General features: G+C 37.8%; 5 protein-coding genes and 1 long non-coding RNA gene across 6 annotated transcripts; 3 read left to right on the top strand and 3 right to left on the bottom strand.

Annotated features, from left to right (window-relative positions):
* Window positions 1-1912: 1912 nt before the first annotated feature.
* Window positions 1913-6271, top strand: LOC139729822 (uncharacterized). Its single transcript, XR_011710888.1, has 3 exons — window positions 1913-1998; window positions 5326-5430; window positions 5595-6271. It is a non-coding gene; the product is annotated as an uncharacterized lncRNA (long non-coding RNA).
* A 1215-nt stretch (window positions 6272-7486) lies between these two features.
* On the top strand, window positions 7487-29193 carry LOC139729821 (receptor-type tyrosine-protein phosphatase alpha-like). The gene is made up of 16 exons (XM_071640748.1): window positions 7487-9659; window positions 11771-11858; window positions 12740-12816; window positions 15859-15895; window positions 18468-18565; window positions 19321-19434; window positions 20376-20527; window positions 21833-21968; window positions 22348-22497; window positions 23848-23947; window positions 25312-25385; window positions 26029-26160; window positions 26597-26725; window positions 27445-27599; window positions 28223-28358; window positions 28844-29193. Exons 1-16 carry the CDS (start codon window positions 9609-9611, stop codon window positions 28919-28921), a joined length of 1707 nt encoding a protein of 568 aa, XP_071496849.1. The 5' UTR covers window positions 7487-9608; the 3' UTR covers window positions 28922-29193.
* Window positions 29194-33688: 4495 nt separating this feature from the next.
* Window positions 33689-55204, bottom strand: LOC139729801 (receptor-type tyrosine-protein phosphatase epsilon-like). The gene is made up of 23 exons (XM_071640732.1): window positions 55199-55204; window positions 53798-54146; window positions 52734-52927; window positions 52004-52076; window positions 50961-51117; window positions 48058-48153; window positions 47469-47518; window positions 46777-46994; window positions 46143-46230; window positions 45874-45950; window positions 45273-45309; window positions 44821-44918; window positions 43998-44111; window positions 43468-43700; window positions 42423-42558; window positions 41874-42023; window positions 40868-40967; window positions 39855-39928; window positions 38873-39004; window positions 38159-38287; window positions 37371-37534; window positions 36528-36660; window positions 33689-36047 (listed from the first exon to the last, which is right to left on the bottom strand). The coding sequence occupies exons 1-23, from the start codon at window positions 55202-55204 to the stop codon at window positions 35976-35978; spliced, it is 2880 nt and encodes a 959-aa protein (XP_071496833.1). The 3' UTR covers window positions 33689-35975.
* A 1186-nt stretch (window positions 55205-56390) lies between these two features.
* On the bottom strand, window positions 56391-73723 carry LOC139729813 (receptor-type tyrosine-protein phosphatase eta-like). Its single transcript, XM_071640739.1, has 6 exons — window positions 73612-73723; window positions 66357-66440; window positions 62010-62318; window positions 61127-61405; window positions 57432-57728; window positions 56391-56896 (listed from the first exon to the last, which is right to left on the bottom strand). The coding sequence occupies exons 1-6, from the start codon at window positions 73697-73699 to the stop codon at window positions 56583-56585; spliced, it is 1371 nt and encodes a 456-aa protein (XP_071496840.1). The 5' UTR covers window positions 73700-73723; the 3' UTR covers window positions 56391-56582.
* Window positions 73724-79619: 5896 nt separating this feature from the next.
* LOC139729802 (telomerase protein component 1-like) lies at window positions 79620-101527 on the bottom strand. Its single transcript, XM_071640733.1, has 23 exons — window positions 101300-101527; window positions 100757-100825; window positions 99845-99951; window positions 98734-98867; window positions 97964-98094; window positions 96995-97090; window positions 96484-96576; window positions 95527-95720; window positions 94801-94912; window positions 93990-94097; window positions 93394-93567; window positions 91589-91776; window positions 90366-90544; window positions 89219-89384; window positions 88632-88731; window positions 87418-87546; window positions 86700-86824; window positions 85834-85963; window positions 84842-84961; window positions 82493-82639; window positions 81577-81657; window positions 80290-80448; window positions 79620-79760 (listed from the first exon to the last, which is right to left on the bottom strand). Exons 1-23 carry the CDS (start codon window positions 101525-101527, stop codon window positions 79620-79622), a joined length of 3111 nt encoding a protein of 1036 aa, XP_071496834.1.
* Window positions 101528-110728: 9201 nt separating this feature from the next.
* On the top strand, window positions 110729-140015 carry LOC139729814 (thimet oligopeptidase-like). The gene is made up of 17 exons (XM_071640741.1): window positions 110729-110884; window positions 115357-115496; window positions 116494-116612; window positions 117068-117199; window positions 119220-119257; window positions 123193-123305; window positions 124041-124095; window positions 127183-127347; window positions 127873-128034; window positions 129900-129971; window positions 130512-130616; window positions 131403-131510; window positions 132739-132812; window positions 136571-136802; window positions 138186-138317; window positions 138883-138999; window positions 139819-140015. Exons 1-17 carry the CDS (start codon window positions 110729-110731, stop codon window positions 139900-139902), a joined length of 2004 nt encoding a protein of 667 aa, XP_071496842.1. The 3' UTR covers window positions 139903-140015.
* Window positions 140016-144179: the final 4164 nt, after the last annotated feature.

Below are 144179 nucleotides of genomic sequence, written 5' to 3' on the forward strand. Positions count from 1 at the left end.
AAAAAAAAATCTCATTTTTCAACTGTATAAACATAACGCTTGCCTCATAAATGCTCAAATAAAAAGGAACAAATGTTTACTCTGATATGTTCTTGTATGGGAATATGCTTGAACCTGTGTTAGCTAAAAATAACAATTTTCCGAACTTCACTGAACATCACTGAGAAATTGTGAGGGAATGACATCATCCACTTCCTCGCTTGAGAATATTCCTAACGTTTGGTTAGAAAAAAATGTTTTCCGACAAAATGCAAAATTTCAAATGTAATGTCTTTATGTAGGGATTTTTTTTTTACCCTTTCATGTACAAAATATTTATTTCCGGTATGGATTTCCCCTTTAACAATATTGCGTGCATGAGGAGCTGAATAGTCTTGAATGAGGAAGTTAACAATGGGCTCCTTTCCAATATTTCAGAATGTCGGTCCCTTTTCAATGATTCAGAACATAAACAGCGCTATGCACAACAAAGATAAGAATAGAAGAGAAGAAATTTGAGTTTTACCTTGTTGCCATACTTTGTGATACACACATACATGCATAAACACTTTTATCAAATGCTAAACCTGACTCCCGTTGTGTATGTGTGTGTGTGCGTGTATGTAATTTCGGTTATTACACACTTAATTCATACGTTTAAAACGATTGAACAATCAGTCATCTTTTTCTGTAGATGTCATGAATGTATTATTTTGTTTAGTACGTTTTACTTGTCACTTTTAAGACCTTTTTGGTACGTATTTCAGTGTTTTATCATGCGTTAGATATATAGGAAACATCTGGAATAAGTGGAAAAACAACCTTGTTTAAATGATACTGAATAAATTGATAAATGAATGAATAAGTAATTAAATATTATGTGAATGTATCAATATAAAGTAATGAATGAATATGTTGGAATAACAGTCCATCTTACTATTTGGTACCCATGGTTCTGTTTTGTAACTGCATTCTCATCGCAAAGCACCGACTAGCGCACCTGTCAATGTACAAGTCACTGGAATCACTGAAAATACTATCACTTTTGAGTGGGAAAAACCCCCGTGCAACCGGCGCAATGGTCCCATTTCGCATTACGAGTATAACCTGACAACTCCAAATAGAGGGGATGCCATAAACCGCAGTGGGGTACCTATGGCAGTGACAGACGAAAAAGTGATGATCAAAGATCTTCATCCTGACACTCAGTACATGTTCACAGTGCGAGCATGTAATGAAGAGCATGTTGGACAGATGTCAGAACCAGTCTATACCAGAACAAATGTGACAAGTATGTATGCCTCATCTATCTGTCTATGTACATACACAACCTTTACTCATAACATGTACAAGGTAGAAGTGGTAAAATCGGTTTAAAGCTCGGTTTAAAGAGGTATTGCATGAGCAGAAACCTTAATTTTCTTTTGCTGAAATGAAGATACAAAATCCCTTCACAACGGAAAATAAAAAAACCTTCAAGCATCATTGAGAGAGCAGAGAGGTCATTTTTTTTCCATCTTCATAGATTTTTGTTTGTTATTTGTTGTATTAAGCCTTCAGCAGTAGGCTCCGGCGAAAAGATTCTCATTTAAACACAGAAATGAAATGAGCCCTTGAGAGGTTGCATCATCGACTCCTCTCTATGACACAATATTGCTACTTTTAAGAACTTTAACAACTGACAGTTATCATGTTAAGTCTTTCCATAATGAGTGAGTTTGACTTGCCGTTGCAACGTTCTGTTTGGATACCCAATTTTGTCACGTAACATCGCATAAGCATAAAATTACAGTCATACTGGGTAGCCCTTTGGATTTCCTTGCGTTTACAATCCTTTCTAACCCCTCTGTTTACAGGTATATAGGTGGCTGCAAAGCTGTACTATAACCTGCTTATCTGCAACTCTTATGTCATCCTATTCTTAATAGGTTTCAACCGTGTGCAAGGTTCAAGCTATGCAACAGCCGTGTCCCTCGTTGCAGCGCTGCTGATTCTTTGTCTTTGGGTATTTTTTTTCATGTAAGTAGGCCTATAAGTAAAACAAAACAAAACACGAGGTTCTAGAATATGCAGTGTATTTGCTTTTCCGTCGCTATACACAGCGTATCAAAAAAAAAGATAATTCATCTTTTGAGGGCTATCATTTCAAAATTGTCAGCTATTAATTATGGAGAGCGCAATTCTAATTGTGAGGGAAGAGGAATTCTTCCTCTTTCCATGATGCGTAATTATGTTGACATTATGTCATGCATGACTGGGAGCATGAATTTTAATGACAAATCCACTTTTTTCCAAGTAAGAGGGTCATCGTGACGGAGCAATGTACGTCTCACTAAATGGATGAGGTCTGTCGATGAAAGTGGTCAAATTAACAGCCCAGCCTGTATGACTGCAGGTTTGTGTCCAAGGTTTTTTCTGAACTGTCATGGCCCATATCAATCTTCAACATGGCAACGTTGTCGATAACTTGTTTGCTGCCACAAAGGCTAACTCATTATCTATTTTTCTCCCTTTATAATCAAGACATGGTTTGTTGCTGCGAGCTTTGTGTCGAATATGAATAGAGAAAAATGGTCTTTGTGGGTTGGCTTGTGTAGGAAGTATCAAGTTGTCGACAACATGACTATGTTAAAAGTTATGGACCATAAACTGGTGGCAGAAACCCTAAAAGTATGTTTTCATTCGTACAGGCTGGTCTATTTATTTAACCTTTAACCACTTTCATTGACAGATTCTCATTCATTCAGTGAGACATTCATTGTTCCTTCATGTGTCACTCAAAATTGGAAAAAGTGCACTTTGGCATTGCTGTCTTTAAAGATCACGTGCTCAGTCAGGCATGACATTTGTCAACACAGGTATCAATGGAAAGAGGAAAGTTCTCCTTTCCTCACAACCAACATTGTGCTCTCCATGGCTGACAATTTTCAAAAAGTAGCCCCTCCAAAGTTTGGTTCCCTTTTTGTTGATACACACTTTATTTACTTATTTGTTACCCTTTCAAAGTATTAATTGTTTCTCCAATTGTTATTCATGATATATATTCAAGATATATACGTAAAAATGTGCTCAGGCAAATTATGCGAGACTTGTAGGAGCAGCGGCTCACCACCTTATCTAAAGATACACATGTGAAAGTAGGTGGTTCATTCTTCCAGGAAAACGCAAAGAACTTTAGAATGCATCGGTAATTCTAATTTATATCTAATTTTCATTTACTTCGTCTTTGTCTTTTATCTGATTTTACTCTCTTCATTGAAGCCTAGAAGAGGTGTTCCATGTTTGCAAGCACTAATAATATAGGGGTTTTCCGTCCAATTTTGCACTTTTGTCAGTCCCTTTGATAAAAGGTTCATTCAATATAGCGAAAATCCTCGTCACTGCACATTTTGTCATTCGAAATTGCAACATGTTCGTCCAATTTAGCATTTCGATCAATGAAATTCCCACATGTGCCTTTCAAATTCTTAAAACGGGCGTTCAAATTGGCACGTGCTTTTCAGTCATTCAAATTCGCCAGCACTGGCGGAAAATGATATTTCAGTCCTTCAATTTCGCGCATGGACAGTCAAATTCCGAACATGTTCATTCAAATTGGCGTAATGTTATTTCTATTTTGAAAAGGTGAGAACTGTGATTTATTCGTATTTAAATGTTAATTTTTGTTTCATCAGCACACTGCTAGGTATAGTAAAGATATCTTTGACCCCAAATAACTCAAGTTTGTTGTTCTGTAACGCCCCTCTTTCACACATGTTATCAGAACTATACATGCACCAGTACCATAGATTCACTTCACTTTCTTATGTCCAGTTATGACAGCACGAGTTAGATACAGTCGTATCTCTCAAGAAGACAGAGAAAGAATCAAAGAAGCATTTGAGGGTAATAACCTTGACAATTGATGGCTAGAGCTGACAAAAGAACTTTATTCCTGCACAGTAAAAACATCGATGTTAGATTTAACACCATGGGTGTTAAATCTAACACCGATCAAGTGTTAATAGAGGACCACACCCACAGGTGTAGAAAATGTATCGTGATGGTGTTGAAAAGTGTTGACCTGGCACTTCATGGTGTGAATTTGACACTGTATCTGGTGATATTTTTGACACTGTGCTGGTGTTAATTCACTCATGACACCGCATGGTGTTGATTTGGTATTGATGGTGTTAATGTCAATGGTATAACATCCGTCCAGCTTCAATAGAAGACCACACCAACTGGTGTTGATATGGTGTAAATGTGTCTACACATTTTTTTTTTTTTTTTTTACAAATCAAGTACTTTATCGGAAAATTCCTTGTCTTGTTGAGGTTCAAAATCAACAAGAAGTGCAGTTCCTCAGAAACTCTTCAAAAAACAATTTTAAATTTTGAAATGACACTCGGAGGTGTTAATCTAACACCATAAATGAGCACCGAAAATTTAACACCAGCTCGGTGCTTCATAATCAACACCGGACCTTTTGAAATGTGATGATGATTAACGCAATATCCTAGCACCCACCAAATGAAGATAATGAAACATGCAGATGAAAGAAATAATCACGATGTAAATTGAAACCTCCTTCTCCCAGTTAATGTCAAAACAAACTTAAAACTAATGTATCTGTGAACGAAATATTGCTTTCGAGCATTATAAACACATACACATATTTTGAAAGTATTGTTTCAAAGATGATATACGAATAAAGAATGAATACGAAATTATGAAACGATATGATGCTTGAAAGCAATACCTATTATGAATAAAAATTGAAAAAAAGAATAAAAGCATAAACGTGCCTGCTAAATTGACTGCAGTAAATGCGAAATTGGATGTCCAAGAATGAATTTGAATGAACGAGCGCAGTGTATACGTGATCACGTGACTATATCATGCTAAACTGAATGAACGATTTGCGAAATGGTGCTTCTCTTGCGAATTTGAACAGAAAAAGTGCCGATTCGAATAATGTTAAAGGTAATTCGAATGCTCAAAAATGAAATTGAATGAAAAGATTATAAAATTGAAATACCGAACATGCCATTTAGGCTAAATTGTGCTAAATTGAATGAGGAAATTATGAATTAGTCTGAAAAAAGTGCGAAATTGGCCGGGAAAACCTACAATAAAACGTTTTTTGGTCAAAGAACAATTTTGTCAGATAAGTCATTCGCAGTTATTTACGTGTTTTTCAATTTGAAGAAATAACTCATCATACAATCAAAATAGTATGCATCATTGCAAGAGAAATGAGAAGAATTGTACTCTCACTTATTTCTACTGAAGGATTTCCCTCCCCCCCCCCCAAAAAAAAAAGAAATCCTTGTCAATACTTCTCTAACCTTTCTAATTCAACAGTATCTACTGTAGGAAACGGAAGCCAAAGTCATCCACAAGTGCCACCACTACTGGTGCCGCCACACATACAGGTTGTGGATCTGGAGACTCTGACATGAATCTTAGGTAAGCATATTTCCCTCCTTTTTCTACTGTTCAGTGTCACTAAGTCGTTACTGTAAGTGCTTGTCGTGCTATCTTAATCTTAATTTTTTTAAACTAATTTTCCCTACATGGCATTGCCTAGGTTTGACCTTTTTTTTCCGCAATCATGTCCTTCTCCCTCACAGGGGTAGGGCTCATTGTGAAGAAGTAGAAATGCCTCACGTCATGTCTTGGAAGCGTAAGTAAAATTTTCGTATGTGTTGAAAAAAATGAAGTTACTTCTCTTGCCTGACAAAGTTCTTCGATTAATCGGTCGCAATTTCTGTTCTTATTGTCGCCACACAAATTTAATTATTTTGCCCAACCATTCGCTCAGAGTTTCAGGTTGTTTATACCCTTGCCGTTCTTACCTTTTTTTTTCGCCTATCAAAATTTTGGATTTATATCATAATTTCATTGCCTTATTGCTGCTCAAGTGCTGTTTAATAATCATTTATCAGAAGTTACTGATAGCTCACAAGTCAATTAGACATCATGGACCTGACGTTTGGAACAATCTCCCTGAGCAAATTAAGACAACCAACAAGTTACATATTTTTAAGGCACTTATGAAAAAAAATATCTTTTATCGAAATATAATGATATATGAGTGATAAGAAGTTTTGGGGTTTCTACGTTCACTCATAAAAAGTCAATATTGATATAGTATTAGTTTTAGTACTTTGCTGTGCATCAAAATTGGTGATATTGTATACAGAAGTATGTAGAAGACATACATGTGACACAAAGAATAAGCCAGAATCAATTTAATCAGGTATATAAACCCAGACATTAAATTAATAAAATTGTATTGTATCACATGCACAGCTCCGCACAGCACAGCACAGCACAGCACAGCACTCACCTCAGCACAGTATTATGGTAAAAAATGCCTATTGATAAGAAACAAACGAAAACTATTTTGAATTTCTCCTGTACTTTTAATTTCATAAATTATTACAATATTTTCGATTTGACTATTGATTCTGTTTTTGTAGACACGTCCATTATACAGATATGTAAATCGATATTAAGCTTTGAATTTTACCCCGAGGCCTCGATCCATGTCAAGCTGCTGCAGACGCATGATCGCGGTCTCCTGCTTTTCTGTTATTATAATAACCAAAATATTTAATTTCTAATATCAATTTATTTAAATCCCCTCTGTTATATTCTTTTCTTTGAAATTCGTTTAATGAAACGACGTGATCATATGCTCTGAATGAATATTTCATTATTATTCATATAATCTACAAGTGTTGATTTGATGATTATCCTCCGAACTTTCTCTTTTGTGAGTGATATGCTACATGTTTTATACATCGAATACTGTCATGTTCATAGTGTGTATGTGTATATGTGACCCTGCACCTCAAAACAAACAAAAAGTCGCCAGACATGAATTTTTAGTTTAAGACCATATTCTGAAAGAGCAGACTTTAAGCTTGAAAATGATGTATAAATCAAATCAAATGGACTCTCCTAACCTATCTAAATATTGGAAAGAAAGCACAAACTCAGAAAAAGTGTGAACTGAAAAAAGAGGCTCTGAAGTACAGAGTCTATTCAAGCACTTAATCTTTACCAAACCGTGCTGGCTGTGCAATGAATAGGACAAAATACAGGAAGTAAACCACCAGAGTAACAACAATGAAAGGATTATCAGATTAAACTGAAATTAAGCATACCTCATTAACACATTCTGTTCATAATTAGTGCCAACTTTCAATGCAGTAGCACTATCCTTTCAAAAGGGTTTTTCAGAAATGAAAAAGGGATTCTAAAGACACACCTAATCACACTATTCGACCAAAAATGTTCGAGATAAACTGCTAAAAAAACACACTTTCCTGCCCGTTTTATGATACCAAATTTTAGCATAATGTAAAAGAAGACCCGCTCTTTCAGAAAATATGAAAAAGTCAAGTTCGGCTAGGTTGACCCATTTCACTTTTAATATTTTCAGTCCTCACGCAAAATCAATGTGTGCGACTTTATGTTCGTTTTTAGGTGCACGGTCACATATGTACCTTGAATTAATTTGTAAGACAGTATATGCTTGCTTAAATGTCGTGTAACGTGATTTCCAAATATGTGTATCTTTTGTTATGTGTGATTTGGAAAAAGGCAGAAATAAAATCAATCAATCAATCAATCAATCAATCAATGTCAGGTTGTTCACAGCATTGCTATTCTGTAAAATTGAATTGTAGACACCGAAATATATTATATAAGCACTATTCTGCTTGCAAGCTTATAGCCTTTACATTTGAAGACACTTCATTTGCCAGAAATATACAGCAAAGTGATGTCAGTCATTCTTGGTTTCTGTAGACAACATATACAACTGACATTCATTAAAAAAAAATCATACCCTGAACAATTCTCGCTTGACAAACTTTTCGTTTCATAAATGTTCTCTGTACATGTGTTTCTTTTCATTTCACCATTAAAAGAGCAGAGCTTGACTTTACAATTTCTAACAGAGTGTCTTATTGTACATTTGCAGCTTAAGTGTGTATGTATCACTGCTTATTGTAGAATATGCACAGAATATAATTGTTTTTCAATTACTTTATTTCCTTTATATTCTTTTATCTGCTCTTTGATATTACTATAAACAAGATGAGAAACAATGCCTCATATATTTCCAATCATTGAGATACCGACACTGTAATGTCAGAGCTTAAGCCGGCGCATATTACTTGATTTATTCATTTATTGAAACATATTTATACAGGATTAAAAACGAACAGCTAAAAGCTGTTTTACAGTCCTGTGTAAAACAATGCAATTTCCTGCAAAGGGGAAACTGTAAAAATGACAACATAAAAGAATAATAAAAACATTTTCCAACAGATTTAGAACAAAAGAATTGCCGGACTGGGATACAAATGTGCAATTCTTCCAAAAATTCTGAGTTTTTTTAGTATATGCTGCCCACTATTCACACCAATCAAAATCAATACACACAAGACGCAGTTTTCAGCAACCCCATTTATACAGCATCAGGCACTCAGTTAAAACCACAGTTCACACACAGCACACTCAGTTACACACATACACACACGCAAACACACACACACACATGCCTTCACACAATGCACACTCACTCGTACCACATGCAGTGATACAACACAAGATCACATACGCAAATACTATACTCACACAGACAATGCACATTATACATAATACACCTTCTAGAAACACACGCAATACTGTATACAGTAATACGACACCGGCGTTGGTCATTATACATGTACATAAACGTGTCAAAAAATGTGACGCAACCACCTACATTTCGATATGTAGGCCTACTGAAATACAGAGATGAAATATGGTAAGTGACTGGAAAAAAAATGACAGTCCGGCAGTTGCAAATAACCATCATTACAATTAATCAATCAATCAATCAATGAAAAGAATAAAACCATACGTAATGAAATATCTAAGGAATCCCCCGTGCAGGAAAAGCTCACAAAATTAAAATGCAAGAAAAAGAAAACAATCAAAATTCAATATACACATAAACATCATAGGCAAAATAGATATGTAGTGGCGGCTCTACATATATTTAAAAACATAGAATAACTAAGAACTGCTACAGTATTTCACAATGTATGTCTTTATAAAGGTACGTTTATAAAACCTTTAAAAAAATCAAAAGAGTTGGTGCTTTTTGCAATTCAGTGGGAAGAGAATTCCAGGCAGTGGAGCTCGAGTATCAAATGGTGTAATGAACTAAGAACAAAACTAAATACAAAAATAAAACAAATACAAAACCTTTTATCTCATTTTCTTGGTGGCTCTGATCTCATTAACATAATCGCCTCCAGACAGTCATAAAGTGATAGCTCTGGGAAGAGTGTTTGTGTGATCACGAATATTTTTTCTATAGATATGCATAATCGAGCAACGCAGTGCATGTCGTGATAACTCCGGGAAATATCTATTTTTTCTCTCTTTTTTTTTGGAAAAATCTCTTTGAAGACGAAAGACTTCAGCCTGCTTGTTTCGCTGCGTCAAGTTCCAATGGAAGCAATGATAACGATGATGTCGACAGTTATGACGAGATCAACCAAGGGGCATTGATCTATGAGAACGTCCACCAAGATAAATTACAACGACCAGCGATTCCAACAGACCGGCTGGCGGAGTACATGACCAATATTAACTCAAGAGGGGTCACTGGCTTTCAGGACGAATTTGAGGTAGAGATATTTACATTCACTCTTCGGAACACCTTACTTAACTACTTTCCAATTTACATTGAGCGAAAGCTATTCTGAGTATGACACTTTGAGTTTGATATTGCCGAAAATTAAAAGGGGCGATTGGCAAATAATAGTAAGTGATTTTGAGGAGAAACGTATGTTATCTTTTGTATATTTCTCCTTATTAGGATATCAGCGATTTTAAGAGTAAAAAAAAGTTATACGGATATGTTTATCCTTACTATAGGTATTTCTTAAGACAACTGCATCAAAGTCAAGAATATGTTTTGTCTGTTATCAAGTTCATGTTGTGAGACAATCATTAGCTATCAGTTATATACATTTATGTAATGGTGATTCAGCCCCTCCCCAACACATAATTTTGGATCTTAAAAAAAAGGGGGGGGGGACGAAGTGCATAGTAGCTCTCCAAGGGTTGCACCTATCTGTGGTATGTGATTCTATACAATGGACATTCCTGACCTATCTAAATGATTCTAAAAAGTGCAAATTCTGGAAAAGTATTTTCCAATAAAGAAAAAAGGTTTAGGATTTAGGGTATATTCACGTAATTAATCTCACCGAGGTGCCCTCTGTCCAGTGGTTGGGACAAACGACAGGATTTAATCGCTGTAGCAACCACAATGAAGATATCGTCAGATGAGGCTGTAATAAGAGTTACACACTCATTAAATACAGTCTATTTATAGCTGACAATAATTCTAAACGCATTATCACCATCTTTCAAAACGTTATCAGCCTTGAAAGTGAGGAATGTGTTAAGTGTTTTTAAGCATTGGCAAGAGGCCTATTAAACTTACCTCATTATTTCATTACAAAAAAAAAAATCAGAGTGTATATGAACAATAATGGCTCTTTCAGAAAAAAAAAATTATTCGACCTATTTCGCTATGACGTCTTCATCCGTGCAATTTTGGATCCACACAATTTGCTCCATTGCACGCACGCCGAGAGTCGCGTCCTTATTGGCTAAAACCCTGCTGACGTTCCTACACTCATGTATTAATGCATGTCTGTCGAGTTTTTTCGCATCCTGATTGGTTAAAACCCTACAGCCGTTCTTACACTGATGTATTTAGAATGTCTGTTGAGTTTTTCGCGTTCCGATTGGTTAAAACCTGACAGGGGTTCTGTAATGCATGCAGAGATATACAGTTGGTCGATTGAAGGCACTTCGGCTCGTACGAGTGACAACCATACAAGCATTCTAGGGCTGCACAGTTGCACAGTTGCATAGTTGCACAGTTGCACAGTTGCACAGTTTCATAGTTGTACGGTTTCTTGCATTCTGATTGGTTGACATCCATTCCAGGGCTGTATAGTTGAATGGTGTGTTGAATTTCGTCACAGGCCCGCCATAAGAGCATGGCACACTCAGTGAGCTTGCATGCGTTGCAGTACGTGTATGCGACAGCGCGCTAGCGTAAAGCGCTGTCTCGATCTCAGATTTTCTCTTGCTTCTTACTTAATGAAACTTCAGTGTTCTATTCTCTTGAACCGTCTTATTTGATTTCTCCTTGCAGTTTCCTATATTGTTCAAATGCGGCATCAAGAACTGCAGTAGTCCTCTCACCAAGCGATTGCTGCACTGAAATTTTGCAGATTCATAACTTTTCGACGTACTGTTGGCCTACAGTGTCCCTACGCTCTTCCTATCTTCGATGATGTCTTCTACTATTATTGTCACATGAACTCAATCCATATGTCTAATTTGGCTTCATTTGCTCATAAGCATTTGCTTATTAATAGTCCCTGTCCCATGTCGACTCAGTGATATACAAACCAGTAGTCGTCAACTGGAATCTATGTAAACTGGCATTCTACAGTTGACATGGCAACCGACACATATGCTTACACACATGTGTAATGTATAATGATTATGTATACACATATAATAAATTGTGTGTAAAAATAATTATGCACATACTTTTACTGCATGCATTATTTGAGTGATATAATGGTATCGCATACAAATTGTTAAACAAACAAAAAAATCAACCTTAGAATTAGATAATGTAATCCTGGCGGTAATTTACAATTTCTATGTTCTATTAATGATTACATCTGTTCTAAAATTCGCAAATTAGATTTTTCAATTAGAAGTCACGTATCCGACCGATGTGGCTAACAAGAAAGAAAACCAGAAGAAGAACCGTTTCCTGAACGTCTTACCATGTAAGTTGTTTTCCCCTGACATATAAAACAATTTATGAACAGTAACACACACACACAAAAAAAAGTTTTTGAAAATACTAGTAGTTAATGTTAATGCCAGCCTCCTGGTTTTTCGAATTGTACCATATTCCCAGAAAACAGTTGACTTAAACTGTATACTGCTGCAAACAAAATGCCAGGAACTATTAAAGTTATGGTACATTAGCAAAGTTGCACAGTGCGACGTAATCAGCGCTTTTTTAATACTTAACAATTTCCTCTAGGCAGTTGTTGCATTCTTTGACTTGCCTTTCGTATCACTTTGTTCACAGTAAAGTTGTGCAAAATTGCATTCAACAATCAAACACCTCATTTTGACTGTCAAACTGATTAGAACACACACGTCCACGTCAAGCTCTGCGCATGACAACGATACTCTGTATTGATTTCTCCTTTGTTCATAAATACAGTATGCCTTAATACGTTGTTTTGATTCATATGTCATAACAGACTGATTTTGTTACGAAATTGTCATTTCCTATATTCATTTGTATGTGAAATTCTCCTTGTGTGTGGTTTTTTTTTTTTGCATACTCGATATCACTTTGTTTTCATTTACAATATTGTATTTGGAGAAAGAAAATGCAGAAATAAAGCAAACCAACCAACCAACCACACACACACACACACAGACACACACACACACAGACACACACACACACACACACACACACACACATATATATATATATATATATATATATATATGTATATATATATATATGTATATATATATATATATATATATATATATATATAATTATGTATTTTTATATCTTTCAAAGTCATGCTTATGACTGAGTTAATGTGTGAAATAATCTGTACCTTCATGCCTTGTACAGATGACCATTCTCGAGTAAAGTTGAACTTGCGTGGGAAAGATCCAAATTCTGATTACATTAATGCATCGTGGATACACGTAAGCACAAAGCGCTCTCTTTAAGTTCATATTTCTTTTGTTTATACAATTTAATGCATTACAATGATGACTGGTAGTGATTTAATCCTCTGTTCATTACTATACGTCATAGATTCCATGTATTCAGTGCATAGATGGATTCGTGTCGTGGTTGAGCAAGAACACTTTAAATATGAAGTTTTCTGTTCTCACTCTTGCGTGACCTAACAGATTTCTTTATGCATGTAAATGTGTATGTATGTGTATGGATTATGTGTACTCTATATGATATCATATATACATATTTGTATTTTGTGTCATTTGTTCTCTAATCTGAGCCAAAGTATCACGCCAAATATTCCGATCAACATGCTCTGGCGTCCGTGTCGCGTTGCGTACATCTTTTTATGCATTTTCATCTTCTCCTGGAAAACCAATCGAAGGACCTTGACCTAACACGGCAGATATAACACGGCAGATAGCATGCAAGGGAGGTGTGATCTCAATATGAATAGGCACCACATGCACCCCTCCGACAAATTACGAAATTAATGTTGAAAAAGCCTTCTTCTCTAAAACCAGAACTGATAGAGAGGCATTAATACTAAGTACATGATGACTGCGTACTTTCAAGTTCGTGGCGGAACCAATTTAAGGTGCCCCTCGGGGCCCGGAAGGGAAGGGGAGTGGTAGTGGTCCGAATTGGAGTCTGATTTTACATTTACATCTCTTTCTTTAAAACGCATGGTCAAATTTTTTCCCAACTTTACAGGTATTATCGCAAGGGTGATAAATACATTATATTAACTGTTGTTGTATAAATGGGCATGCAATTTTGTAGGATGCTGTTCGTTATTCCGAAGGTTCGCTATTCTGAAGATTCGTTATTCCGAAGGGTCGTTAATCCGAAACACGCAAATTCCCTATACCTAGAGGTTCGTTAATCCGAAAATGAAAAAGGGTTCGTTAATCTGAAAATTTGTGGTGTTATTCCAAAGGTTCGTTATTCCGAAGATTGGTTAATCCGAAAATGAAATTCGGATCAATGAACCTCCGGAATAACGAATCTTAGGAATAAAGAGCCTTCGGAATAACGAACCTTCGGAATAATGAGCTGTAACCATTTTGTAAATGTGAGAACCCCTGGAGCACAATGTCAAGGAGATGGGGAAAGGGGGAGACCGACAACAACCCAAACTCAAGGAATTTTGAAAGCCTGAAAATATTGGCTCAGTTTGTGCTATGAGTAAATTACATTAGTGGCTGTAGTTTTAAGCTTGTCAATGAGAAAGGCGGTGCCGGCAGGGGGCCGGGGGAAGAATCAAGTCAGGACCCAGTTTTCACATTTTAATCTGTTTGAAACGCCTGCTGTGGCCAGACTTTTAACAAACTTGACAAATGTTATCGCTAGAGTATCGTAGAACATTTGCAAACGTGCATCATTCCCAGAACCAGACGTGAAAAGCAAAGTTAGTGCATTGTGTAAGTAGGCCTACATTGGTGTCTACAGTAGGAAGTCAGGGGGTCGCTGATGAGGGGGGGGGGAGGAGCTGGGGTAAGTTAGGATCGTAAGGGCTTTTTACACTTGTAAATTTTTGCTAAGGCCCCCCCCCCCCTTAGCCCCACCGTTGGTGCGGGACTACCCTCAGCCCAGTTTCTGTTTACACTAGTTTTTGCCAAAGTGGGCTAGCCCCACCGATAGTCCGGTACTATCTGGCCCTGCAAAATAGCAGGGTTAGCACCGCAATTGCGGTGCCAAGCAAGTGAGTGTAAACAGAACGAAAAAATAATCCTGGGCTATAAAGCGACGGAGACGAAGTCCGACCCTCACTGACCAATCAGAAACGAGGTAATCAAGTGCTGCCGGTGCGTGCGTGTACGTGTACAGTACACAGCGTAATCATGAATATTCATGTGGTTTGGAAAGTCCGGGGCTAAGAAATACGAGTGTAAAAAGGTCAGTTTTCTCCTTAGCCTCGGACAAGAGATAGTACGGGACTAATTGGCGAGTGTAAAAAGCTGAAAAAATTGGTACGGGACTAACGATAGTCCTGGGTCAGAGAAAGTCCGGGGTTAAGAAACACAAGTGTAAAAAGGGCTTAACTTGGCAGCCTTTACCACTAGAATAAGTGTCACAAACTCTAGAACCGCCTAATCATAAAAAAACTGCATATGATTAAAAAAAGATCTTGACTAAAACCACAAATGCTCTGAGATAAACATTGATGTACTTTCAAGTGTGTTTATGGTAGGTCCAGGTTTCGGGCGGGGACCGAATTTGAGGCCTGTTATATATATTGATTTCCTGTATGCAGACCCCTCTTCTTTCTTCTCTCCTCTTCCTTTCCTGTCTTTTGTTCTTCGTAGACTTGTATTGTTACCGTCTTCTCTCCTCTCGGTACTGTCTTTCGTCTTATATGTGTGTGGGTAATGTGTGTACGAGTGTGTTGTCCTTGTCATATTTTCCCGGTACACGTGGTTCAGTGAACAGTGTCCGGGCATTAGCATTGATATTCTATTCTTATTTTTTTCCCGACCTGCGTATCTCAATATTACTACGTGTATATCTTTACAAATGACTTAAATAATCTATATCAAATATAATAGCTATAAAAAAAAAATCTCGAGTAATATATTATTTACTCATTATTTATCTAGCAATCCACGTCCCACAAGCTTTGCTTTTAAGTGGATCACTATTTTCCATAATCGAATCTATTTTCCGCACGCCCACGAAGTATATGTATTGTTCCTCCTAATTGTAGTATATATATATATAAATATATGTTGTTATATACTTTATCTCAGATACTACATGAATCTTTTGCAAATGTTTGAACAATATTATTTCATGACATGTATACTTTGTACTATGTTTTGATTTTCGTTGATTGGAAATAAACTATGATTGATTGAATTGATTGAATTGATTGAATTTTGCATAGTTTTCTTAACATCATACTTTGTGTTATCTTTCGTTTTCTTTTGCATATCATTGATGCAATTTTTACACTATTTTTGAACACTCGTATAAATTTTAAGAAATGTATTTTTTTGATTTAGGGTTATGATGCACCAAAGAAGTACATAGCTGCTCAAGGTATGTTGTCCTTCATTTCTGTATATTATGTGTCAAAACTAATTGTGTGTGTGTATGTGTGTGTGCGTGTGTGTCATCAGAACTTGAACTTATTGATCTTGTTATGTTTTACATTGTTTATAAATATGACTGAAAATGGATATATCTGCGGTCTGTCTGTCCGTATCCATACGGCTTAAAAGCCAGTTCAATGAATGAACGATCAATAGATTTACTACAATTACTTTGTATACAGGGTGAAATTTACAATTTCACATTTTTCAATATTCAGTTAATTTATGATATCTAGATATCATGATATTTAGACCATGGGCCAAGACCCGAAAAATGGGATTGGTACCACCTGAGGTGGCAAAACCTTTTTGGTGTCATTTTGTTTGTCGGGCATAGATATGCTTATCAAGTTATGATAGCATTTTTCAAATGAGTAGCTTAGTCGAAATAAATGAATTTTTAACCAATTTGGTCTCGTTTTTAAATCCCTACACTTCTTCTATGCAAAGAAGAGCGCTGTCTTCTGTATGTCCACAGGACGGTGTTCTGTTGTAAACGTGGTGCGCTTAGTCTTTATTCAAGGCAGCGAAGGAAATATCCAAAGGGTTACGATGTCCCCAGCTGTCACGCGGTGCGCTTTATAGTCTTCATCTAGACGGCGAAGGGACATCCAAAGCTTTGTTGTTGTTTTTAGATAAAGGGATATACACTGTATCACGCCAATGTCGCGCTATTTCCATCCAACAATTAAAAGATACTGCAAAAACAATGTACCGGTACACTACAATACGTTGTAATAACGATCATATTGTAAATGAACAGAGTGATTTTTGTTTAACTGATGTATTTGTTGAGAGGATTGTATAAAAACAGTATAGATAATCCCTTTTATTAGGAACTTTAGATATGATAACGGTACATTGTTTTGTTTTGTTTTTTGTTTTGTTTTTAGCAGTGTTTACCAGAAAATTGTTGTTAATTAGTCAAAAACAAAAACAAAAACAAAACAAAAACAAAAAACAGAAACGGAAACAATTTTCACATAATTAGTCCATGAGTCAAGACCCGAAAATGGGTTATTGGTACCACCTGAGGTGGCAAGTTCTAGCTGTGCATTTTGAAATGGCTCATATCTAAGGATTATATTTTGCTATGATAGCATTTCCAGAGTAGTAGCTTAGTCATAGATTTCAGCCATTAACCCGACCAAGACCAAATATTTTTTGACGCTCTTTGACCAAAGACAGGCAGAGTGTGACCTTTGATAATTTCAAGGCTTTTACACCAATTCCTCTGAAATTTGGCACATATATTCAGCATGATAATGATGCTCTAAAAAATGACACCATCAAAATTTCACCGGTTATATTAAAATAGAAGCACAGTGAAATGTAACAACTCACCTTGATCTCCGGGACGACTTCTATTCGTACTTCCAGCTGGTGATGGAGTTGCGTGGCATCAGATCTCTCTTTCTTTCTTCTCCCCCCATTCTTTTTTTCTCTTTGACCTTCATTGTCCTGTCAATGTGTTCTTAATTTCTGCTACAATACTGCGTCTTTACATTATGTGACAATTGTTTCCATGTCTGTGTGTGTGTGTGTGTGTGTGTTTTGTTTTTTTGCCTGATTAACAACAATATTCTGGTAAACACTGCTAAAAAGAAACACAAACAAAACAATGTACCGTTATCATATCTAAAGTTCCTTATAAAAGGGATTATCTATACTGTTTTTATACTACCCTCTAAACGAATACATTAGTTTTGAAAAAAAAAATCACTCTGTTCATTTACAATATTATTTATTATAATGTATTTAGTCCGGATACATTTGTTTTTGCATTATCTTTCATTGTTGGAGGGAAATAAAGCGACATTGGCGTGGCATTAGCGTTTTCACCTTATTGTTTTCACCGGAAAATGATGAGTAATTGAAAAATACGGCAAAATCCACGAGGAATTGCTTTTTTGTTTTTAATAAAGGGATATACACTGTATCATAAGCTTTGGATATTCCCTTCGCCGTCTTGAATAAAGACTAAGAGATGTGGACATCATAACCTCTGGATATTCCCTTCGCTGCCTTGAATAAAGACTAAGCGCATCGCGTTTACAACAGAACACCTGTGGACATACAGAAGACAGCGGTTAGTCTCGATTCAGAAGTATAGGGATATAACAACGAGACCAAATTGGTTAAAAATTCATTTATTATGACTAAGCTACTCATTTGGAAATCGTAGCTTGATAAGCATATCTATGACCGACAAACAAAATGACACCAAAAAGATTTTGCCACCTCATGTGGTACCAATATCTGGCCTTGCCCATGGACTAATTCCGTACATATTCCGCCTTGCGGTCTGAGGTTTGAAACACTACACGCGGAAGTCACAAACTGGAATGGAAACTCTAGACCCAATTATGGTTTTTCCCACGCTTTGTTTTTACAGACTGCTTCTTCATAAGGTTGAAGTGGTTTAATTTTCCCCATCGCATTTTTTTTCCTTTTTTTTTTCCTGTGGATGACTATTATGATAAAATTTCTTGTAACCGCTTGTTAATTATATTTCTCAGGGCCGGCAGTTGCCAGCATAAATGATTTCTGGCGCATGATCTGGAAGTATGGCTGCAAAAGGGTCATCATGCTTACTAATCTCGTGGAGGGCAAGAAGGTTTGGAAAGCGCTGTAGCGATCACATAGAAAGTTGCATAATCATATCTGTCTTGAATAATGTAAACGCTATTTGTTTAATGGTTTGTTTTGTTGGAAAAACAGAATGAAAATGAAATGAGTTGAATTGAACGTACTTAAAAAATATAGGTATACATAAAATGATAAAGAAACACATAGTGTACTTGGATTTTGTGTGTTATGTGTGTTTATGAGAGTGTTATGTGTGTTTACGAGGGTCTGTTGTGAATAATGTAAACGCAATTTGCTCGATGATTTCTTTTGTTGGAAAAAACAGAATGAAAATAAAATGAGTTGAATTGAATGTACTAAAAAAAAATACGTATACATAATATGTTAAAGAAACATATAGTATACATGGATTTTGTGTGTTGTGAGTGTTTATGAGGGTGTCTGACGTACAAGTCGTATAAAGAGGAGGCAAATAATACATTAGAAGGCAATGATAAGGGCTGCCGCTGCGACATCATCATCTCGTGATTCTTAGTGGGTTTTGGTGGGTGCGTCTTAAAAAAATGGATTCTCATTGTGCATCTCATTTCACTGTGAACCATTACCATTTTAATCCATAGTTTCATCTTTAGAGATTATATGAGCTGTAATTTATAAGTTACACAGATCAATGCTTTGGATCTATAAAGAAATCAAAATTTAGAAGAAAAAAAAAAGAGTCTATGGAGCTGAGTAGCGGTGACTGTGGTTTGGTTGACTACTGTTTCATCTTGTTCGCTTTAGAGAAAATGTGAGCAGTACTGGCCAGACGAGAGTTGTTCCTATGGAGAAATTTATGTTGCTGCTAAAAGCAAGGAAGTGACCAAGAATTACACCATCAGGCGATTTGACATTGATGTAAGTATTAAAATAATTTGCTTTGATTAAGTTATTGGAAGAATATAGGTAGGAATACCATCGATACGGTTATTAATATATAATATATATATATATATATATATATATATATATATATATATATATAAGTATGTATGAAACGTTTCTGCAACGTTCACCTAAAGTCTGATTTCTTTGATAATTTATTTTAAGACGAACGTTGCTCATTACTTTCTCTTTAACCTAGCTTCCTATAGTTGTCATGGCCTTTAACTCCTGTGTCATGTTTCCGCGGTACAGTGATCATAAACATTATGTTGCCGATTTGATGCTAAATAGGTCAGCATATGGCATATTCGGATGCCGACAATAAAACGGGGTCATCCCATGAGACAGACAACCATGAATCACACAGCCCACGGGTCATACAGCCCACGAGTTCGACACTAGGCAAATAAAGCCCATGAGTTAGACAGATACAACACGGGGTTTAATGTATTGGTCTCGTGGGCCTTGTTTGCTTAGTGTCGAACTCGCGGGCTGTATGACTCGTGACTCGTGACCCCAATAAAACATAGCAATTAAAATACATGCGGTAACGTCTGAATTACATGTCTAATTTCGGATCAGATACAATAAATCATTATTGTAAAATGAATGATGTTCGTGTCGAATTATCTTGGGCACATAAAGGGTTGGGTTATGGACGCCTTGTATCACGGCAGTATGCATTTCTGTACCATGTACAGACTTATGATCTATCGACAATAATGTGACATTATGTAATGCAGGATTATCATTGCTGTTGTTCTACATTATGTAATCGCGCATACTCATTTGAATATAGAATATTATGAAAATTGAAATTAACAGTAAGGTACTTCCATGCTCTTAGTCAATTTGAAACATGATGACGATCATGTCAACAGATATGATAACTGATTCTTGTCGAAATCACGCAGATGGCTGGTGTACACCGAGAACTGGTGCAATTTCACTACACAGCATGGCCTGACATGGGGGTACCGGAACAGCCTTCCCAACTTATGAACTTCATCGAGGTCACCAGAGAAGGGGAAGGTGCAAGCAAGTCACCAATCATAGTTCATTGCAGGTATTATCGCATTACAATGTTGACGTCATAAAGGAGCTGGTCATTAGAACTGATAATAGAAACTCTCTCTCCTCTCTCTCCCTCTCTCTCTCTTCTTTATTTGTATACCTGTAAGTGTTTATGTTTGGGGTATTGATTGCTAGATTGCTATTGGATATTCTTGATACTGACATCGATACTATACTGTGTTGTATGCACCACTTTCTACCGTACACATGATCGAAGGATCTGAGACGTGATACTAACCAAAGGATGCTAACACACTCATGATAAAGACACTATTCTTTTACTAATCCCAACATGTTAAAACAGCAAAAAACAAACAAACAAACAAACAAACAAACAAACAAAAAAACTGGGAGTCCGAGCATTTGCCTGCTCAGCTCCCAGCCTGTAGAATGACTTTCCATTAGAAATCAGGAAATCCTAAGCTAAAGCAGTCTTTAAATCAATACTCAACCCCCCCTTTTTTTATTCAACTGTGCATTTTTGTCAAGCATAATAGTAGCTATTGTAGTACAGAAAATATGTGTACATATATTTTGCGCTTTATAAGTTCATACTATCATTCATTGTTTAGTTTGATGGAGTTGCTTCTGGGTCTATAATAGACTTAGTTCGTGACAGTATGGTTTTCTTCAGTACAAACATTGTGCTATCTCTTCCAGAGTACATTATCATTAATGTTCTTGCAATTCCACAAGCCCATTTACACACCCTGGTAAAGAGAAACAACAAGTAAAAAAAAAGAGTTATATATATATACATCGGGCTGGATTCAAACTAGGGAGTTCAAAGCCTAAAGGATCTAGAGCCCATCCCTTTCACTACAGCTTTCCACAACCCACGAGGTTAAGTCTGGGCAATTAATGGAATACTATCACAACATCGCCTTTCGCCTTGCTACATGCTGGTGGTGCTTTCATGAGGCTTCATTGGTCCTTTCATGATAACCCGAAAAATCCTAGATGTATTGCCACAATGAACCTCATTTGATAATCTTATCCACTTTTGTGTTTATTTCTTTTTGACAAGCCTCCAAGAATAACGAACTCCCACATAATGCTTAATGCATAGCTGATTAGTGTTTGTATATGTGTGTATTTTTTTATGCGTGAACTATATGCACTATATAATTGTTGCTTACTGTGAATTTTGTAAACGTTGAACAGCTGTACCAAATTGAATTGCTACTTACTTTTATTTGAGAGGAAAAGGATCATCGAAAATGAAAAAAGTGCACCTGTAGATAACATTGTGAAACATCAGACCATAACGTTAAGAAACCGTTATATGATTATCTAGCGCCGGCGTCGGGAGGACTGGTACGTTTATCACACTGGACGCCATGGTAGACCAGATGAACGCCGAGGGAGCTGTTGGTATCTTCAACTTCGTGGCCGGTATGAGGCAGCACAGGGCAAAGATGGTGCAAGTTGTGGTACGAATAACAACAAAACAAATCATTTCTGAGTTCTAAGACTTACCTGAAGCTTACCGTAGCTCAAGCCAGAAGTTTTCATTAGGATACATGTATAACCAGCGTTTCTATATGATGAATGAATGTTACTGATAGAAATCAAAAGATATCACGTGCACCAACCGACAATTAATTCCCCATCTTGATATCTGCTAAGTGTTATTATTATCATTATTATTTTCCTTTTTTTTTACGGGGAGAGCTAATAGATCACGAAGATAGGCCAGTGAAGAAGACTCATAGCAATACATCTTAGCCCAAGTCACTGAAAATTCCAAGCGGTGGTGCTGACGACGTGTTACCATTTCTTTCATGATCTGTTCGTCTCCACTCCACTCAGGAACAATACCAGTTCATCTACGCCACTCTTCTTGAAGCCCTTACCTGTGGAGACACATCAATCCCAAAGGTTGATTTTATGAGGCGCTACAGAGCTTTGAAGACACCAAGCCCTGATACAGGGGTCACATCTCTTCAAGAAGAGTTTGAAGTAAGACAAAAAGAGCCGAGAGACAGATAAAGGATTTTAGAGATTATTTCATATTAGTAGCGGATCCAGAGGGGGTGCACCAGGAGCGCGCCCCTCTTTATTTCTTGTTGAAGCAAAAGAAATGAATAGAAAAATGGGGTATGGGTGTGCCCCCTTTAATTTTGTAAAGGCTCCTCCCCTTTTACAGAATTACTGGATCCGCCCCTTCATATGGATATAATGATGAGGATGAATAGTTTGAAAGATGGACAGAATGACTGACAGATAGAATTATACACTGATAGATATTTTAAAGGTATAATTTACCATTTGCAGACGAAACAAAAACCCAGCAATAGTGCTTTAAAATAGTTCTAAAATGTGAGTTAGGGATACAATGTAGAAACAACCACTGTAAAAATTTCAATCGCTAGAATCGATGTTAAGTATTGTTAAATATACAAAATGTGAACAATAGTTATAATAAAAATGTTTCCAGACTAAACCGTCTACAAATATCTCCTTATATTTTAGGCTTTATCGCAAAAATTGTATATGATGGGATGTTTTGTGGTACAACAGACCTACACATATGCATTAAATGTCATATCTTGAAATCTTTTAAAATCACTGTTCCCAAAGGTAAACAGGACCTTTAAAGGAATAGGTGGATTGATTGATTGATTCGATGGGCAAATGTATAAATATATAGATAGAAAACCAGGGAGAGGAGGAGAAATTATATCACTTTAAGATATGAAATGAGATGTATTCAAATGTTATACTACGCTGCTCTTCCGTTAACTTTTAATTAAACATTAAGTGGTTAACCGTAATATGTTATACACTGTACTTTTCATAGGCAATAATTATACTCACCAGGCAGAGAAGCACTATGAAACGCTATGCCTTAGGTGAAATCTTGTCATTAATGATCAGCGAGGACTGAAAATTAAGTCTTGTTTTCTGTGAAATCTGGTAACAGAGGTAGTGGTAAATTTGTAATGAAGCAGTGAGGTGTAACGAATACCTGGCGAGAGATCCTGAGTTCATTTTGCTTCCCACTGGACAAGATATTTTAGTCAAAAAAAATCCTGTAATAACATTTACAGTGTAAAAACGCAAACTTGGATGATTATGCAATGATAATAGTTATGCCCTCAGAAAGAGCATTGATAAGCAAACTCTACCTTAGTATAACAATTTATCATGATTATCTATAATAATCATGAGAAGAAGATCTATCTCCATCTTTCTGTCCGCAATGATACATGATGATATCAACAGCGATGATATGTGTGTTGTATGTATATCAATTGTGTAATTCGCTTTAAATTCCGTGATGCTGTCATTCTACTGCCACTGAAATAGTTGCTAAGATCGTACACCGTAATACCGGGAGAAGACGAAGTCAGCGCTGCTACACGCGAGGAGAACTTGAGCAAGAACCGTTACAGAAATAAAGTTCCCCGTGAGTTCCTTTTCTTTGCCTTTCTTTTCTTTCATATTCCCTGTTTGTAGGCTTGAGACGCTTTCAGAATCACTCCATTATGCTTAGTGGGCACATGTGCAATGCTTAAATGCGTTTACGGCGCACTTGATTGTACTGTAGGTGAGCACCGTGCTGTGACAGGAAAACCCTTTTGACTGAAAAAAAAAACAAGTCCTCATCACCTCGATATAAAACGACAATTGTCAATGCTGAAATAAGGGTAAAGAAAGGAATCATGTAACGTTAATTGGTAATAATAATGAATTTTGGTAGATCAAATTCTATATTGTTATGTGTTATCATTATGTCCCAGACTTATATTGCGGAACTCCACCAAAGCTGAATACTTCACTATATAACGATGAAATGATGGATTGTAATGGTTTGCACTTCCTTCCGGGAACGTTATAACCTTCACACACAAACTCTTTCCCTCTCTCGCTCCTCCTCCTCCTCCTTTCTCTCTCTCCCTCCCCTCTCTCTATTTCTATCTGTCTTACACACACACACATACACACACACACGCACACACACACACACACACACGTACGCACATGTGTAATTGTGATACATAATTAAGGCCAGGAAAAAAATGGGGACACTATATTAAGCGGACGAGTTTCAATATCGGTTTGCTCATTTGAGCTCATTTCTAAATACAGTTGTATAACCAAACAGGCAGGGGGCCAAACCTATTACACAATGCATGTATTTCAGACATGTACTGATACTTCTATTCTCGATCAAGCTCACTCCGTCGTATAACTGATAAAAATTTAATGTTCTGATAATTCCAAGGGCGTATTTATTATTCCTATCAAGGGCATGAATAAAAAAAGGAGGTAAATTTCGATTGGTGATATTTCTGACGTATACTGAACTGGCGCTGGTTCGTATATTCCATGCATAATGTGACATTGCGTCCAATATAAAAGCATGGTATTCATTTACTTTTTTATATTCTGTCTAAATGAACACGTATCATACAATCTGTTTATTATATAAGTATACATACAATAATATCTATTTACATATGATATATATATATATATATATATATATTCACTAATTTGTTGTGCACATACACAGGTCTTTACGAACAATTGATTATGATGAAGTAGAAAATAACGTTTAAAAGTATTGTCGATATATCGTAATTGTTACAATTTTATCCTCAAATCGTTATTATATTATACCGACCCAGCGGCATCACAGTTTGTGTTTGGTATAAACATGCATATATATGTATACATCAACAGACATATAACCGTTTTATCACAATAACTTTTAATCCCATTTCCAATCTTTTCATTCTGACGCAATTCCATCTCTCTGCTAACCAGCCGACAGAGTACGCCCATACCTCATGACTGAAGTTGAAGGTGGCACTAACTACATCAACGCAACTTACTTCCCGGTTTGTTTTTCAGTGATACAATTAGCATTAGCTAATTTCGATCAACATTCCGAGTAATATGAAAAATCGTCAACTTATTTGTATGATTGCCATGTCCTCAAAATGAAGGGCAATCGTATAATCAGGAATGATCCCAGGTCTTATCTTGCTCCCTCACATATAGCAGGAACTGTACATGAAAACGAAAGATTATTGCAAACAGTAAAAAAAAATCCTTTTAAAACGATATATTGCAATAACACAATGAACTGAAGCCTTTTAATATTTATGTGTTTAAACTAGACTGTGTGTTAATCTCCATAATATGTCTGTAAGATACTAAAGTTGGCCATGATAGACATGTTGAATCAGATTTCACACTGCAGATCTCGATGAAATCATATTACGCGTGTGACGTAATGATGTGACACAAGAATACAGAAGGTTTTTTTTTTTTGCTTTTTTCAAATGTTTTAGTCTTCCAATGGTACATTCTAATATTGAATATAGATTCTGAATAATAATTTCAAAAAATGTGTTATTTTCTTATCACCTCCTCAGTGGGGATGATGGGCAGTTTATTGACTTCCAGTAAAATTAGTAGATAATATAGATCAGCATCATTGTTAATGATATATATTTGATAATACATTGTGACTTACAGGGCCGGAAGACCAGAAATCAGTACATCACCACTCAAAGTCCGCTCCCAAACACAGCGGTGGATTTCTGGCGCCTCGTGGTAGACTACAAGGTCACAAGGATCATGATGCTACACGGGGACACGCCTGATGAGGTGGGTATCAGGGTCATACAAGATGTGTGGCTTTCGTGGCACAGTGGATTGTTGAGGGGTGTGTATAAGTTTTGGTCCATAATGGCCAAAAATTTATGACTCGTCATAATCGTGCACATTATGGTCATTGGTCGTTTTGTGCTGTCCTTTAGATTTTCATGTCATTACATAATATGTACAAAAAAAAAGATAATCCCCATCATGTATTATATGGTGGGATTCGTTGGGAGAGTGCTCACATTGGTATAGCTATCAATTATCGTCAGTGTTAAGCCGAATGCCCACTGTGCGACCTGAGCCTGCGAGCTGGTGCGGGCTGTATGGGGTGCCAAGTGTTGAATTGCCTATTTCGTTACGTTTCGTTATGAGTGGGCATTCGGCTTTAAGCATAGGTAATTCACTCGGATTCCTGTGTTATTGAAATTCCTATAACCAGACCTTCGCAAAGTACTGGTCCGAGGATGATGAGCTTATCTGTGGTCCCTTCGCTGTGACCAGCGCCAAAGAAGTCATCGTGCCGGGTATAGTGGAGAGAACATTGACTGTACGCAAACAGACATCGAAGGTATTATAGTAATCATCCTCACCATGTGGATGTGAAAATAAATGAAAGAATGAATAATTAAATAAATGAAAGAATGAATGAATGAATGAATGAATGAATGAATTGATTAATTAATTAATAAATACATCAACAGATTGATGAACGAATGAATGAACAAATAAATAAAGATATACCATATACCAAAACACCATCAATCCTCAAAAGTTACTTGGACTATTTTTGGTTCCTCTGATTTTTTTTTTTTAGTTCGTGTGCGTTTTTACATTTTGGGAAAAATAAATATTTTGACATTTACTCTTGGTATGCTTGGGGTATAACCATGTAAAAGATTTTTTTTTTCGTTTTTTTTTTTTTTTTTTTTTTTTGTCCTGAACTGGTGAACACCTATGAAACGAATGTGTTACACCAGATATCAATCACGAGTTTCTATTCATATCTATTTAAGAATCTGTTTCAATGAGGGGAAACAAACGGTAAAAGACGTAATTTGATATATGGTGTGTGTGTGTGTGTGTGTGTGTTTGTGAGTATGTTTGTGGTCGTGCTGGATACATTGGTGCAGGAATAAAACGTTGAAATGCGTAAACGCATATAATTAGGACGGGAGATTTAAGAAAATGAAAGTGAAAGAACCCATATACTCGTATCTATCATGACTTACTAACATTATCGATTTCGTGATTTTCCATTTAACTTCACCATTTAATCTCACCATTAAGAGACCGTCGCAGACTGTCTACCAGCTACAGCTGGAGTGTAGCATCGTGGAGGATGATGGACTGCCGTCTGCGTCGGACATGATCTTCATGCGGACTCGTTTAAAGAGCTGGCCGACACATGGCCATGACAGCAGTCCTATCCTTGTTCATTGCAGGTTGGTGAAGATAGTTACCAGCTCAGTGACATCAAAGATATTGATAGAATTATAAATGGTTTGGAGGCGGGAAAGGGAACTTCAGAATATTTCAGGTTTCAACGGCCTTAAATGTTCTAAATGGTGGTTATTGCCCTTGCCGAGGGCGTTACAACCTTTCCAATTTAACAAACCGCGCGATTCGTTGTATTAAATTGGTTATTAATGTATTTTGATGATAGATACCGACAATTGGATTTCCCATGGTATTGCTTGATATCTAAATGAAACATTGACATTGCTCCAGCAGCCATAATATTAGTTCGTACATACATTCTCTTCTTATAATGTATGTGAGAATAAAAGGTGTCAGTGCACCTTTTTTTTAAATCATATATATATATATATATTTTGGGGGGTGCGCTATAGTGAATAGATTTATAGATGGATGACGCAGTACAAATACTTTGTATTATTGTTACTATTATCATCATTATCTCTATCAATACTAGTATAAGCCCTTTTTGTCGCATGTCCAATAGGAAACATTGACACGAATGCTTATCTCTCTCTTCCCCCTTTTTTTTCTGTTTCCGTCTCCCGCCCTCGTTCCTAAAACACACGCACATAAATTCTACTCACAGGGATGGCGTTGGAACGTCTGCAACTTTCTGCGCCTTCTTGACTATAATGGACAAGGCAGATTGTTCAGAAGACGTGGAAATCTTTCAGGTGTGCAAGAAAATGAGAGCTGTCCGACCTGAGGCCATTTCACATATGGTAAGCAATGTTGTTCCTCTGTGTTGTTCCTTTAAATATGCCAATAAGCAGTTAAGCCCCATTTACAAGTTATGATTAAAGAAGGTATATTGTACAGCCAAAATTGGGGAGTACTGATATGCCTTTTTAAAGGGATTGACATTGTATACTTGATCACCATAACAGATATTATTAGTATACGCGATCCTTCATTCTACCGTCCACAATAACTGTAGTAAAGTGAAAAGACAAATGTTTCACAGATCATTCATACTTTATGTGTCATTAGTCGTAAGCATTTTTAGTTAACAAGTTATACACCTGTACGAGCAAGGCGGCGCGCGGCGTGAACTGCAGTAGGAATATCTGAAAATAATTTGTACATGAGAATCTCATGTTTGTTTGTTTGTGTCTACTTTGTATTTGTGTTTGCATCTGTCTATGTGTATTCACACCAACAAAATATGATACATGGCATCGTTTGATCTGTTTTCCTTCCCAAATAGAAAGAGTATCAATTGCTGTACGACGTTCTCCAGGAATACATCAGTTCCTTCGAGATCTACGAGAATTGCAGGGGCTGAAATTACATATCAACCAAAAAGTCAACGGCATTGACCAACCACCGAGCTGCTGTTTGAAGGACCACTGTTAAAAAGCCATTCTCAACTCATGGAAATGTTGTTACAAACAATGAAAAGCTAATTCATAGCAAGAGATTATTGAGCAGACAGGTGAAGATATTAGGCATGAATTTTCTTCAGTTTGTTTGCCCTGTGTACATTTGAAATTTGTAAGATCGCAACTTACTGCTAATCTACATCTTTTACAAACATGTAGGGGGAAAAATGGAACCAGCGGGAATCGAACAGTATTAGATGTCATGTTCAATTCCCGCTGGTTCCTTTTTTTCCCGACATGTTTTCCGACATGACTGTTAAAAATGTAGATCAGCAGTTGCGATCTTACAAACTGAAGAAATTCATAAATCAATGTGAATCGACTTTTATGACTTATTCGTCACTGTTTCACCGAGCACACTGTTTGACGATCCTAATCATCATGCTAGCGATCATGATGTACAGTAATTTGCACCAAAGATTGTAAATGATACTTAACCTTGTCAATTTTGTATTTTATTTGGACATAACTGACATGTATACATCCTTGATTTCAACAGTGCCTCCACTTTTCCTGTCTTTCGGGTTGCATCGGGTTTGATGATGTAGAATGGGACAATATACATGCACAATATGCAATATGCATGTCCAATGCACGTCATACTCAAGTCTTAAGAAGGAGCTAATATCGGTTGAAAGGGGACCATTCCTTCAACAATTTGTACAAAGTAGACCATACTGCAGCTATGGGTATTATATAAATCCTAAACGAGTAGAACAAACTGCTACAACTCACTGAAGTTGCATGTATGCGAAATTATTGAACAGTTGCTTCCTGTTACTGTACAGTAGTCTCGACTAAGCTGCATGTGATGATTGTATTATTGTATTAAAGTACACGAGACACACCTGCTCGAAAATGAACCTAAGATACTTATGTTTGTATAACGAGCAGGTGTAATTTGTCAGTAGAGTAAAATCACTAAGGTTCGTGCAGTGGTCGCTTTTTCTGGAAAGCAGCTAAGCTTGTATAATATACAGCTGTATCGTATATTATAGCTTCCATCCCACATGGTTATGCATGCGTGGGTCCGATTAACTTATATACTTGGCGGTTCTTGCTCTTGAGGTTGTACTACACATAAGCAATTAATGCTAGACTGAAGTCTGTGAAGAAGACACGTGCAATGACAAAAAGGGGAAATAAGGTGTGCATTAAAACATTACAAGTATGCTTGCTTAACGGAGAGAGGTAATATAATACACAAACTCATATGCGAGATAATACACCATGAACTTTGATCATGCGGATGTATAGTGTGCGATCTTTGTGTCTGCTAATTCGAAACTCTGTAGCTCGAGTGGCACAAACACACTCAAGTTGAATTCCTTGTATATCTTGGCAGCGTTACACGCATGCTCCACTTATTGTTCGGCCGTTAAAGGAAAATTTGGCACCATCGACAAACAAGGCAGCACTTATATCATCACACAGAATCGGTGATGACCCCCCTGTGGATATATAGTATTACGGAAATGAGAGCTGCATTCACGAGAAATAAGAACACCTTGGCTAGCATTCAGCACACTATCTCTTCTCGTCTTTTCATCTCCTCTATCAAAAGTGTATTTTTCCACAGTGTTCTGTGGCACGTACTGCACAACGCATATCCATAATCCTATGCATGTCATCAATACAACAATGCGTTTCAATGAGACCTCGAGATGATTTTTCAGACTTTTACAATTGAACACAATTATTTATACAGAATACAGAGTTTCAGAATTGATAGTGATTGGGTTGAGGAATAAGTGAACAATGATGGTGACATAGCAGCCACAAGAATGCACGAGTTGGGGCTCAAAAAAGCAGATTAAAAGAAGAAGGCATGCATAGAATTATTACACAGATGAACTTGCAAGCAAGCAGTATTGACATGGAATTACATGTTACATTTCTGAACTACATACATTATTTATCTTGAGCCTCCTCTGTCATCATCAGTGCTCAGTTTTGTTTGAGGTTCTTTTAAAGTATTGCTGTTTTTGCTCAAGGGCCACAATAAATTCCAAAAATCTCTACATGGAACTCTTGATTTGAGCACTACATGATGTGAAACTATGAAAATTGTCTGGAATAGCACTTTAACACGCTTCAGTACTGAGATGATTTTAACAGTACCTTGTGCACGACGTCACTTTAAAACTAATACCTATATGACATATAAAGGCTGCACAAGGCTGTTCATTGTTGTACAGGGTGAAATACACCAGGGAGGGGACCTAAGTATACTGGAAAGAAAATGTTATCGTAACAGCTCATAACTCATACTCATGATATTGCACACTGTGTGGTTGTCGTTAGTCATTAGCCCATTTTTCTCTATAAAACCGAAACCCGATGGTCGAATGTTTTCTGTAAAGTGGTGTCATTGTAGCATGAACCGTATTTTCATCTTCCGCGTTTTTGTTTACAGAGAATATACTGGCATCAACATTAATTGTTATTTTAATATGAGGAGCCAATCTCGTGTGTGAGAGCATAATAACGACATTGCGAAATGTCCATATTGTGAATGACACACTTTTGGTGTTATGTTTTCATTCTAGAGAGCAGATAATTCACAAAAGCTTCCTCGATCAGAAGAAGGGTATAGTCCTTGAGTCAGTTTTGTATTTTTTGTATCTCTCTCACATTTATGCATTTATTTTCACTTCTGTCTGACAGACACTTTATGATTAAAACGAAAGCTTCATGTTGAGAAACAGTGTATTAATATTCAACGAGGAAGCTACATATTATTATCTGCTGCATGTATCACCACGCTCACAGACGTCGCGTCTGTCCATTTTACAAACTCATGAACATTTTCACATGGAATGTACGAAATATTGTGCCGGTACTAGTTGGGCATCTTAGATTTAGATATACATTAGAAACGAAAAGTATTAAGTAAAAAAGCTAAAAGGCTTTGATCACCTTTTTTTTTTCGCAGCATGGCATCACCATGAGAGAGTCAGCCAGAGCAGGCTGACTTATGCTACTGTACATAAAACTTCAATTGACATGCAACAGATCAGTAGGTAGTGTTATGATCAGAAGGCGAATTTAATACGTACTCAGACCAAGTTACCTGTATATATACAGATAGAAAGATAGAAATAATGTGTGGATGAGATAAATGGCGCTTTCTATCAATGTTCAGCCTGGCATCTTATAATGTTTTTAGCGGTTTTTCTGTGTAAAAGTCCTATATTTGGTCACAGAACACATGAATGAAAGCAAAATTTAAAAACCACATCTATAAGCTGAGTAGGAGCAACAATTATGTCCTATATTTGATCAGAGAACACACGAATGAAAGTAAAATGTAAAAACAACGTCTTTAAGCTGAGTAGGAGCAACAATCAAGTACTATATCTGATCACAGAACACATGAATGAAGTTAAATTGAAGAACCACACCTTAAACTGAGTAGGAGCAACAACTTTCATGACTAATCATAGCTCACTCGTAATCACATGTTAAACTGAAGTCTTATTAAAATAATGACGTAAGAAAATGAGACATTACTTTCGTATGCCTTAGTCATTGTGCATGTTCTTAGATACTTCTGAGAATAACTCAGCTTCAGATATTATGTAAAGTGGACTTTTATACAACTTGATTGATAGCTAGCAATCATTGTGTTTGCATCGCCTTTGCACCTATTTTAGTGCAAGATGACAGTTAATACACTCAGCAAAAAAAGAAAGTAAACGCTTTTTCAAGTTTAGATTTCTCATAGAATAATTGGCTGAAAGCTAATGTATTACATATCATAATTTTTTTTATTGAAGGTAACTTACTTGGCTATTAACCTGGTAGGTCAACAAAATAGGAAACTTTACGCATGAGTGAACACCATTGTTTTTCTCTTCCAAGGCACAAAAGTAAAAATTGCAAAACTGAACAAGTTGTCATTCAAGCGTATGTGCTATTCCATGGAACAATAAGAACAAACAACAAATTTCACACAAAACGAAACATGAATCAAGTTGCAAAAATAAACCTTTGATCTCTGTAATATCTGTAAAGCTCAAAAGATCAATGAAGGCTAAAAATAATGGAGGACAATAAAGCATCTTATGTCAAATCTAAATTCAAATGAAATCAGAGAAGTAAAAATCAACAAAAATGGAAGAAATTTGAGCTTTTTTTTCAAATTAAGAAATTGTAAATAGTGTTTGGTTCTTGAAACTGTCACATGGACTCTTAAATCACTAGAATAAAAGAAATAAAGAAAGAAATTCAGCTTATTTAATCATCATTATGCTTATCATTCCCTATAGTCCTTTGAAGTTTGACTTAACAGAAAATTCTTGTTTTTCCCTCTGGTTTCCCACTTTGTTTTTCTCAGAGGTTATAAAGCAATAAAGAGAACAAAAATGTATTTTTCCTATTTCATTCATGTCTCTCATAGTGTAAAACTGGTCTTTTGTTGTCAAAATTATTGCGAAGGGCATTTGCAAATGAAAGAAAACATGCCAATTTTTGCAATTTTTGATTTTGTGCTTTGGAGGACGAAAACGAATGTGCTCACTCATGCGTACAATTTTCTTTTTAATTAACCTATTAGCTTAATAGCCAATTTAATTACCTTTAACATGGTATATAATACATTGATTTTCATTAAAATCTTCTATGAAAAATATCACTTCGAAAAAGTGTTTACTTTCTTTTTTTGCTGAGTGTATAATGTTCTTTATGAAATGACAATTTGTACGGCATTGATGTAACATCTCCTTAAGTTGTTCATATTGCTCTAAATTCACGTGTAAAACATCATGATATCTCATTTTTGCAGTCATTTACTGTATTTCTCATGTCAGGGACCCCTCTGTAAAACAGTGTTGTCACGATAGCAGAGTAAGGACATCCGTCCATTAAAGTATCCATTTTAATGTACCTTTTTTTTGTATATCTTTTATGACGGAAAATACAGTGTAGAATACAACAGAATACATTCCATGTTTACAAAAATAAATCTAATGTACATAATAAGAAAAAGAAGTATTTCGAACGCCGTACATAGTTTAATCTTTTAGAAAGTCTAAAAGAATATAAAGAAAGGACAAGTATACCCAGGAGAGATTTACAGGAAAGCATTGAGAGTACTCTGCAGGCTGTTACTGGTAGGTCTATTATTGACATGTACGTTGTACTTTAATGAATGTACTTTTAAATACCTTTAGTGCCTCAGCAATTAGAGGGATGGTACAGTTTCGGTTTGAAATAGGGCTTCAGGTTTCCAACTTCTTTTAATGGCATTTTTCTTTTTAGATAATGAGAAACCTCGTATGAAATATGAAAGAGCATACAATTTTAAGAGGAATTCAAAGTTTATTTGATGAAAATTGGTTTTGAAATGGCTGAGATATTCAAAACAAAGCAATCCTAATAAAAGGTGGGATCCACCCTCTATTAGGATCGCTTCATTTACTTTGTTTGGACAAAGTGGTTTCTAAAGTGTCTTGCAAAACGTTACAACCTGAATCCTCACCCCAACCAATACCATACCATACCTTTAATGCTCTCTTGATCATTTTTCACTGTTTCTTGGCAATAAAACACCAATACACAGATGCTAAACATCAATCCAGTATTACAGTCCTCATGTTTTCGTTCTTCCACTCTGACTACAGTAACGTGGTCTATAAAGTAACATTTCTGGGGTTACCCCATCAGATTTTTAGAACTGTACACCCACAGAGCTGTGTCTTTCTAATCCGCATATAAATCACGGGATTTGATAATTGGTGGTTTCTGCATTTCAATTACCCTCCCCTAACAAACGCACACACACACACATACACACACATGCACACACAGTCACACACACACAATAACAAAACAAAACAAAATGTGAAACTAGCATACTGATCCCATTCTAATAATTGACTGATAACAAATGTCAACATCATTATAATTCACACTAATTTGATGACTATCAATGAAATTTGATATCCATAGGCGTAATTATATACAGGAGAATTGATATAACACAATTAACGCTGCATGTCTAGGCACTGAAAATGACATCGAGTCTGGGTATTAAAGCACGAAGGCAGTTCGGAATAAGTTCCAGAAAACATACAATTCATTTAAATCAGCTCTGCACAGCGCTGAGTGATAGCATACTCCTCGTGCTTCTGCCTACAAATAGGGTACAATACAGTCATATTCAAATTTACACGCAGTTTGAAAGGAAACAACACATGAGAACGACACCAAGCCGTAATACATTTGTATTCAGTGTCTACACGAGACGAGTCAGACTGTCAGATGCAAAGCACTGATCTTACTTATAATTATTAATGACGGCTTCACAGAGTAAGCTGGCAGAGAAACAAAATAATGATATAATATATTATTATCAAGTTACGTTAATGGCCACTGCCAGATGGGAAGATTTAGGAATGCACAATGGATGAATAAGTCTTAAAATAAACACGGATTGTAGAAACGTGCACGAAACGATTATATCACTGGAGACAGGAAAGTACGTTTCCACAAGAATATCATTTCAATTATAATTTCTATAATAATAGCCGACATCTTGGACTGCACCATGACTTAAAAGTCCCCATCGTGTATCTCGGGGACAAGTTTGATTGCAATTTCAGTAAATTCAGAACTTTCTGTGCCACAGACTGTGGACTGTATGTACAATAATTATTATGGTTTTCTGTACCAATCGGCACTCAAAGCACACAAAGGGTTAGCGTGACAAAATTGTCTAAAGGACGATCGACAGAGGGCGCTATTCCGCTTCTTCAGCCGTGCTTCAACTTTCAGTGGGCAACACACTCTCCGTACAAACTATAAAGAAATTAAATAAAACACACAAGACAAACAAACAATAAGCATTTCAACTCTGAGGCATTCAGACATCAACGAAATAATTGCAGCTGATCAGTGTTTGGCACACAATAATTACATATTCTTTCCTCCAGCAGGAAACGGACTTGGATCTATTTACACGTTTTGGTAGATGGAGTCTGAATCCAGCTGTGTTCTCACCGCCTTGTAGATGAACTCGTACTGTTTCTGCGGATTGAAAGATACGCCATTGTGTTCAGCGTCAGGTTAATGAGTAGGGTAATAGACAATGAAAAAATAATAATGATGCACATTTTCAGAGAAATGAATGAATTTGGAAGAGTAGTGGTGCGATAATATAGACAATATTTGACATTCACTATAATACTTTTTTTTAATAACTGCAACCCTTCGCCTAAAGCACACAGGGTGGTAAAAATAGGCACCAACGCTTGACAAAATATCAATATCTTTAGTATTTTGTGGCACAATTCATTTTTCAACACACGAATAAGTTTATTGGGACCCTATAATACATTCATTTTTTAAAGGAAGAGGATTGCCCACTGTCAACATTATCCTCTGTGCATGTAGACGCTGTGAGTATTCCCAACTTAAGTAAATAACCACAACAAACAGAGAACCAGGAAATGCAGTGTTTAATTTCAGGTAAGGATGGATACATCAGAATTCCTTCTACGAAGTTACCATGGTTACAGCACCAGGGCGAATGGCTCGTAGTCTCTTGCAAGCCTGAAACACGTCGACAACACGTTCTGCCTTAAGTCTCTCCAGCACGGCAAACAGAGCACAAATCATGCCTGTCACACCCTCTCCGTCTCTAGATATTGCAAATATTTTTGAGAAAAGAATCAAATCACTAGAAAGTCAATAACCATGGATCACATGCGATTCCCTATGGTCAGGAATGTGCTTACTTTTTCGTTCTTTCAGAAGAGTGTCGAAAGTGCGTTTGAATTTTGATTATTCTTGTGAGTACGAGCTCATGACGTAGCAGGATGATTTAATACGTAAGGCTCTTAACATGTAAGGGAAAAGTTTCTATATTCAAATACTGTCCGGCCTTTCTATCCTTTCTATCCATTAATGAGTAGTTGGAATTCTGTTCTGATGAATGAAATATATTACATCTTTTTAAGAATATATCGTTCATTCTGAGAATGAGAAATTTCAAAGTAAAACGCCTAAATCCTATACCCTGTGAGATGGCAAATCATAATACCACCACTTGCCGCTTGTATTGGAGAGCTGGGGCTCTTCATTTTTGTCTTTCAACATATGAAGATTTGTTAAGATTTGTCTCGTCAATTACTCACTTTTTTGTACAGAATTGCGAGATTACTGATGTAAAATTTTGACTGTGATGGTTCATCGAATTACCCCCTCCCCCCCCCCCCCCCCCCCCCCGCCTGCAATGTCTGTAGGAAGGATATTCCTGAGAGAGCAAGCTGTCTGTTTTTATCAATCACGATGAGCACACCAGGACGAGATTTTGAATAGTCTTGAAGACCATGGAGGAATTCTTCTCACCTGCAGTGAACGAGAACTGGTCCTGTACTATCCCCGTCCTGCCCCTCACTACATCTCGCCTTGGTGAGCTGCTCGTACAACTCCAGGACGTCTTGAATGGAGGACGGCAGCTCGGCCTGCACTGGACATGACTTCAACTGAAGCTGGCGCACTTCATGTACTTTCTGCGGAATACACGCCACACTGAAATTGTGCATCTCCCTTGATAATCATTAATTCGAGTATCACGAGTACCAATCTGTACTACGGAACATGAGATGCTATGTCAACTTTTTAAGATATTAAGGTGTGGTGGTCCAATTAATCGCGTCTTGTGGTTTACATGGGTCCAGGATTTGAACTCTTGTTTCCTTTTAAGAAGTTTTACCCAAACTCAATCACCAAGCCTCCCCTTCCTTGCTGTATTTTACCCATTTGCACACTTGGGTGGAGTAGAGTGATGTGGATTGAGTGTCTTGCTAAGCCCATTAGTTCCATTGCACAGCCTGAACCTAAGACCTTATGAAGTTTGAAAAGTCACTGTGCTGTCAACAGACCACGACTTCCCCTCCACTTGGAATGTTTCTTATTCACCATGTTCACCCCTTCCCCTTGTATTTCAGGGCCTTCATCACTCGTATTGTGTGTTCTTTGTCATCTTTTCATATCCTCAACTTCCTCTCTTTGCCATTCTTCTAAAATCCTTACTGTCTCAATTGTTACATATACAGCAAGAAACGTATATGTCATTTCTGAGATATTAAAATCTACTTGATGATTTACGAACACGAAATTCGATGAGGCTTTACCTTGGAATCGTCTTTGACGACCTGTATCGATCTGCACGTGATGTGATTGAGATTCTCTTTACTCAAGAGGGTGGCAGTGTATGGCCCGTATTTCTGGCTCCCCTTCTCGGGAAAATACGAAGCAAATGACTGTTGTGAGAGAGAAAGATCGACATCAGCTGCAAGGATCGGTCTTTTGGTGGATTTCTTAAACGCTGTATACTCAGATTCATCATTGGGGTAAAGTTTGGTTGACAAAGCTGATGAGTACCACATGAGTCGATTTTACACTACAAGATAAGATTTTTTTTTTTTTTTACAAAGATGTCACAATGAGTATGATTTCAAAGAAAAATTATCTATGCATTTATATCTATACTTATTTATACCAAATATTTTCAAAGATGATTTCCTAAATCACTGAATTCCCGAAGTTTGGCAACACCCATTTCTAAATTAGGTTTTGATTTCTGCCTAAATGATATCTCCCAGGATACACACCTAATTTCATTGTGTTTATAAAGACTGGAGATGGAATCAAGAAAAGGGGAAGAGAGATACAAAGATATCCCTAAGTATAATAAATATAGTTTATAATCATATAAGAGTGAATGACTAGACGAATTTGGCAAGAATATGTGACTGATTTCGTCCTATTTGGTTTGTCAAACTCCAAGGCTACTGATTTCTCTTTTTTCCAAAGTACCACAATCAGAGATATGAATGGGTGTTCACCTTGTCCTTGCAACTTCCGTGGAGCATGAGGATACACGTGACCTTGTAGTCTACCGCCAGACGCCAGAGATCTACCACGGTTTCCGGCAGTGGTGTCTGGGTCCCTATAAACTCATTTTTGTGTTTGAATCCCTGGGTAAGTTTTAAGGAGAAAATCGAATGTGAGCCGACAATGGCTGTGAGTAGTGACGAGAAGCTTAATATCTTGTTATATGTTAACGCTGTCTTCATTCATATCTTGTAAAATAGAGATAGGCATAAAAAACACAATTAATGAAAATAAAAGGAATAATAATGTACAAAATAATGATAACGTTATTTATCATGTTGACTATAATTTGATACAATTATGGTTTCATGGTTCCAGCTAATTCTTTTCCTCAGACAAACGTAAAAACGCTGTTTGCACTTTAATGTTTATTGAAAATACTTCCCTAATATCATTTTTGCAAGTTCAAATGGAAATTACCATAAACGTAAAAAGGTAAAATAAGAACTGACGAGCACATGAAGTATTGTTTATCGCTGCAGTCATTTCGTCAAAGTAGATGTATCTCTAGTATCTCATATTCAATGTATTATCGTTAGATATTTTCCTGGGTAGTTATATTGGATGGAGGAAGAATGGGACAAAGCCTCAATTGAAAGACTGATTAACGATCTTTGTTGTCAAGATCATACGTAGAATGATAGAATGAGATGACAGCTATAGAAATAAGATAAATCAAAATCTCATGTACAGACAATCAAAACAAGACTATTAATACTTCCACAGCCATCACCACTTCCAAGGAGTGACAAGTCGTTACGTAGCGTGATAAAAGTGAAAATTGGGACATTTGGTATAAGATATGATACTAAATACAGTATTAAGACATGGTACAGCTTGTTACAAAAATCAGATATGGTAGCAGAGGACATGATTGTTGAATGGTAAGCTTTGGGCATGGGTGCTAAGGTCTAAGGAGGTACACCACATTACCGGAAGGAAAGAGGCGTTGATGTAGTCCGTGCAGCCATCAATCTGAGTCATGAGGTAAGGCCGCATCCTGTCGACTGAAGTGTGGCAGCGAAGGAAACTCGGTTATATGAGACCATTTTAGACAAGAGACAGATACATTCCACAAACAGCATTGTTTGAATAAGACATTTTGTCTTGTCGCCGGAGTGATCTTCTTTGTTCATAGAGTTATTAGTAGTGACAACATAATGGATAAAACTGAAGAATCGCAACTGATGGACAAGTTGTCATGGTTGACATAAGCACCGATAATTCAGTGTTAAGAATATAGCCGAGATACATTTTTGGGGCATACATACATACCTCTTAATTGCTAGACGCCAGTCGTATCCATTGAACTACTTTATCATATATCATAATATCCGTTCGATAGCCAGAGGTGATTCTGAGTTCTTATGGCTATGGGCACTGCATATTCATCAAGTTTAAGATTCTTGCATAGAAGTGTTGGGGTTTTTTTTCGCACGGATTGACAAACTGCCCTTTGTCGACGTAAATAAATATATGATGATACGCTGCTTGTCTAGGAAAAAGGAGGTCTTATGAATACGCAAATAGTGAGCTCATGATGTTATTGCCTCTAAATTTTCTATTGATCGTGCACAAAATGTAAATGTTAAAATGTTCATTTTTTTTCTTTTTCCTTTTGCTGTCAAAAACATTAACAAAAAACATGTTATCATCGGCTGAGATAACTTGAAAATGGCATTCAGTTAGCTATCAGTTAGCATGAGAGACTTGGCCATAACTTTTGAAGAAAAGAAAAAAACCAACAACTGAGAATTTCAAGATTTCATATACAAACTATAAGGCAAGTTGTAAGTCATGTTATGGAATTTCCTCATTTTTATCAAATTTTGATCAAATTTTCCCTGTTGTGCTAGCACAATACCACTCCTTGTTTTCAGACTAACTTTATCTGAATCGTAACTTAGCTTTAAATTGTCGTGCATTGTACATTGTATGATACATACTTGGAAGTTTGTTCTTGTAGCGATTCTTCATTGAGTTGAGTTGACTTCTGGCGCCAATAGTTTCCGTCTTCTTCGGATGGACAGAGAAGGCATCAAGAAGCTGTAGGTGATGGGAATATGTGCCCAATGTAAGAGATAGAGGAAGTCCTAGACCAAACACTTCACAGTCAGGTGAATGGAAATATGGTGATTACCACTGACAGACTTAGGTATATTGCATCATAGTCATCTCGGTCATCATGGAATGTAGACTCCATTTCACTCGCCTGCTTTCATCAGCAAAAAAAATTGCTTTTTTTCCCAGGCATTCTAACAGATAAGTGACGAAACACTTTTAAAATGCCTATCTAAATGATTGAAAAGAACTCAAACAATCTGCCTTATATCCACACGTTGATATTGAAAACAAGGCAACTCCTCCCAAGACAAGCTAATAAGTGGGTGTCTGGTTGGAAGTTATATGTGCACGACTTTTTGGCATTAATTGTAATGGCCTTCGAGTGCAGAGTGCTATTCAGCGGAAAGAAGGGGAATATTTGATGGCTTGATTCCAGTGAAAGGGGTTATACAGTGAGGAATACGTTTGGACGTTACTTCCACTATGGGAAGGGGCTATGCAAGAAACGGGAATATCAAATACATTATAAGATAGACTCATAATAAATTTTGGATTGGTCGCTTAGTCTTTTGAAGCATCACCCGGAGCCGCACTGTCTGATTCAGTGCCGCCGGGTCCAAACAAAAATACATAACCTAAACCAATACTAAAATTTTCTTTTTTAAAAAGTAAAATAAAATCTCGGGGAATGTCAGATCTCTCTACCAAAAGGTGTCAGTGCCACGTATGAGCTTTACAATTTAAATCATTTTAAAGCTTTTGTTTCCATTTCCATTGGATAAAAAAGGTAAGGAAATTACGTCAGGAAACAGAGGTCTTTATTCGGATGCTCGTTATTTTCTTAGGTAACTTCTTTAGTTATCCCTCATCTGATCTCGGTGATCTTACCCGGAATTCCTGAGCCATGGGGCAGGATCCAGTCCGTGGATCGGTGGCAATCAACTCGGCGTATCGGGCCGGGAAGGCGTCGGGGTAGATTCGAGTGTCTCCGCACGTCTGGCTCTCGAGAAGGGCGTTGTAGATGAACTTGTATTGCTCCTACATACATGTATTTAGTGTGATATACCTCAGTTGTGTCATGTTCACATACCATTATGGTATAATTCAGAGGACTAATGGCTCAATTTATGATGACATAAATATTCGAAATTACAGACACTGAAAAACGATCGAGTAATAATTTCCACATGACGTGACACTCACACCCACAAACACAAGCACACAAACATAATTATATATATATATATATATATATATATATATATATATATATACATATAATATATATATTTCAATCAAGTTTGGAAACATTGTCTTCAATTTTTTTTTTTTTTGCAATGAACATAATATATTGGACCTATACATAATTTATATATAATTTACAACAAACGACAACAGCCGACCAAATCGATTTTAGGAATTTAGCAAACACCTTACCACAACTTGGACCATCTTGAACCTGCATTGCCTTAAACCAGAGACAAAGTTGTAGGCATCCACCTTTCGCTCATGTTTCACCTGGTCCAACATGACGTCTAATGTGATGTACGTGCCCGTTCTGCCTACACCAGCACTGGAAATATATAACACATAATAGACACATGTCGTTCGGCAAAAATTTAATAATCATACTTGTTCATCAAAGTTTCTTGAAGCTACGTTGTGTTTAATTCATTTCATCACATCACGATATTTTGTATCACGTTTCCCAGCTGGGTATAATGATAATATTAAAATGCCGTTGAGGTTAAAAAAAAAACAAGCAAACAGACAGACAAAAAAAAAAAAAACCCACGCAGTCACAGATCGCCCTGCCGATAGTTTCTCGTGGAGGTTGTTCTCATCATTGCAAATTCAGATAAGAGATCTTGAAGTTACTTGTGTATACCTTGTCCACTATTGTTGGATTTTTGCAAATACAGACCTTTTTTGCACTTCTGCGTAGTTTTACTTTACTCTAGTAAGTAGGTGGAGCTGTTGAAACATCATTTAGTTATATCAAAATGTTCTCCTATACCTTTGCCATTGTAATCCTCGATACTTTAAATCTTCTTCTTTTTTTTTTTGTATTTGGCTAATCTAATCATCCGTAATCAATATATTGCTTAGGTACGCTAGGGTAGAAGGCTATTGCCATTTCTGGGGTGCGCTATTGGCATCAGGCTGAACGAATTTGATGAGCCAGGCAAGTGTCATGCAAAATGTCAAAGTCCCTGCTGCAAAGCAAGTAGCGCTTACCCTTTTGGTCTTTGGCTTTGAATTAAGCGTGGCATAAAGAAGCACACTGAAAAATGGCAATGTACCCACCGCATCAAAATTCGACAGATGCATACTGAGTACCTCTACTTCTGTCAGTGTATTCGTTACCCACTTGATTTGCCCAGTTTGACCAAACAATATTTAATCAAAGTGGGAACAAAATCGTAATATGTCTACACCTCAAGGCGTGCAACATTCTGCAAATGTAGCCTTATAAGCTCACCTGCAGTGAACCACAGTTGGGATCCGATCGAGACGCCTTGTAACTTGGATGAATGTCATGAGTGGTGCCGTGTACTCGGGAACGGCCATATCTGGCCAGGCTGTGTAGTGGTACTGAACTAACTCTCTCTGAATGTCATCGCGCTGATGAACCAATGGAACATTTTGGAAGAATGAAGAAACAAAGAAAAAGACGATGTCCTCATGGACAGGATGGAAAGAAGAGGAGGTATACTTGTTTTATCTTTCCTTTTTTTTTCGCCTTGGCACCTTTCTTATAGCGATGTTGTAGAAATAATTAATCAACGTCGTGTGAAATTACACGTAAGGAATGTTCAAGCCAAACAATTATGCTTCACATCAATAAGGAAATGCAGCGAAACAGATCCATATTTATGTATGACTTTAATCTTTATTTTGTCTCGTTGAAATGTTCACAGATTCTCCAGCGCAGCATTGGATGTTGCAGTGATTTTGTTTTAATTAGATGTATAATTAAAACTTCTCAACGCATAATATTTGCCTGCTTACCGTGACGTTGAAAGTCCTGACTGCATAATCAGGGAGAATCTCGGCTTTTACCAGCACAACGTGAATGTTGCCATAAGTCATGGCTTCGTCTGGCCAGTATTTCTCACATTTCTTCTGAAATTTTAGAGAAAATAAGTGCAAGACGAGTTACATTTTAGTCGAAATAGAGCTTTATGTGAATCGTTATCACAAGGCTGAAAGAATTAGTGCAATGGCGTTTCAGAGAATGTAAAAAACCATGCATCAAATTTACGTACTTCATACTTCCCACTGTGTACGAAAGCACTTCGTGAAAGGTGATATAATGTTTATCTTAATTACCGCAAGGTATTTCCAACATTTCGGGATATCACAAAGTGCTAGCTTATTCAGCTTTCCCACGGTGATGGTGAAATTATGATATAACACATCCATCAATCATGTCATTACCATTACGATATTAATAATTATTAGGTCTGATCATAAAGTATACATTTCAACTGTAAACATCAAGTATCAATTTTAGGAGAGATCTCAGGCTGTCAATTTCATAGATAGTCCTAAAGGCGTCACTGTCACTAATATCATCTCAGATTAGGCCATCAATTTTGGGGGTAATGAAAGCAATGGTGTCCAGAAATAATTTCTGTTAAAACTTCTGACGAGGCGCTACGTATAGGATGAAAAACGAACGCTTTACAAGATTTCAACCCGCGTGTTTCAAACATTGTAGATTAATTTTCATTTTGATGTCCTTTTAACAGCGGTTTTTGGCAGAGATTGAGGGAAAAGAAATGTACATTTCTGCCAATATGGATAGAAGTCAAAAATAAGATTATCATACCTTTTTGCCTTCGACCAAGTTGGTTAGCATGACGATTTTACCACAGCCATACTGCCATATCATTCGCCAGAAGTCCTCCAGGGAAGCCACGTTCGGACCTTTAGAAACGCCGAGTGAAATATTAGAAAATATACATCTTGAATTGAACATTTCAAAGAGGTCAAAAGTTGTAAATCAAAGAACATATGATACAAAGTAATGCCTTTATAATGGTATATTGTTATTAATTCAGATTGAGAGGGGGAAAACGACATCTTACAGTCATTTCAACCAAAATGGCAGAAAAGGTATGCTCGCATCCTAGAAGAAAAAATGAAAATTTGACACACCAGTATTATGCCCGTATCCGATTCATTTGAGACTAGACTCGTGCATGTCAATGCCTCCTAACTGTTATATATATATATATATATATATATATATATATATATATATATAGAACTGAATCTTACCTTGGGCAGCAATAAACTTTCCAGGAGACTTGTAGCCCTTGGAATGGTGAGAAAACATAAACATTAATACAGCCATAATATGCAAAACAACACCATTATCAACGTAGCTTTAAGAGAAAGAGAGTAACGAAACAAATGAAGTGGTCTTATCCAGCTTTGTCATATATATATTGACAAAACATTTATTTGAAAGCCATAATCTCTGTTTATCAGTGTAATGAAAGGAGATGTATAAAAGCGAACAAGATTTTCGTTGACCCTTATATTGGTCTTCGCTTAACTTCCTTACTTGACGTGAAATGTCAACATAATGGATCCCTCAATTTCTATTTGAATGACTCTTAGGAGAAAAGGATTTTAATTCCTACATTATCGACCAAGAACATGATTGTTTGTTTGCCGCAAAGAATATATAGGAAAGACGTAAGGTGATATGAATGTCGTTCTATTCAATAATCAATGTCTGTGAAAACATGTGAAAATCAAAACATCATTGAAACTTAGAAGACATGAACGTCATAGTATAAGTAGCCAAGAAGATTTAATGGAAGTAATTGTGCCATCAGTTAAGCTTGATTTTCCGACGATAGGAATGACTTACGTCAATGAAAGAGGCGTTGATGTAGTCTGAGGATGGATCACCTTCTTTCGGAGTCAATTCCACTCGAGAATGGTCGTCTGTGGGTACGAAATTGAGGGACACAATTTTATCCCTTTCAAAATAGATATATTGCTAAACGATTGTTTTTGCCTTCATAGAGGCATAGATGATTACCAAATAATATCGTCGAATTGATGTGGAGAAAAAAAATAAGATAGAACTAGTCCCATAAACCGTTTGTAGAAAGAAAACGTGGTATCTATACTTACATGGAAGAATGTTGATGAAGCGATTTTTCGTCCGGTTCTCTTCTTTAGCCGCCACATCCCAGGGATGTAGTTGCTCCGAGGGAAGACTCTGTGCCAACGAATCATATAGACTTTGAACACTATTCTCAAAATCTATCATCAGCTTACTTTCTTTTAAATGCAATTTGCATGACAATAATTAGTGTGGGAAGTTCCTACATTCAATTAACGTCCTAGAATAAGGCTGATGAGAACCTAATAGGAATAATTCAGCACACAAGTGATGAATACATCAACGGTATTTGCAATGATTGCAACCTTCGGTAGGTGAAATGTTTGGTTAAGTCAGGGAAATTGAGTCAAAAAGAAGATTAGGTTAAAACAGCCTGTTGTCCGTCTCACATCAAACCAAGCCTTAAACCCTACGACGACTCTTAAATTAACCCGAATACTTGTAAAAAATAAGGCCGGAAAATTGTCGAATATAATCGCCATTGCTCTGAGAATTTTGTGATGTAACTAGAGTTACAATCTATTGTTGTTATTTTACGCCTGATTTGACTGATTTTTACTGTATTCGTTGCATTAAACTTGAATATGAGTAAAGCTGCATTAAAAAGAAGCGCTTTTGTAGAGTAGATTGGCAACATCTTACCTGATACTCTGCTTTTAAGTCGAACAGACCTCCCGAATTCTTCTCCGAGAGATAATGGCCGAGCTCACCTACGGGAATGGGCTGGGGCTTGTTGCTTTCAGTCAGTACGTTTTCGTATATCGAGGTTCCCGCCGTGGCAGGGGCTGTCGAAGCCTCCTTACCGTCCAGCGACTCACATGAGGAGAATGAGGGTTGTGAGGATCGGTCTTCACTCATATCTACAATCATGAGAAAAGGTACATATTACATGAAGCTGATATTGATGTCAGAATAGCAATTATTTACTAGAAAATTAAGAGGAAGAAAAGCAGCAAAATATCGCAATACGGCGGTCGAAAGATTTAGATAATTATTATTGACGGTTTGCATGTAATGTTCAGCTGTTCAGTCCTTCTGTCAAATTTTGCCCAAATATCCTTTTGTGCAAATGATCATGTATCAAGTGTAAATGGGCAATATGAAATAAATATGTCCAATTACATGAACATCATGCGTGTGTGCATATGTGTGGATGTGCATGGAGTACGAGCTTATTCGATAGAGCGACGATAACCCAAACCTCAATTTCCATTTGTCAGTCTCGATTGAAATACATAATGTATGCTATAAAACTGTCCTCACGTATTTTACTTTCCCACACACAAACCATCTTTGTTCTTTTGAACAGATATTGACTCCTAGGACAACCTTACCTCTTTGCTTTGGGTGATGGAGTTCTATTGATTCGCTGTTACCTTCGGCCCTGTGAACAAAATCAGAACAGCTATAATTATTAGGCAGCATCATGAAGGTCTATTTTCTACGTCTAATAATAGTGATATCTTTGACAAACTATGACGTATGCGGCAAAGAGCAAGAGCAATCATTCCCTATGCTGGTCTGTGGTATCTGAGAACTCGTATGAGCTGTTGTAGGCCTACATGTCACAGGCAATAATATATAAGTGATTGTGATATGATCAACAAATAAACAATCTGTGCTGCTGAAAACCGCAGGGTACGGTAAGAAGAAGAAATGAAAGTTCAAGGTATGTTTTAGTGAGTTTGTTCGAAAACTGATTGAGGTTTCTCTATTCTGGCATATTCAAACAAAGTGTTGCGCATAAACAACATGAAGAATAAAGGAACCGCACGTCAAGGTTTCCGAAAGAAGACTACAATGTACGAGTATATGAGAAAAGAATAAACAAGTCCTGCCGATCAAACCCAAAGGAATATGCTCTGTATTTACTTTTTACTAATTTTAAGTGAAACAAGCAAAACAAAACGTTGATTTACATACCCCTCATTTTTTATCTTTAGGGACCCTCCTGAGGTTTCCATCCCACGGGCTGTTTCGCCCATAGGTGTTGTGCTTGATCTCTTTCTCCTTTTTCGTCTGCAAATACAGAACACGACAAACGATTGTACAACATATCTCGTTTTAAGCAATGGGTCAATTTGAAAGGCGACATACAGTATTTGTTAACACAAAATTGTATGTGTGTGTGATCGCGTTCATGGTTATTTCTATTCTTTTCTATATTTATATTTAGTTCTAATTTGGAAAATACATAAGAGTCTTTTATCCTTAACACGTAAGTCGCATACTCTGAGTCTCATTAAGTCAACCGGTACGATGGCGTATATTGTAAAGCGGGGTTCCCACTATCACGATTGGCGCCACGATTGAAATCGTGGTCTTAATCGTGCAGCAAGCGTGATGGTCTTATCAGATTGTATCAGATCTCAAGGTCAATCGTGGCAATCGCGTTAATCGTAGGAAAATTTTGGACGGTTCAAAAATTTTCTACGATTAACACGATTAGTTTTTGATCGTGATCATCGCATCAGATCGTCTAGGATCGTATCCAGACGCAGCGAATCTCTTCTAATCGTGCTTCTAAATCGTGTTGATCGGGATCGACTTTGTCACTTCACTTCCGCTTATCATTATTATTATTTTTTGCCCATTTGCCCTTATTTTACACATAAATTGATTTATTTTGTATTCTGATAGGTGGTAGCCTGCATCTTTAGATTATTATTTCCAAACGGTAAATTGTATGACGGTGTGGGGTATAATTGTCGTAATTTTTAAGGTACATTATCAAAATCATTTTTTTAATGATTTCATAAAATGGAAGATGTATTACAGATTTTTAGATGTTTTCATACATTATGTTAATGATGTTTTCATTAATGAGTTGCTATTACCATTATACAGACACACAAAACAGGATATGGGATAACTTTTGTAACGAAAACAAAAAATGAGCAAAAATAAAATGGCAATTGTATGTCTGCACGTATTGACTAACGTCAGTACAAAGATGAGAATACTTTAATGAATCGTGCTTGAATGGGTACATATCAAAGGCAAATGGTTAATTTTTAAAAATATATTACAGAGTATTTCTTTTTGGGGGTGCAGTATCCTGCTGTTTGTGTATTGTACATAGTAATTAAGAGTTGTTGTTTCATCAGCCATCGTTTGACCCCTTTACATCTATTTTGACACTTTTCAATGTCTTTTTTTTGTATGTTTTGTAGAGCATAATTTTAGAGGAAAATTGTTATTTTCAACTCTCATTATTACTGCAAATGTAAAAGTGACCATTGTCGTGGATGTGAGATCACTCGTATGATTATGACAATGAAGATCACTCTTATTATTTTTCACAGTTAGTTATTCAATAAGTGTAGCAATATACCCCTACGAAATAATTTTGCGTAAACCTCCTTTTTTGTTTAAAAGCGACATCATTTTGTTTAGGGAGTCACTTTACTGTTGTGTGTGTGTATCAGTTATGTTAAACATTGTGAAGTAAAACACTATTAAAATCAAGCCGAATAAACCAAACTTTTAATAACCAATGAGATAACGACATTTTGAAATAAAAAGGCATATGATACATACACTTTGCGAATATGAAATCGAACACAAGGAATACTATCCATTCGGCAAACTTTCTTATATCGAGCGTATATAACACATAATACTATGTTACATAACATTTAAAATGATCCCATCCTCTTTCCTAGCTTCCATTTCATCATATAATTATTTTCTTCATGTATTGGAGAGAAAGGTCATTTTGTCTTGCCGTGGTTTTTTTTTTTTTTTTTTTTTTTTTTTGCCTGGGGAAGAGGGGCAATCATCTGATCTTATACATTTGGGTTCGTTATTTCATTTCTTTTTTTTTGTGAAGGGGGAGGGTGACCATGTCGATTTAATAATCTATTAATTTCTTTACGTTTACTATTAGACGAGGGAATATCTGAGGTTATGGCTGGCCTGGGTGCTGCTTTCTCTCTGATAACATAATCGTCATTAGCAATACTGCAAAGGTTACGTTGTCATCATCGTCAACTTGTCAAGCCTTGCCATCATCAATGGCTGTGGATAAAATTAATAGGCCTAATCACTCTTCATAATCTAAGGGAAACAATGAAATCCATCGTCAGCCGGACTATAATATTCCCATTCGGGTCCAATCGCGCCTTAAATGGGGGTCGCTTCTGATCCCGATCGTAAAAGATATCGTATCTTATCTCAGCAACCCGTATTGGTTCGCGGTATTCGTATTAGAACGTATCAGTACGTTGCTGCACGTACCAGATCGGCGATCCTGATCGTAATGGTCATGTTAGATCGGTACCAATCGTGAACTCAATCAGGGCAATCCTGTCGGATCGTATTTGAACGGCAGACCAGATCGTGACAGATCGTATCGCTTGAAATAGACCAATCGTGACCATATCGCAGCTAAGCGTACCAACACGTATTGACTCGCATAACCTCGTATCCAAACGTGAAATTTCAGACGAGTTCAACAAATTTTCCACGATCAGTTACGAATGTCCAATCGTGGCGTTCGCAATGGATCGCACGATAGTGGGAACCCCGCTTAATCAACATTACTGATTTGAAACAGTCCGTTCAACTTGAATCTATTTTTGACTGAGAGGAGGAATCATCTACGTATTTCCTCGCTCCGACCGCATCTCATAAGAATCTTATATGATGTGTAATATATGTATAATATCATCAAGTTTGAAAGACAAGATTTTAATAAAAATGGAAGGTGAAGTCACACCACACTCTACTTACAATATCAAAATAAAATGTCCATTATCTCTTAAAAAACTTTAGAAAAGGACTAAAAAGAATAGCTCTACTTTTTCTTTATGCTATCCACATACCTGTACATGATTGCCGCTAGAATGATTATCATGAGTACAGCAAGGAAGACAACGGCTCCTATCACAGCAGGTAATACGCTGCTATTGCCGGGAAGGTTTTCTTTGTCGGCAGGTTGAAATGGTTGTTGTTCAGCCATTGGAGTGATTGGTGGTGGGGCTAATATAACAAGACTGGGGGTTACTTCGACATAGATAAACCGTCACTAATTTTATCACATTTTTCTATTGGATTCTGTATTGGAGGTGCGAAACAGCGGGAATCCTCTTTATACCGACTTGCCTACAAGCAAATGTATATAAATGTGTAAAACATAATATTATATGTATACACACACACACACACACACACACACATATATATATATATATATATATATATATATATATATGTGTGTGTGTGTGTGTGTGTGTGTGTGTGTGATACGAGGAAAGAGAAAACGGCGTATTGTGGAAATTATAATTATTCCTCTAAATGTTCCTCCATTTTAAAAATCTTTTTCTTTCTTTCCTTTTTCTTTCTTTTTGAAAAAGTGCACAAGTTCAAAAATTGGTTTCAGCCAGGAATCCAGCCCCAGTTTTTGGCATGCAATGCAATGCCAATGCCTAAACTGCTCGGCCGCGGAGACTGAACGGTTCAGGCAGACCCAAGCTCGATTATCCAACGAATCAATTCTTCAATTCCTTAGGTGGGTATTCATTTCAGGGCAGCGAGTTTTGAATAATAACGAGCCACTTGCCTTAGCTGGATCTAATGAAATTAATGTGCCAATGAATTGAGCAGGGTAATGTTTTGTGGGATATGTATATGTACCTATTTGGTAACGCGTGCTATAAGTCTCAGAGGTCTTTTCGCAACCTCACAGTACATTCTATTCAGGACAATAGTAGCTGAAATATCTAAAATAAGAACAAGTGAACGTCAATGAAAAACAAATATAGAGCTATTGCACCATTTTAGACATTTCCCAGGAGATCGATTCCTGTCTGATAGCATACAGTGGCATGACATGTAACAGAATGATTATAAACTACTCGGTATTTACTCGTCAAATGTAGGGTTGTCCATTCAATGGGGTCACTTGGGCTCCCTTCATTGGTGTCGGCGAGGGCGCGAATCTACAAGAAAAACGTTTTCAAAAGTGCCTTTATGTTATATTCTGGCAAAGAAAACATTGGAGTCATATATCTTGAAGAAAAAATATATAGATGCATTTACGTATAATATGATACCCATTTATATGTATTTAATTATGAATAATTATACTTCTTATATAAAAAAGGTGCTGTTCCTCTCAGTTACTATATACAAGCTACACAAGCGATTTTTGCAGCATCGCTATGACATAAATTTTCAAGTTAAAACACAGATTATAGTATTTACTTTATAAAGCTCACATAACTTTCCACTTTTTGCAGATATTCCTGTAGATCGCGAAAAAACATTTTACCATAGTTTTCTTTGAACTGTATTGATTGTCTCTTCTCACTTGCAAGGCCCACCAAATATTGATATATATTCTAATGGGTAAATTGAAATGTAATATCAGTAGGTTTAGATTCCAAGGCAATATTCTTCTGCCCTTTTGTTCTCTCATTATTAACTCTCTCTTTCTTTTCATTTAAAACTTGCACTGGAATACAAAACGGGCTTTGATATAGGTTCAACTAAGAAGGATCCATGTATGGATTGGGCTTTGGAATCGTGAAAGAAAAGCAAACCTGTAAAGAATACGATGTTCCTGAATGCAGTGCATTTAGTTTTGACTGCATAACCTCCTGGCACAGCACCTCACACGCGACGTTGACGGTTAACCTGGACTGATCTTTATCCTGCCAACCGATTGCCTCATAGGTTAGATTGTAGCCAGTGATTGTAAAGTACTGAGGATTTGGTCGCTGCCATGTGACGATTGCTTCAGTCTCTGTCACCGACAGGACAGTTACGTTTGTCGGCGGTCCCGGAGACTCTAAAACACATTAGCGAGGATCAGCAATCATGGGTATTCATTTCGGTTTACCCCAATCGGAAAATGCACTTTGTCAGACAAATAAGAATAACAATGTACCTAGCGTTTGGTTTTGTTTTGTTTTTAGTTGATTTTAGTTGTTGTTTTTTTACATATAGCAACGCCTGTCCTGTACTTTAGTTATAAGTTTATGATTCACATCTATATTTTGATCAACAAAGATGCCGCGATAAAGATTTTTTTTCTATACCATATCTTCTATTCAGCCTTTCTCCATTTTTTTGCTGAAACTATATTTGCCCTACCAGAGATATCATTATACGAACAGAAAACCTCCAAAACAACGATGCAGCTCTTAAAGAAGACCATGCGTTTGATAGTTTAAGGTTCAATTTCTTACCCTAAAAAAAGGCGAAATATTTAGTTCATTTCCGCTGTCTTACCTATGAATAAAAGTATATCAAACTATTAAAGAATATAAAACCTGTAAATAGAAAATGATCAGTTAATGTTTACTTTGCATTTTCTTTAGGTACCAGGTGGCAAAATTCATATTGATAAATTATTTTCTTTATGTCATTCCATGCATTTTATTTCCGTAGATCCTGTCATTTTAAGTTTGTTGTGATGAGACAACTAATTGTAATTAATAATGTACTCGACGATTTGAGCATTTTGAATCATTACTGCTTGACTTAAAATGATCAAACAAAGAAAATGGAACTTTTTCATCACATGATATGCATTGTGTGTGTGTGTGAGAGAGTAAAAACGAGAAATGGGACAGAGTAAGAAAAAATGAAAACTAAATCAAAAAAAAAATTTTTAAGTATAAAATTGTATATAACAGAAGAAATGTTGTCAATTTACTCGGCTTTTTTGTTCTCCTCGTGGTCTCCGGACTGTAGCTTCCACAGATATCAAAATTACACGCTCTGACCTTGAAACTGTAAGAATGAAAAGCCTTGAGCTGCTGAATTCTTAGAGTAGTAACCTCCTGCGTCGGTTCCACTGAAGCATTTCTCTGCTCTACGACGACGCCAGAAGCAGTGTCAGTCAAAGCATACTCGTAGTGGGTAATTGGTCCGTGGCGCTCGCCGCATTGTGGCTTCTCCCAGCTGAATGTAAGCCTAAGAGACGCAGTTTCTACCACAATTACACCAACAGGGCGTCCCGGCGCTATTGGAATGAGATATTCGTTGTCAATATAGTAGGTGCACTTTGTAGTAACGTCAAATTAAAAGAAATAAGATAATTAAAGCTGAAGTGACAGAAATCAAACGCCATTGTAAAGAAACAAAAAGGTAAATTATGTGGCACCATTAATTGTTTAGACAGAAGTACATAAAATCGGACAATTCAACTAAATTCCCCTATGTGGAAGAACAGTGTGTTCCAGGAGTTTCGACCTTTGGGTATTCAACCCCTTCGTAGTATCTTCAGGCCACGAGGCCCATGCATATAAGTAAATTGATTAAATGGTCAATACTGACAGGGTTCACAAGAGTTGACACTTAACTATCTCATGACCTCTTGAGGAGTTGGTCACGATACATGAGCATAAACTCTTCTTGTCCACCAAAAGATTAAAAGACAAAAAGACCGTTTCTAAAGAGAAATGACCACTCTCAACTTAACTATTAACCAATGTCACCTGATGTGCATTGGATTCGATATTTTCGAGTATCCCTTTGGAAAACAATAAAGCTGGATTCAATTCACGGATCATTTTACATTTGGAATTAAGCTTTTGTCATCATTCACAATATGATCGTGATGTATCTAACAAGAGTGCTACACTAGTATGATTCAAAGGGGGATTAACTCTATGCGATATTTCTGCCCTTGACCTACACAGTATAGTGTGAGTTACTCGGATAGAGTAATGCCGTCTATTTTTTTTTTTCTCAATAGTGAGAGTTAATCGCATAAGATAATATACTCTTTGGTGGAAAATCAGTGTTCCATCATTTAAGCTGCAGAATAAAAAAAGACAATTCATGGATGTTCTACGTTGCGCTGGCAAAGAACACACGGCATCATGTCGTCAATATATGCTATCATTTTTTTAAATAGTAGTTTAGGCCTACTGAGGTGATAAAGGTGTAATTCTAATTGCCCTCGAAATAAATAAGATTTAAAATATTGAAAAATTGGAATAGCTTCGTCCTTCGAAGGAACAAGAAATGAGAAAGATAGTATCAACGGTCAATGAGGAAGAGGTCGAAACAGGAGATATAACAGGGAGGGGGAGGGCAGATCAACACTAACCTGCATGGCGCGTGATAAAAGTTGTACACGCATCAGCACCAACCTGCCTGTATGAATTACTTCCTTTAACACATACACTATAGTTCGTGTAGGGAAAGAGGCTGTCAAAAACCCGTCGCAGTTCGCTCTGACTGCTGACCCATCCGCTGTCGACCCGGTGTTCAGATGAAGAAGGAATGCAGAGGTCTGTGTTCAAAAGGTAGAGAGTTACATAATAGTAACTCACAGAACAAGGCGGCTCGGTTGGTCTGTTCCAGGTCACTTGTGCGTCTGTCGAAGTCAGCTGGCTGATGCTGACGTTTTGCGCCAAACCAGGTGCTGTAAAGATATTGAATGTACGAGGTACCTCAGTGATATTGGCGCTACCATGAGTATCATCATTTTGGAGTTCCTTTGAATTCTTATGAAATATGCCTAATGGGAGATTTTTTTTTTTGCAAGTTTCCTTCGAATCTAGGCTGTACAATCGAATATCTGTACAAAATTTTACCTATAATTGTTATGCCTTATTTGCTGACAGAAATTATTAATCTATACGTAGGAATGCAAACCATATTTTCATGTTGTCGTGAAAATTGGGGAAAAAATCTCAAACAACGCCACTGTTGTAAAGACACATCTAGAATTGATAAAGATAAAATCAGAACGGTCCCTGTTAAAGTAAGATACATCTGAATCGGTTCACCTGCATTACTGGTTGATCGCTCGAAGCTTTCCATTTGACCGTATCGCGTGTCCACTCCTGTCTCGGTAACCACCCGTAGGCGGACTTCATAGCTGGTGCACGCCATAAGGTTGTCAAACGTTTTAGACGTGATTGTCGCAAGGCCGTCACTGATGACTCGTTGGTTGCTCTGTTGCACGAGCTTGTATTCGTAGCCCTGGAAGTTCCCGCGTAAGTTTTCACAACCTGGTCTGTTCCATACGAAAGTGATACTGTCTTTGTTCCAATATTGAGCTCTCAAATTGGCGACAGAGCGAGGATCTCTCGAGTCAGATGACACAGTGTAGGAAGAAAGTGAAGGTCAAATGCATTAAACTGGCTGTCAGGTAACGCTATCATTTGAAAAATTATCTCTCGAAGATAGGAATAGAGCAATGAATGAAACAGTTCAGAGAAAATTCGACTAATCAGATTAATTACAAGAATCACTGTAACCATGTTTATAAATTCCATTCATGACTACCACGGTGTCCAAAGGCGTCTCAAAGTAACTTCGGTAGTGCCGTAACTATGAATTAAATTGTGACATGTGAAGTACTTATCAACAACCATGTTTGATATCGAATGTGAACGTTATGTTGTGTGGGCTTGAGTATCACACAGTGCCTATTCGTGTTTCCATAGTGTGTGCCATATATATATTGAAGAGGTAACATGAGGTCAATAGCCAAATGTCAATATACCTGCGATCGAGGTGGTCGCGAGGACTTCAGTCACGCTAGCAGATTCTACACTGATCCTATAGGTAGCATAGGGTTCAAGTCCAGTCAAAACCACATGACTTTGTGTGACGTATTGGCCCATCACCGGCCGATTGTACACTGCAGTGGTCGGACAGGCTTCTCTTCTTATTAGCTGGTGGGTTACCCGCACCTGGGCTGTACTGGTCTGGTCCGGACAACCTCCTCTCACCACCCATCTCATTGATACAGCCGTAGAGTTTACCTGACTGATTTCGGCGCTGTCCACTAAAACTAAACATTGTCGAAACCGGTAGAAAGATGTGGAGTCTTCATTTTTTGGTGTTTGGTTTGTTTTTTGGCTTTTTAAGCATAAACATTTAGATATTTATGAACATGTGACCATTTGCTGTTATGAGATTATAAAGTTCATTCTTATCGTAACCATAACAATCTGATACGATGAATACGTGTTACAGATCATTACAACAAATCGTGTCTATTCAAAATTGTGTATGATTTAGAGGTTTGAGGTAATAAGCAACCACGCTATAAATACTAATGCGTTATACAAATTTTACCCTTGAAGGGAGTCTTTCCCATCTGACTGTAAGAGGTTTACTCTAACTCCTAGTTTGAGAATATGAGAGAATAAATGCAACGAAGGTCTCACTTTCAGGGATGTTTTTGGCATTCGATTAAAATGAGGAATACGAAAGTGAGTCATACAGAAAGATTTTCAGATAATTCTGGCTTTTCTTATCTATTTTCGTACCGGAAATAATTGTCTCAAAAAACCTTCTTTTTTTTCATCTTTCATTTTGCTTACCTCCAGACGAAGTGGTTCCCTCTATCTCAGTAGATTGGTTGTTAGCATCAGTCACGGTGATTCTGTAAGTGGAGGAGGGTTCAAGTCCCGCGAGAACCACGCGACGTCCGGTTACGCTTTTGCTTAGTTGCTCAGTGTCGCCCACCGAGTGTCTCGGACAGGATTCTCTTCTTATCAGCTGGTAAGTCACCAGCACTGAAGTTTTCCTGTTCTGGCTTAGACATGACCCTCGTTCCGTCCACCTCACTTTTATAGACGTCGAGTTAACGTGAACAACTCTAAGATTGACCAATGAAGCTATCATGAGAAAACGCGTAAGATATAACATGACTTAGGCATCACGATAGCTAGGATTAGATGAGAATTTGCATGTTCTCCAGTCCAATCAACACCGTTATTAGTTCTAGGGATTTGAGAATGAAAGAGACGATTTGCCTGTCGTACATACATGTATCAACGGTCAATATTGTGTGCCTATTACATTCGTTACTCTTGTTATCTTTTGCTACTTAATTTTACCGTCGTGTACAACAATCGATCAGAACTTTAAAACTTACGACAACAATATTGATAATGATCTTGTTGACGATTGAAATCCTGCAGTACTGGTTAAAGGGTATGCTTTGATGTAATGAACGCTATCGCCAAGGAAGTCCTTACATACTTACTTCCACTGTATCGACAGCTTTAATTTCTCATCGAAGAACTAATAGTAGTGCTTTGCTCATGGTCATTAGCCTATAATCGGACTCCAACCACGGACCACACAATTGAAAATCTTCGGTCTTGAGCACTGAGCCGCATCGTCTTCTAAGAAGAGGACTCAGTATGCTACAATTTCCATTTTTGTAGCGCAATCAAGGAACACTCTACTTATCTCTTTCAGAAAGCAAGGGAATATGACTGTAACCCTTAACTTATGTCCGTTAAAAGTTGAGGAAATACATGTATGTAATTTTTGTTGAAATCTGAAATTTCGTGTGATTTTCTTTACAGTTTCCAAACATTGTTGTCTCGGAATGACGTCACAAACTGTTGGTGTCTTTTCATCCAGCAATGACGATATGAAAACTTTACAAATTCATATCACATGAACGGATTGTCAGATCTTCCGCAATCAACTTCACTGATGTGTTCTACTAATAGTGCTGCACTTACTCAATTTACATGATATCATTTGGGTATAATTCCTCTTTGAATGTTCACCTTACAATGATTTTCATTCTCCCTTGTCTCTTTATGATCACCAAATTTCATCAAATCATATGTTCTTACATCATAACTGGAAAAGCAACGAAGGATAAACATCCCATAAAATTACACGTGAATCTTGTTCCCCCATCACAATATCTATAAAAATATTACAAAGGATCTTGTCTAGCGCAAGTATTGCGAATCATGCAGATCACCTTTTATGCATGCGTCATGTTTCCTGTATTCATTTAAGGTATACTTTACCATTTCCAGATGAATCAAAAGCCAAGCATTAGTGCTTTATAATAGTTCTAAGATGTGAGTTTGGGTTGGAAACAACCACTGTAAAAATATGAATCCGTATTATCGATGTAAAGTATTGTTAAATACACAAAATGTGAACAATAGTAACGAAAATAAAAATGTTTTCAGACTAAACAGTTACGGTTTCCTGAGAAAAATACTAATATTTCCGTATGTTTTAGGCTTTATTGCAAAAATTTTACATGGAAGGATGTTTTGTGATACAACAGACCTACACATATGCATCAATTGTGACATCTTGACCATCTTTTTAAACCAATGTTCCCAAAGGTAAATAGGACCTTTAAGGCCGTGTCACACCTTTCCGGGCAAGCCTTGCGTACGACTTGAGAAGAACAATTTTTACTACCCGGAGGTTCCTGTAGATGACCCTCACATGACAGTGGTACCTAGCACGTATCTCACCCGTAGTCGCCCGGAGGTGTTCACGCAAATTTTTTTACCTGCACCCATGTTTAGGCCCTGTCACACCTTTCCGTGCAAGCTACGCAGGCTTGTTGCGTGTAGGGATTTTCCAGCATACCGGAAATATCTGAGGGCGAACAAGGATTTGGGCGAGTCAGTGCATGTGTCTTACTTGCTGGACGCGTTCTACTTAAATTCTACTTGCGGGTATACTGTGTGACCTTTGTGCCAGTCGCGTAGGGACTGACAACTAAGTGAAGGAATTCCGCTGAAGCAATGGCAGAAGTCCCACAGAATGTCATTATCTTGGCCGCATACGGGGACTGCGAAGTATACCTGCGTGGGAGTTGCCTGGGAAGTGTTGCCGCATTAAGGGCCTCCTACTGGCGTTCTGCGTGGACCTCTCTGGGCATCCCCGCGACTCACGGGGTTTTGGTCATGATCAAAACTTGGCTGCGGTTAAATCGGACTTCCAGCACGTGAGCACCTCCGGCAACTACAGGCGAGATACGCGCTAGGTACTAGCTGTCAGATGCGGACCAACTGCGGAGAGCCCCGGGTAGCAAATTTGTTTCCCCGCAAGTCTAGCCGCAAAACTTCCTCAGATACGGTATGACAAGGCCTTGAACATGCTCCGAGTGAGTAGTGGGGTTCGCTCGCAGAGGTACGCGCAGAACACCAGTAGGAGACCCTTACCGGCAGCACCACGCAGGCAAGTCCAACACAGGTACTTCTCAGTACCCATAAGTCGCTCGTAACAGAAAACGGATCGATTTCAAAGGTCTCACGCAGGTCACACGGAATGCACGCAAGTAGAAGCTAAGTAGCAAGCGTCTAGTAGGTAAGAAACAAGTGCTAAAATTGCAAACATTTTGGTCGCCCGCGGAAAATCTTCTACGTGCTGGAAACTACCTCTTCGCCACAAGCCCGCGTAACCTGCCCGGAAAGGTGTGACACGGCCTTTACCGGCAGCACCTCGCAGGCTACTCCAACGAAGATACTTCTCAGTACCCATAAGTCGCTCGTAACAGAAAACGGATCGGTTTCAAAGCTCTAACGCAGGTCACACGGAAAACACGCGAGTAGAAGGTAAGTAGCACGCGTCTAGCAGGTTAAAAACAAGTGCGAAACTCGCAAACATTCTTGTCCGCCCGCGGAAAATTCTCCTGCGTGCGGAAAATCCTCCCTCAACAAGCCCGCGTAGCTTGCCCGGAAAGGTGTGACACGGCCTTTATTGTTCACACTCTCTGCTTACACGCATATTACAAACACAGTTACAATGATTACTGATCGCTATATTCTGAAGGTTCAATTCCGAGTTTCTGGTTCTGGTGCCATGGTTCGAAAGTGACAAGATGTTGTTTTCATCCGATCATGAAGGTCCGTTACTCCGAAATGTAAAATATTCAATGTAGGAATTGAATATGATAATTCCCAAAACAAAGAAACGAACATCCAATACACTGAAGTGCAAGTCATTATACTATATTCATTTTGTCTGTTTTAACTGTTGGATTGACGGAGCAAATCTCTCCCATTTTTTTAAATGACGAGCCCTACACCACATTCGGATTAACGTAAGAATTCATTTCTGAAATAACGAATGCCCTTTCATTTTCTTTCAAGCAAACCCTCCTGCGTATCCTTCGGAATAACGAAACTTGCGTTGATAACGAATTTTGTGTGAATAGCGCACCATCTGAATAACGAACCTTTGGAATAAAAAATGTCAAGCACAAAATATAGCCTACCTATATCTAAATATTACCTACCTGATAGCGATGTCGTAGAAACAGTTTGTGTAGATTCTCTGCCTAGTTTCCCAGAGACCATGGCACGTATGGCTAGGCGGTAGGAAGTGCACGGTTCAAGCTCAAGAACTTGTGTTGACGAAGTGTTCATCCCTTGTAACATTAAATGTCGGCTCCCACCCAGGCTTACATCGTAGTAATTGAAGTCACCTCCCACGTTGGCACATGTAATGGGCATCCAATGAAGGGTGATAGAAGTAGGCCCCTCTTCTACTCGAGTGATGTTCACTGGAGGGGGAGCTGTCGAATTTTTGAAACACACTTTAAATTATCATATGATAAGTTTGACTGTTGTATGTTAATGCTAAACACATTGATTTATGTTCATGATGTTAATCTTCATTACGGCCTACATAGTGCACCAGTGAAAAAAAAAATGCATTCTGCATGGTAGGCCTACCACTCTGTTGGGAATTAAGTTTACCACGTTTGTCTGGAATCGTCTTGCGTTCATCGAATGTGCTTAAATGGATACTGAGAAGCACAACAAATAAGTACTACTCTGTTGTTGTTGTTTTTTTTTTTTGTTCATCAGATTCAATCCACGTAAGACCCTACGTCGATAAACAATGGTTTAAAACTTAAACAGTTTCAGTACCTTATTGATTACAGTTTTCTGCTTTCATGCAAATTGATGGGAAGATACATCAGCCTTTTTCCGTTCCAAGTAAAATGTGATTTATTGCATCCTACAGACAAGCCTTTTTTTCTTGAAATTGTTGAATTTCTTTTTGACAATGTGATCTCTCAGAGATCTGTATTCGATTACTTCCAGTCTTGTGTAGCTTACTTTCACTGATGTCATTGGTAAAGTAGATAGTATTTCTTTATGGATACTCCTTACTAGCTGTTCCTGTGGTAAGAGAAATGATTCCTGCTGACGCGAGGACAAAACCATTTGCGGATTCCGCCGTGACTCTGATGTTGTACGTCGCGTACGGTTCCAGTCCAGTAACATTCATAGGACTTCTCTGTGCCATGATTGTAACATCTCTGGACCATATAGAAGACGAAGGACAGGCCCGATATTCGATACGTGTAAGCGTGACTTTGTAGTGACCCACAGCACAGTTGGTACTTTGCCTAAGCATTGTCCAATATAACAAGGCATGAGTCGCTTGGACTCCATATGTAGCAACTGTGTCGAAGCGGACTACGGAAAAAGAAAGAATGGTTTAACGGTAATACCGTAAATTGTCACATTGTTGAATATTGGAGGTTATTGTTCAACTATAGGCTCATAATGTTAAAGGCATAATTTACCATTTGCAGATGAAACCAAAACCCAGCATTAGTGCTTTAAAGATGGCCCTTCCCTTTTGCATTCCTTCCCAAATAGCACAGAACATGATATATTCCACCAGAATGACAAGACTATTGTAAATCTATAACATTTCTGTGATATTTGAAGGTTGTTAGCCGTTAATATTCAAATAATGCACCAAACGCTCACCGTAACGTATTCTGTGTACTGGGCACAGCTGCATACATTAATCATCCTGTGGTTGTGATATGATACTTATATACTTCAAACAACAGATATGCATGTTAAAGCTGTCAGAAAAGAAGAATTCACAATTCACTTCTCTTACTTTGTTATCAATGGCAAATAACAACACACCACTTACATGAACTACATGTACAACTAAGTGCATCACACAGGTCTGTAAAACAAGACTAGTATTTAAATTTGCAATTTTTGCGTAATACGCAAAAATTATTCAAATCTTAACGGTCAATTTAACTAAACAAATAAAAACCCTCTTGAGTTCAAAATTTACAGGAGGTTTCCAAATAGTGTTTTCTTCAATATCTAAAGTGTTCTCACCAATTTTTCAAAAATTTGCATGCAAAAGGGATTGGCTGTCTTTAAAATTGTTCTAAAATGTGAGTTAGGGATAGAAACAACCACTGTAAACGTTTGAATCGGTAAAATCGATGTTAAGCATTGTTAGATATACAAAGCTTAAAGTTTCCAGACTAAACCGTTTACAGTTACGGTTTACTGAGAAAAATACAGATATCTCCCTATACTCTAGGCTTTATCGCTAAAATTTTATATGATAGGATGTAGTGTGGTACAACAGAACTAAATATATGCATTGAATGTTATATTTTGAAATCTTTTTAAATCACTGTTCTCAAAGGTAAACAGGACCTTTAAACGAGAAATGCTGCTATGGAAACTGGTATGCCTCCGCCATAACATGGTTCTTCTAATAGGTCTGGGTACGTCTTGACAATGTGAGATGACAGTTTCACATGATTGGCAAAAAAAAATGTAATAATGAAATGACATATTTCTCACAAATGTGTTGAGAGTATACTTTCCTTGAACTAGATAGAATGGTTGGTTATTTAAGAGAGCAAGTATTTGTGGATTTGAGGGTTTTCACTGACCTTTTACCCTGCCCTTTGACCCCTTGGACAACAATTCTTCAAATAATCACTAAGTGGTAGCATCCATTGTCATTACATAACTTGTTAACTATTTTCAAAATGCGGGGAAATTTTTGCATTTGAACATTTTCCTGTAACTTCTGGGCCCCATTTCATAAATGGTGTTAGGATGACTACTCCTGCTGGAATGGCAACTTTCCATAGCAACAGCCAATCAGGAAGCTGGATTCTTGTCATTGTCATGACAATTGCCATTTCAGCAAGAGTTGATATCATATCAAATTTTTATGAAATGGGGTCCTGATCCAATAGCCAAAACCTTTCCTTACAGGATCATTGTGCAGTAATATACATATAGGCCTACCTAATTTTATTAAATGAAATATATTGAGTAATCCCCAAGGTGTGGGAAAAGAGTGCAATGAAAAATACAAGAATTTCTTCGATTTGACCTGACTTTCACTCGTGACATTTGACCCCATATGGCCCAAAAATTCCCATCACTCTCAGTCAGTACATACATATAAAGCCCTTTTTACACTTGTGTTTCTTAACCCCGGACTTTCTCTGACCCAGGACTATCGTTAGTCCCGTACAAATTTTTTCAGCTTTTTACACTGGCCAATTAGTCCCGTACTATCTCTTGTCCGGGGCTAAGGAGAAAACTGACCTTTTTACACTCGTATTTCTTAGCCCCGGACTATCCAAACCACATGAATATTCATGATTAAGCTGTGCACTGTACGCGTACACGCACGCACCGGCAGCCCTTGATTACCTCGTTTCTGATTGGTCAGTGGGGGTTGGACTTCGTCTCCGTCGCTTAGCCCCGGATTATTTTTCCGTTCTGTTTACACTCACTTGCTTGGCACCGCAATTGCGGTGCTAACCCTGCTATTTTGCAGGGCCAGTATAGACTATCGGTGGGGCTAGCCCACTTTGGCAAAAACGATTGTAAACAGAAAGTGGGCTAAGGATAGTCCCGTACCAACGGTGGGGCTAAGCCCCCCCCCCCCCTAGCCCCACCGTTGGTAAGGGACTAAGCAAAAATTTACAAGTGTAAAAAGCCCTATAGTTATTAATATGCACTAACTTTCATTAAGATACTTTGAACCATTTCTAAGACTGTGAAAAAGTTAAAAATTTGGCATTTCACTTGACCTTTACCTCTTGATCTTTGACCCCATGTGGCCTCTCCCTAAAGAATACTTATCTGGCAATACATGCATACATTAAGAAAATACCTCCAGGCATTGCGGAGATATGGAGGAAATAGGGAATTTTTAGGAATTTGACCCTCACCTTTGACACATTGAGCATGTGAAATTATAATTTGATAGGCACAACTTCGTCCACTCATACATAGGCCTACATACATGCCAAGTTTTATTTGGATACGTCAAACGGTTCTTAAGTTTTGCTGTCCACAAAATTAATTAAGGATGGATGGAAGGAAGGGGGGGGGGGGGACGGACAGACGGATGACAACCCGAAAACATGCCTTTAGTGATACTTCGTAGCGGAGATATAAAATAGGAATTCTCTGCAATCCATGACACTGAATTATTCTTGAGAAAAACTAGAGTTGTGACAAAAGAAGTAGAAAGCGGTACAAATTGCTCAAGCCCCAGAATAAGAAACACATGTTATCATCTTATGATATGACATGCATTATCGTATCTCGAACCTTTGTTCATATTACATCTGTTTGTACAAGATATTTAAGTGACATACTGGGCCGGATGCATAAACGCTAGCAATTGCTTGTGCTAGCCTTTTACTCGAATCCGTATGCATAAGAACAAGTAGTTGCTTGCAAGCAGAAGCTTTTGCTAGCAAGCACAAGCAATTGCTTGCTGCCCGCAAGCAATTGCTTAGAGACCAAGCGTTTGCTTAAAAACGTATGCATAAAACATACCTTTTGCTTGTTGTTGCTAGCAATTGCTTACGATTTTCCAAGCTCTGGAAAATGAACTTGAGCTTTTGCTTAACTTGGACGTTCCCTTTTAAGTATCATTTTCACATTCATACAAGAAAGACCACACTTGTGCAGGAGTGGTATAAATCTACAAGAAATTACTCTTTAGCAGTGTTAGAAACTTTTTCATTTCAACAAAGGGAAAGTCCAGTGGTCAGCACGCAAAATGTGATGAAAAACAGGTAGATGTCTGACTTCGGTGGAGAGCAAGGAGACCTCTCTCCACGTGAGATCTGGCAGATCCGGGCTATCTCTATAAGAAGTGATGGGAATCAGCCAGTACGTGTGTGTGTATAGTCTGATGTGTGTGTGCGTCTGTGTGCGCATTTATGAGTGCCATTTGATAGCTCTACTGCTATGTCAGGAAATGTTTCGCACACACATGCCCTTTCAAATACATGTTGTCACACTCGCCTTTGTTCTTGTGTTCGCACAGGCGTGACGTTCCTTTTGTTGAAAACGCAAGCAATTGCCTGTGCGGGACAAGCAAAAGGTATGGGCACAAGCAAAAGGTTATGCATATGGATTTAAGCAATTGCTTGAGCTAGACCTTTTGCTACACGAGCTTGTGCTTTCGCTTGAAGCAATTGCTTACAAGCAATTGCTTGTTTTATGCATTCGGCCCATTGATTTTGTCGTAATTGAGCAGGTTTCCTCAGAATAATGGTTTGAATGGTTGCCTGGCAATCTCTTGGAGAGTAATCGACCCTATTCCATAGGGACGACGCACACTAGAAAAGAAGGTCCTGGCAAATGTTAACAATATGCAACAGACCCCAAGTCCCAAAGTGGAGAAGGCGCTGCCTTTCTTACCATTATCTTCTTCAGTACACGCTTGACGACGTCTTCTCAGTTGTTGGTGTCCTCTGCAGTCCTCATAGCCGTTAAGGGCGCAACCTGTCCCAAGCCAGTTGGTGAAATAAACATTGTTGATAGTACTTAGTTATATCAAGAAGGTTCGAAAGATTAGAGTGATTTAAACTGTCCCATTACCTTTGAACCCATGTTTGAAGCCTGCACTTTGCAGTATATGTACCAAACTAGATCTGCTTCACAGATAAAAAGACAATAATTGACCAGCTTCGCTCGAAGGAAGATAGTCAAATGTCTTATGACGGTAAACATTTTCCGTCATAATAATTATCTGCTATAAGGATTAGAGATACATAATGGTAAAGGTATGAGGATGAGCGAATGGAAATCAGTGACGGAGGGGGGGGGGGGCACCGAACGCGTTCCTCTTTATTTGGGTTCGTGCCCCTTTAATTTTTTGTTCTTTCTTCTTTTAAGAAACCATCATTGTCAGTCGATTCTATTGCACTCAGCCTTATTTCTTTTTTTAGTGGCACGAGAACAAAAAACAAAACAAAACAAAACACACAGTCAAGACTTCTTGTTTTTTTTTTACTTGTCAGTTAAATAAACCCGGAGGTGGCACCAGAAATGTAAACTGCTTGGCTCCCCCACCCCTTTACGGAATTCCTGAATCCGCGGCCCCTGGAAATTGGGCAAAGAAAAAAAAAGATGGAATAGAAGTCAAAGTTACTCGACTGGGCATGTCATTCCCGATTTGACTCAACTGAAAATGTTGAAGTCAGGGAATTTGGCCTCCTGAAACAGCGGAAGCAACTCAGCAAAACCAAAAATACAAATGGACAGGACGGATTACCAACCAGAATGTTTCATGACAATGCTGAAAAGCTATCGTCTATTATCATGCATCTTATCAAGCAGTCATGTGAAATTGAATATCTGCCCCAGGAATGGAAGAAAAATTAATAGGATTGCCCGTATTTACAAATCTGGCGATAAAAGTAATCCAGACAACTATCGGCCAATGTCACTAACATGCTTGTGCAGCAAGATAATGGAACATCTCATTCTAAGTCATGTATCTAGACATCTTGCCGTTAATGACATCCCCCATGAAGAACTAACATGGCTTTAGACAACACCTGTCTCGTGAATCCAACTAAATGAACCTATTCATGACTGAGCCTCAACAATGAATCAGCAATACTAGACTGATTCCTTATTCCTTGACTTTAGCATTTGCTATGGTTGTCCATCGTAAGCTCATCTACAAATTGGACTTCTATGGTATACGTGGCAGCACTCTGTTCTAGATCCAGAGTTTTCCGTCAGGAGAAGGTCCCAGACTACTGCCACCAATGGTTCTTCTTCCTCAGCTGCTGACGTCCTCTCTGGAGTGCTCAAGGGTTGCTCCTCCGGCAGACCCATTTCCAGATGTACATCAATGGCATCTTCGCTGACGATTGTGTTGTTTACCGATGCATCAAATCGAGATGATTAGGATTTCCTCCCAAAAGACCCGTTTACTCTAGCAATGGACAGAGACTTTGTGGACATGGCCCTCAACATCAATGAATGTGCACACCTGACATCACCTCACACGTAAAGCAATGGCATGCTCCTCTGGGATGCTCCCACACCATACTACTACTTATTCGAGGGCATGTACTTGCTATAATATGTACTTGCTTCAGCCGATGCCAACTCGGGTTCCATAAACAAAGTTGCGCCTCCAAACCTCTCTATTTAACATGACTGTCCGTAGGTCATTAATGCTTTCAAGGCCTGCATCCTTCTTCAGGACACTGATTAAAGTGGCCTTACGTCTCCCTCGTTTTGCAGTTCCCTGTTTAGGTTCCCAGAGTACGAGGGAATTCGCAGATAGCTCAGGGTGTCGCACACAGTGTCCCGCTAATCGCATCCTTCTCTCACGCACTTTGTCAGACACCTTTGGCAATGTACCATACAAATCATCATTTCTAACGTAATCACTCCATGACACATTAAGGGCTATCCTGAGCATGCGTGTGTACACTCCGTCCAATGCTTTCTCTTGTCTGGCTGTAAGTGTCCACGTCTCTGCTCCATACAGTAATACAGACTCAACTGTTGTGACAAAAAGTCGCCGTTTTATGTCGTACACCCACACCATACATGGACGAGAGGTACCGAAGACAAAAACCTGCCTTGAAGTATACCATGTGGGTCACGGCCGCCAACGATTTGAGCTGGGATGCACACATTCAGAAACCAGGTAAAGGCCTCGAGACCTTTGGCATTATCCGGAGAACATGAGGCAAATGCGACAAGAAGGCGATGATAGCAGCATACAACAACTTGTGAGTCCTCAGCTTGAATATTGAATTTGCACCTGGAATTCACATACCTAGAAGTATAGCCTAATCCTAGAAAATATTCACTGCCAAGCAGCCGGGTTTGTGTTCCATGACTACTCATAGGAATCTAGTGTAAGTTCTATCCTCTCTTCTCTTGGTTTGAATACTCTAAGACATCATCGCCTCCTCCATTAGTGTGAAGTGTTCTATATGGTTCACTACGGTCTTGTCAACATAGCTATGGCAGAGGAGACAAACACAGTGCAGAACAACACAAGGAACTGTCATGCGCCCAACCGTTATTCCAGAGTCATGTGCCATCTTTACGGTTTTTACCCCTGAGCCAGAAGAATTTGGAACACTCTTCTAACCAATGTAGCAACACGGCCGGCGCCATGTTTTTAAACGATTGTGTGTGTGTGGGGGGGGGGGGGGGGGGGGGGGCAGTTCATATTTCTGGTGCCACTTCCGGGCTTCCTTTCCTCAACTAACACGCAAAACCCTATGTATTCCAATGTATTGTGCAAAATAGTTTGTGTGTGTGTGTGTGTGCGCGCCCCTTCCCCCCCCCCCCCCGATCTGCAGGCCTTGGTAATACCGGGTACTTTGATGCTGTTTAGAAGTGCAGCCCTATCTGTCATTATAGACAGATGTCACCACCCCCTTATAACCCTCCAGATGCTGTAATGAGAGGCACACCTACACCTGCACCTGCACCTCTACATATTATAGCTTCACAGGAGCTCACATCGCAACAGGCGCCTGCTACAACACTCCGCACAGCACATCCCTCTGCAGGACAATTAGGCCTATGTCTTCGCTTTTGGGAAAGTATTCATTGAGTGTTCAGGATTATCGATCTAGCCACTAATCTGACAATTTCATTTATAAAGAACAATATTATAATTTGTAAGATAATTTGCCGGAATCTAGCAGAAAAGTGAGAATCGGCTTTCCTAAGAGGGTACTTTTGCACATTTTTTTTTCCTGACGGAGTAGACTCTTCTTTTATAATCATGTTTCAGTTCATTTAATAAATGAAGTAGTAAGATATACCAGCATTGTCATAAAAATTTCAGAATTACCCTTCAGATTGGTCAGAAAGACTTCGACTTCAAATATCGAATATCAAAGGCACAATTCAAGTGCACCAGTGGGATTTGTGTGTCTACATTTAGAGAACTGATAGCTGTTGAAACAAGTTTGGCCAGTTGGAAACGCTTTCTCCGAGTGCTAGTGCAACGACACTCGTTGACAGCCCGATGTTTCGAAATAGCGCCCTTTTTTTCAGAATCTCGAACTTGGAATTACCTTACCCGATGACGAAATAACGCGCGATTTGATAGTGTGAATTCAAATTAGCGCGCTAATTTGAAAGTTACGCTCCCAAAATTTCTCTACTCAAACTCAGAAAATTTGTTTGTTTGTTTGTTCATTTTCCATCTGAGAAGATGGCTGGATAACCCATATTCAGCTACGTTAAGCTGGTCTTCCGTGGGGTCCAGTTGGATGTGAGGTGGGACCACTTCACCGGGTTAAACACGCTGCTCTTTGCGATGAATGAATGAAGCGGGATCTTTTACGTGCATGAGTTGTTGCTCTCTCATACACGGGACCTCCATTTTATGACCTATCCGAGGGACAAAGTCTTTTACCTCTTGCTAGAGGGGACGGTATGCTTACACACAACATTGCTCAGTCCAGACTCGGGTTCGAACCCGGGCAGCGTGATCGTGAGGCAGACGCGCTACCGGCTGAGCCAACTCACCATTCCTAAAATTTCTTGACGGAAGGGACCATATACGACAGTTGGAGCCCCATAGGCCTACATTACTACATGCTTATCCTCGAAGTTCGCTTATTCTTGAAGATAAGGACGTAACTATAGTGAATTCGCCTCAAGAAATTACCGCCTTGCATCCCATCATGCCTAGCGTGACTGTGACCCGATTGATAGAGGCAAGCTGCATGCAATTCGCGGGTAATAGTTATTCATTATTTTATTTCATTATTATTACCATTATTTTTGAAGACGCGCGCTCTACGGACGCTGTTTACGCATGGTCAATTTGCCAGAAAGAAGAAATGCTCGATTCAAGTTATTGTATGAGGGAATTTATACATAGGAGCATCTTCTTCTTATGTGTTATGAACATAATCTGTGTTATCTTTTTTTTAAATCAAATTACATGAGTGGTATTAACACGTATTTAGGAATTGTTCAAAAGCTCAAGCCTTATGGCAGGTGGCTGCTGACAGTTTTGATTCGGGGAAATTAGAAATGCAGATTGGAAAAACAATCCATGCCTGTGTATCAGAATGTGCCGTGTTTTCGAGGTTAAATTTTTTGTTGTTGGTTTGTTTGATTTTTTTTTTTTTGGGGGGGGGTTCTTTTACAAGGAAACCATGGTTGCATATACATATAACAGAATAAAACTACGTCACTATTACATAAACCATTCTTTATCTAAATGTGACATTCATTGCACAGTGGCATTTATTCAACTTTGACTTTTCCGTGCACCGACAGACATTAACTCATTAACAGAATAATTATCTTGACGCATGTAGGTCAATATTCCGTCTATTTTGTGTGCAGCGTGTAAACAAGATTTTGTTTTGCTTTGTTTGTTTGTTTGTTTGTTTGTTTGTTTTTGCTTTAGGAGTTGATATGATTTTTTATTAAAGGACAAGTCCATCTTTATAGACATGTGGATTAAATGAATGCAGCGTTATTGGTAGAACCTATAAGTGAGAGTTTGAGGAAAATCGGATAATCCGTTTAAGTTTCTGCTCAGTCACTGCTGGATGAGAAAACTACATACCTTGTGATGTCACAAGTGTACAACGATATAAAGAAAATATAAAGAAAAAAACATGTTTTCACTTCTCTTGCATAATATAAGAACACTTGACTTGCCTCTTTTAGAATGTAGGGGTAATGATATTACCCTGAACATACACCAGTGACAAGTAGAGGAAATGTGTACTTTTTACTATAATTAAAAAAATTTGGGAAATTCTGTTTACATTTCCTTATATTGTTGCTACCATGTGACATCATATCACACACTGTAGTAGTCTTCTCATCCAGCAGTGACTGCGCAGAACTTTAAAAATCCATAACTTTGGAACGGATTGTCCAATTTTCCTCAAACTTTTACTGATGCATTCTACAAATAATGCTGCTTTCAGTCAATCCTCATGTACAGTATATGAAGGTGGACATGTCCCCTTTAATGACTATACATTCGTAACTGTAACTTAACCCACTTAGCAGTTGCGCTATTAAGTTTCCCTTTTGTTGCATGTACATTTGATATGTTTCTATATTCGAACATCTCATATTTCTTTTATTCATACGTGATTCGTAATTCCAAGTGAGTGAATAAATCAACTCACTTATCATGTCCATTATGACATAATGTCTAGAAGATATGTCGCGTTTGACTCGCAGGTCATATCTACAGAAACTTCGAGAGTAACACGGCCTTGCGTCATGAAAATGTACAGAATGCTAGTCTGAAGCCGAGTCTCTTAGCCTGTGTTTTGGCCAGAGTGAAACAACAAAGGAGAATTTTACGTTATTTGTTTTGTGGTCATTTGAAGTTCAATCGGGAAATATTATTTGTGACAATTTTTGAACAAAAATGATATTTAATATGCACCAAAATTATCGACAGGAATATTTTAGATAGCATCTTATCCATTTCCGCCCCAAATCTGAGTCAAAATAGCACGAACTTCACATATATAATCAATGTTGCATAAAAAGTGGATTGTTAAAGGACAAGTTCACCTTCATAAACATAAGGATTGAGAGAATGTAGCAATATTAGTAGAACATATCATTGAAAGTTTGAGGAAAAACAGACAATCCGTTCGAAAATTATGAATTTTTGAAATTTTTGTGCAGTCACCGCTGCGTATGATGTCACATGAGTACAACAATATAAGGAAAACATAAAGAGAATTTCACAAAATTTCATCGTTTGAAAAAAGTGCACATTCCCATGACTCGTTACTAACATAATAAATGTTATGGGTAATATTATTCCCCCTGCCTTTAGAAAGAGGCAAGTCAAGTGCTCTTTTATCATGCGAAAAAGTGAAAATATGTTGATTTTTTTTTAATATTTCCTTTATACTGTTGTACACATATGACATCACAAGCTGTAGTAGTCTCCTCATCCAGCAGTTCCTACGCAAAAATTTTTAAAATTCATAACTTTTGCATTGACTGTCTAATTTTCCTCAAACTTTCACTGATGTGTTCTACTATTGCTGCATTCTCTCAATCCTTATGTTTATGAAGGTGAACTTGTCCTTTAACTGTAATATTGTTCTTCATTTTTGACATTATTATCCTTACAATACGAAAATGTGCAGTGTGTAAGATTAGAAGCAACGTGCTGTGAGCGCATACTCAAGCAACTTGTTGCAGCTCTTACCATAATCGAGATATAATATGATCACTTCTTACTAATTTTTCTTTAAGTAATTTTCTTATTTACAAACAGAGAGAATTCCCTCATTGTATGAATAGGCAATTCACATTTTGTATTTTTTTTTTCATTGACCGACAGTCGTTAATTCACGTTTGAAAGATGGGAGCATTTATTATGCTCTAAAAGCACTCGATGATATAATGTCGTTTGTGTGCAGATATATGATTCTTTATTTGATCTTATGAGATCAGACAAAAAAAAAAATACGGCAAACTTCAAAATAGTATTCATCGAGTAAATAAATCAAAACTTTTACGGGAAGATCGTTCTTTGAAGAGGCAAGTAAACTTTGGATGCCCAACATTGTTTCTTAAAGATTTGACTTTTTCAATACAGAGAGTGGTATACACTGGTGTCTCTCTGCAGAGTTGTCAAACACAGACATGTCATAGAGATGTTGAGAGGACTTACGTGCTAGCGTACAGGTGAAGAGTGTGGCAAGTAAGGTGAGAATCCACACACCACGCCAGTCTCGTATTAGGTCCATCCCTGTCATCATGTGGATGGACACAAAAAGAGAATACTGAGATTTTTGAAAGGATAAATCCAACAAATTGTTTCACTTCACCAAGCTGATAGACGGTCTGCTCCGTAGTGAAACTTTGGCAGACTGCGACTGTCTCTGTCCTTCGTGAGTCGCGTGTGGGCAATTTGAATTCACCGTCTGTCAAAGGCGGATTCTTGGCAAATGTATGTCTACTTCCTTGTGTCAAATGTGGTAATAATATGTCAATTCCATTGGCGGACTGGCGTGAGGAAAGGATTCTCTTCTTTTGGTTTTCAGAAACGATTTGGTATATCCGGCGTTGGCATTGTCTCCATTGTAGACTTGCTATTAAAGGAAGCGTTTAACTTTTAGCGTACAAGTTGGAAAATAAGCAAGTCGTATGTTTCAAAAGTAGGATGCAATAATTGTTTTAAATTTGCAATCAGTAGCTAAGAATCAAACATTTCCTGTTGAATATAAAAAAGTGAAGAAACGTATATTTAACACTGATGGAAAATTCTTCTTCAAACAGTAAAACGGACACTGATGCTCTCAAGATCCATTGATACTGATTTACCGAGCCCTTTCAAAGACGCCAATCACACCTGTAGACGACGACGAATTTGTTTCTAGCCAGTATATTTTCAATTAATTCCATGTTAATCGCTTCTTAACACTCTCCAGCCGGATAGATGTAATAAGCCTTTGATCACCGTGTGTATGTTTATATGTAATCATAATATCCACAAGACATCCCCTTTTGCAAGTGTGCAAATCATGCAATCATTTACACAGGCAATCACACCCACACACACACGCACACACATTAACAAGCAAACAGACAAACACATGTACGCATTTTTACGTTAAAAATCCTCAAATTTGATGGTAGTGCATATGTTGATATATGCTGGATATCTTATGATTTAAATCACATTTTTGTTTCAACGTTTTTGATGTTTGTAAGTTTAAGACTTGAAATGAAAAGGATTTCCTAATGGACTAAAAAATTGAAATTGTCATTGAAATGTAAATGTAAAATACATGTAAATGCATTCGATAGGTTGTGGTTACTAGCGTTGCTCTCCGTTGCTACCGGTTTCTATACTCCAGAACTTGGCTCGCAAGACTTCCTTCCTGGTCAAAGAGTCATGTTTATATTAATTCATATGTCTGGAACCTAATACAGGATGGAGATACCTGTCTGTCTGTTCTGTTTTGTTTTGACTACCTCAACCAAACTTCCGACAATCCATATGTGCCAAATATGACACATTGGAAATGGGTGAATAAGTAAATTCCGCCGTGACACTCTTGTTATTATTAAAACCCTGTGACTGGTTTGAATTCGATTCCAGAGTGCACTGCTTAAGAATCTTCGTTGAGAAACTACAACATATATTACATATGCACTGCGCTTAGTAACTTGCATCAGATTCAGCTGCAGTGTTTTGTAAGTAAAAATAAAATCTTTTGCCAAAATAAGTAGGTGTAAATATCACCCAAAAAATAAATGAAGACCTCAACTTTAGGCCCTATCTTGAAGGTAATTCTCATTCCATGCCTTTTGACGGAGGTAAATCAAATGCGCTTTCATTTTCCTAGAAATATGAAATGTGATACTATCTTCACATTTCCTTTAATCTTTATACTTTTTAAGAACTTGGAGCGTGAGGTTTCTTAATTACCTTTATCAAGCTATTAGTCTCCATACCTTAACCAAACCTCATCCGCCTTTCCATGACAGTCATGTAGTTATATATTTACCTAATCAACGGACATTTTTCATATGGAGCTAATGATCTGTTATATACCTTACAATAGCGTAAATTGTCTAACCATTCAAGCTTGAAGAAACGTGTATTAATTCAGCTATTAGTCCCCATTCTTTCTACACTAAACATATATCTCTCCACGACAGTGTGTATGTTTACCTAATATAATAGAACTGAAATCAACAGGCCTTTTTTATACAACTTGTTATTTGTAAGATACCTTATGCATAAAATGTTCAAAGAAAAATGTTCAAACTTTGATGAGATGTTGTAAAAACTATAGTCTTATAAACATCTTTTTATTTACATTTTCTAAATTGGCTCTTATTTCATTCGTTTATGTATTCAACAAGTAGAATGCGAAGCTAATCATTAAAAATACAATGTGTTTTAACCTCTTAACTGTTTGTAACCATTGATTTTCCTCCAGTAAAGCCCATAAAATCGACTAAAGACAAGTCATATGGCAAAATATTTACTGTTTTACCCTGTCAAACACTTGTCAAATCAGATGGCCGCGTGTTTACAATTTCGGAGCAGTCCGTCTTCTTTCACGTCCACACCAGATTCAAATTTGGGCTGTAAAATAGAGTTGACAGAAAGTTATCCATAGATGTGACTAGAGAGAGAGAGAGAGAGAGAGGACCGTTTACACCGAGTACGGTAATGGCAACGGGGCGGGTTTTTTATATGTTGAGCCAAAAAGAACCATGTCTGGTTCTGTTACAATATCACTTCCCCGCTAATAATTTTGTTACAAAATTAATTTTCTATAACTGTTGATTTTGTTGCTCTTGATTTTGACATTTGAAATGAGAATAACATTTTGGGTGATTTTGTATCAAATTACTGAATCTTTTTGAACAGAACCAGACATGGTTCCTTTTGGTGCACCATAGCAAAAACCCAGACCGTTGCCATACCGTGCGCCGTATGAACGCGCCCTAATCAACTTCTGTTTTCGGATGATGAGACGAAGTAATAATCTTTCGACGAAGTGAAATCTATGTTCCTCTGTGCTAACACCTAGAAAGATAAGCTATTTGATTATACTGTATATATGATAACATATTACAATATATATATATATATATATATACCCTCCCTTTTTGTTTGATCTGATGATGTCTATTGATCATTAATCGCCGTAGAACAAAAGTAGGACTTTCCTTGAAAACTGCTCTCTTCAAAATGAATGAGATCGTCCTGTTTTTACAAACGGGGTTCAGAATATCTTCACGAAGAAATTAAACATTCACAGATCAAAGTTTAAGGAATCATTCACGCCATATATGAAGTGGTCTGGAAAGCCTACTCTGAATTTGATGTCGGTTCATTGTCTTGTAATTTGCGGTAGTTGCGCATTATTTTCGGTAATGATCAGATACAAAGGAAGGATGTCTCTGGCGAGACTAGGATCGATAGTAAAACATAACTTATCCGTATATAATGGACCAGAAACAAAGACTGGTAGGTCCTTGGAATTGAGGAACTTAATCTTTCGCAACATTATACTGCCACGATGCAGCCATTTTGGGTACTTTATACGATAGGTTACAATCATGACAATAGCATTTGTTGTTGTTTCTGTTGTTGCTGCTGCAACTGCTGCTGCTGCAGCTGCTGCTGTTGTTGTTGTTGTTGTTGTCATGACACAGTATGCGCTGTCACAAGGGTGACTCACGGGATGGATGGAGACAGACAATTAACGTAACACTAGTTGTAAGGGGAACTGTCAGGGAAACCCCCTATCGCTCTATACAGATGTCTGCGGAAACAGATGTGATGAGACGACGGAAAATAAGGTCAAGTCTATGTAAATCTTCCTCATTCCGGTACTGGTCTATACATTTAGGCCTGTAGGAAACTCTTGGCACATAAGCATTCAAAATCGACATATTCAAAATGAAAACGCTTTATTGGCTGAGGAGGGGCAGTACCTTAGATAGAAAAAAAAGGAGCCATTATGGTTTGTTCACAAGCAAACACACGCATACAGACACTTATCATTTGCATGCATATGTATGTCATGTTGTCATCACATGAAATATAAGACGTAGGCTGCTTAATTGTCGCAAACTTGCTTTACAATTTCATACAAAAAGCTTTCCAACATCTTTTGATTCGTCAGAGAAAAAAAAATGAACATGAAAAAGAACTTGATAAAGGGCTCATGACAGTGTAAGTACCATAAAGAATTTTTTTCTTTACGTTCTCAAATTCCACGAACGACCATTGAACGACCTTACTAACCGTTCCAGTTTCGAGATGATACCTATACGTGATTGTTTATGCATGATCATATTAATATTATTATTATCATTTAGTGGAAATTGAAGGGCAAACTTTTATTTCCAAAATGGCAACAGGGACTGACGAAACTTTCAATTCAATTCAATTTATTGATTTCATAAAAGCAATACAGCCAATATTTGTACAATAATCAAAATGTCGAGGAAAACCACGAAAAAGATTGTGATTCCCTATAGAGAAGTACATTAAAAAACAGATTGGTATGAAAATACAAAACTTTTAATGACAAAGAAATGCATAACGAATAATGTCATTGGAAAGAGACTACACTTTGTTATTTATGTATTTTCTATGAATGCAGCGCAGCTTACTCAAAGGGGAAAATCAAACGGTTCTTTGTGGAATGCTAAACCAAAAATCTTGCTCTACCTAAGATAGTGCTTGTGTTCTTATCATAGAGTAAAGGGCGTTTTCAACCTACTCAGATGATGAATAATGAAATATTTCATTAAGCACGCACAATGATATCATATCATTAGATCTATATCTATATACATGTATTATATATATATATATATATATATATATATATATATATATATACACATCAGCCACAACACAGCTAAAGCAAGACGTCTGCCAACCAATTAACTATTCGTTCTACGATAAATTTATTTGTATCTATTTCTGCTTGCCATTGCTTAATTTTTCCGCTAGATATTATATGCCACACATACACGCACATGTCTACTTCGCTGTCCTCTGTCTTTTCATGTTTTTTAATCACAAAATATATTTTCAATTGTTCCGTTGAAATCACATCCAATGCAATTATGTCAATTTCTGATTATTCCATAGCTTATCACTTGATCTATGTCCAATATTTTAAAATCCCACGCAGCTCCATTTATGTTTATTTCTTTTGTGCTTCATGTATGCGTACAGACAGATAAAGCTGATCGAAGAAGACGTGACTTGTGTTAAAAGCTGCTACAAATCTGGTATCCTGAGACATCCTTTGCAATAATTTATCACACCTGTAAGATGACAGATGATAACACGACATATATATAAACTCCTCAAAAAAAGTTCTGCAAGTCCAATTTGACGTATCATATTTCTCTCAAAACTATATCATTTCATTCAAGATAAGTTATCTGGCTTTCCTATGACATCACATTTCAATGAAATAATATAGTTTTGAGAAAAATATGATACGTCAAATTGTACTTGCAGAACTTTTATTCAGGAGTTTATATTATATATATATATATATATATATATATATGTATTAATAAGATCTACCCAGTACAAATTTTCTTGTGCTTGTTGTTTTAAACTATATATCATAATATTATACATTGAAATACAATGTCTAGTATATACTTCCCACAAGGCTCAGAGCTCTTTAATATGAAATGAAAAAAGAATACTTTCTACTTTCAACACAATTAGGAATTGAAAATGAAAGTGATAATGAACAAGGTGAAATGTGTCATTTATACATCACAATATTATATTCAGGTGGGCGAAAATAACATTTATAGGCCTACACATGATAAAGAACTAGAGAGTGGATTTGAAATAAATGCATTTTCAACGATTATTTTAGAAGGATTTACAGTTACAGATTGTCTAATGATTAAGGAAAGAATACTTCTTTCTGAGAAGGTTCTATAACTAGTTATAGATTCTGGGTTACATGATTAAACATTTAACGCCAAACCGGCAACTTCAGAAGTGTATTCGAGTTAACAGACCCAGGAGTTACACATGAAAAATGGTGTAAACCTAGATTCCACATTATTTTGTCCCACTGTACGCAGTGTCTTTAGCGGATCACGGACGGCGTCACGAGAAGTTGAGAAGACAAGCCCCTGGGTGCGTTTCGTCGGTCGGACGTGCTACCTTTCGTCGGTGACATTGCTTCCGTTCACTCGATTTTGTTCTTCTTGTTGTCGCTTTAGTAAGGCGACCTGCCTTAACCTTGGATCTTGCAGCGTGTTGTACGCACGTTGCGTGCGCGGGTGGTGCTTGCCAAATACCTGTTGTATAGGACAATATTGTATGGCAAAGAGGCATAAGCATTTTGAGAGAAAAAAAAAACAAGAGTTATAAGACATGTAAGAACTCTACCTTCCTGAACTGCATAAGCTGATATACATCCCTTTTAATGGAGTATTTGGTTATTTCCTAGGACTTTCTGACAGTTTGTGCTAATTATCCAATTAATCCAGTTCAATGCAAGACAGGAAGTATGTGTTCTACCCATTGTTTGGAATCAGTGGTAACCCTTTACTTGAAAAGCACATTAATATCATAGTTCAAGTAGGTTTTCCGCCAGTAAAGTATGTAAACGTGTTCATGAAAACAGTCATTTACACTAACTTTGGATACAGTCACACAGTTTCTTTGTATATTTATATAAGTTTAAAAGCAATATCGGTCCTTTAGTGAGTGTGTGTGTGTGTGTGTGTGTTACGGGGGGGGGGGGGATGCTCTTTGTGGTCCAGGGACAAGGCTCGATTCTGCAACTTTGTTAAGCTATACATTCAAAGTTTTCTCCGATCGTACCATTTCGCACACGTCCCTCCACTTCAAGAAGTATTCGTAACTCAAGTCGGTCCTGTTTCTAGACTCGTTGCAGATGCCAATGTTGAGGTAGCACCGGCTGGTCAGTACGCTGTACTCGCCGTTAGCCTGCAGCGACAGGTCGAGTGCCCGGTAGAAGAGCTGGGAGAAGCACAGATGCATGGCTATTATACAACTAGCGGGACGATACCTACTCCAATAGCAAATTAACCCTTGTGTGTCACATTAACATCTTGTCCATAGATATGTGTGTGAAATTTGTGCATGATTTGATTTGATTCGTCGGAGGCGGGTGATCCTCAATTCTTGTCCAGTACGGTGTTACATCATTTCACAAAGGTGTCTTACACACTTTTCCCCTCTTGAACCAATGGTGTAAGGGACACGTCCTGATTTCACAAAGGTGTCTTACACACTTTTCCCCTCTTGAACCAATGGTGTAAGGGACACGTCCTGGCAGTACACAAGGATACTAGTAGTGGTAATGGCAGATCCTATGGAGAACTGACAATTAAACTGAACAGGTTGGACATGGGGCTACACACTATACAGTACCTACATGACCTAGACGCAAGAATTGGAAAGGGTGGAGGACAATCCCGTATATCATTCCACAAAGATTGCTACTATTACATACTGCCATTACCCCAATCTCTACGGGATTTTCAAAAGGACAATCCCGTATATCATTCCACAAAGATTGCTACTATTACATACTGCCATTACCCCAATCTCTACGGGATTTTCAAAATACCATCACTAGACTTTGGAAAAGACCCATGTGGGTTCAAATAACTGTAACCATGATTATATTCACTAAATGGATTTGAAGAGCAGAATACACAAAAAGCACGAGGTATATTATCTTACACTCGACCACACACATGTTTTTCCCTTTTCTTTTCCTATACTAGTTTTATAATTCCTTCAATACAATATTGATCTTCCGTGGTCGTCGCGATTTCTGCAATGTCATGATTACCATCACCACCAGTTTTATTATCGTCATACACATTTTTCATAACTTGAATAACATCCTAAATCTTCTTTCTCCTTTGTCCACTGTATAATGGGTTTGTTTTTAATCGTTGTGTTCTCAGCATGCATGCCCTGCAATAGAAATAAGTATGCTAGTGTTGCATTGTAATCTTCCAAACAAACAAGCAAAATAAATGCTAAACAGAAAATCTAAAAAGATCAGAATCTATATCAGTTTTTGAAGTCGAGGGGGAGGAATCTCAGAATGTTACAAACACATTGACTGCATACCTCCAGCTGCTCATCACTTCCACGCAGTTCAAGCACGGCTTTCGTCATAATACAATCGGCCATTTCACTGACGTTACCAAGCTGTATGCAAATGAAAATAGGAGGGTAACATTAGGATCTGACTTGAAACACTGTGCAATGCTGTCTTTCTTTTATGGCTGCTTTTTTTTCTCTTCGATTTGTAATCTTCATTCAGAAATATTTATATTTATGGCCTTGATGGCAAAAAAAAAACAACCAGGTGGCTGGATTGTAGTCGGTTTTGGTGCCCGCTTCCTGTACAGCAAATTCATTTCGAAAGAGCTGTCTTCTTTTCACTAAACGTCTGTCAACGGTGATGAGCCTCCAAGATCTCATACATTTCATGGCGGGATTTATTATTTCAAAGTTGAAGAGTATATAAGGGTTACTGTAAATTCATTTACATTGAAATCATGCATTCCTTTCATAACCCGTTAGCAGTGATGCCAGTGAAAATTTACAGTTTTTATTTCGTTATGTTATGTTTTGTATTGTTTTGTTTTGTTTTGTTTTTGTCTCAATTTTAGACATTTTGATCACCCCAATTTTTATTAGGGGAGAAAGCTTGACGGGCAATAACACTTACCTGTTTTCTTACACTGTGCATACAATATGATTTTCACACTGTTCTATATCGTTTATCATTTTACTAAGAAAGTTGTGGGAATAAATGTTATGACATGGATATTGTGTATATTGTGTGTATGATAAACACATTACATACACATGTTATACACACATACACAAATCATTAGAAAGTTTGACTTTCTTTTATTCCATGTCCATGTAAAAACCAAATAAACACCAAACGTGTCAGCGAGCTGGGTCAAAATCAGGCCATTCAAGGGTCTTATGCATTGGACGATGAGGGAAGTGACAGATTTGCCGGCCTTACCGACTGGAAGATCTGGTACGCTCTTTCGGCCGCGGCTTGTCCCTCCTCCCGAAGCTCCTCCGGGGTTTTCCCTTCCATGTGAGTCTCCATCTCCCACATCTTTTGCAGATTAAAGGCCAAGTGAATCAGGATCTTGCCAAGGTTGTACTACGGAAACACAAGGCGAAAATCACGGAACAGTGTGTAAGCCGCTCATTGTGTCGTTGTTTATGTTATTTAATATTCAGTTTCGACATCAAGGATAATAATAATAATGATAATAAAGGACATTTATATTGCGCAGCTATTATACTCTACTGCTCATTACAAAATAACGTACATCATTCAAACATTACTTCAAGAGATAAGCACAAAAGTGCACCAAGCAGTTTTGATGTTCTCGGTTCGGAGATCAAGTTATGGTCAAGAAGAAGAAGGAAGCGAGAGCGAATTGTGGATAATTTTGCTTCAACAACGGAAAGAAATACTGTACGATGCTATCAAATAACATGAATAAGCTTGGACAAGTGGAATTGATCTTAAATGTTTTGATTCCCTAACATTGACATTGCTTCCTTGTGAAGATGTGGTTACAGCAATCACGACCAAAGCAAGTCTGCCAAACTGAGCATCTTTGTTATGTCCTGCAGAAAAAAAAAACTCCCTGAAGGATATTCCCAATGCCTTTCACTCTTGTTCTGTCATAAGTTACGTATATAGTCCACAAATTACGTATTTCTTGCTGAGTTGTTTGTTTTTAATGCTTACGCATTAAATGATTGTTGTTGTTGTTGCTGTTGTTTTTTGTTTACTTTGGTTGGACACCTTCGAAAAACAACAATTTGCTATCCAAATATACAAAGTACATAGACTGTAATACTGTGAACTTTAACATTCCGGTCACGTCTCTACGCCTGGGACTATGAATACCAATTTGTTTATTTGTTTGTTCAACGAACTGGTAACATGTAAATTAAAAATCTCTAAAGTATACATGACAGGCGTTCGTTGTAAGTTCCTCAACACCAATTGACTGAAAATTATTCAAGTTTTAATGAGAATATGAAAAAATAAGTTCATATTACATTTTTTTTTTGTTATCTTAAAAGATCTATAAGAAGATAAATATTGCATCAGTATAACCCAGAGTCCTTGCTTCACATTGATACCTAACTATTTGCCTGCCACGTTTTGCCACTTTGAAAACTGGATTCTGTGTCCTATGTTTATAATATGATTCAGTGTGTATAGCCGTGTGATTCTTCGAAAATGGACACTGCCCAGTGATAGTACACGTTATTACGTTATTATACAAATGATGCACAGGACAGAGTGGATCGGTGAGAACTGTATGCGCGAGTTTAACTTTGGAACTGTTTAAACACACGAGCGCAGCGAGTGGATTTTAGACTGTTCCAAAGTTAAACGAGAGCATCCAATTCTCACTGATCCACGAAATAGTCCTGTGTGTCATTTGTGTTATAAAATGGGCCCGTAAATTCATGAAATACAACCATTTTCCCCATCATGCGTCCGGTACACCTACAACACTCATGCAAGACTTGAGCCATGCGTATGATTTTCCCGGACGCATGGCTCAGTGTGGATCAGTAAAAATCAATGCATGAGAATTGACCAATCAGACTGCAGAGATTCTAATTTCATAACTGATTTTGACACGCTCTGAAATCATTCTGGTCATCTATGTGTTAGTTTCGTGAAGTAATGTATCGGCAATTCTGAATGGTTATTGGAACGGCTTTCATTATGATCATAAAATGCTGTTTTTCTCATTACCACGAAATTTGTTCTGTAGTATAAGAATACCAGAGGGTGGTACTCTAAAATTTGTACTGATATTCTTAAAGGTATTAGCCCACATTTGTAAACCTGCAGCAATTGGTCTCACAGTTAGCATGGAGTTTGGGTATGATTGCAGTAACACCTGAGCAAAATTTCGTTCCAATTAGTCCATTACTTCCATAAAAATGAATGAAAATGCACCGTATGCATGCGTATAACGCTCGCTAGCTCCGGTCCACGTACGTACTACATGCACGCGATACATGTGTAAGTTACATGTACGTAGCTAGCCCGCGCTCGTAATTCGATTTTGGGTCGGGTTGACCCGATTTGAAAATTGATTTTAAAACGATGATTTCCTCTCTTTTATCGAATGGTATGGACAAAGAGCAACAGGTGAGGTATGTTACTGTTATAACTTGTACTTGAAGTCATATTGGACCTGTTTTATGCAGTTTTGATTTTCGTGGGTTTGCAAATGTGGGCTAGAACCTTTAAAGGACGTTACGCATTAATTATGTTCGATGGCGACCAGGGCTTTTGCTCGGCCCGATTTTTAGTTCTTACTTTATGCTTGTCCCCTTCCAGCGTCTCACGAATAGCGATAGACTCCCTAGCAAATCTGATGAGTGGCATGCACTGAGACCTGATCACGCTGGCTCGCTGGTATTGCTGCGTCTTCACAACCTGTGAGAAGGAAGGATGTGCAAAGGATGCTGTGCATGATTGGCATATCGTACATATCTCAATTCTCTATGATTCAACTGCTTTCTGGGCCATGTCGCAGAATATTCAATGTTTTCATTTCTTACAAGGCAAAATATATAAAAACTGTACATACTGTATGTATATAACTATATGTCAATGTTATCCATGTTATTGTTACAAATAATTATTCATAGAAAAGGAGCAGAAAAAAATAACGATAATCAAATGTTAACATAATTACATGAAAATGTTGATGACAGTAAAACAAACCTAACTATGATAACGGTGATAGGCATTCAAAGAATGATGACATTCAAAATCATTCTTTTGAATGAATTTAGATGTAAAATATAGTTTTATGATATTCTATAGAGCAAAGTAATCCTTACGATAATAATAAAGATATGAGTATACTTATACTTATGATTATGCTATAAAAAAAAACTATAGGACAGTATATATAGGATATCCTTTCGCAGAAGGAAAAAACGACACGCAAACAAAAGACTGAACCCGGTTGTTTTCTCAACATAGTATTATGACTTATAATAATTCTAGATCATCAAATATTGATCAAATTCACCTTCGTCTGATAACTTTGTGTGCCTTGATATGCAAAGCTACTGATTACGCTCTACCTGCTTCATTAAGATACTACCCAAACTGCTGCCATTCACAGCCGACAAATGCAGAAAATATCTGTCATCGTCAAAATTTTTATCAGCAGGTGTCGCCATGAAGGGCGAAGTTAGGTTATAACGGTTCAAAGGAATGAACTATGTGAGAAACGTGATAATTTTGCTAGATTTGGCCCTCGCCAACAGATAAGACTTGGAAAGAAGGCAAGGTACCTGATCGTAGATGACTGTTCCCAGGTGGTAGTATTCGACCATTTTCTCCTTCCGATTTCCCCTCGATTCCTCGAGATTCAAGCACTTTTGTAAGAACTTCATTGCTTCGTTATGGCGGCCTGACTGCGTGCTGTGAGAAATAATGATTATGGGAAACGTGCTCTTACATCTATTTATTTAACGATTAAGGTATTTTAATGATCATATATTTCTTCGTATTAATTTACATATCTTGATATGATTATTAGTACGATTTGTTCGTTCATATTTCTTTTTTTTCACAAAGAAATTTATTCACTCACCAACATTCAGGTAAACGTAATTGTCACATCATTATAATGTTGACATGCGATGTTTAAATTTCAAAGTGTCAAAAAATGTTCATTTTATATGCACTTAGTGATTTGTAAACATAAAAATGTATTCCTTCATCGGCCAAAATTAAATTTCAAAGTTACCTCGCTGTCTCCTCAGACGTCATCAATCGTCTTATACACATCAAGATATAAAGAATCCTTTTAAAAAGAGTTATTAAAATAATTTGCTTATACGGACAACATTCATTGAATCATTGGCACTTAGTACAGAGTTTTGCGCTTGCTGGAAGCACGATTTTAGTCATGGCAGGCTGTGCAAGACTGCTCGTATACACCCTATTTGCATTTCTGTATACGGTCTGTACCAGACTCTTACGATTTGTTTGCATATCTAATGGCTCATCTAATCCGAGAGTCTTCCGAAAAGACCAACTCACACATTTAGAGCGGGTATCTAAACACTCCGTTTAAACCGGAATATGCTTTATCATTATTGCCTAGCTTTTACTTGGGCTTCAAAAAATACCTTGTTTGTCATTCTATACTCACGCGATTCTACTGATCTGTTCGACATGCTTTATAAAGATTTCCATGTCCATGTCTAACTCTGCTTCTTGAGAAAGAATATTTCCGTAGTGCTCGAGCATCACATCTTGCCAATTCTCTCCGAATCCCTGGATAAAAATTAATGATAGCGAGCAGTAGGATGTTCACATGCAACGATTCAGCAAGATTAACAAATGAAAAGAAATTACGATTCCGACTGCAATCCAGGTTCTCGTCCCCAAACAATACATGTCCAAAGCCTCATACTTTGCGGCATTGACGTTTGCATTGTATGATGGGGTTAGAAATGATTTCACATAACCTTTCTTTTATCTATAGCAGGTATTCTGTATCGGGCAAACTAATAACAATGTTTTTTTCCACGATGTTTCCATGACAGACATTAAATCATGACGCAGATTAGTTATTCACTGAAGTACAGGAAAAGATCAGTTCGCTAGGTTGTTCGAATTTGAGGCACATCTTACTAACAACTAAGCTTGTTCCTGACACCTACAACGCCTGCCTTAGGATCGCCAGGCTTAGGGATAAGTTCCGAATGCAGACTGGATTCCAGATATTACCTAGTGGCAATATGTATATAGGTGGATATACATACTACCACTATAGATCTGCTATTATACTATAGGTCGCCATGTTGAGAATGGTTCTAATTTGAGTATACATAGCAAAATAGCTTATTTCAAGATTTGTAGCTTACCTCTCGCCAGTACTTCAGTAAGAAGACACTGTACTCTTCATGGAAGAGCTGCTCAAAGACAGTCCAGTCGGTCAAGACCTTGATTAGACTCTCTTGATCGCCGATCTGGAGGAGATGGCTTGGTAGCTCCTGGTATGGGTAAAATAGGCGTAACCATGGTAATAAGGACAATCTTATGAATAGGCGTAAATATTATCAAAGGTATTCTTCGTCTTAACTCTCGCTTTGACCGTTATAACTACGGGATAGATAACACCATTATCCCAGGAATTGTTACTGTTTTTACATACTTGCTGTAATGCCTTATTAAACGAATCATGATGTCAGTACATGTTCTATCACAGCATAAATATCGTCACTGAAGACACCATAAACATCCTCTTCATTTTGCTTATTTCGTTCATATTGATAACTGTGATTGAAATGTACAATAATACACCAATTCAATTCATGTATAAGGATCAGCACATTCGCTCACTTCATTTCCAAACACATCAACCTGGATGGCAAAATTGAGTAACAGCAGATAAACTCGACGGGAAACTTCATGATTATTTCGGCTATATGCGAATGCCACAGGTCTCAAATAGGTTCTTTGCTGTGACAGCCTTTGTAATGTTTGTGGTTTATAAATCGGAAGTCCCCGTTAATAATGGAGTTCCTAGTTTCACATTACAGTTTCAGATGTGTTTTATTATTTTTTTTTTTTTGCATCGCCGAAAAGCATCGTGTGGAATGCAAGTCCTCTCTTTTAGTAGAAATCATAATGCCAAACGTCACAACTGAATCAAAGGTAGCACAGTTATGACGACCAGCAACTCAATGGTTGGGGTGTGTTTGTCTGCGATGTGAATTTAAACGTTCAAGCCTCAAATAAAAAAAAAGGTCAAACCATTGTAATACATATAAGTTATGATGAGTATCCTATTTAAATTATTTAAGGATGGTGCCACTATATTCAATTGAAAACGGCAGCTTTCTTCTCATGTTTGGTTTCATTTTGTCATTGAGAAGATGTATTGCATAATTCATAACGGGAATTGTCCCTTGAGATTTTCTCTTCTTCCATAATCATTATTCCATAATCATTATCACTATGTCTCTTTTCACACACACACACACACACACACACACACACACACACAATTACAACAAATCTCACTTATCCTTCCCCATCTCCTTCTCTCTTCGTATCCCCTCCTTTTGTGGTTTACCTCTATTTTCCTTTCCAGCGAATTTGTTTGCATGAAGAATTTTGCCAGTTTGGTGTGCCACCATTGTTTGAATTTGTCCTTGTCCGCTCCGCTGAAATACCTGCATTTTAAAGGATAGAAGAACATCGACATCTCTCTGTGTATTTCTCTCTTTCTCTCTTTTGACTTTTTGTATTTCCTACAACATTATGTTACCCATTGGTAGGGTCCACCTGTTGAATAGCGATGGGCGTAATTGTCATAAAAACGGACCTTTCATCAAAAACAAAACAAAGCAAGTGCTTGAGTGTAATGGATTCATTGTACATATAGCCTACATTTTTATTTCGATGGCTGTAATCATAAAAAATAATAAGAAAGATATGATAGTATTAACATTATTGTGAGCATTATCTTCAGCAGTTTATCATACAGTAGTATTGTTGTGCTTATCATTGTCATTATAAATAATGTCATATATCATTTTCCTCCTGATAATACTTGTCATTGGTACATTGCTATCACCATCATCATCATCATCATCTTCATTATCGTTATTAGTATCATCGAAACAGTCGTTGTTTTCATCCCCATCCATTCCAACTTACATCCTGCGCACAGCTTTGCTCACGGCGCGATGGTAGAAGTCAAGCCGACCTTCCCCGCTGTCTCCGAAAGGACGAATAAAGGGCTTTAGGGCGCGGTACACGACCGCCCACTTCGCGGCTGGTAGAGTTCCTATCTCTCGACTCGATTTCTCTTTTGTCGACAAGTCTGTAGGATTTACAACATATAACTCGATGAAAGCTTAAACACATAATTAGCATTATCATCATCACCCATACGACGCTCTCGGCACGCGAAAAAATAATCATACTCACGCACACCTAGACATAATATAGTAAGTTTTACAGGCTAATGTTCGGTGCATCTGCAGATAGTCGACAAAGATTACGATTGAAAATAGACACTGAAGCTTTTGAAAACAACACAGTCCCAATAAAAATAATCATAATTGTCACCCCTGAAAGTGACTCAATATCCATTTACTATTTCTTCGTATAATTTTCTGCTGTTCCTCATTCTATTCTTTAATTTCTACACAGTAGGGGAAGGTGGGGCATGATGGGACACGGGGCAGGATGGGACAATGCGATAACTATCTAAGTAAGCATCAGAGGGCACTATAATCTGCACTGATAAAAAGCACGCTGTCAGGAAGCCATCTTTACGCTCTTTTCATACATTACATTTAACATTCTTACATTTCTGACCTCATCCACGTCTACACACCTCCTCGTGCTCTCCGATCACAACACCAACTACTTCTTCAAGTCCCCCGCTTCAACACTCAATACTACAATGGCTCAAGTTCCTTTTCTGTCATGGCACCCACCCTATGGAACACCTTACCCAACTCTGTTCGCACCACACCAACACAAGAGACTTTCAAAACTAAACTTAAGACGTATTTGTTTAATCAATACTTTGGTCATTCTTCGTAATTTCTTTATTGCTGTTGTAGTCAGTTGTTTTGTATTACATATGTATTTCTAATTGTATTGTTATTATAGAAATTTTGTAAAGCGCATGGAGACTTCATTGTGACATGCGCTAAAGCAGAATGTATTATCATTATTATTATTATCATTTGTGGTGGTATGCCTGACATGGCCGATGCGCGAAGTACTGACCCGACCTCTCACAGGGGGTAGTCAAAACTAACTCCGAGCACAAGGCTAAGAGCTGACAAACCTTTCATGGCTTCACTGACGTCACCGCTGGGCATGGTGAGATTGTCTTCATCCCCGAGGATAGACAGGAGCTCTGTCTCCAGGAGACCAGTCACGGAACATTCCAGGAGACACAGGGTGGCCACCAGGAGCTTACCACCATTCTCCTCCTCGAATCGCTGGAAGACCTGCATCAGAAGACTGAAAAAGGAAGAAGGAAGTCTGTGTAGATGGGTGTGGTCTGTAAGTTGAAGCACGTTATGGCATCGTGGATAAGGTGCTAAGCTCTTAAATAAGGGATCCTGGAGCCGAATCTTACTATAGATCAACTGTCCATCAACATCCTTCGGTAAAGTGTTTTGTCCGTTCTACCCAGCAATGCTGAGGAAGAGCTGCGGAAATTTTGGGGTCCTCGGCTGAAACCAAAGAGTCCTATAGGTCTTTGAAGGTTGTTGTAATTTCGTTTGTTTGTTTGTTTATTAATTTTGTTTCTCAGATGTAAACCATTATACTTCTTTTCTTGCACCCGAAGTTTGCTTTTTCTCTAATATCCTAAAAGTGTAGGAATGCAGCCCCTTCACTTTGCAAACATGCCCGGTCCCATATCGTAATACCAAGGCTTTTTGCTAGCCCTTGAGAGCCCATAAACTTGTAACTACATTCTGAGGACTTTGGTATTTATGTGCTAGCTATAAGCCACACATTACACACACTCAGTTTCTCATGTTTTCACAAAAGAGTGATATCGGCTGTAGCTGCAAATGCTAATGACTCAAGGCGGTGATCTTTTCACCTCACCAATATTTTCCTCTAATTAGGTGATGCGACAACATACATTAATCACGAAATAAAGGACTGTTTTCAGTCAATCAACAAATGATTATGAATCATTAGGCCTATATACATTCATATCGTAATATTTGTACAAGAATCATTTTCAATAACCATGTTTTTTGTCCGCATGATTCCGCCACGGTTATAGTACCTTATTCAATATCATATACATATTTTTTTCAGAATTAATGTCGAAAACCCAAAGATGATCTCAAGTAGATATAAATGTAATGACATAGAGCAACGAAAGTATCATTCGTATTTTACATTATCCTAATTAAACTTGACCAATCCTGTTTGTTTGAAATTTACCTTAAATTAACATTGATTGAATGAACCTGTTCTTGAATTGAGAGCTATTTCTCCCTGTGAAAGGACCCGATAACCGAAGGTATAGGGTTCGAAACTCACTCGAAGAGCCCGTCCTTTAAGGTGTTGATTTTGTCTGTAAGCTTCTCGAAGTGGCCGTACACTCTGAGCTCCTCACAGGCCACCGACAACCAAAGAGGATTCTGCGAAGATTCCTTGGCCAGTAGGGTTGCCATCTGGGCCTCGTCTAGCTTCTTGTTATATCGGCCGAGCATTTCCGTGACGATGCTCTGGCAAAGGAAGGTAGAGGGAAGATTGAATTTATCATCTGTCGAAAATCCACTGTACATCATCTCAAGCACAACGCAACTGGTATTTAAAGAGCAAAAAGGAATATTCCCAAGCGCGCAAATCATTAACTCGCTTTGTCTCTTCACCCCTTCCATCTCTCTTTCTTTCCATCTAAACCTATCTCTGTCTTTACTACTCATCAGTAACATGCCACAAAATGTGCGCGCACACTTGAGTTGTTACTTTCATACCTCAGGAAAGCAGTTAAAGTATTAATCAGAAAAATGTTCAAAATATGACTACCATAACGTTTTAATAAGAATGCGCTGCACCTATGTCAACCACAATATATGCATGACAAGGTGAAATGTTGCAAATGAGACGATGTGCAAACCGTAGAACTATGATTTATTGTTGCATATTTTCTCGAGAATTATCAAACGTTTACATTGCAAATCAAATTCACTCTCCCGCCAAGGAGGTTCAAGACATAGAGTTTCAACTGTCTATAACTATTCAAACAGCCGTCAGTTTATCAAGGATGTATAATAGAATACCACGGGTGCATTTGTGAATTTAATGATAGGGATTTGATGCCGCCAACTTATCTCTGATGTGGGTCTTTAGGGTCTTTTGGGGTCTAGGGGTCTTGGGGTACGTCTGGGGTCTTGGGGTACGTCTTGGAGCCTTGTGGTCTTGAGGTCTCTTGTGGTCTTGGGGTCTTGGAGTCTTGGGTCTTTGGGTATCGGGGTCTTGAGGTCTTGGGTCAAAGGCCCAAGAAAAAATACTCAGAACGCCATTACATTATCAATTCATTGTGTAAGAGGCACATTTTTAAATCCACTATCACAGAAATGGATGGCTCAATAAAAAGAAAGATCCTGCCTAGAATAATTGTACGTTGTGACATGCAGCTGCTGATTCTTTGTGCTCTCAGATTTAACGTGGTTCACTACATCAGGACATTTTGCATATATATTTTCATATATGAAAGATAAATTGCTTGTTGTTCCAAACACTAAGAAATCATGGGGGGGGGGGTCGTTAGTTCGCTTGAGCTGGACCTTGCCTCTGTTGAAATTAATTGCCTCAAGCTATCCGTTTATTTCGGATGCTGACTGCTCTAAATTTGCCCTCAAGACTCAAATGTTTAAAACTGCTTGACATGCCCAGTCGAGTAAATCTGATTTACTTCGTAAAAGCCTTTGCGCAGTTCCTGTCCGCGCTTCCTAAACGTAATTATTATGTTTCGATCATCTTTTGTAGTAAAAAGAAAGTATCAATGGCGAAAATCAATAATTACCATCATTCAGGAATATTAATCTTCCTTGAAGAATGCAGGTCATTCTGCAATGAGACATGAATGATTGTTCTATCTGTGAGAGAGATCCAGTTTGGCACATATTTCATATGTTTGAGTGACGTCATCAAACACGGGTTTAAAGGGAATACGACTGCTGAGACTCCATCTCTTGAACCTCTTCTACGCACTTATACGACAGAAAAGGTAGCTGTGGTACTATGTGCTGCACAAAATACCCTTTGCACAGCAGCCCAAACATGTAGATGCCTGCATATCCAAATGATATTTCGTATCAAACATGATGGTCTCTAACCTTTCTGGTTTCCATCACAAGCGGCGTGACAGGAATTTCGATAGGATTAACAGTCCTCTCGTGAAGCTCCCGATGAGGGGGTGTGTCATCTATCATGGACAAGACAACCCGAATTTGTGGAGCCACTCGTAGAGGGAGCCAGGACAAAAGCGACTGAGACAGGTCTTCGTCGAACTGTGGTAGAACACGACGTAACAACAACAAAGGAGACAAGACGTATATTAACACAGTTGGTAATTAGTGCGTAATTTCAATAAAAAAGAATGAGTTCATTTTGCAATTTATCATTATTATTATTATTATTTTATTATCATCATTATTGTTATTATTGTTATTATTATTATTATTATTATCATTATTATTGTTATTGTTATTGTTATTATTATTATCATTTGCTTTGTCCGAATAATCCTAGCGCTTGGATTTTTTTTCCGTTCAATCACTAATTTCCGTATATGGAGATACAACTGCATAATTTTATGCAAGAGATCGCCATAATGAAAAAATATCGCAGAGATGAAACAAAGACGGACAACAAACTTTAAAAGAACACAGTCATTTTTTCCAATATTCCTCTTTCTCTCTCCATGTATTACCTGGTTGAGGGCGTCTATCACAATGATGGTCGGCTGCGTTTTGGCATTGGACAAGACACTGCACATCAGCTGACACGTGTTCTCCAGAGTGACGGGCATCGTAGACTCCTATAGAACAATAGAAATTGATATTACTGACATCTTGTCGTGGCAAAGAAGTTCATAACATACTGACTTGATGACAAATATTAGAATTTGAAGTTGTAAAACGTGATCAAGTTACGCATCTATGATGAGAAAACACACAACCCCCCCCCCCGCACTTTTTTTTTTCAAATAAAGTACCACTCAAATTGAAGTCAAATGTCCCAATCAAAAAGTATAACATTGTTGGCTCGGTGAGTAACAAAGTTCTATCGATTATAAGATATACTATCAAAGATACTGTTCTATGATGACAACGTTGTATTTAATAGGCACAGTGGATGAGATGTTTATATGAAAATAAGGAGAATTTGGAGAGAAAAGAAATCTCTTATTTCCTAGCTAAGATTTTACCACTAAGAACGTAGAAGATTTTTCACTAGTATTGTCCATAAACATCTCCTGAAATTTCATAGAAATTAGAGATTACTACTACAAGCTTTTATAAACTTCTGCATTTAATGTTCCAAAACTTCTGCGTCCAGTCAGGTCTATTACCATAGCGAAAGAAAAAACAAAAACAACATGCGTGTGTAATCTCTTGTCAGAATTAGATTTTCGATCGGGGACCTACTGTAGAGTATTGTTAACTAATAAGTGATGAGATATCAATGCGTAGGCCGTTGTTATCGGAGAACAGACGAAAGCCGGAAAGTGTTTTACTCACATTGACCAGGCTGAGTTCCTTCAGTAATCTCTTCAGGCACATCTCCAGGTCGGTCGAACCCGGGACTGCCCCAACGAAATGGTAGAAGACGTGCCATCCCTTCTCTCCACCCCTGATAAAAGATGTTGTCATGCCGGCAGTAATACAGATATTTCAATAACGTTGGCAGCATTTGCATTCTACAGCAACTACAGATCTGTGTGCATGCCCAACCTCCTCAATCCATCTGAGCCAAAGGTGTTACCCATTTTTACGGAAACATGTTTGTCATTCCTAAACAAAATCAGCCAGCATGAAGATTAGTAAACCATGACTACCCTCTGGGGAACAGTGGCAACAACGCCGAGGCTAGCCTGGATAAAGAAGAATATGATTTTTGGAAGGGCGCGACGCTAATATTTTTCTCGTTCGTGCCACTAAACATATTTCAATGTGATACTTTATTGTCTCAAAATAAAAGAAAATGTAAAATTTCATTTTGAATTTTAGGTACCCGATCGGACCACCAAAGGATAGTTTTTTTTTTCGGAAATTTGGTGGCCAGACATCTATTCTCAGTAGCCTATGGGCCACCGGGACACTGCTAATATCGTTATCGGGTTTTTTTTTTTTTTTTTTTTTTTTGCTACGACGTACGTCGAGTCTCTTTTATGTATATCATGCGTAATTAAGTTCTCTCTACAGAGCATCAATCTGTGCCATTTAGACAGCAGCAACTATTCTTACCCTGGTATGCGATTGTTGAGGGTCATGGTTTGCGCGACATCCCCGACCCTAGCCATGATGGATGTCTTCCCCGTCCCGGCCCCGCCGGAGAGCACCAGGGGTGCGCCTGTCCCCTCCTGCAGGATGTACGACTGGATCTCCTCAAAGATGGTCACACGACCCAGCACCATTGGACTTCTGCTCTTCAGAAATGACTAGAAAGAAACACGACGGATAGAAATATCTTACTGAATAGTAACAATAACAGAACTTTGATCCCTCTCGCAATTCGTAATTGTTATTAGTACTATAGATGCTATCACACCTAGCATCTTATTTCAGTATTTTCCTCTTTTTTCCCTTGTATTCTTGTTCTCTTCTCATACATGCACCTGACCAAATATTATTTTTGATGGTTCCATGACATTTGCTCCGGCGACAATAATTTGCTCCCACAAAATATTTGCACTCTAACCCACACATAAAACTTATCCACAAACATAACCCCATCCCTAATCCTAATCCTCACATCAGGCTAAACCTACAACCCTATCACAACCCTAACCCTATCGGAGCAACTGTCGCAGGAGCAAAAATTTCATGTCACCATCTTGGATAACATTATCACTATATAGGAAAATAATCATCATTAGTACTAACAAGATTAATATTTTACTGTCCTAAAAATATTGTCATTATAGTCGTCTCTATTGTTACAATGTACAACTCGAGGACAGTCTTGCTTTGTGAAAATGTGGTTAAGGGAGTTCGGCTTTGAAATCACTCAGTTGGAATTCGTGAGCAGGTTTACACGCCATGAGGATGATAGAGTTCATTTTGTTGGTTATGATTCGTGGAGATACTGCAACATGCTTAGTACTGTAATTCTATTCCTAGCCTAAAACACCGCACGCAATGTATCATTGTTTCAAGAGGCTTCAAACTTGTTTCCAAACATTCATGTTCATCCTTCCTCACCTCATGGGCTTCTTTGGTCTGTTGGAATGGATCCATCGTGACCTCGGTCAGGGGATACTGGTAACCGATTCTTTCCTTGAAGAAGTCAAAAACCTGGTTCCAGAGAAAATCAAGACCACAGAGAAAGACATCAAATACCATAATGCCGAACACACGTGAACACTTTCAACTATGTACTTCTGTGATGATGTTGTGAAATGTATCCATTGCTGTCTCTAAAATCAAATTAAAGATTTCAATTGCTTTACAGCATCACATCCAGAAGAAAATCATAATTTATATAAACTTCATGTGGTCTATTAATTAATTTGCTGTTCTTTGCGACCGAACTGTTCAGTATCTGAACTGATCATGAAATCGAGCGGATGTCATGCAGATTTTTTTCAATCGTTCAAATTTTTGCAGATGGATATACAAGAATATAATCTTCTTTCTATAGTCAATGCAATGTTTAAAAAAGCTTGCCGTTAGTCACGCAGATAACAAAATGTGTTTTTCCTGATTTACTCACAAGTTTTGAGAAGGATTCCTGAAGTCCACTGAACATGATCTTGCCGTCTCCGTCCACGCCAGCAAACTCACAGTCATACCAATGAACTCGAGAACCCTGCCAGTATGAAAACACAATCCATGTATACAATTGGAAGGGTGGCTTTTATTAGGGCTATCTAGGTGAAGGATTGGTAAATAGATACAGATTTAGATCCCTGGGCAGATAAACAGTGTGATGGGAACGTTGATAGATAGACAAACAGAGAGAGGATAAGGTACTTTAGGAATAAAGGAGTTATCGATAAAAGTTGTGTAGGCTTCTATGATTATTATGTTGTCATTAATGGGAAAGCGAAAATGACGCCTATTCAAATAGATTACATTATTGTAGGGAGGGGGGGGGGCGTTGTAAGAAAGCTGAGAGAACAATCCATTGCAAATCCCCCAAAGTCAGTTATGTGAAGTCTTGCAATTGATGCAGTTAGCTTACTTCTTGCAACAGAAAGTCGCAGTTGATTGCAACTTGGGTTTGATATATCAACTGAAAATCTGCTACTGATATTCGCTATCGTTTGCACCTCGACTTTCTTGCTAATCCATGAGGCATGAGTCATTACGAAATGACGTTACTGTTCAAGTGCATCTCCAACCTCACGGGATATCACATACAAGAAAGCTGTCGTTCATTTAAAAAGTGTAGGAGCTTTTTTTTTTCTAACGAACAAACTGATGATTCATTCTTTTTTTTTTCCCAATGTCATTCCAAAAATTTCCAAGAACGCATTATCAATCAATAACAATTTACATGGATAATTGAGTCGTAACGGGAAGTACTTTTTCCCTCTGGTAACTGTATAGATGGGTGAGAGTGTCCTGTGCAATATTAAGATTCAACAGTGACGCACGGTACCTGCTCCAAAGCATGAAGAAAATTGTGAATGGTAGTGATAGTGAATATACGTATACCACGCGTCATAGCATTATTTACCAGTCGAGCACGCAGCATGTTCTTCAGCATGTCAAGTTTGTGGCTGGCTATTGGGTTCGCGTCGATGAAGTCGTCCTTGTGAGCAGCCGGTAGTGAGTCGATAAACTTCGTACTCCGAATCATAAAGATGGCTTTGTAGGAGGAAGAAGATGGGGGAACACACACACAGCATGATTAGATTTAAAAACCCAGATTTTTTTTTTCACTCACGATTCTAATCGTATCTTATACAACAAAACGGGGAGAGGCATTGTAATGCTTTACATCTATAATCAGGACCTTTAAGAAATTTAGTTCACGGAAGATGTTTCAATTCTTGAGTATCGATTATTGTAATCTTGACAACGCGATGAAAGGAATCAACCTAGACTGACTTTTTCTTGTATATATTTCATTATACCGAAGATATTCTCACATGAAATATATTTCAGCCTTAATGTCTTGTGAATCATGGCATTATATTAACATATTATGCTACCTGTTCTTTTGTTCATAATTGATATCTAATAAAAAACAAAATTAAAAATGTCCACATTGGAAGGGCACAGAGAGAACAAGCACATCACTTGATTATTACTACTTGTTTTGAAAAATTTATTATCAGGCGAAGAGAGTTTTCATGTGATCACGTACAACCTATAACAAACGTCCTCAAAAGTGATAATAGCTCTTTCTTACGGCTTGTGCTCGTCTCATTCAAGCCTCTTCTGTAAAAACACACAGAGTATTGATACAATTTTAGCTAATCATATACAAAGGCATCATCTCACAATTGGGGTTGTCAATCCGGTAGGCGCCGTGCATAATTTCCATCTCAGTAACGGATAGTCCGTGCACCCAGCGGTACTCCTGAACCAGAGACTGGGGTACGTCTTGGTGAGTGGGGATCCAACCAGCCCGTTCGCTGCACGGAGGAGAGTTCGAATCAAGGAGCAATAAAAGCAAACTTGATAACACTTTAACGGAGAGGCATAGAAAGGTGGATATAATAAGTAGAAAAGAAGGTGATACTTGAGAAGGGCAGGGTAGCTGGGTGCAGAATAATAATATGATTATGTATGGCAAAGAATTAAAGTTGCTTTCAAGCTGATATCGGTCCTACATTTACCAATTACAAAACGTTTCATGTTCGTGGCCAGATTTTTATTGGTCTCTTATGAGAAAGAGAAGTCGGTCTCTCTTTTTTTTTTTTTTTTTTTTGGGGGGGGGGGTGTGCTACCATGATAAGGAACAACGTCTGTACACGATGTCTTATTTCTGAGGCAGTTGTGCCAGACGTCAAATTGGTAGAGCTGAACAGTATAATGACCGAGGTAAAATGTCAGGGGCAAAGTTGTTTGTGGTAAAACACTGTCTTTGGCAATGGTGTTAGGGTTATAATGTTACGGGTATTATGTACCCTTAATAAAGGTAGAAATAGATAGCAGGGGTTAAAACAATATCTGGATTGGTATTTATGTCCAAGTTCCTATTACTTCATATACATCGGACATTTTTACACCAAATCAATTTCACCACAGAGATAAAGTCTGTAAAAAAGAAAATAGAAAAAAAGAAGAAGAATGCATTATAAGCCCAAATGCAACCTGGCTAATACCTTCCTTAGAAAGCACGTAATCAAACTCCTAGTTATCAATGTCACCTTTTGTCATTTTGTTGTTATTAATGTAAAGAAAGAAAGAAGAGTGAAAGATTGTCATTTTTCTTTGACGATGATTCCTGTTCCTTTTACCACTGACTGTTCTACCTGGCTCCCTGTCCCCCTGGAAGGAAGCACTATCGTTTCGGGACCAGCGAGATAAAAGAGCATAATATGATTCCATAAAATGTTTTTTTTTTTCATATACCTCAATGGGATCTTATGCTTTAATTCTCAAATACCTGGTGAGGTTCAGGAAGAATGGCATGATGTTGTCGTCATAGCAACGATCGATTTCTCCGAGGCATGCCCTCAGAGTGTCAGCGCTTGTTGTATCCTTGGGAATGCCCTGTGAGTGTGAGTCATGGGAGGATTGTGTTAAATACACTTATATCAAAATTAGTGTTAAAAGTATGGTGTAATTTTGTCATCACCAACAAGATTTCTACCAACATTGGATACCATTCCGTCTTTACCGACTTTACCACAAAGATGTTGATGTTAGGGAAAATCATTTTCGTTGAAAACTTTGATATGTACATGTATATGATTACAGTCTGCGACTTTGGCTTTTTATTCTCGGTAATTTATTGTACATTGTGTATAAAGGAAGGAGGGGCAAGGTTTTACACTAATGGTGTTACATTAAAGCCAGAGGAGCCTTTCACGCATTGGTCAAGATTATCTTTACTAAAAAAAATTGCGGTCAAGCAAACAGCAAATAATAGTTAAATTTCATTAAGGTACGAAAAAAACATAAGAAGGTTATGGGATACTTCAGATTCAAACGTTTTCATTTAACAGTGACACTAATTAGACATAATCATAATGGATGCAAATTAAAAAAGATGATGATTCCATCACTTCAATACACAAATAATCATATTTGAAACTATGCTAAAGATGTCATTACTGGTAAATATTATCAAGCAACAGTCACTCCCCTTCAATAATTAGCCATCACAGTAAGTTTCGAACGTTTATGTTTACATAAAAGAAGAATTTAAGAGAAGAATTATTGTGTGTCAACGAATGGGTGACCAGCGACGTGATGATGATGTCATAACCGCATCTACTTTTGATATGAAGATTTACAATGATTTGCATACAGGGCATGATGTCAACATTATAAAAACCAATGAAGTAATTCATACCCATCTGAGATCGCACTCCACGAGGTGTAGACGTCGCTTCTCGCACCATTGACGCAGATCTGGGAAAACCTGGTCACGGAGTCAAAAGATTGGTATAAACATACATCAGTCAATAATACACACACACATTAGTCTGAAATTAGTATTATATTTGATTATGCTCCAGTTATATAGAGAAAAAATAGCATGCTGTACGTTTGAACTCTGTATTGTTGCTTGTTATATCACGTTTCGTATATGTTTTCCTGTCGATTTTCTGCACTTTATCATAATGTTTTCGTTGGCTATTGTGGTTGTTTCAATGTATATTTCTAATATAGGCATCGTCTCACTCGAGGCTGTATAATCCTCATAAAATTATCCCTTTCGATGATCAAGAACTCAAGGCGAAGTAAAAACAAAAACGAAAACAAAAATCTCTCAATTACACTCACTGCTTACTTGTCCTAAAACTACACAAGAGGAACAGCAAGAACAACAACAGATAAAACACCGGTGTCAATGGCGATGAGCTCAACGCCAACGACGTCGATAACAAGTCACCTCTTTGACGAGGACCTCGCGCTCTGCGTGGAAATCCTTGAAGGTGGAAGAAACGAAGATGCGAATGGTCTTCCAGCCTGATCTCCTGATCACCAGCTGCCGGTCAGGGCCGCTTTTTGTCTTGTCCATGAGCGTCTTGGACACCTTCTGCCACGTTTCTTCCACGATGTATTTGTATTGCGAAGAGGACGAGGGTACGTCGAGTGAGGTTGACGAACCGCAGCCCATGCTATGTGGTGCCAAGGTCAAGAGACCTTTGCACGGCGCAACATGAAAGGATCGGAAGAGTCAAAGGGGATAAGAATGAAATATATTTCAATGCAATCATAATAATGATGATGATGATGATGACGAGAATGATTATGATAATAATGACAGCAATAATATTGATAATGACAACACTCACAATAACGGCTGCTCATGAAGTGCCACCTATAGTACATGTATTAGTGCTAGGTCCATCTATTGGCAATGATTAGTGCTGATGGTGCTTCAAGAAAATAAAAAGATAATCATGATTCACCATTCTTGAAAAGCACTCTATACTCATACTACAATTCATAATACATTATACTCACGCGGTGTGACCGTGATGGAGATAATTTCCATTAACCAGGTTGTTAACTGCAAATAATATCTCAGGCCCTAATATCGCTTTCTCCTTTGGTCTTACCATCTTGATGAACATTTTAATGTAAGTTTAGTGATACTGTGGGGCCAGGTAGATAGCTACCATGTCGTGGCTATATTCTTTGATTACGACTTGCGATTGAAAAAAAAATGATGAAAATACAATATTGTACAACCCCCTCCCATCAAACTGCATTTCATTCAGCTCATCGGAAGACCTCTTCTTGCATTCGCAGCAGTATGTATAGCCTAAAGACAAAGCATGCATGGACAATGATATAGGTATATTTTCATGAACATCATACGTTCGTGCTAAGCATGATAACTGAGATTTATGTGTACATTGATATCAATTATGTCTCCTCAGATGTATAATATTAGCAGTTATGATTCTACTTTACAAGCATCCACACACAACACTATGAACGAATGCACACGCGCATTTACATTTAGGCCTATACGTTAACTGTGTTGGAAGCATGCATTTTAGAAGTTTCTTTAATCAGGGTTGTCATTATACGTACTCGTCAGACCTAATACTTATCGCTGAGCTAAATTACGTAATGCTTTTAAGCCTAGAGCTAGGTGGCATAGAGCTTTCGATTTCAAAATCGGCAAAACTGGTCTTACCACAGACAAAAATCTAGGATTCAACAGGTAAATGCGACACACACGCAAGACGGAGAAATAGCCGCCATCTACATGCACACAAAATAAGGCTTCTTCGAAGCTTGGGATGTTGCTATACCTACCGTAAACAGGTCACTCCGACCCGTCCGCACACTGAAGTACCAGCAGTCGATCGAAACTCTCTCACGAAATACTCAAGCAGTATGTGCTCGTCTCAATTGGTCAGTATGGGTTGACTGATTAGCAGAGCGTGTAAATGTATTGTATAGGTTTTCTATTCGGCTTTCTACTTATAGCCCGCTGTTCTCATTCCAAGTCAATTGCTGTTAATTTGTTTGCAATACTACCAAAAGAAAAATAGAATATTGTACAATAGATTAATATCTAAATGAATTGAAATATAAATGATTAAATTAATCATTAGTATTAAGAAGATAAATAAGTAGATGAATGAATGGTAGATCATAGGGAAGACTTGTACGAGAAATTAACTGACAAAGAAACACTAAGTATCACAAATGACAGCATTAATACATTGTGTATGTATTTGGAGCTTCATAACTCCTTATATTTTTGTAACAGTCATGGTCCAAACAACTTTCAAAATAATGTAAGATGGTTGATTCTTCTCTTACCCACGATGCCTTTAAACTGGAATTTTGCGAAGTCAGGCCTGACTATGAAGGAGATCAGAGAATTTCTTGTTCACCTCGATCCATTGTCAGCAACTGACGGTATAATTCATTTGCTGATAAGCCCTTAGAACTGTGTAAACTATACCAGGATATTTTCCTCTTTAAATTTAGTTCTTTAAATTGAATTTATACAGTTAAACTCATTGAATACGATTTTTTTTTTTTGTCTCTCACAACAGGTTTCACATCCGGTCCCAAGTGGCTGTTTAGTTGACAAGTTCTCACAATTATGTTTTTCCATATCAGGTTAGTTAGTTCGAAGGTCCATTAATCCGTAAACAAAATAAGGTTCGTAAGCCCGAAGATTTGTAAGTATAACCTTACTCATTTTTCTTTTCAGGTAATCTTTCACCTGAGTGATTCAGTTCGGATTATATACCTTCTGAATAATGTTCGGGTTAATAAATCCTTTTCCATTTTCGGATTAACTGATATCAAGGATTACCGAATATGTGTGTCTCGGAACATTCAATAAACTTTTCGAAATAAGGAATCTTATTTCATTTTTGAATTGACGAACCTTCAAAGTAACGAACCTTGTGATTAACGAGCCTTCGAAATAACAAACCTCATTTCATTTCTATATTGACCTACCTTCGGAATAACGAATTTTACATACACTAATTCCTTTTCGGATCAATGAACTTCCGGTATGATGCCGCAAATGAAACCTTTATTTTTTTTCTTTGATTAAAGAATGCCTATATAGGAATGCGAAATTTGCGTGTTTCGGAGTATCTAACTTTCCGATTGATGAATTTTATTTCAATTTTGGATTAACGAACCTTCTGAACCTCACCCGACAAGTCCACAAACTCCTTTGTCAACAGACGCTCATCAGAACACTGCGAATATTATTTCACATTAGAAATGTTTAACTTTCGAAACACCATGGATTTTTTTTCTCTTGTTTTTGTCAGCGGAAATTGGTTATTTATATCTTAAAGGATAACTTTGGTCCACTCTTGTAGATAGCCATAAAAGTTAATTTCAAAAGTGTGATTTACAACTTACATGCAGAAGTGATATTATGTCCAATCGAAAATAAGTTCTATGCATATAGGTGAGATGTTCGTCATTCTATAATGTTCCGAAACACAGATAAATTTCGTACTCTGATAGAGGTTCGTTAATCCAAAAATTGAAAAAAAAAAATGAGGCGTTATTCCGAAGGTTCTTTAAATCGAAAATGAAATAAGTTTCGTTATTCAAAAGTTCAATCCGAAAATGAAATAATGTTCGTTTTTTAAAAGAAACATCATTCCGAAGGTTCGAAATAAGATTCTTTATTCAGAAGGTATACGTTCATCCGGTAATGAAATGAGGTTTGATTATCCGAAAATGAAATAAGGTTTGTTAATCAGAAATTTGCATAAAAAGTGGCCTTTTCTTTTCCGTTTGGTGAGTGACCCAACTCTTATTGTTTCTATAACGTCGTGCATGGCTAATCCTAATTATGATCACGAAGACGAGAAGGGCGCCATATACGGTGGTGAGAGGGGAAAAATCTTCTTTTTCATCTCCATGTTTATTTATTAATTTATTTATTAAGTCTTCTTTAAAAGCAGGGTAGTCCCGTTCAGTGCCACAAAGGCCTGCTTTAGAAGGGAGCCCTGCGTTGATATACATTACATTACATGTGCACACAATAAAAAAACAAGAACAAAACGAACATAGATATGATACAGCTAAAGAACAATCGGTTCGAAAAAACATAAAACACATAAGAAAGAACATAAAACGAGCAGAGAAATAGATATCTGAGTAATTCATATCTAGTGCAAAGGGTTCATATCAAATGAGAGATTGATGTTGGCGTACACGATTCTTAAATGTTTGCTATGAGGAGGCTGTTTGAATAAAAATGGGTAACTCATTAAATGATTTGCTTGCAGCATAATGTGAAGGAGCATTTCTTACATTCAGTTCTAGGTTTGGGTATATGTATAAAATTGGCAAGAAAGGGCGATATCGAGTGGTATAAGTAGTATGGCGTTTGGTCACAAGTTTGACTATGTACATTGGGGCTAAATTGTGTAATAATTTGAACACCAGGACACAGTAATGATATTGAATTCTTTGTTCAACTGACTGCCATTTGAGAGCATGAGTAAGAGCTTGCGCTGACATGTAATAACCTCCATTCAATACTACACCAGCATACTTGTTTTGACAGCGTTGCAATCTATTTAAATTTGTCTTTGTTAGTGACCCCCATACAGCACAACATTAATCAATATGTGGAAGTATGAAAGAAAAATACAGCTGATTCATGATTTTACGTGTCAAACACGATTTGATTCTTCATAGACAGGAACGAGAAATTTTCATGACTACTTCATCGATGTGGGGAGAGGTGTTTTGAATCTCGTGACAGTTTCCAAAGGCCTGCCATTCATACAAATTTGAAAAGAATGTCTCTGTTTTCCTCTGAATAACATGACTTTCGTTTTTTCTAAATCAACAATCATACCATTATCTAAAAATCATTTACTGAGGAGTAGAGTGTCTGCTTGGAGTTGTTCCTGTACTTTATAAGCATTACGTCCTGGGTGAAACATAGCCGTGTCGTCTGCATAGAGAGATACTTTAGTCGAAGTACTAAAGTTTAGGTTAGGAACATCATTGATGATAGATATATTTCTGGAATAACACAGAATGATTAAGGAATGAGTAGGCTTTTTCCTGATTGCCCTAGAGTGGGTCATCTTCAATTAGTAAGACTTCCAAGATGCTTACTGCTGTACGATTCTAAAACTACAAAGGAGCAATAATAGCTCAGTTCTGTGGCGCTTTGCAAACATCAGAATTCCTCCACAATTTAGAAGATCATCACACGAGGGTAACCCCCCCCCCCCAAAAAAAAAAAGAATTGTCACTGTCCTGAAGCAGATGAATGTGGTGTTTGACAATCAGATATCGGAAACATTGAAGGGGGATATTCTAGAAAGAGATGAAAAGGACAGTTTTCATGTTTTGTACCAAGAATTTGAATCTGAGAGAATTGAAATATATTAATATCTGGGACAGTATGAGAAAGGCCAGATATTCAGCTAATGCAAAAAAAAAAAAAAAATCACCATGTAAGATTGGATCCAAAGTCATTAAGCTTAAGGGAACACCAACTTCTCATCACAGTTCTACTGGTTCTACAGTCTAAACAATACAATTATCGAAAATACATGTTCTAAGTAATTCCACAATCACTCTCCATCTCATGATTTCATGGCCTCCCCTCATTCTCATTACTAACATAGGTTCATTTTTCTTATCCATGCCTTAGAAACCCACAAAACTGAACCAAATAATCAGTCTGAAAGTTGAAATGCTGAGCAGTCAATTCCATCTGACACAGAGACCACATCATAGAAAGAAAAAAAAAGTTCATTAAAGATGCCATGGGAGTTACTGGCACCCGTCACTCACGACAGATAGCTTTATTCAATTGTATAATATTGTATTATGTATTAGAGCAACAGGAAAATCAGAGACACTACGTAGACACTGACATGTCATTATTCTCCTGATGGATCTTGTAAGTTTGCTTTACTTACTGCATTGCATGTTCTCTGCTCCATCACTGGAAAAGGAAATGATAAAGTTACAACTGACATTGTTAATAGATTATGTTCTGCAGTTCGTTGCGAAAAAAACAACAACTGAAGGTCTTTTTCATGCCTTTCATGGTGCTGGCTGAAGTTGGAAACTTGAGGATGTCTCAAAGAACAGATGGACCAAGAAGTATCTAAACCTTTAATCAGTCAGAATGTGCAATGACATAGTCCATGCCTTCCAGAAGTTTGGCGTGGATGACTTTAACCAGGACAATCTCTGGCTTTACCCTCGTAGTGTCTTGATACAACACATCCAGAGAGCAAACCTCGTAAACTCTCACAACCTAGTTTGTGCCCCTACTACAGGGAAATATGATATATTACTTTGTAGGTATTTCCAGAGGTTATACATAAACTGTTCAATTATTATAAAATACTTTGAGATTCCTGTACACCAACGGTAGCCACAGAATTCATTATCATGCTCATATAGCAAGAAATGCATAATTATTGTTTCTGGAAAATTTAGAACTAATTCCCCCCTGTGAGCAGACTTAAAGTGCTGTTACTTTACAAACACAAGCAGGGAATGATAGAAAGGTTACATCTCCTTATTCCGAAGGTTCGTTATTCCGAAGGCTCTTTAATAGTCCGAAGATTCGTTATTCCGAAGGTTTATTGTTCCGAATTTCATTTTCGGATTAACAAATCTTCGGAATAACGAACCTTCGGAATAACGCCACAAATGTTCGGATTAACGAACCCTTTTTCATTTTCGGATTAACGAACCTCTAGATATAGGGAATTTGTGTGTTTCGGATTAACGACCCTTCGGAATAAACAAATCTTCGGAATAGCGAACCTGCGGAATAAGACATCATCTAGGTGACTATCCCATGGGCAATTCCACGGTATATAGGACACAGATTTCAAAAATTCAAAGCAATATTTGTTTCAAACACCATACATTTTCAGACAATACTTGAGTTGAAGTTCATGGATGAATTTTTAGAGTACAGGGCTAATATTGTAATTTCTACAACCAAATCGTCAAATTGGGGCATTTAGTCACTCAGACACAGTTATTGGGAGATTCTTTTGAAAGTCATTTGTTTTGACATCAGAATCACACATGATTTCCCATTCACAAATTTTACCCAAACGCTATGATTTTAAAGGAATGTTTCCCATGGCAGCCATTTTGCATTTCAACATGGCAAGTGTACCTCCAGGACAGGAAGCACTCCCGCCTACGCAATTTACTGAAGTAATCGACTTACACATGAGTGTTCCAGCATGCTTGGGTTTGCAGTTTGTAGATCTTACAGCACCAAATATGGTCGAAATCCATCTTGAATTTCAAGAGTGGCGGCCAATACGAATAATCCATTATTACAGAGCGTATAGACCCTATGTGTGTGTCTTTGTTAAAGATTATGTACACTGTATACCACCATAAACACTGATATGTTAAAAGTGGCTTGTAATCGGAGATATTAGCTGAAAAGCAGCCATTTGAATGTTAAGATGGCAGCCTCGAAAGTGATCTGCAATTTCAGGGAGGGGGAAAGTCATCTGAATTTTTAACATTATGAGCCCGCGGTTTATGCCCGAAATGTGAACTTTCTGTATTGCTTACAACATGAGATATGTGTCAAAATATACATTCTTGTATGGCGGCCATTTTGAATTTCAAGATGGCCACCTTTAATATCAAAATGAACCATCGTTTCAGAAAAAGATGTTTCAGAATGTCTGATAGCATACGCATGCTCTTTTCCCCAAATTAGAACCTTACACAATGCATATGGTATGAGATACAGGCCCAATTACATTTGTTATGGTGGCCATTTTGAATTTCAAGATGGCCGCCAACAAAAATGATCCATCATTTAAAAGAAATGTGTGTAACATCAGCATGTCTGTCATCATTATGCTTTCACCCCAAATGTTTACTTTCCATAATGCTTACAACCTGAGATATGGGTAAATATATATTTAGCTATGGCGGCCATTTTGAATTTCAAGATGGCTGCCTAAAAATTGTATCAAAACTGTCTACAATATGAAATGTTGTATCAGAATGTCTGACATCATAAAGATACTTTTTGCATCAAATTTGAACCTTCTATGATGCTCACATTATGAGAATTGGGTCAAAATACAGGTCTATGGCGGCCATTTTGAAATTCGAAATGGCGGCTGAAGACGTGGTCAGAAAAAATGGAACCAAAGTTTTTTGGCTTCAGCACCCCCAAATTGACCAAGTTAGCTAAAAAAAAACAAAACCAATTTTGGCAAGAAAATCTCACGGGACCCAATATTTCGACATGTATAATTATATATAGCAGACAGTAGGCCTACTATTATCGTATTTTCAGAATCACGAACCTTCTGTAACCTGCGAGTATTTATTATGCACGTCATTCATGCACATGATATATCATTTTGTTTTCATCCCAGCACCCCCCCCCCCCCATGAATACTGGCTACATAGGCGTGGGGATAAGAGGAGAGAGAGAGAGAGAGAGGGAGAGATATTGAAATCTTCGCGGGAAAAAACTATCATAGCCTTTTTTGCATCCATGTTGGCCGTCAAAAGAGCGATGAGCAAAATCATTAATTTGTCGATTTATAAATTAATGTGCATGAGGTATGGAGATTCATCCAAGTATTTCAGCATAACATGATAGGATGTGTGATGTGTGTGTGTGCACCTGCTAATGAGTTGCTTGATTTACGATCTATTGGCCTATGGACCTAGGCCTGTATACATATTTTAACGCTTTTGAAAACTTCTGTATTTTCATTGTGCCCCGTTGTTGAAAGAATATTACAAATTCTGTTAAAGATAAAATCCAGGGCAAATCTTAGTTTACAACGAAAAAAAAGAACATTCACAATTTTATGTACAAATAATATATATGGTGAATTGTGAGGGGATGATATGCTCACTGATTGCCATTTGCATATTCATATTGACTGTTCAAGAAGGGCATTCTCCCCAAGATAGGGAAACTTCAAAATGTCATACCTTCCTTATTTTATCATCCGATTTCAGTCAAATTTATACCCCTGATCTCGTAAGATTTTACTCTTTCTTATCAGACTAACTTATATTTGGATTGGATTTCCCCTTTAAAAGTTATGTTATTTCAATTTTAGCTCATCTAGCTAGGCCTGCGCATTTACCATTGTATTGGCCTTACCCATTAAACCTCCAAAATGACGCTATTATTATGCGAGTTTCACCTTTTGTGATGATACGGCGATGGTGACGGAAGAATTATTGTACTATAGACTGAGAGATGATAATATTATACCTATTGCTGCTACCTGAGATAGGCCTTATAACGATAATAGTAGTGAATAAAAAAAAAAAAAAGAATACAAATGTATACAATAGGTCTGGCTAATGTCAAGAAATGATCTTTGTTGATAATGAGGGCAAATACTCCGCACACGAGTGTAATAACACAGAGATATAGAGGAAGACACCGGTATCTACGAGAGAGAGAGAACTAGGTGTGAAACTGTAGCTGAGAAATTGACCCTCATAGAATTATAAATGAGCAACTTTGAATAGTCTTCGGTCCTATTCGAGGAAGTTGGGGTGGCAGTGTAAAAGGTCCAGATATAAAGTCATGTAGTGCTCCTCAAACGTTTCTCTTTTGTCATTATTATCCTTTTTTTTCTTTTTTTTTTTGGTTGCTGGTTTATCATTCTTTTTTTAACTGTCTTTAGGCCCTATATGATATTAATGTTGTGTGTTTCATTTTGAATGGGATATGCGCGCAATAACTCCTCGTAACCAGGGACTCGGAGTCTTCTCTCATCACCTCCCTGTCGTATGCGTAACAAACAAGTGTCTATTAAAAAGGCTACATACAGCGTACATTGTAGTTTCATTTTCTAGAAACATGGCGAAGCACCTGTCAGCAAACCGTCTCCGCTGGGACCTCACCCCTGAGGACATCAAGACTCAGGCCGAAGAGCTTAAAAAGAGCTCTTTAGCTGTCTACGATGCTGTTGGAAGTGTTCCTAAAGACCAACTGACTTTTAACAACATAATTAAGGTGAATATCTTGTGAATTTGAGTGTCACTGCCGACTCCGTTACTGTGCCATATCATGTGTATGTGTCAGTGCAAATTCTTGCCGCGGCTTCGCATGTGGCGTAGGATGAGAAAGGCTGGCGTAACTTGCTGTACACGTGCAGCGACGACATGGCTGTGTAAAGGCAGTATAGGCCATAGCGTTGGTAACGCCAGAAAGGGAAGGCCCCGGAGCGGAGTTGCCCGAGCTGCGCTGGTTGCATTGGACTGCGTTTGGTAAGGACAAAGTCAGGCAACGCTTGATCTTGCTTGTTTATGTAGTGCACAACCAGCAGCTTATTTAGAAAGGAAAAAAAAAAAACAATAATCGAAAGTACATGTAAGCCCCTAATGCCTTCCCTGCTACTAGTGCTATATCAATTGATGTTAAAATTTTGTGATTTAATCCCATGAATGAAAGATTATGGACCACAACACGGTCATAACTCCATCATTGATGAGGAACTTCGATTTCATCCCATTATTGGTACTGGAAGATATAAGCTTAATAAAGTTTCAGTGTTGACCCAGTTATCAGTGACAATGTTAGTTTATTTTCCATCAGGTAAGATTCTGTGTTAATTTCAAGTAAATCTATTAAACTTTGAAGTGGGCACCTGACCGAAACCCAGGATTGCCTTGAAGTGAATCTCCAACTTTGTTTTCTCTTGTTTGTGTGTGTATTTTAGCCATGTTAGGAGGAGGAGTAAAGCAGAGTGAGATTGAGTTTTGCCCGGTGATTCCAATCATGAGAATGTCACTGACTTGCTGTCAGTCAAGTTGTAATTTATTCCTTTTTTTAATGCAGTTTTTACCATTATTAAAATGTTGAATTTTGTGCAGAGCCCGAGGTTCACAAAAATTCACAAAAAACAACAATGATAAATATATAAAGTGTCAGAAGCAGAAGGACTTCCTTTATATCCCTTCCCCACTAATTTTGTCATACCCTCGCTGATGCCACTTTGCATTTCCCTACCCTTTGTTAAAGGAAATCAAAGCCCAATTGAAATTTGAAAAAGTAGACTGAGTGAAAGCAGCGATATTTTAACACATCAGTGAATGTGTGAAGAAAATCAAACAATAGATTCAAAAGTTATGAATTTCTAAAATTTTGGTGCTGTCATTGCTGGATAGGAAGACTGCTACAGTTCATGATACTAATTGATAGTATTTTCTTTCTAGTGTTGTCCATAATGATGACATGAAGTGTAGTAGTCTCCTTAAATCCAGCAAGGACAGTAGCAAAACATTTGGAATTCGTAACTTTTGGATTGATTGTCCAATTTCCCTGAACTGTCACTCTACTTATAATTACTGACACTTGACACTAAATCTAAATTTTGGCTTTGATTTCCTTTAATGTTAGCTCATGCACTGATGTGGGGACAGATTCAAGGAAGTCTTGCCCAAAAAACAGCAGATGAATTTATCCTCTGTGTCAACAAATTTTGTTGTGACCTTTATAACTGTGCATAGCGCCATTCTATTTCTGCACCAGTACTGCAGTAGGCAAGTTGTAACACCATGATGCAGTTTGCAGAAGTCTGAGCAAATCCAGGCAAATGCTAGCATCAGAATGCATGAGTGCTTATCCGAAATCCTGTGTTGGCCATATACGATCGGTATAGATCTCTGTCTTTTTCTATTGATATTAAATGAAAACTGCAGTTTAGCCTTAGAAATAGAGAAAACCATACCAAATGAAGGGTTGAAGGAGAATTCTTTCAAAGATCAGTGCACATTTTTAACTGCCGGAAAAAAAAAGAAATATCATGATTCATGTAATGGCAAGTTGTTTAGTCGATGGTTCTTTTACAATTTGTAGTTGCAAAGTATACATTACACTGATATGTCCATATAAAGAACATGCTTTCAGCGCACCAAGGTACCAAACTCACTTTCTTCCAATTGACTGTGCTTGTAATTGCTCAAAATGTTTTGATGGTTAATGTTCAAAGTCCAGGTTTTTCAGAATGTTGCAAAGGAACAGATGAAAAGTAAAACAAATCCTGCAGCACCTACACCAAGGTCAAGAGACAGAAATTGTGGGTTGACCAAACTTAGTAGATAATCTATTTCTTTGTTTATGAAAGAAGAGAATTGATTGAAACCAAAAACCATGTTAGAGGTTAATTTCACAAAAACATTAAACTGAGATGATGGCATGGAGGGCCCCCCCCCCCCCAAAAAAAAAAAAAAAAAAAAAAAGAAGAGGAAGAAGAAGAAGAAGAAGAAAACAAAAGTGCTTGTGAAGAAAACTGGATGCAGTAATCTTAGGGGGCATAAGAAAAGATATTTTTAACCCGTTCCATGCTGAATTATGAAATCCATATAGACTTAATACACAGACCACCAGATTCCCCTAGAAAACGGGTTTAAAAGTGATGTTACAGTCACATCAGAACTCTTAAAAATAAGTTGCTATATATGAAGTGCTCTAAATGTGTGATAATAGATTACAAGTGTAATTGTGAACACAATTTTTAATGCATATTGTTGGTCTGTGGATATTTTTGTGTTCATGTAGGTCTCTCCAATTTGTTGAAGTATTTTGATGCCAGGTTAAGTTTACTACAATGTATATAGAATAACTTCAATAATAACAGTTGGCAAACAATTATTTTCTTATCCTTGTCATGAATTTGTAGTCAGATTTTATTGATGTCCATGAAATAAGTGAAGGAAAATAAAATATATCATATTCCAATATTTAGAAGCCATACAGGGTACTGTATGAGCTGAAATTTTCGCGTACAGATCTTTTCGAACTTATTATTCGCGCGTTGTTATTTTCGCGGTTCAAAGGCGATTCGCAAAATTCCCGAAAATAAAACCATTGAGAAAATTTCAGCTCGCACAGTATTCAGTGCTCATTGCCAAAAAGCAGAAGTGCTTATAAATGTATGATAAATGTGGCCAGTGGTGTAATGTGTAGTTAAGTCCACTGTCAGTTACACTATAGACGGTGTAGAATGCATTTCTCAGCAATATAGTAAATGTATAGAATAAATTTATTGGAAGGATGTACTGCCATTAAGAGTGACTCTGCAAATTACTGTATAGATTGTATGAAATCAATAAAATTGTCATCATGGCCATTCCTAGCCATCAGGGTTTGGCAACCCTGACTTCATTAAAGCCACGCACACACATATGAATGGATGCCTGTGGCCACGTAACAATACGTTGCCATGGTGACACAGCTGCGGGTAGACCCGCTTCCTGCTCCCATTATACCACTGAAGTGTGCATGTAGGCCACTCGGTTTGCATGCATTCTGCTGTGCTTCAGTGCACACAAGCCATGTTTACATGGTATTCTTTGGACAAGCACCCATTTTCAACCTCCTAAATTTGACAATGCATTTTCTAAGGATAGATGAATAGTAGCCACCAGCCCCCATTGTAGCATACAGTAGCTGCCATCCCCTTCCTCTCTTGGTGGCTTGTACAATACCAGCTGAATGTGAATGCTGTTTGGAGTGGAAACAATCTGTGCAGTCCTATCCCCTTTACTTGTTATTTCCATTGCTGAGTTTTTTCATTGCAGCTAAGCCCACATTGTAAAATTTGTGTTTTATTTTTACCCAAGACTTGAACTTTGATAAATTGGGTACGTTATCTTGTCAAGATTGATGAGGGAAACACTGGCTTAGATTGGATTCCATGAGGGAAAAGTGATTGTCGGCTACCACAAATCAGGCACAAGTATTAATTGAAAGTCCATTCCCCTCCAAAATAATTATAAATCAAGTGTATTAACTCTTAAAATATATGACAATGCTAGTGTGGTCTCATTTGAATGAAGCAAGAATACAATTGTAGGTAACTTTAAGTATTCCACACAATTGTGCTCGCATAGAATTATGTATAAATGGATCTCAAATTTTGCAAGATAGCCTGTTTATGTGAGATGAAATTGAGCATAAATATTTATTATTTATTTTGAACATAAATTGAGCGTAAATACTTTTGTAAATTTACAAAAGATTTCTTCCCTCCAAATCAAATGAGTTATTAAGAATCGATAATAATTGACTAGAATGAATTAAAACCTGTAAAGTTCTGCTTTTGAGTATGGTGTGAATAGTTTGGATACATACTGTACACAACAATAGTGGTGGGACCTGTCTGGTGAGACCTGTCTGTCATACCAGTAGGTACCCAGTTTTTCCATTTTTTTAACCACTGCATTCCTGAAATGTAAAGTTTCTGGTCTGACAGTGATTTTTACTGTTTAGGGACTGTCAGACCAGTGCCAATTTGCAGCGTTGTATTACATACATTGCACCACCTGGTGGAACCACGTGGGCTATTTGTAAGAAATCTCTTGCTAGAAAAAGAAATGATGTGCAATACAAGTTGTATCTGACTATTGTATTGATCACGCCCCCCCCCCCCCTCCACACCTGCTCTCTCTGGTTCCTTACCCCAATCTCATCCCTCCCCACAGGCTCTGGCTGATAATGACTGTGAATATGGGGTTAAGCGTAACATGCTGGACTTCCCCCAGCATGTCTCCCCCAGTAAGGAGGTCAGGGAGGCCAGCACTGAGGCAGACAAGAAGCTCTCTGACTTTGATGTGGAAATGAGGTAAGAAGCCTTTTTCTCTCAGGTGATCTGTACTGCCAATATGTTTGGCGTATAAAGTTTTATATCCTTTTATGAATACCTTGATACTGCCAGTATGTAATTATGTTGATTACTGTACACGCCGAATATTTCACTAGGTTTTTATTTTCGCGAGTCAGGTGCTATTCGCGAAATTAAAGACACGCGAAAAATATTGACACTGATCCCGATGTGAATGTGATGTATGTGTGTACACTTCTGTTAAGACACGACTCCATGATCGCGAATTTAACTACCCGCAAAATCATTGGGAAGTCCCGCTTCGCGAAAATTTAGACTCGCGAAATATATGGCGTATACAGTACTGTGTTTACTGTGAAATGTGCTGTATTGAATAAATTCTGTGCCAGTGTAGGATGACACAAATGCTGAAAGCATTGGTATGAAGGATAAAGTGTAAGAATGTTTTCACATTGGTTTGATATATTTGATTGAAATTGCATTACACTGTACTGTGGTCTCTTTTTTAAACTGTTTTTCTTAAGAATGTCCAATCTCCACAAATAATTGAATTTTCACTTCAAAGCTGATTTTCTCAGAACCGTGTTTGCCTGATGGCATGCTTTCATATATTTTTGTTGTCAGCTTTTGGTAAGAAATAGAGCAATGAATTAAAAAAATCCTAGGTATTGGAGGATGATACTATACCTAAATCGCAAAAAATCAACGTTCACAATTTCTTCAGGATTTTATCTGGGCATATTAAATGTAAAATAAGAAGGAGGAGGAGGAGAAAAAATATATGTTATAAAACTTGTTGAATACTCCTCAATGGAATCAAGTGTGTACAGATACAAGGTACATTGTGGCTAGTTTCAGCAATGGTTTCGGGATTGTGGTTGGTCACATGTCTAATGAGCCCCTAAGACTTTATAACTGCTCCACGATAGCGTCAAGTGTGCATTTAGTTGCCAGTGACAATACATTTTGTACTTTTTCCCCTTCCACACTCATACAGCATGAGACAGGATGTCTTTGACAATCTGGTAGCCTTCCAGGAGAAGGCTGATGCCAGTTCACTGAAGCCTGAGGCCAAGAGGTACCTGGAGAAGAGGATCAAGTACGGTCGCAGGAATGGTAAGGGAACATTGATCACCCTCTCCTAGGGGTATAGAAGGAACAGTATATATTGTAGGGGACATTAATCACTCAATCCTGGGGGTATAGCAGGAAGGGTAAGGGGACATTGATCACTTTATCCTGGGGGTATAGGAGGAATGATAACGGGACATTGATCACCCTATCCGGAGGGTATAGCAGGAACGGTAAGGCTACATTGATCACTCTATCCTGGGGGTACAGCAGGAACGATAAGGGGACTTTGGTCACCCCATCCTTGGGGTAAGAAAAATAATGAAAACATGAAAAGAAAGGCCTCATTCTCTTTTTTTTTTCTTCTTACTGAGGATTCACAGAATAGGGCATGTGGAACAAACAAACAATTATTTTTATGTCAGTTTGATGTGAATTTCTGTAGCTCACTGTCATTCCTCCACATTTACTGTCAATGTTTTTTCTTTGTCCCCCATCAGGTCTCCATCTGCCCAAGGATGTCCAGGATAAGGTGAAGGCCCTGAAGAAGCGAGCCAGCGACATCAGCATCGACTTCAACAAGAATGTCAACGATGAGAACACCATCTTAGAGTTCAGCGAAGCCGAGCTTGGTAAGTAGAGGAGCACTGGCACACAAACGTCCATGGAGCCAGGAAAATATTTTCTGTGGTTGTTTCAGCTGCCATGATGTTTCCATTGTTTTTATACCCCCGCCAAACGAAGTTTAAAGGGATATATAGGAATCAGCGGACGGTTGGGCGGTCGGTCGGGCGGTCGGTCGGTCGGTCGGGCGGTCGGTCGGGCGGTCGGGCGGTCGGGCGGTCGGTCCGTTGCAAATCTTGCGTCGCGAACTACTTCCTCAGTTTTCAACCGATTCCCATAAAACTTGGCACAGATGTGTGCCTTGGGTTGTAGATGTGCAAGACGTATTTTTTGACAGTACCCAAAAGTACGTTGCCATGGTAACGGCATATTATGGGCAAAAATGGGTACAAATCTTGCGTCGCGAACTCCTCCCACAGTTTTTGATCAATTTTTATGAAATTAGGTACAGATGTTCATCTGAATATGTTAATGTGCAAGACACATATTTCCGCAGTGGCAAAAAAGTGCGTTGCCATGGTAACGGCATGTTATTGGTAAAATATAGGGCAAAATGCTTCATGGCAAAACTGCTTCATCAGTGTTCTTCCAATTCTCCTGGAATTCATATTGAATGTTTGTCTTAGGATATAGGTCAGCATGACACATTTCTTGACAGTGACAAAAAGTATGTTGCCATGGTAACAGCTCACATATTATGAGCCAAAATGATGGAAAATTTTGTGTTGCAAACTACTTCCTCAGTTTTTGCCCAATTTCCATGAAACTTGGTACAGATGTGTGCCTTTGGTTGTAGATATGCAAGACGCATTTTTTGACAGTACCCAAAAGTACGTTGCCATGGTAACGGCATATTAATGGCAGAAGAACAAGGAAAGATCTTGCGGATTTAACTACTTCCTCAGTTTTTTGACCAAAGCTTATGAAATGTGGCACACACCTTGATCTTGGTGGGAAGATGTGGTAAACATATTTTTCGGACGTGTTGGAAGCTGCGTTGCCATGGTAACGGCATATAAATGGCAGAAGATCAAGGAAAGATCTTGCGGATTTAACTACTTCCTCTGTATTCGACTGAAGCTCATGAAATGTGGCACACACATTGGTCTTGGTGGGAAGATGTGCAAGACATATTTTTTGGGACGTGTCGGAAGCTGCGTTGCCATGGTAACGGCATATTAATGGCGGAAGATCAAGGAAAGATCTTGTGGATTGAACTACTTCCTCAGTTTTTGACAAAAGCTTATGAAATGTGGCACACACAATAGTCTTGGTGGGAAGATGTGCAAGACATATTTTTCGGACTTGTCGGAAGCTGCGTTGCCATGGTAACGGCATTTAAATGGCAGAAGATCAAGGAAAGATCATTCCTTGGGTAAGACTGTCGTCACGGGGCGGGGGTATTAATCACCTTAAGTGATATTTTTTTCTCAGAGATGGCCATTCTAGGAAATTGCCAGGCTGTGAGAGGAGTGCGATGCAGGGGACAGAAGTTGTCGTCTACGTCATCAGCAATAGAATGATGGAAGACAACAGTGAACTCCTTCTCTCACTTATTTCAATTACCATATTTGAGCAGGGATTTGCAGCTTCTTGTATTATTATTATTATTGTTATTATTATTATTAGTATTATTATTATTATTAGTAGTAGTAGTAGTAGTAGTAATATTATTATTATCATAAGTATGATGTTTTTGTTGTTGTTCTCTATGACAGTAAGGTGATTGACTGCTACAGTGATTGTTTTGGTATCAAGGTTATTTTGATTTTTTTTTTTTTTTTTTTTTTTTTGGGGGGGGGGAGGTCTTTTTCTTGGGCACATACATTGTATCTACAATGTATGCTTCTAAGTGTCCTCCATTCTCTGCATAATTGGGGTAGACTTTAGTGATATTGTGAGGGATGTACAGTGTATGCTGCCATTTAGGGGCATTTGCTGTCTTGTATGTATGTATACTTTCCAGAAATTCATGTCTTACCATTTATCTCATGTACTCTTCTACTTTTCTTTTGTTATGCAAATTAGGTGGTCTTCCTGAGGATTTCATCAAGCGTCTTGAAAAGGTGAGATATTTTTGTCTTTTATGAATGATTAGTCTCGGGAATCACGTGACAAACATGAATAAAGAGACAAATCATGTTTCTATTTCTGTTGAGCTCTGATCATGTGCCTCAAGGGCAAAATAAAGCAACAAACAAGCGCATAAACATATATATGGGCAATTCCGTATGGGAAGGGCAAAAACAGCAAAATTCAAAGTTAAGTAAATGCTCAGAAATTTCAGTTTCCCGTACAGCTGGATTGTTGTATTTACGGAAACCAAAAACCCTTTTCCAATAACTTTCCTCATTTTTGTTGTACACACTTTTAAAGTTGGAAGACTATTTATTGTATTTATCTAAAATTTTACAATATTAAATGAAAATTTAAAATGAAACAACTTAAATATCTCTCTGCTTTATCCATACTTCCACATCTTTCTTCCTATGCTTCAACAATCACATGTAATGAAGCATTCAGTCACTCTCATTATGATATTTTTTGGAGAACGTTTCAAAATCTACTGACAAATTGACGTAATTCCGTTACCATAAAATTGAAAAAAGTTTTCTCCTGAACAAACTAATCACTGATTTTTTCTCCCCTTGTAAATTTTTTCTCTACATGTGACTCCCTGAAAAGTCACAAAACATTTTGTCAAATATCTCCTTCAGTTCTTCTGTAATTGTGGTAACGGAATTACATGGTAACGGAATTACACGCACATCTAATATGGAAGAGAATGACATATCCTACTTTTGTGCCAATATGTATGTGAACTGTTCATGAAATAGCTTCAGGGCATTATTATTGAGCTATACAGTGTTGGTGATTGGCAGTAAAGGAGTGAAACTGTATGGTATGATACACTGACATGACTCAGCATACAGTGTAGCTGGATGCCTCTGACAGTGAGTCCTGACATCAGGGTACACGCTTGACAAGACTTCTTGTGCTGAAAGTCTCCTCCCTTCTTTCACCTTTTCTCATGTACAAGAACTACATGTGTACATGGAGACTGTGCTAACTGATAACTTTATAAGGTTTGCTACAGATACTCATTCTCAAATGTTCAAAATCATACTGAATTCTGAGATATCAATGTATATTTTCTTGCTAAAAAGTCTCATGGTTTCATACAAAATCTAAGTATAGTGATGAGGGACTACTGAATGGGTGTGATGCAGCATAAATTGAACAAAGGTTACAAAGAAGAGGAAGGACATAAAATTTCTTTAAAAGGAAAAGAGAGCACTGCTACTGACAGAGAGAAAGGAACAGGATAATTTTTTGAGCAAAGATCAAGAATTTAAGAGAAGGATCATACACAATGTGATAGAAGTCATTACTTGACACGGGATGCCCACTGAATGTGACACCTTTGACCTTTCTGTATGCTAAAGGCTTTATTATCACCAAGTCGATAGTCTGACCTTTTATTGAACATGTCCTGTTTTCATCCTCAAGTCCTTTATCTTTAATGGTAAGTGTATGACTATGATCTTCTTTCATCTGTTTCTTAGATCTTTCCTCCACTATTTTGATTTTCATGCCCATTTGATACAGAGCATCTGCTACCCTTTGAAATTTGTTCTTTAATCCTTTCTTTTTCGAAGGAATAAAGACAAAAACACCATTTGTGATGAACATTTACCCAGTCAGTAATTGTGACACAGCTCTATATTAAAAATGTAACATTTAGGCCTAGACTTTCCCATCCTAAGAAGATTTTAAATATTAAAGTCAATGGGCTTCTACTTCTACCTTTACTCTTCATGATACCATTTGCTGTACAATCCAGTTTCCTTTCATACAAGTGCCATTACAGTGTATTTTATAATTTGCTTTCAGGCAGTCAAAATACAACTTACTGCAAAAGAGAAGATGCACACTTCTTGTGAGTAAATTTATGGCAACACTCAGGATGAGAAAATAGACTAAGTCAACGAAGAAAGACAGAGACAGGAAACTTGTAGGAAATTTATAGGCCTGGTCATGATTATTTTTCTGAAGACGTCATTTGGAAATTTTGTGTGGTCAGAAGTAAATACTAACATTATTCACAGGTTGATTATTCCCTCTAATACAGTGAGCTACAGATGGATAAAAGAGGCCCTCTTACCTTTCTATGAAATACACTGTAACAGAATTTGGTGGACTCTAATGGTTGTAAAAGTTGTACTTTTTAAAGTTATTTTGCTGTTTTCTATTTCCTTTTAGTTTAGTTCCTATTTTATTTTGGTGGGCTTAAGTAGGACTTACACTGTAAGGGAATTATCAAATCATGCACTACATTATATACCAGGGGGCAACTTCAGCTATTAGTAAAATGTCACAAGTTTTTAGTGATTAATATATGCCACAGCATATAGATAACAATGATTAAGCACTGGTGCAGTACCATAATCATATAAGAAAATTTTCTTTTCTATTTATGATTGAATTGTAATTTGTTATATTTGTCATTGAACCACAACTGCATCTTTTCACGTAAAAGTTTCAAGCATCTTTAGTGTTCATCCTTAATATTAAACATTGTGTTCAATGATGGGGCTGCACACTGTGCTCTTGCACTGTAAATTGGCACTTCATGATTTAGATTTAAATTCAGTGTCAATCCGGACAGTTTTTTATTATTTTCTTATGCATGTGCACATAATATATATGTACAATACTTGTAAGTAATTCACACATATTGTCAATTTTTGGCATATTTAGGAAGAAGAAAACAGAGAAATCTGTCTTGCATGATATCAACAAAAGAAATACAAGAAAATTTGAGTATTGTTGACTGGATTTATAGAATTGTACTTGTGTAGGGCTATTCTAGCGTAATTCCGTTACCATGTGTCTTAGATGTCATTTACCTGCAGAGTGTGAAATTCTTAACTTGAAAGTATAAAAATTTTGATGGATGTGGTACTTAGAAGTTACGCGATCTTGATTGACATAGTTATGACTTCAAATCACGGTCGTTAGCCTGAACATTTTATGTTTTTTGACAATAAAAACTCATTTAGCGCCTATACACTTGTACCAGTTCAAGGTCAAAGGCTAGAGAGTACTTATTTAGTGGTTATATTATAGCTAAAGGCATACACAATCTTTATCAAGACATTTCAGAATACATGAGTGCCAAGAATGTGTATTTTTTCCAGTGTATTTCAGAAGGCGTAATTCCGTTACCATTTGTGTAATTCCGTTACCACTGACTTTATAGGGAAAAAGCCTGCTGCTTTGAAAATGTGATGAAATATTTGAAAAACAATACAACTGAATTGAAGTCAACACAATCAAAGATGAAATCAGACAACAACCTACAGTGTATGTGTTATAGATTTCAGAGAAACAACTCCCAAAGTCAGAGTTGAAGTTGTGACTAAATTTTCTGGTAATTCCGTTACCATCGCACATAGACCTCCTCTGTAACCAACCAAGTGAGAACATTTAACAAATTTGTATTTGGGGTGACAGTGTGAGTACCTCTGCATCTTTTAAATGTATCAAGAGAAGGCAAAGTAATCAATCCTGTATACAGGGTGAAAGAATATGAGCCAAAATTCTCTGATTTGTAATTCCGTTACCGCGGAATTGCCCATATGGCAAGACTAGAAAATACCATGTGGAAGCAGAACAAGAGTACTCATTTGTAGATGTTGTGGTAATGTAATCCTGGGAGGTTTTACACTACAGTGTAATGTGTAGTGATCACACACTTATGTCGCTCAACGGTATGCAATTACCTCACATTGTTAACTCATATACGGCATGCAGCTATGTATTTAGAGACTGACAACAGACATACCAGAAAACGCATATCTAATCTAAATGTTATTTTCTCAAATCAGGAATAAAGATGTGTGCATGAGAGATTTGCCTTCCTATTCTGTGGTAGCATAAGTTGACCCATAACCCTTTTTGTCATTGCACACTTGAATTCACCTCATTGTTTCCACAGACCTCAGAAGGGAAATGCAAGGTGACCTTGAAGTACCCAGACTACTTTCCTGTCATGAGGAAGGCTCATAATCCAGAGACTCGTCGCACGATGGAAGTAGCGTTCAACTCTAGGTCAGTGGCAAATGTCATATTTATAATCATAATTGATTTTTTACCGTAGGGTAAGCTTGAGAATATTGTCCTTTTTATTCCGTCAGTTTTTGTCATTTAAAGTAAAAATGGAGGATGAATGTGTCAGGTTAATTTACCCGTTTTGTTTTTTCTTTAGTGGAGAATGACTTTACAGCAAATAAGTTGGTGATATAGTAGTAATATCTTCCAGATTTCCAGTCATGATTTTACATCACTTAAGATTTAGTGTTTGATCACTTAATGTCTTTCAGAAGTGCTGTGCAGTTTTTCTCTTCGATTGGGGAACAATTAATTTCAAGTTTCATTTTATATTCTGGTTATTGAAATCAGTATGTCAGTTTGTTGGCTCACCATGGTACAAAAAGATATACATGCTCTCATTGTCTTCTCATTGTCAATCTTTTTACTTGTACACAATGTTCTTTTATATTTTTTTCTTCTTCTTTTGAAAACTTTTCTGATCTGAAGTCATGCACAGTGTATGAAAAGCATAAATCATGTGACAGCATGCTAAGAGGCCAAAGGTCACCATGTTTTGTGAGTTGCCAATGTTTAGAAATGTTTTTGTCCGTGCACATGTTATTGTTATTAAACCCACTTTTGCCTCAACTTGTGCCGATCACAAAAACTTTTGTTAAAATGCATCTCTTCAAATGAAGTAAATAAGAATAAATTTGAATTTAAAATATCATTTCTCACAATTTGTCACTGCAGGTGTAAAGTGGAAAACACAAAAATCCTGGAGGAGTTAGTTGAGATCAGGGCAAAGGTGAGGCTACATGTACATGAGATATTCCTGTTTGCTATGTCTTTCCTTACCACTTGCTTGGCTTTTGTGTAAAACCATGCAATGTAAATTTCCCTTTCTTTTTCATAATATATTTATCCTTCCCCATCAGTGATCATCACTCTGCCAGTAATTGTACCCTTTGGTACATTTGTGGCTCTTTGCCCTCTGTTCTAATTGATGTCAGTTTGCATCACAATGTGCAATGTGGATGCAAATGTATCATGATGTGTACTGTTCTGTTGTGGACTTCACTCTGAAATATGAGCTGAAGGGACTCTCTAATATATTTGTTATTTACAAAGGCATTACCTGACATTACATGGCATTACATATTCACTGTTTATCAGGCTAGAATATATGTTAAAAGCAATAGTACAGTAACATATGAAAGTATTTTCTGTCATTAGGCTGCATGAAACTCATTAGATGTCTTTTGTCATGCCAATTTCTTGAAGAATTTTATATATTCACTTTCCATTTTTAGAATTGCTCATAACATAAGCATGAATTTTCAAGTATCAATGCAGAATGATTCTGTTGCAGTCTGTAGATGCATCTTCAACAAATATGTTCTTCTGTCGTCAGATCTACTATAACAACATACAACGACAGTAATGAAATGTATATATGTTGTACAATCAACCATGGTTGACCATGGTACAGTATTCATCGCATAATCGGGCATCTGATAATCGGGAACCTCGCTTAAATGACATATGCTTCCCAGAAACATTTCCAATGCACGTTATTTTCACTGGATAATCGGGCGGGGACCTCTGATAAACGGGACAATTTTTCTTCAAGCGATCTTTGATTTTGTTGATTCGTGTGTTTAAAAAACATGCCTCGCTCACACAACTCAGGCTGTGTACGTTGTTTAATCTCAGTCATACACTTTGAGGGCAAAGTCCAAATTCCTTGTCTCTGAGCGTTTCAACTTTCAATACACTGTGATCTGTGCGTACGTCACAATCTTCCTCAGTTGTGAATGAGCTAGAGGGTCGCGCCGAGGGGTAGCGTAGTTGTGTATTCATGTACATGTACAGTACGTCAGTATGCATGTGTGTGTGTGTGTGTGTGTGTGTGTGTGCACTACATGTACATGTCGTATGCCGTTAGTGTATGGTGAGTACTCATCGTGAAATCGGGCACCTCGCTTAAAGGGGCCGTAGTTGCTACTCCCAACCTGTCCCGATTATGCGATGAATACTGTATAAGATTAAACTTATTCATATGAATACATATGGGCACATAGCCTTCATTATATAAATTTGGATAATAATAATATGATACTAGAAAAAGAATAGTCATGTTATCATGAAAAATACTGATATATATTTTAAACAGGGACCAGAATTTAAATAGAAAATAAACAAATTTATAAACGAATACAAATAAAAGTGGAACTTACGATGTACATCCTCTAAAGCAGATGGGTTTGCACATGTGTGTTGTCAGTGTGAAGATTGTGACTGGGAATGTTGGGGGTGGGATTGTTTTGTGGTGGGGCTCATTCCCATTTAATCTGCTACAAACTACAATTATTCAGCCACTTAAAAATCTATCGACATAAAGATCTGTCAGATTTTTGTGTTATGATGGTGACAGGAAGGAGGAGCCAGTGGACGTAGCACTTGTTCACTTTAATGCCTTTTATGTTGGTACCAACCTTTTGACCTTTTGGCAGGTCTTCGTCTGGGTTTTGGAAATTGAAATAATGGAAGGCACCCAATCTGCAACAAAAAGCAAAAATAATTTTAAAAAATAAAGCGAAAATAAAAGATAGCAAAAACAGCAACATGGCATAGATTAACATGCACTCCACCAGAATAGCAATATGACATAGACATGCATGGTGGTGTTTAACGAAAGCAGTAAAACTGCAGTATGGCATAAATTCTCATCAGCAGCGAAATGCTGATTACAATAAAATAATTGAAAATATACAAGACAACAAAATTGAATTACTTGTATGGCATATAACCAAGCAAACTGATTACCTTGGTGTAGGCATTGGGAAAAGTGTAGAGTTGACTCGTGTAGTTTTTGATGTGATGGGTGGCCTGAGGAAGATGCTTCCATAGTGTTTCACAATCGCTGATTAGGCTAAGATGTTTGTGGTTGATAGAAGAGACTTTGGCCATGGCCATAAATGTCATATGATGTGTTGCGTTTCTTATAGGAGAGAAGATCTTTCCGAGGGATTTGTGATGCTCAAGCAATTTGTTGATGGACCATTGTTGATTTGAAGTTTCTCTCCTTGAGGTGCATTTTCAGGTGTTCAAGATGATGGGAGGTCTCATCTGGATCTGCGCAAATGCGGCAGATGTGTGTGGCTTGGCTGTAGGGGATACTGTTGAATACATGTTTCGGATGACAGGATGAGGGGAGTAGATAAGCATGCGTATTAGTGGGTTTAATGTGGAGTTCTGTGTGTTGAGTGTCCTTTTCAATGTAGAGGGTGACACCCAGGAAATTGAAGCTTGTATCAGATTCAAATGTGTATTTTATTGCTTGGTGTTTTTGGTTCGTGCTGCTCTGGAATTTTGAGAGGCTACGCGGAGAACCAACCCAGATGAACGGAATATCATCTATGTATCACCATCATGATTTTTTGAGCATGGGCATGTTAATCATTTCAAGGATTTCCTGTTTCTTCTCAGCTATGAACAGATTGGTGTAGGAAGGGGTTCTGGAGTACCCATGGCTGTACTGTACCTTGGATTTGCAGGTAGTTGGTTCCCTGGAGTTGGAAGTTGTTCAGTGTTAAGACAAGTTCCTGAAAGCGTTCCAGTTGGTGTGTTGGTGGTTAAGGCTTCTCTTGATGCGAGAGGGCATTTTGAAGTGTTTCTAAGCCTTCAGCATGGGGGATATTTGTATACAGGGAAGAAACATCCGCTGTGACTGAGATTGCATGTGGGGAGAATGGAGCAGACTCAGCATTGAGTTCTTCTTTATGCTGTAAGAAATGAGTTGTGTCTCAGAGATATCACAGGATTTCATCAATATGTCAGTATGTCTCAATTGTCTTTCACTCTGTTTCTCTCTTTATATTCTCCCACCCAGCTGGCCAAGCTACTTGGTTACTCCACCCATGCTGAGTACATCCTAGAACTACGCATGGCGAAGACGCCCACGACTGTGTCGAGTTTCCTCAGCGGTCTGGCTGAGAAGCTGAGGGCCTTGCAGCAGGATGAGCTGCAAGGCTTCCTCAAGTACAAGGAGGAGGATGTGAGTTGTCATGACAACCAAACCCCCCAAATGAGCCTAAATTCCTGCACCTGAAGATTAAAAGCAGTTGTATGTTCCCCTGAGGAAAACTGGTCAATATGATTACAAGAGAAGTCAAAACAATTTGATGAACTAGGTATACTTGTCATGTAGACTTTAATTTTTGTGCTTGGTGAGGACAGCTTGTAGGGAGGATGCTTACTCAGAAATTGAACTAACTCCTTTATGTAGAGTTCAAATGTTTGAGAAGAGAGATGGTAGGGTGTGAGGAAAGGCATTTCAGCAAAATTACATCTGTGTTTTGTATATTCTGTGAATTGCTGCATCATTACCCTTCATCACTCTGAAATTACAGCTGTAGATTTCTTTGTTGCCACGACAGAAGCTGCAGTGCAGCAGAAAGAGTGATGTAGCTGATATCATGGAATGAATGTCAGTGGACATTTCATTTTGCTCATGACCTTTGATCCTTTTAATAATTCTTTAATTGATTGGTATTAATCTCTTCCATGTGACCCCACACAGTGTAAGAAGTATGGCTATCCGTATGACAGCAAGATCAACCTGTGGGACATGCGCTACTTCATGAACATGGCCGAGGAGAAACGTTACTCCGTTGACCACAACAAGCTCAAGGAGTACTTCCCACTGGAGAAGGTCATCCAGGGTTCACTGGACATCTATCAGGTCAGTTGGTCAGAAATAGGACATTAAATTAGTAGTGACCAGTATCCCTTTTAGGGACATCTGTCAGGTCAGTTGGCCTGGAATTGGACATCAAATTAGTAGTGACCATTGACCCTTTGTGGGACATCTATCAGGTCAGTTGGTCAGGAATAGGACATCAAATTAGTCGTGACCATTGACCCTTTGTGGGACATCTATCAGGTCAGTTTGTCAGGAATAGGACATCAAATTAGTAGTGACCATTGACCCTTTGTGGGACATCTATCAGGTCAGTTGGTCAGGAATAGGACATCAAATTAGTAGTGACCATTGATCCTTTGTTGGACATCTGTCGGGTCAGTTTGTCAGGAATAGGACATCAAATTAGTAGTGACCACTGACCCTTTTTGGGACATCTATCAGGTCAGTTAGTCAGGAATAGGACATCAAATTAGTAGTGACCATTGATCCTTTGTGGGACATCTGTCAGGTCAGTTGGTCAGGAATAGGACATCAAATTAGTAGTGACCATTGACCCTTTGTGGGACATCTATCAGGTCAGTTGGTCAGGAATAGGACATCAAGTTAGTGACCATTGACCCTTTGTGGGACATCTATCAGGTCAGTTTGTCAGGAATAGGACATCAAATTACTAGTAGTGGTGACCATTGACCCTCTGTGGGACATCTGTCAGGTCAGTTTGTCAGGAATAGGACATCAAATTAGTAGTGACCATTGACCCTTTGTGGGACATCTGTCAGGTCAGTTGGTCAGGAATAGGGCATCAAATTAGTAGTGACCATTGACCCTTTGTGGGACATCTATCAGGTCAGTTGGTCAGGAATAGGACATCAAATTAGTAGTGACCATTGACTCTTTGCGGGACATCTATCAGGTCATTTGGTCAGGAATAGGTCATTTGGTCAGGAATAGGACATCAAATTGAAAGTGACCAGTAACCAGAAAGCCCCATAGCCTTGTGCACACTGTCCAAATTCCCCAGCACAGAAAGGGTTCACTCTTTGTGTGCCACGTTCGCAAGCCTGACTCAGTCGACGGCGTGCCAACTTCGCATATTCTGCTCAAACGCACAAGCCCGCCCAAACTGATCGATAAATTGCCAAATGCTATAGTACAATGAAAGCGTTTCTTGCGATTCCGTTCCCCTCGCACTAAGCTTGCATTTTATGGGGTGAATGACTAGCAAGTGGTGTTCCCTACTGGATTCTATGTTTAAATTCTTAGTTTTTGTCACTGTTTTGTGTGCAAAAGTCATGCCTTTACAATAATGTAGCCATTAGTCATTTGAATAGAAAACATTAAGATTTGTCATGCAGTTTACATCACAGCGAGGCTTGGCAATTTCTGTACAACATTGCTCACTACATGTTCAGCTTAACAAAACTATGTAAAAGTTACATAGATTTGAAAAACAGAATGTTTTCCCAAAGCATGACGATGTTGCTGTCTCAGAATAATGTGGCACACAGGGGGGTGTACACCATGGCACATAAATAGCTAAATGGATTAAAGTGGAAGTACTATACAAAATATTAATTGTTGTTTATTTTCTGCCATTACTTGATTCTACTCAGTTAAAATCAAAAGAGTGATATCTCAGAGTGATTCTGCTCTTTAGCATATGTATACAGTATATACAGCTATTTTCTACTTTGTCCAATTTCATGACTGTACAAAAATTGCGTACGGAGTATTATGTCCTTTGTAGAGTGACAAATGACTCTCCAAGGGATTCCTCTCACAGGCCTATTTGTCTACATATGACTGCTGTCATACTCAGTGACGTATGATTTATTACAATTTTTTGTTTAAATATATCTCCATAGATCTGCTTCTGTTTTAACATGTTGTCTTTCTGAATCCAGAATCTTCTTGGACTGAAGTTTGAAGAGGTTCCAAAGGACCAGGCTCCAGTGTGGAATGATGATGTTCAGATGGTAAGAGGAAGGGTTCATTTTTATCTGACATGCATTATTGCCTTTTCTGCCTAAGAAGCTGCAGAGCTGTGTGTATGTATGGCACTACTGTAAGTGTACTCTTGCTGTCTTACAATGCATGGAGGTTTGATCCAATAGCACAAAATGGACAGTGGGTATTTTATTACTGATTTAACTACACATTTGTTGATACTTCCATACATTATTTTTTTCAGTCAGTGTGCATTCCTGCAGACAAAACAAAACAAAACAGAACAAAACCAGCACAGCATGTTGTCCTAGTACTCAGAACTGTACATAGATTATGTTGTTGCAGAACTACTACAATGTGCACCATTCTGGGTAGCAGATGCAAATTTACCCCACTGTTAACACTGCTAACTACCTTCACATCTCACCATCTTATCATACACTTGTACATTGATCTTCCAGTACCAACTTTCAAATGTGTGACAACTACCTCATAAATATAAGCACCGTGCACTGCACATAGTCCTTTCTTTGATGAGTGATTCATATTTCTGTCTTGGGTTGTTACAGTTCAGTGTGACAGACACAGAAACCAACCAGTTCCTGGGCTTCTTCTACTTGGACCTGTTCCCAAGAGAAGGGAAATTCAGCCATGCTGCCTGCTTTGGGCTGCAGGTATGTCTTCTTCCTCAAGTCAACTTTTCAGTCTTAAGTTGCTGTTAACTTTGAAAAGAGTGTGGGGAAAAGACTTGAACAAGAGATAATTTGACATGAGAACCATTCAGCTGATATACAAGGGTGCTATGACTTGGAGCTTGTTCCATAAAATCACATAACCTCCCCCCCCCCCCCCCCAAAAAAAAAAAAAAAAAAAAAGAAGGTTTCAGTTGTATAGGATTTGTTGTATTTACTGAGTGACATAATTGTACTGAATTTGGGCATTTGGTGTGAAATCTTTGCACTGTTTTGCTAGATAATATTGAAATGAAGAACCATGGAAATGGTTGGTAGGCTTATGGTTGAGTAAATGATTATTTGATGAAGAGTGCTATGAATGTTTGAATATACAGAATGTACATTGCAACCTCTTAAGAATGTATTATACGTTTCAAGAGTAAATACATCATATCTAAGGTACACTATGTGCTTGTTTTATGTATATCAATTCTGGAACACACCAGTTCTGATGTATTGAATCTGGATAAATCATTTAACAGATTCTCTCATGTTTCTGTTATGTTATCTGCCCTAATTGATTAATGTCTAACAGACAAGCCTTTAACAACAGGCAAATAAGCATAAAATGTGTTCCCTGAATGAATTGTGCAGTTTAGGTTGTTCCCTCCAAAAAGTGTTTTCTCTTCAAACTGCTTGAGAGAAACCCTCCAAACTGTTTATGGAGAGGCTGCCAAAATCTTTGTCAAGTACTGATATGACTATTACTTTGTCTGTCTCACCCAGCCTGGCTGCATTGCCCCTGATGGAACTCGCCAGCCAGCCATTGCTGCCATGGTTGCGAACTTCACCAAGCCCACTCCAGAATCTCCGTCCCTCTCTACACATGACGAGGCAAGATTCTGTCTTTTTTTTTTTTACAATTCATTCATCCTCTTAAGTGAATTCCTGTTGGATTTCTATTACCAAATTAAAAAGAAGAAAGAGGAGGAAAAGGAGAGGGAGGAAAGCAGAAGGGAGAAGATGAGAAGGATGAGAAGGATGAGTAGGAAGAGGAGTAAGAGGAGAAGGAGAAGGAGGGAAAAGAGGAGCTGGAGAAGGAGGAGGGGAGGAAAAAGGAGCTGGAGAAGGAGGAGGGGGAGGAAAAAGGAGGAAGAGGAGGAGGAGGAGGAGGAGAAGAAGATGGAGGAGGAGGATGAGGAGGAGGAAGAAAAAGAAGAGGAGAAGGAGGAGGAGGAGGAGGAGAAGGAGGGAGAGAAGGAGAAGGAGGAGGAGGAGGAGAAGTAATCAATTTGAATAATTGATTAATTTTAAGATTTCCAGCCAGAGCCAATGGAAGATTTGCAGAGTACTATATTAAGGTCTCATTCATTTCTTCATTTTTATACTAGATAACAACTTAGCTGAAGATTCATGGGTAAAGGAAACTGTGGCATTTGTTGTTAAAGCTTCATTGGTAAATTGTACTCTTTGTTTATATACATCTAGAGCTGAAAACGTGACTATGTGTATTTAATACTTTAAAATGCTTTTTCTTTGTCTGGAATACGAAATATGGTCTGAAATGAAAAATGTGTTTATCATTAATTTGATGTAGCATGCATAATGCTGTAAAACAAGGAATGTTTGCGTGCATTTTAATTTCGCGAATTTCACGAGCACCCAGATTGGCGAAGTTAAAATGCACATGAAAGTTCTTGTCTACGCTATATGCATTGAACGCCAATGGCAATTCTCGAAAATTTCATGCCACAAAAAAGGCCGTTGGGTCCAATTTGTGAAAATTTCATGCCACAAATATATCATGTTTTACAGTATGATCAATGTCCTAGTTTTGTTACCAAATAATTTTCTGCCTTCTAACTTTCAAAGTGTTTTCACTGTGCATCAGCATGGTTTTAGATCTGCAGTTTGAAACCCTGTATGAAAAGATATTAATTTTTAAGTGTTTTTTTTTTTTTTTTAACATCTACCAAAGTATTGGTGAGAGTATCATTATGATTGTTCTTATAGCATGTCAAACTATCATTATTGTAAATCATCCAAACACTGATACAAACTTTGCTGACCCAGTGAAATTAGTAATTATGTGATCCCTTGCCCACCTTCCTTCGTGCTGTAGGTAGAGACCTTCTTCCATGAGTTTGGACACGTCATGCATCAAATCTGTGCACAAGCAGAATTCCGAATGTTCAGGTACTTATGGGGCCACGGCCCAGTCCTGTTTTAAGCACGCAACTTATAAATATCTCCTTCCCGTCTCTGTTATTGTTATGTGTGCAGGTCGAAACTTTCTTTCATGAGTTTGGTCACGTGATGCATGACATATTGGGGCAGACCGACTTGTGTTACTTCAGGTTAGTTCAGGGGTTTTTTCTTCATTACAGAGGGGACAAAAAGGGAAGATGGTTTAATTTATTTTTTGTCATCATTTACTCTTTGATACCTCTTTGCATGTTTATTGTCCCCGCCGAACGAGTTCGAGCAGGGGACTATGAAACGGGCTCCATACGTGTGTGTGTGTCCGTGTGTCCGTCTGTCCGTCCGTGCGTCCGTGTGTGATCAAAATGTTCAAAATGCTACTCCTTCGCCATTTCTAACCCGATTTTGGTTCTGTTTGCTTTATATGATAGCACTACATAGGAGCTTTGAAACTTCTATACAGAATATCAGTTGTGACCTTTGACCTTGACCTTTGAGCTATATTGTACATTTTGCTTGAAAATGCTACTCCTTCGCCATTTCTAACCCGATTTTGATTCGGTTTGCTTTATATGATGGCACTAGGTGAGGGCTTCAAAACTTCTACACAGAGTTTTGACCTTTGACTTCTTTGACCTTTGACCTTGATTTTTGACCTATATTGTACATTGCCTACAAAATGCTTCTTTTTCGCCATTTGAAACCCGATTTCGATTCCGTTTGCTTTATGTGATGGCACTAGGTGAGGGCTTCAAAACTTGTACACAGAATTTTGACCTTTGACTTCTTTGACCTTTGACCTTGATTTTTGACCTATATTGTACATTTTGCTACAAAATGCTACTCCTTCGCCATTTGTAACCCGATTTCAATTCCGTTTGCTTAAAGTGATGGCACTAGGTGAGGGCTTCAAAATTTCTACACAGAATTTTGACCTTTGACTTCTTTGACCTTTGACCTTGATTTTTGACCTATATTGTACATTGCTTACGAAATGCTACTTTTTCGCCATTTGTAACCCGATTTCGATTCCGTTTGCTTTATGTGATGGCACTAGGTGAGGGCTTCAAAACTTCTACACAGAATTTTGACCTTTGACTACTTTGACCTTTGACCTTGATTTTTGACCTATATTGTACATTTTGCTACAAAATGCTACTCCTTCGCCATTTGTAACCCGATTTCAATTCCGTTTGCTTTAAGTGATGGCACTAGGTGAGGGCTTCAAAACTTCTCCACAGAATTTTGACCTTTGACTTCTTTGACCTCTGACCTTGATTTTTGACCTGTATTGTACATTTTGCTACCAAATGCTACTCCTTCGCCATTTCTAACCCGATTTCGATTCCATTTGCTTTATGTGATGGCACTAGGTGAGGGCTTCAGAACTTCTACACAGAATTTTTACCTTTGACTTCTTTGACCTTTGACCTTGATTTTTTACCTATATTGTACATTGGCTACAAAATGCTACTCCTTCGCCATTTCTAACCCGATTTCGATTCCGTTTGCTTTAAGTGATGGCACTAGGTGAGGGCTTCAAAACTTCTACATAGAATTTTGACCTTTGACTTCTTTGACCTTTGACCTTGATCTTTTTACCTATATTGTACATTTTGCTACTAAATGCTACTTCCGGCGGGGACATATATTACGCACCGCGTAATTTCTACTTTTCCTTGTATAAAGTATGTAGAAATACAGTATGTCCCCAAAAAAATTACAATCCTTTTTTCGCATTGATGATTTCCAGTATGATTAATGCTATTTTAGGGTCTAAGAATTTAATGTCTTACCTATTTTTTGCAGAAATTCCCATTCAGTTTGGTGAAGTTGTCCCATTGTAATTTTTTTTGGGGGGGACATACAGTACATTGGACTCTCACTGTAAAGAACACTGATGTAACAAAATGTCATAGTGACGAAGTAGCTTTATCATTTGTTTTTCAGATCCTATATAACAAAATTTCAAAGAACAAAGTTTTTTTCTGCTAGTCCCAAGGAGTTTGTTATGATGAGAGTTCTCTGTGTGATGGTGGAGAGCGACTTGCAACTGCTTTTTTTTTTTTGCTCCCATTTGTTTTCCATTAGTTTGACTGCTCATAGATTTTGGTTTGTCTTTGTGGAATTACTACAATTATGATATGGAGAATTCAATGCAGCAAATATCAAGTTCAAAAGTGATTTCTGAAGAACAATCGTAGTGCATATTGTCAAGAAATTATTTCATTTTATTGTCCCCGCCGAACGAGTTCGAGCAGGGGACTATGAAACGGGCTCCGAACGTGTGTGTGTCCGTGTGTCCGTCCGTGTGTCCGTCCGTCCGTCCGTCTGTGTGTCCGTGTGTGCGTCCGTGTGTGATCAAAATCTTCAATTTGCTACTTCTCTGTCATTTATGAGCCAATTTTGATTCTGTTTGCTTTATATGATAGCACTACATGGGAGCTTTGAAACTTCTACACAGAATTTCAGTCGTGACCTTTGACCTTGACCTTTGACCTATATTGTACATTTTGCTACCAAATGCTACTCCTTCGCCATTTCTAACCCGATTTCGATTCCGTTTGCTTTATGTGATGGCACTAGGTGAGGGCTTCAAAACTTCTACACAGAATTTTGACCTTTGACTTCTTTGACCTTTGACCTTGATTTTTTGACCTATATTGTACATTTTGCTACAAAATGCTACTCCTTCGCCATTTCTAACCCGATTTCGATTCCGTTTGCTTTATGTGATGGCACTAGGTGAGGGCTTCAAAACTTCTACACAGAATTTTGACCTTTGACTTCTTTGACCTTTGACCTTGATTTTTGACCTATATTGTACATTTTGCTACGAAATGCTACTCCTTCGCCATTTTTAACCCGATTTCGATTCCGTTTGCTTTATATGATGGCACTAGTTGAGGGCTTCAAAACTTCTACACAGAATTTTGACCTTTGACTTCTTTGACCTTTGACCTTGATTTTTGACCTATATTGTGCATTTTGCTACAGAATGCTACTCCTTCGCCATTTCTAACCCGATTTCGATTCCGTTTGCTTTATGTGATAGCACTAGGTGAGGGAAAATGCTACTCCTTCGCCATTTCTAACCCAATTTCGATTCCATTTGCTTTATGTGATGGCACTAGGTGAGGGCTTCAAAACTTCTACACAGAATTTTGACCTTTGACTTCTTTGACCTTTGACCTTGATTTTTTACCTATATTGCACATTTTGTTACAAAATGCTACTTCCGGCGGGGACATATGTTACGCACCGCGTAATTTCTACTTTTCCTTGTTTTCATGTCTTATGTTAATGCCACCTGCTATCGTAAATCTGCACATGACATTCTTTATACCACACAGCAGAATTCATTTCATTTTTTTTTTCTTTACATACAATATTAAGTAAAATAAGTAATCATGTTTAAGAAAATGGGAAGATGATTCTGAAGATTTAATTATCACAAGTTTAAAAATAGTATCAGTAGTATTGTTAATTCAGTGGAATTCATTTGGTTGTTGCAATATTTACAATTAATAATGGGAATTGCAACTGATTGACAAATTGCCCTACATTGACGTATTTCATGAATTTGAATAATAATGTGAAGTCGTACAAGTTTCTGCTATCTTTTATTTGCCATTTTTATTCATTTCATGAGTAATGAAAAGTCACTTCAAATGAAAATTTTACATCAGTATTTGAATAATTCAACATGCATTGACACTATTGTATTGTTGACTTCTATTGTCAATCCACAGTGGCACCCGTGTGGAGCGAGACTTTGTGGAGGCTCCCTCTCAGATGCTGGAGAACTGGTGCTGGCACGCCGAGCCGCTTGGCCTGTTGTCAGCCCACTACAAGGATGGCTCGCCCCTCCCCGACAACATGGTGGAGAAACTCGTCCAGGCACGCAACGCTAACGCTGGAGTCTTCAACCTGCGACAAATTCTGCTGGGCACCTTTGATCAGACCATCCATACCCAAGATAAGGTAATGCATGTTTGGTTTTCATCTCCCTACATACAATCACACATTTCTACATGAGGGAAATAGCAAGATAGGAACCTGCAGCATGGATAGGAAAATCGATATAGACAACTTGGTTGCTAATTTGATTTTTATCCGTGTGTTGGTTATATGCATGTCTGTTGTGCATATAATACGTATGTATATTTTTTTCTATTTCTTTTGGTCAAATGTCTTATCAAGTTGATTATAAATGGAGTTTTAGATGAATAGATTCATCACCAGCATGGTGGTTCCTCCTATTGCTGACCTTGTGAAGGGAAAGATTAAACAAGGTACCTTATAATCATGATATTTTTGCCTTTCTATCTGTGAGACAGTTGAATTCAAAACAGTGTGACAGTAAGTGATGCATGGATAGAAGTATGATAATGAACTGAACTTGGTGGTATATACAAGTTTGCATTAGTTGATAGCCAGAAGTCTGGGAATGGATGGTTATGTTTTCTGTTATCAGCGATGAGTTAATCACTGTAATAAGCATATTTGTAACTTTTTGAAACAGAAAAAAATACACAGAATTTGTACATTGTTGTGAGTGTGAATGGGTCAGAGTACTACTGGAAAAAGAAATCAAGAGCTAAATGGTGTTTGCTTCATTATGTAGGTACATTGTAAGTGTGCGCATTCATGGTAGTGTTGCTGTAACGCTGGATTTTGATTGTGAATGTATTTCATTTTATAAACATCCAAAGATGGCTCACTTTCAAAGACATTTCAAGAAAATGCATGGAAGACCATGACTATTATCAGTTAGGCCAGCTGAAAGGATGAAGCTCACTTTGGCCCAAGCTGGTCTCTGATACTGTAAATACAAAATATTTTGCAAATTTCACTTTCCACTAAACTGGTGCAAAGACAATAACTTGTAAGTTGGTTTTGTTGTTTTTTTGTAATTGTAATTATTTTGTAATTGTAATCTGTTGTAATTTTTTTTTTTTCTGGAGGCGCACACAGTTATCAATTATTGTACCATTGTATCACATGTATTTTTCTTTTCTTTTCTTTTCTTTCTTCTTCTTTTGTTACTGTTAACGCTGATTTTGTTAATGTTATTGTGTTTTCTAGTCTATTTGTATGAGTAGCAAAGTGCGCTGAGAAACGTCAGTATGAAGCGCCATATGAATGCAATTATTATTATTATTATTATTATTATTTTAATTGGTGAAAAGAGATACTTTGAGATGCACAAAAAACCTAGTGTTTTCCAGTAGAAAACAAGGGAAATTTACTAAAATTAACCAAATTATGAAAATTAATCATGCAATAGTTTCCACTAGAGTATTCGTGGTTCCATATGTTGAGATAACATGACAAACTTTGCCATCTCAATTTTTTCCCCAACAGGCTGACACACAAACCGTCTATTCCAAACTCTCCAATTCCATCCTGGGTATCCCGGCCTCACCAGGAACCAACATGTGTGCTGCCTTTGCCCATCTGGCTGACGGATACGACGCTCAGTACTATGGATATCTGGTGAGGGAAAAGATTCCACTCCCTGGCTCTGTCTTTCTGTAGCCCGACATGTTGTGATGCTTGCAGTAAATTTATAACAATGAATGTCTTCCATTTGCTAGCTGTATTGATGAAATATATTAAGCTATCTTCATTACACATGGCCATAATCAATGAAATATACATTTCATATACATTACATGTTCATATTGTAGCATGCCTTTCAAGTGTTAGAATAATGCGAGAAAATGTAAATGATCACAATTAGCAGATGATCAAAAGTTTGAAATACAAGGTGGAACGAAGCTTCTTCCTCGAAAAATGTGACTTTCATTTATAGACCAGCAAATCTTATGTAAGTTTGCATCCAGAAGACTAGTCCCAAGTATTCTCGGGCTGGGGTAAATGGGAAATGCCTGTTGAAGGAAAAGCAGTCCATCTTCTGTGCGTTACAGGAATATAGAGGTTCACGGAGGTTTGACAGGCATGTCAGTAAAATGAAACTGCTGTGAGTTCAGCATATTACATGTTCAGTAGAATTTGATGCTGTAATTACAGAGGTGTCTCTGTGTGTTCCGTCTTTCAGTGGAGTGAAGTGTACAGCATGGACATGTTCTGTTCCCGTTTCAAGAAGGAGGGCATCCTGAGTCAAAAGGTCGGCAAGGAGTACCGCAAGTTCATCCTGGAACCTGGTGGCTCAATCGTAAGTTGGCATTTCCTCCTTATAGTCACAGGAGAAGTTTGGGTCTATAAGAACGTCCAGTCATTAAAACATTGTCTGCTGCTTTGTTATGAATGAGTCTCAGAGTAGGAGGTGTATATCCCCAGACCTTGAATCATCTGTGTTAATGGTGAACCAGCCACGAGTAAATGAAACTGCAAATTTAGAGTTAAATTGCCTTGTTGTTAGCAAAAGTATTCAAGTCTTGTGTACATTTTGTTGTTTGTTGTTTATTGTTTTGGATGTAGTAGGGCTATACTGTATCTGAACTAAATGCGATGGGAGTGGGGCAAGGGGAAGAAATGGCTGCAAGGCCGAGGAAAACTTCATACATCGTGTACCTTCCTTTATGTGATGATATATATATTATAAACAAGTATGCAATGAAACAAATGGAAAGTGGACATTTGCTGTATTTATTGAGTTATAGTGTTTTGTTTGTTGCTCTGTTTACTTTTGCCCTTGTTTGTATGTGTTCGCACTTTTTGTGTCTGTTATTTTTCAAGAGATGTGAAATGAATTTGAAATACAGTTTCCAAGCAATGATACAAAAGGATTAAAACAAAAAACTTCATTTCTCTGAGAAAAAAAGGAGGAAGAATTCAGCATCATATACACTGTATGGTGTATTAAAGATTGTGTGCTGTCAAAATACGATATTGCTTATTATAAGCCTTACATGAAAATATAATTCTGTTCTCAAACAGTGAAATCTCTCTTACAGCATAGATCATAAAGTGACTATGGAGTAAATTGCATTCAAACATATTTTGTGTCCATATGTAATTTGATATACACCAGGATGCCATGGACATGCTGAGGAACTTTTTGGGTCGTGAACCTAGCCAGGAGGCATTCCTCACCAGCAAGGGACTCAAGTTGTAGAACTGGAAAATGTTGCCATGGTAACTGCACAGTGTTCCTGGTCATCTTGAGTGAGTTTGGTGGCTAAACCTAGAAGAGGCAATCAAAATGAAATCCAGAGAAGTGTCTTTGTATTTGAGTGGAAAAGTTTGTTATCTGTCAGAGTGAATTTTATTTTCTTCTTTCTGTTCATACTGTTCTGAAATCATTGGTTCACATTGAGCAGCCTCTAAGGTGTGGCACTACAAACATTACGGTATTTGAACCCTATATCATTTACCCTGGTCATTGTATCATGCCTAGGTGCTGACTGCCATGCTGTGATTTGTACTTAATAACTGTGCTGAAACATTTGATGTGACCAATTATTTCCCACTTTGTGCCTATCACTTTGCAAGTCTAGTTTCTGTTCCTGTATTTATTTCAGTCATCTGCCTGAAAAGTGACTACCTTCACTTACCTACAGAACTTTCTGTACTTTGGAATTGATGTGTAGATTATCTAGTATGCAAAAGAAGAGATTACTGTTATGCACTTGTTCCGGACTATATCAAACCAGGACAGTGCAATTGTATGCACAAGAGAAAATCAGTGAGTGGTATTGCATCTGTGAAGTGGTTGATTTATGATGAATGTAGTCTAGTCATTTGCAAGGTTAATGCTCAGAAAGATGCTGTATTGATAGATAGAAGTTTGTTTTAGAACTGGAAAAGCCAATGTCACGGCATGATGATTAAAACGTAAAACATTTAAACGGGTATTGACAGAGAAGTCACTTGCAAATATTTACACGTCCAATGTCTTTCATTTATTTCCATTTAATGAATTGCTGTGTAATGATGAAAAGTTTGTTGGACAATAAAGTATATTTGTCCCAACAGCTGTAGATGTGAAACAAACTTTATTGTATGTCCTTGTTCAGCTACAGTAATATTGAGCATTCTTCACCTTTCTGTTTATTTTCATTTTTCTCTGTAGTATGTTGATATTGACTTGATAGTGACAGTTTTTGTCTTCAATGCATTACTAAATAATGATCTCCACTGCCAAATTGATGAAGACCTTGATGCAAATGTCTATAGCAGTGTTTGACACAGAGATCCATTAGATCTAGCATTCATTGGTCTCTCTTTCAAGTGAGTATAAGAAAATATGTATTCTAAGATTTTCACAGACTTGGTTTTGAGTAGGTACATTTACATGTGTATGTGACTTTCTCAATTCAGCATACTTCAGTGGTATGATGTTAAGTCATATGAGGATGTATCTTGTTTAGTTTGAAACATCACAGAGCTTGCTTTGAATATAAACTATGGATGCACATAGCACTTGTAGAGATGTAGTGATATGAATCCAAACTCATTCCATGAAGAGTGCTAGTAGATCCATAATTTATTAGTGGAAAAATGAGCACAGAAAATGGGATTCCATTGGGATCCATAAATTCTCTGAAATGTGCACACTGATCTACCAGTACACCATTCATAAGTTACATTGAAATGGCTCAGATAGCCCCCTCACAGCAAAGAAAAGTTGAATAATCAGTGCTCAGCTCTCTCTATATAATCTATTGCCACCGAGATCCTGCAATTCTCATGCGGTCATTAACTCTATGGTTGACATGGTGTAAACACCTGTGTGCCACATGATTCTGAGACTGCAATGCACAAGTGCTTTTGAAAAACATTCTGTTTTCCAAAGCCATGTAGCTTTTCATATCAACTTTATGCTAGGTATGCAATGAGCAGAGTTGGAGAGAAAATTTTCGAGCTTTGCTGTGATGTATTGTATCTTTAATAGTAAATGTCAAACTTTATGACAAAACTACATGTATGATTATTTTTTGTGCAAATGGCCAGTAGCTACATTATTGTCCCAGTCTGGGAGGCATGACTTTTGCAGACAGCACAACCGCAAAAGAGAATTCAAATTTACTCGAAAAACTTCTGTGGAATACCACTGTTCATTCACAAGACAATGCAAGCTATATGTATGAGGAACGGAATCATGAGTGAAGCTTCCATTGTACTGCCGCATTTGGTGATTTATACCGATCAGTTTGGGCGAGTTTGTGTGTTTTGGCAAAATATGCAAACTTGGCATGCCGTCGTCTGAGTGCAGATGTGGCACATAAAGAGTTTAGTTGATGAGGTTCTAGCAAGCAGAGGGTTAAGTGATGTAGTCTGGTGTCTAAGCCCTCCCCTAATCTCTTCAGCAGCATGCTGTCAGCAGCTGTACTCTCTACAAATATCTTTGTCAAGTGCTGTTAATCGTGACCTGAAGCCTACATTGTATCACTGCAAACTACTTCGACTGCAGTGGCAGCCGCTTCAACTCTGTTGATGTTATCTCTACCTGCTACGTTGGAGAAACATGGTCTTCAAAACTTAAGCTCAGCAGAAACTCTGTGGTTGAAGTCTATGATGCAGGTGCTGTTTCCATTGCTCAGCTGCAGTAAGCCCACAGTGAGAGGGTAGTATAGAGATATCAGATATTATGTATAATTATCAGTATGCAAATGACCAGTCAGTCACAATTCAGAGGGTATAGCAGTATTTATGGCAGTGTCTGCAATACAGCTTTATGTCAGGTTGCCTTTCTAATGGCATTGCTTCTCAGCACCAATGTTACCTCAATGCTCTTTGGGATATTTATGCCTCGAAGGGAGAGCTGTTTTGAACAAGCAGTTTCCGTTGTAGTTGTTTTATTTCCTGCCGTTCTTGTATATACCCTGATATCGTCATGTGTTCAATTGTCTCACTGTGATGTGATTTAATTTTAGGGGGCCTAAGTAATACAAGCTGTGTTTTGATTTAGGCTCCCCCACTTTGGTTCTTGTGACTTCTACTTATTCACCATTTGTTGCAAATGTATATGTTAGAATGTATGTTTCGATTATTTTTGTACATCAAAAAAAAAAAGAAGAAAGAATGTTATTATATATCACAATACAATAACATTTTGTCTTCTTTGTAACTCAGTTATTTTTGTTTCTTTGTTTATGTGGAATAGATAAATAAATTCAAATCAAATCATATCAAATTAAAGCAAAAGAAATTAAAGTAAATGTTTAACACTATCTGTTAAGTGGCAGTAAGACTGCTAATTGAGGCATCTGAAGAGATTACCCTAAAAGATTTTTTTTTTGTATTATCATTATTATTTTTTTTTTAATTAATTATTAAGATAGTATAGTTTGAAGGATATCTAAAATTCATATCTCTTCTCAGTCTTATGCAGACTTAGTAAGGGAACAATTTTTTTATGGAAATTTGAAATTACATCATTCTACCTACAGAAAAGAAACTGTAATTACAGCTGTATGCAAGTACAACACCACCGTCTTGTGACCAAGTCCTGCCTTCTGAAATGCTCATTACAGTGCCCCACTGGATCACTGTGATCAGAAACTGATATTTAGGTGGGCACGTAATATCAATGTATGATATATTTTGCTCAGGGAGTTTCAGAGATCCAAGCTGCTTCTGTGTAGGCAGTGCTTGTGCAGGATACTAATGTCTTCGTGGGGTGCCAACGTGATACAAACTTGATAGAACGTTCTCAGCACTAGAGCTGGAGATCCTGAAATCAGTTATTAGATATACAATACACCGTATCAGAGACACTAAATGCTCCTTGGCAAAGGAACTTACTAGGGTACAACACACTGTATGTGTTACTGAGAGCAAATGTGCCAAACCCTTTGCTGAATTTGGCCCAAATATTTTTACCCGTTGTTTGGTCATCATTACTTCTGTTTTAATGATGAAAGTATTTACTTGTTATTTTATTTTATTTTGTTTTGGTGGTTTTTGTCATTTTCCAAATTGTAGGAAACTAACACAGAATGGAAAGGTTAACACCATAGACAGTGTTAGTAGGTGAACACATCCACTATTGAATCTGTAGTCTGGGCTCTTAACAGGGTCCAAATTTATTCACCATTTCTAGTACATCATGGCTGGAAAATTGAGGAAAACAAGTGTTACGTGTGCCAGCCAATGAGTGCAGGCACAATTCAATGTATTTTTTTTGAGAGGAAATTATTAAATGTTACGTGTGTGTTTGTGTATTTTCTTCTTTCCGGTATGCAATAAAACACGGCATGTGGTCAGATCAACACTCGTGTGCTCAACCTTCATGCAGTACATTGTATTATAAGTTTGATGTTTGTTGGTGTGTTAGCTGGCAGTGGGAGGAACATATCATTATGCTATGCTATGTTATGTTATATGATAGTATTTACATTTTAGCTATCATTATTTAGCAAGCATTTTCTCATATTTTAAAGAAAAAGA

Source organism: Diadema antillarum, unplaced genomic scaffold (assembly GCF_040938485.1).
Source record: "Diadema antillarum isolate AM-2024a unplaced genomic scaffold, OU_Dant_1.0 seq00000264_RagTag, whole genome shotgun sequence".
Taxonomy (NCBI): Eukaryota; Metazoa; Echinodermata; class Echinoidea; order Diadematoida; family Diadematidae; genus Diadema; species Diadema antillarum.

Bases quoted from the DNA above. Each gene is read 5' to 3' on its own strand.
- LOC139729802 (XM_071640733.1), bottom strand. From the start codon at position 101,527: ATGGGCTGCGGTTCGTCAACCTCACTCGACGTACCCTCGTCCTCTTCG. The intron at 100,826-101,299 runs GTGACTTGTTAT...CTCCGTGACCAG, and splicing joins GCGAGGTCCTCGTCAAAGAG to GTTTTCCCAGATCTGCGTCA. The intron at 85,964-86,699 runs GTGAGTATAGAA...TATTTCTCACAG, and splicing joins GAACAGATCAGTAGAATCGC to CACGCAGTCAGGCCGCCATA.
- LOC139729801 (XM_071640732.1), bottom strand. The intron at 45,310-45,873 runs GTAAGTCATTCC...CACCATTCCAAG, and splicing joins TCAACGCCTCTTTCATTGAC to GGCTACAAGTCTCCTGGAAA. The intron at 37,535-38,158 runs GTAAAGCCTCAT...TGTATTCCGCAG, and splicing joins TCGTCAAAGACGATTCCAAG to AAAGTACATGAAGTGCGCCA.
- LOC139729821 (XM_071640748.1), top strand. From the start codon at position 9,609: ATGACCAATATTAACTCAAGAGGGGTCACTGGCTTTCAGGACGAATTT. The intron at 12,817-15,858 runs GTAAGCACAAAG...TTTTTGATTTAG, and splicing joins TTAATGCATCGTGGATACAC to GGTTATGATGCACCAAAGAA. The intron at 26,161-26,596 runs GTGGGTATCAGG...TCCTATAACCAG, and splicing joins ACGGGGACACGCCTGATGAG to ACCTTCGCAAAGTACTGGTC.
- LOC139729813 (XM_071640739.1), bottom strand. From the start codon at position 73,699: ATGATGACAGGGATGGACCTAATACGAGACTGGCGTGGTGTGTGGATT. The intron at 66,441-73,611 runs GTAAGTCCTCTC...GGCTTGGGACAG, and splicing joins CTTCACCTGTACGCTAGCAC to GTTGCGCCCTTAACGGCTAT. The intron at 57,729-61,126 runs GTAGGTAATATT...TTCTCATGATAG, and splicing joins TTCTACGACATCGCTATCAG to CTTCATTGGTCAATCTTAGA.
- LOC139729814 (XM_071640741.1), top strand. From the start codon at position 110,729: ATGGCGAAGCACCTGTCAGCAAACCGTCTCCGCTGGGACCTCACCCCT. The intron at 119,258-123,192 runs GTGAGATATTTT...TTGTTTCCACAG, and splicing joins TCATCAAGCGTCTTGAAAAG to ACCTCAGAAGGGAAATGCAA. The intron at 124,096-127,182 runs GTGAGGCTACAT...TCTCCCACCCAG, and splicing joins TAGTTGAGATCAGGGCAAAG to CTGGCCAAGCTACTTGGTTA.